Source organism: Haliotis rufescens, unplaced genomic scaffold, assembly GCF_023055435.1.
Source record: "Haliotis rufescens isolate VD_foot unplaced genomic scaffold, xgHalRufe1.0.p SCAF_3, whole genome shotgun sequence".
Classification (NCBI taxonomy): Eukaryota; Metazoa; Mollusca; class Gastropoda; order Lepetellida; family Haliotidae; genus Haliotis; species Haliotis rufescens.
Genome location: NW_025964001.1, coordinates 2,460,074 through 2,604,252, shown reverse-complemented (window position 1 = coordinate 2,604,252; position 144,179 = coordinate 2,460,074). Strand labels below are relative to the sequence as shown.

Genomic DNA, 144,179 nt, shown 5'->3' with positions numbered 1-144,179 from the left:
AGCATAACATGACATAAATTGCATTGATACATAGTGACTGTTTTCAAATGATGTAGACCCGTGAAGATACGGGGTAGAATAGGTCTTCAGCAACCCATGCTTGTCGTAAAAGGCGACTATGCTTGTTGTAAGAGGCGACTAACGGGATCGGGTGGTCAGGCTCGCTGACGTGGTTGATGCATGTCATCGTATCCTAATTACGTGGATTGATGATGATGATGTCAAATCACTGGATTGTCTGGTCCATATTCGATTATTTACAGACCGCCATCCTATAGCCGGAAAATTGCTGGTGCGGCGTTAAACAACAAACAAACAAATCAAATGATGTAGAGTATAATCTTGTATTTCCTAAGTATGAGACAAATTAAGATAGTTTTTTGTTTGTTGTTTAACGCCGCACTCAGCAATATTCCAATTATATGACGGCGGTCTGTAAATAATCGAGTCTGAACCAGACAATCCAGTGATTGACATCATGAGTATCAATCCACCCAAGATAAGTAGTGGTGGCATGTTGAGGGTAACAGTGATACATAGCAAATGAAAATAAGAAATGCGAGAACATATCTAAATGTCATCGTATCACCTGACAGTATGCAAGCTCAGCAGATGCCAAGGCCGCCGCTGTGACGACAGTTGACGGCGGCAAAAATGTTGCAATCAAATGGGACGACGGAAGCGTATCAAGGTAAGCCATCAATATCAATACCATGTTAAAATAACATTACTATTTAATAATGTCTTTGTGTTTCGTATATCAACAGAAAACGCTGATGGTTGTAACATACATTGTATTGAAGTATTATCAATGTACATGCAATAGTAAAATATCTTACTATTGTGTCTTTATACTTTATACTGGGGCGGTCGGGTAGCCTTGTGGTTAAAGCGTTCGCTCATCACGCCGAAGACCCGGGTTCGATTCCCGACATGGGTAAGAAAAGAGAGAAATGCGCTACATTACAAGAGAGAATTGTCTTAGATATATCTGACTGTAAGAAGTGTATGGAAAAACTATCACACGCAAACACAAAAATTGACAAGCGATTAACTGATCTGCGAAAGACAGTGAGTGATGCAAACATGAAACTTGAAGAGAAAAGTTTGGAAATAACGCGGTTCTCCGACGACAAAAGTCTAGGTATTGCCAACTTAAAGTCCAAAGTTACCTTGCTGACAAATGGAATGAACTCACTGGAGAACGATTTATCTGAAGTCGACAAGTCTCACCGATCAACAAAACACAGTATGGACGAGTTAAGAAGAAACTCGTGGCCCTTGAAAAGCAGTTGAAGTAAACTTCAAACTATAAGTATATGACTAAAAAGGAATGGGTTGACAAAGCCGACAATCTAACCAGGATATTGCTGCGAAGAAGACAGGTGACGTCACTCTGATTGAAACCACAGCACAGCCACCTGTGTCACCCACATCTGGAATGAATAATCAAGAATGCAACAATATACAGACACAGCCTGTGACTCAACCGTCGCTCATACCTGTGGTAGTCTCAGGACCTGCACATATCCCAACATACAGTGAGCGCCTACAATCAATACCAGGCAGAACCAAGACGCCAACTGGACCTGTTCCGTCCCTACCTGCACAAGCTGGACCTTTATTAACAGAGACAAAGGAGACATCATCGCTCATCAAAACCATCGTAGGCAGAGACCAATGTGCAGCAACACGTGATGTTCCACAGGAATTATGTGCCGCTCCTCCAAGGGTAAGGACATCACACCTCTATATAGGTGGCATTAACAAATCCAATACAGTGGACTCTTTGAAACAATATTTGGATCAAAGACAAGTTACTATAACCTTTTTGAGATTCTTCAACCGCCCAGAGAGAAGATTTGCATCAGCACAAGTAAATGTCCTGATGCGAGATAAAGAAAGACTTGAAGACTCTTCATTTTGGCCGGTGGACATTATCGTCAAGCCATGGCTCTCTAGAGAACAATTCTGGCAAAAGATCCACACCAGAGAAGGAACACATGAACATCAAACTTATGAACAGAAGCAATAGACTTAATATGATGTGCTGGAACGCAAGGGGAATCATGTCGAGCGTGCCTTACCTCAACAAGTGTTTATCTGAGCATTGTATTGACATATGTGCCATTGCAGATCACCAACTTAGACAGTACAACTTGTCTTTTATGGATGTCCTTAATGAAAACTACTTTAATATTGCTAGCCCAGCTCCAGAGCAGCAACACCACACTTACAGTGCGTGCTCAAGTGGAGGCACCGCCATACTGTGCCATAAAAGGCTTCATAAGTATATATCTGAACTGACACTGGACTGTGATAGTGGTCGGATAACAGGGATAGAGCTCATCAACCAAGATACTAGCTTTACTTACTTGTTCTCGGTATACTTACCTCCCTCAAACAGATCACTAGAAGTGTTCCGGCACTATCTCCAACAACTGCAGGACATTTATGAAGCATACGCTCTCAGGGGACAAGTTATCCTCCTTGGTGACTTCAATGCAGGACTATGTGGACCAATATATTGCAAGAAACTTGACCAGAGAGGTAAAGCCCTCACCGATTTTATCAAACAACATAGTCTAGTACCTGTCAATATGCGGAATGATTGCAGAGGTCCAATTTTTACATTCCAAGCTTATGATGGTGGACCACAGTCGGCAATTGATTATATTCTGATTCCTGAGGAGTTATCTGAACTGACGACATTTGTGCAAGTGAAGGGAGATAATCCCTATAATATCTCTGATCATCACCCAGTAATATGCTCCTTGATTAACAGCATCATTGAAGAAGAAGACAGTCAACCTCACTTCTCCAAGCCGTCCTGGGAAAAGGTCATAAGGGATGGCACCCTAAAGGATTACACCAGTAGCGTCTCCCACCTGCTGTGGTCAGTCTCTCTTCCAAAGCAGGGGTGTAGTTCAGAAACTGTTGAAACATTTCACGCCAATATAGTTCGCTGTATTATCACATCATCAGATCAATTTATTTCACAATCCAAATTCTCTAAGCACTTAAAGCCATATTGGAAAGGTGCAGTGAGAGAACATCACCATGCTATGATGATGCGCAGAGATATATGGATTAAGAATGGACGTCCAAGGGGAATGGATCATGAAGAGTTCAAACAATATAAGGAAACGAAAGACTCCTTTAGAAACGCACTCAAGACTGCTGCCCAGAAGTTTGAGGCTGAAGAGTTTAACAAGCTCGACGAGATAAGTGACGTTGACCAGAAGCTCTTCTGGGCCCTGCTACGACGAGGAAAAGGGAAACAACAGATCTCATGTTTGAATATTAAAAACAAACAGGTCCGACACCCCAAACAGATATGCAATGCCCTTGCAGATCATCTCAAAGATGTATTTATGGACAAATCTGAACCACATTATAATGATGATTTCAAAGGGGGCATTGACAAAGAAGTTGAGAAAATACGTCAAACAATCCAAGCAGAAGGTAACAAGGCTGAACTTCTATTTACTTCACAGGAGGAGGTATTTCGCTTGTGCCTCTCACTTAAAAACAACAAGGCAGCAGGTGCAGACAAAATCACCTATGAACACTTGAAGTATGGGGGAAAATATTTATCAAGATGTCTTGCTTTACTATTCAATCTCATATTACATTACAATCAGGATATATCCCAAGAGATTGGAAGAATGGGGTTATAGTACCCATATTTAAAGGCGGAGATAAATCTAAAATGTCTCCAGACTCTTATAGAGGCGTGACACTCCTTCCAGTTATATTTAAACTGTTTGAACTTGTGCTATCTAAAAGACTTCCACAGATCACAGATTCTGACACCTTCCCATGCAATCAACAGTTTGGTTTCCAAAAAGGAATGTCATCAATCCACAGATCATTTCTGGTACAAGAAACAGCTTACCATTACTCAGAGCGTTCTGATGTAGTTCATGTAGACTTCCTTGATAGCTCTAAGGCTTTCGACACTGTCTACCAGCCTGGCCTTCTCCTGAAACTCTACTATATGGAAGTGCCACATCCGCTCTGGACAATTTTTGATCATATTTACACGGATATGAGAAGTTGCGTTTTAGCAAACAACGAGAAGTCATACTGGTTTCAACTTCACAGAGGTGTTCGACAAGGGAGCATTTTATCTGCAAAACTATACCTACTGTATATAGATGAGCTCTTGCGAAACTTAGTTAGGAGTAAGAAGGGATCTGTTGTACTGGACGTCAGCATTACTGCTCCCACCCAAGCTGACGATATCACTTTGATCTCTCCAGTGCCAGCACATCTTCAAGAAATGGTGTCTATTTGTGAAACATACAGTGGGCAATGGAGGTTTACATTTTCTCCGTCAAAGAGCAAATTATTGACCTTTGGCCCATCAAGTGCCGCTAACATCAATATAACATTGTATGGTCAAGAAATCACTACTACAAGAGAAATTAAACATGTTGGAATTTTACTTGACTCGGAATACAGCTCCTGGGAACGGACATTAGATGCCTGCTCAAAGATTAGGTCTACCACAATGGCGTTGTTAAGAACAGGAGTCCACGTAAGAGGACTGAACCCTCTGGTGAGTTCCAACATCTTAAAGAGCGTCTGTGTACCAAGAGCCCTGTATGGATGTGAATTGTGGTGTGGCTTAAGCAAAGCTGAACTGTTATCTTTAGAGCGTGCCCAGAGAGCTGCATTAAAAATTGCACAAGGTCTCCCTCGAAGCACACGGACTGATATTTGTAATGCCCTAATTGGATGGACCCCCTTGGAATCTGAAATAGACAAGAGAAAACTTCTGTTTCTAGGGGACCTATGCAATAGTAGAATAACGTTCCTTCCGAGAAGAATTTTCAGTACTAGGCTTTCCCTCTCAAATTACTATTGCTCTACCACTTCCCTGGGTTATGTTCCTGACATTAAACGTATTATGTCTAAATATAATCTTGAGCAATTCTTGAGCAGCTTTAGTACCCATGGTACATTCCCCAGCTGTCATACCTGGAAGAAAATTGTGAAAGATGCCATTAAAGCGAATGATCTTGAAACCTGGAGAAAACGCATAAACTCTGATCCAGACCTAATGCATTTTAAACAAATTCATCCGGTTATCTCCCCTCACAAAGCATGGGAAATTGCTAGAAGAAACCCAGATCTGAAACAAGCTGCAACCTTCGTGATCCACATGTGCGCAGTCTGGAGACCTGGGAAAGTCCAGGGTGTGTGTGACATGTGTAAGTTTGCCCACCAGGACTTGCTCGTTCATGTTGTGTGTACATGTCCACAGACAGAGCAACTCAGAGACAATTTGTGGTGTAGCATAGTCGACACTTGTCCAGTGGAAGTCAGCGTGGCTCTCCATAACAAGCAGGAAATTGAGTTAGTTTGCTGTCTCCTAGCATGTACGCCCCCGATCCCAGCAAATCCAGATATGGTAGAGAACTTTGCAAAAGCTGCAATCAAAGGTCTCTTCCAATTGAAGAAATATATAGACCTTGTGAAGAAACATTCTGACATGTGAGCAGGGATAGACTTAACATAAGAATGCCTCTTTTCGTACACTTGTAAATACTGTATTTATATGTTTGTAACTCTCCTATGGAGGAATAAAGAATATATATATATCTGGATGTGCGGTAATCCAGGTGTTACTTTCTTACGATCTGTCATCTGTTTGTTCTCTTATCTCATCCTGGTAACTCTTACTGATTACAGGTAACCCAAGACGGTCACCAAATCATTCAATCAAATGTTTAGAAGCACATTTAAAGTTCTGGAGAAGGAATAAGCCACATACGTGGATTTATAATATGCACAAAGAAAAAAGTTAAGCACACCCTAATATATTTCATTAAGTTTGGTCCCAATATTTGTAACAGTCATGAAAGATAAAACTACGGGAAGAATTGTTTTCTCGAGATGATGTAATTAGTCATGCGTGGCGAAAGCTCACGTGCCATGCATGGTATTAAAATATGTACATAAAAAAATAAGACACTTACTGATATAACCACGAGTAAAAACATGTAGAAAATTGAACGCTACCACAGTGACAAGGAATGGCATTTTAAGGTATATGTATTTATGTCAAAGCAAGATTAACTTTGATAAAAGGGATAATGACAGGTTATCAGACTGGTAAACATTTAAAAAACTAAAACTGGCTGGTAGGAATGATTTTCGGGCTCTGTTTGTTTTCAGCATCGACATGCGCAGTCGGCGGCCAGAAGGTAGAAACGGATATTCAGAATTAAGTATATGACAGCTATCATTTAGTATCTTACGCGCCTTTTTGACAACTTGCTGCTCATAAATTTCGCCGATGTGTTGAAACTGGTTATTTTGCTTGCTGTATTAAAAAAATGTATTTTAGATTTATTTTGAACATACATGCTCCCATACCAGCAGTTAACATTAAAAACTAAAATGCTTTGAATAAATGTTATATAAAACGGAGAGTGTATTGTATTATCAAGTTTAAAGTACCCAAGACGCCGTAAGAAATACAATCGCTTTGGGTATTTTTATAAATCTGCTCCGTGTTACCATTCCAAGTGAGTTTTGAATCAATAATAGTGCCGAGATACTTATATTGTTCAACAAAATCAATATTTTCGTGAGAAATCTAAAATATTTTCCTTTGTCTTTTTAACATTTAGAGTAAGAAAATTAATCTTGCACCATCGTACAAATTTTGAAATTTGGGAGCGATAATCAATTTCAGATTGCTTTATGAATCATAAAGGCATCCTCTACTCCTCTCCCGGCCCTGTAGGCATCTTCTACTCGTCTCCCGGCTCTGTGGGCATCCTCTACTCCTCTCCCGGCCCTGTAGGCATCTTCTACTCCTCTCCCGGGCCTGTAGGCATCCTCTCCTCCTCTCCCGACCCTGTAGGCATCCTCTACACCTCTCCCGGCCCTGTAGTCATCTTCTACTCCTCTCCCGGCTCTGTAGGCATCTTCTACTCCTCTCCCGACCCTGTAGGCATCTCCTACTCCTCTCCCGACCCTGTAGGCATCTCCTACTCCTCCCCCGGCCCTGTAGGCATCCTCTACACCTCTCCCGGCCCTGTAGGCATCCTCTTCTCCTCTCCCGGTCCTGTAGGCATCCTCTTCACCTCTCCCGGTCATGTAGGCATCCTCTACTCCTCTCCCGGCTAAGTAGACATCCTCTACTCCTCTCCCGGCTCTGTAGGCATCCTCTACACCTCTACCGGCTCTGTAGGCATCTTCTACTCCTCTCCCGACCCTGTAGGCATCCTCTACTCCTCTCCCGGCTCTGTAGGCATCCTCTACTCCTCTCCCGGCCCTGTAGGCATCCTCTACTCCTCTCCCGGCTCTGTAGGCATCTTCTTCTCCTCTCCCGGCCCTGTAGGCATCTTCTACTCCTCTCCCGGCCCTGTAGGCATCCTCTAAACCTCTCCGGGCCATGTAGGCATCTTCTACTCCTCTCCCGGCTCTGTAGGCATCCTCGACTCCTCTCCCGGCCCTGTAGGCATCCTCTACTCCTCTCCCGGCATTGTAGGCATCCTATACACCTCTCTCCCGGCTCTGTAGGCATCCTCTACTCCTCTCCCGGTCCTGTAGGCATCCTCTACTCCTCTCCCGGTCCTGTAGGCATCCTCTACTCCTCTCCCGGCCCTGTAAGCATCATCTACACCTCCCCCGGCCCTGTAGGCATCCTCTACACCTCTCCCGGTCCTGTAGGCATCCTCTACTCCTCTCCCGGTCCTGTAGGCATCCTCTTCACCTCTCCCGGTCCTGTAGGCATCCTCTACACCTCTCCCTGCTCTGTAGGCATCTTCTTCTCGTCTCCCGGCTCTGTGGGTATCCTCTACTTCTCTCCCGGCTCTGTAGGCATCTTCTACACCTCTCCCGACCCTGTAGGCATCCTCTACTCCTCTCCCGGCCCTGTAGGCATCCTCTACACCTCTCCGGGCCATGTGGCCATCTTATACTCGTCTCCCGGCTCTAGGCATCTTCTACTCCTCTCCCGGCCATGTAGGCATCTTCTACTCGTATCCTGGCCCTGTAGGCATCTTCTACTCCTCTCCCGGCCCTGTAGGCATCCTCTAATCCTCTCCCGGTCCTGTAGGCATCCTCTACACCTCCCCGGCCCTGTAGGCATCCTCTACACCTCTCCCGGCCCTGTAGGCATCCTCTACTCGTCTCCCGGCTCTGTAGGCATCCTCTATTCCTCTCCCGGATCTGTAGTCATCCTCTTCTCCACTCCCGGCCCTGTAGGCATCTTCTACTCCTCTCCCGGCCCTGTAGGGATTCTCTACACCTCTCCAGGCCCTGTAGGGATTCTCTACACCTCTCCGGGCCATGTAGGCATCTTCTACTCGTCTCCCGGCTCTGTAGGCATCCTCTACACCTCCCCGGCCCTGTAGGCATCCTCTACACCTCTCCGGGCCATGTAGGCATCTTCTACTCGTCTCCCGGCTCTGTAGGCATCCTCTACACCTCTCCGGGTCATAAAGACATCCTCTTCTCCTCTCTCGGCCCTGTAGGCATCCTCTTCTCCTCTCCCGGCCCTGTAGGGATTCTCTACAACTCTCCGGGCCATGTAGGCATCTTCTACTCGTCTCCCGGCTCTATAGGCATCCTCTACACCTCTCCGGGCCATGTAGGCATCTTCTACTCGTCTCCCGGCTCTGTAGGCGTCCTCTACTCCTCTCTGGGTCATATAGACATCCTCTTCTCCTCTCCCGGGCCTGTAGGCATCCTCTACTCCTCTCCCGGCCCTGTAGGCATCCTCTACTTCTCTCCCGGCCCTGTAGGCATCCTCTACTCCTCTCCCGGTCCTGTAGGCATCCTCTTCACCTCTCCCGGTCCTGTAGGCATCCTCTACACCTCTCCCGGCCCTGTAGGCATCCTCTACTCGTCTCCCGGCCCTGTAGGCATCCTCTATTCCTCTCCCGGATCTGTAGTCATCCTCTTCTCCACTCCCGGCCCTGTAGGCATCTTCTACTCCTCTCCTGGCCCTGTAGGGATTATCTACACCTCTCCAGGCCCTGTAGGGATTCTCTACACCTCTCCGGGCCATGTAGGCATCTTCTACTCGTCTCCCGGCTCTAAAGGCATCCTCTACACCTCTCCGGGCCATGTAGGCATCTTCTACTCGTCTCCCGGCTCTGTAGGCGTCCTCTACTCCTCTCTGGGTCATATAGACATCCTCTTCTCCTCTCCCGGGCCTGTAGGCATCCTCTACACCTCTCCCGGCCCTGTAGGCATCCTCTACTTCTCTCCCGGTCCTGTAGGCATCCTCTACACCTCTCCGGGCCATGTAGGCATCTTCTACTCGTCTCCCGGCCCTGTAGGCGTCCTCTACTCCTCTCTGGGTCATATAGACATCCTCTTCTCCTCTCCCGGGCCTGTAGGCATCCTCTACACCTCTCCCGGCCCTGTAGGCATCCTCTTCACCTCTCCCGGTCCTGTAGGCATCCTCTACACCTCTCCCGGCCCTGTAGGCATCCTCTTCACCTCTCCCGGGCCATGTAGGCATCTTCTACTCCTCTCCCGGCCCTGTAGGCATCCTCTACACCTCTCCCGGCCATGTAGGCATCTTCTACTCGTCTCCCGGCCCTGTAGGGATTCTCTACACCTCTCCGGGCCATGTAGGCATCTTCTACCCGTCTCCCGGCTCTATAGACATCCTCTTCTCCTCTCCCGGCTCTGTAGGCATCCTCTACACCTCTCCGGGCCATGTAGGCATCTTCTACTCGTCTCCCGGCTCTCTAGGCATCCTCTACTCCTCTCCCGGCCCTGTAGGCATCCTCTACTCCTCTCCCGGCCCTGTAGGCACACTGAAATGGGTGAAGTAAATGTTCTGTCTGTCTTAATTGTAAAGATTTAACAATACGTTCAGTGGTATAGTTAATGGGGGTTCTATGACAATCCACATAAAATTAAAGTATGATGCGGAATGAAGCTGTTGCTACATTTTGCTGAGCAATTGCAAAATATAGCCCCATCACCATAGAACCCCCATCATCTACACTACTATACATACCGTATAGATTATCAGGACCTGTAGCTTTGCGGAAATGTATTTTAGAAAATGATTGTAGCAAATCACAGATAGTTCTTATTGTGTTTCACAATCCGGTAAAGCATTTCGGAACACGTCTCTTTTTTTACTGAAATCTGAAGGGTCAAAGCGAGTGTACAACATATTCAACTCGTGGGCAAAGTTTCGGTTATCTGCAACACTTATTTCTGCTCGTTTCTTATCTGTTCCAAATATTGTCTTAACGCCCTCCCATGACCGTCCAAGATCACAGTCAGCAAAACTGTCTTTCTATTTTTACTTGTATTGGACTTAACATTTTTTCCGTGGCACGTGATATTTAACCTTCAATTTGTCCCCAACACAAAAGCTCTTTTCTTTTTATTTAGCACTGACTTAAGTTCTTTTGTTATCCACGGCTTATTGTTCGGAAATACTTTACAGTTTTTGAAGGCACAATACAGTCAACAAAGGAGTTATGTAATGAGTGACAACATCCATCAGTTCCTCAAGGTCCGTGCTAGAATTCGCGAACACGACCCAAGCCGTAAAATCAAAGCACCCTTTCAGGTGATCAAGATAATGTAGACGTGTCCACGATTTCACCGATTATAATGTTGGTTTGTAGGGAGGGGCTAAATAGACTGAATTGTAATCGGCTGTTCTAAGTGGAGCTTTCGCGTAAGATTTGAAAGCGCCCTTGTTATATTGACGTCTCTAACAGTTCTGAATGGCGTTCCGAAACCATCAATTTCGAGGCTTGAGTTCTCTATGTCAGGGTTGAACTAAGTTTCAGTGAAACAAAGCAGTCATCTAGGGTGCCCTAGTCATCTAAGGCGCCCCAGTCATCTAAGGCGTCCCAGTTATCTAAATTGTCCCAGTCATCTAGGGTGCCCCAGTCATTTAAGGCGCCCCAGTCATCTAAGGCGCCCCAGTCATCTAGGGTGCCCCAGTCATATTAGGCGCCCCAGTTATCTAGGGTGCCCCAGTCATCTAAGGCGCCCCAGTTATCTAAATTGTCCCAGTCATCTAGGGTGCCCCAGTCATCTAAGGCGCCCCAGTTATTTAAATTGTCCCAGTTATCTAGGGTGCCCCAGTCATCTAAGGGGCCCCAGTTATCTAAATTGTCCCAGTCATCTAGGGTGCCCCAGTCATCTAAGGCGCCCCAGTTATCTAGGGCGCCCAAGCTATCTAGGGCGCCCCAGTCATCTAGGGTGCCCCAGTCATCTAAGGTGCCCCAGTCATCTAAGGCGTCCCAGTCATCTAAGGCGCCGCATTTCGCTGTGTAGCTGTGTTTGGCAAACCATAAACCTATCATCATGGATTCGAATCCGATTCGCACCAATTATGTTTCTAGAATTGTCAGCACCATACCCGTGCTCGTGGGTTTCACCAATGTGTTACACGTCTGAGACCTCGTCACTTCGGACTTTACTCCCACATCAAGCTGACGCGTAGTGATATAACGGAAATACTGTTAAAAGCGGCGTTAAACCACCTCCCTCGCTCACTCTACCCAGCACTCATTATTATTCATTACTACGCCGTCATATTATGTAGTTTATCCTTTCTTTTTGCCGTAGCAGCGATTACATTTAAAATGCTTCTTTGCAGATATCACAGTTTGTGGCTTCGTCAATCTTGTCACTGTCCCTCCTGCCGCCAATCCACCAACCAGCCCATAGTGATCTGGAAGGATGTCGACGTCACTGTGTCAGCCGCCGAGTTGGACGGTATGCACACACATGATCTTGTTGGTCAAAGCCATATAGTTAATTAATACCTAAATCTCTAATCTTTATTTGTTTGTTGTTTAACGCCACCCTCAGCAATATTCGAGCTATTTGACGGCGGTCTGTAAATAATCGAGACCAGATAACCCAGTGATTCATAACATCCACGCATTGGGGACACGATGACATGCATCAACCAAGTCAGTGATCCCTTGAGTCGCCTCTAACGAAGAGCACAGTCACCTGTTACGGCAAGCATGGGTTGCTGAAGACCTATTCTACCTCGGGTTTTCACGGGTCTAAATCTCTAATAATAAATCATTTATTTTAAGATTACTTTCTTTTTACAGTATCGTACATTCTTAATTAATGTGTTGAATATATATAGTGTTCACAAGCTTCATTACGAAAAATACTAAACGTATAAATGGCTATATCCCTCATCTCCGGGAGATGAGTGAGTGAGTGAGTTGGGTTTAACGCCGCTTTTAACAGTATTCCAGTTATATCGCGGCGTGTCAGCTTAATGTGGGAGGAAAGCCCCAAGTGATGCAGGTCTCAGACGTTTACCACTTTGGTGAAACCCACGAGCAAGGGTATGGTGATGACAAACCTAGAAACATAATCGGGGCGAACCGGGATTCGAACCCACAATCATAGGTTTCTGGCGTGCCCAAGGGACGCAACTCTGCACAGCGAATCGAGGCGCCTTAGACGACTGGGCCACCCGTGCCCCCTCCGGGAGATGAAGTGGAAAGGTCAAACATGTTGCCTAAATGTATTATCAGTTTTTGTTGTAACCCTACCTGGTGCTCTGTTTTGGACGAGGACTGGTCGGCTGAGTATACAGTGTCTGAGTGGGGTATTCATGTTAAACTGCGGCATAGTATCTCATTGAGCTAGCACTATAAATCGGCATCAGTCCTGACTAGTACAAGCAGCCACAAACACACACGTACTTGCACGTCGCTGTATGAGTGCAGTAATCTTGAACGCGACATTAAACCCCATTTCACCTAACCTATTATCAGTGATATTTCATGGATTGCCTGGGATGAAATAACTACAATTATGGCGAACAGTAGGACATCTTACAGTAGACATCCATGGATAGTTTACATTTGCTTTGTATCAACAGTTCCTTTTGTACCCGTTTATCTACTTCTGTACAATTAACAGCTGTTAACAGCTGTACATCATGCCAATACTGTTTTGTAACGGTAAAGGTACGTTGACAGCCATGGTTAACTTCACAGGGGACAAGGTCATCAAGGTCATCTGGAGCGATGACAAGAACCATACAGGGTTATTTCCCTTACCTTTCCTGAAGCACTACAGCTACTCTGACAAATCACTGGCAGAAATAAATAATCAGCGCAAGATGATCTTCGACTCTGAGGTAGGCATCAGTTTTGCCATGTCATTGATTACCGGCCCGACGTTCATCAAATGGAAGAGCATAGTTATGTTAGTCAAAGAAAACATTCTGCTGTTACTGCTATTTTCCATCGTTTTTAACATTCATTTTAGTTTTCTTGCGTGATGTACATATATGTCACATGGCGTGGATTAAGTCGTTGCTGTAGTGTTACTATAAAACAATATTTCAAAGGTCGCAGACTGTTTCTAGTGTAAACTGTACCGTGACCTTGACCTTTAATATGGATGTTACTTGTCGGGGTGACGTGGCCATCCGTTCTGTGAACACCTGGTGACATCTGCGTCAACTTTATAGTTTTTCGTGAACAGGATTTTGAATGTATCGCTGGCATGTCGTTTGTTCCTTTTCCCATTGCTAATTGCTTGATTACTCTAACAAACTATTTATTCTTCGCCGCAAGGGTCAGATTCCTGAGGTAACTTATAGTGACGTTATGGGCAGTGACACCGGTCTGTTCAAGTAAGTGTATTTTTATATTTAACTGGGAAATGTTGTGATCGGTTCTACAGAAGAGATCGGTTGATTGCAATACATCTACAGATATTTGATGAATAAGTGTTGCACTTGTGCCCAATCCCTTTGTCTTTTTGGACAATAAAATATGTTTAATAAAAATTTGATGATGAGTCATTTGTTTTACCAGATGGCTAAACAAGCTCGATAAGTATGGAATATGTCTGGTGAAAGACGTACCGACGCAGGCCATGACTGTTAAAAAGGTGAGCAGTTGTATTCTAATATGAAAAACCAAAACTTGTAATACAATCTCAAATCAATACGTAATCATACACGCCGTTCGTGATTATCCAGTGTATTTTTATTCTATTCGGATAACTACTCGAACATATTCATTACAATAGGCCCATTACTGGTGTCACCCGCCGTGATATTGCTGGAATATTGCTAAAAGCGGCGTAAAACCATACTTACTCATTACAATAGCTTCATGCAAAACCCGAACCCAATGAAATGGCAGGGAAAACAGCCGTCCAATCAAATTGCACCCATGAGCGATAGGCTTTCAGTGCTAAGTTAGTCAGTGGTACGAGAGTATGGTGACGTCACTTCCGAAACGAAGCTCGAAGGCTTCTGAGTCCCAGGCAATGTTTCATTATATAGTTGAGATGTAGTACCCAGGATAACAGAGGGTGCATACATGTATGGCTTTAAGCATCACTGTTGCATATAATGCTGTATACTTTGATTTAAGTACTAATAGGTTTGTGCCACCAGACACGTTTTACAGATAAACCATTGATTTTGTTGTTGCATTGTGTGACACCAGGTGTTGGAGAGAATTGCGCGTATCCAATCAACTGTATACGGGGAGGCAGGTGATGTATTCAATTGTTTGTGAATTGTGTCTAGTTATAACGCTAATAACAAGAACTAGAATATTATTATCCCCTTACAAAGCGCTAGATACGCCTGCTCAAATGCATGGCTTTAACCCTTTGAATGGATTGGTTTGCATTCTGATTGCATTCCAAGCTCCCAATGCTGTATATAATGTGAGTGAGTGAGTGAGAGAATGAAAGAGTGAGTGAGAGAGAGAAAGAGTGAGTGAGAGAGAGAGAATGAGAGAGCGAGGGAATGTGTATGGTTTTACGCCGCCTTTAGCAATATTCCAGCAACATCACGAACCCGAGACTTTGGCGTGACGGCCGAGCGCTGTAACCACTAAACTACCCTACCGCCCCTATATAATATGAGACTTGATGTATTGAACAACGTCCACTAGACTGAGGGGTTTCAGGGTCAGAATAGAGCCCCGGTATATGATACTGGCTGTAAGAGTTTGGTGGTTGGCTGATAGCGGGTCATCGTTCCTCCATAACGCGGATTGTTACTGACGTTTCAGTTATTGGTTTGTCTGATCCAGACTTATCATCCAGATTAATTGGTTTGTCTGATCCAGACTTATCATCCAGATTATTTACAGTCTTACATGACGTACATGTAGCTGAAATATAGCTGGCAGATATGTAACAGCATTAATTAGTTACTCAAAAAGGGTTCATAATCACAAAACGTTTTTATCCTCATAAATCATGTTTGTTATCATTTGTCCTTCTATACGATGTTTTGAATATTTTAACTTCACATGTGTCTTATTCCAAAGATATTTGAAGTGATGGACACACCACAGCCTATCAATTTCGCCTTCTCACCCGTGAGACTGGAGTTACACATGGACCAGCCTATGTACGACTCTCCCCCGGGGCTTCAGTTCCTGCACTGTCTAAGGTAACAACAACTTACCCGTTTTAGCGTTATCCCCATTCATTTAACATTGAGAAGACAGTACTGACTGACTCGTACACTGAAGGCAAGATTGTGTTTTAAATTACATGTACCTTGTTATCACTTTCCTTCAGATTTGGACCGCCTCCGTGGTCTAGTTGTAGAGCGTCCGCCCGGAGAACGGAAGGTCCGGGGTTCGATCCCCAGCCGCGTCATACCAAAAGACGTTAAAAGATGGTTCTTGTTGTTACCCTGTCTGGCGCTCGGCATTAAGGGGCTAAAAGAAGGACTGGTCGGCTCGGAGTCAGTATACTGTGTCTGAGTGGAGTAGTCATGTTAAACTGCGGCATGGTATCTCAGTGGGCTAGCACTATAAATCGGCATCAGTCCGGACTAGTACAAGCAGCCACACACACACGTACATGCACGTCGCTATACAAGTGCAATAATCTTGGACGCAACGTTAAAACCAATTTCACCTCACCTCACCTCACCTAACCTCACCTCACCTCACCTTCTTCAGATTTGACAAAGAAGTGGAGGGAGGGCGTAACTTCTTGGTGGACATGTTCCACGTGGCCCACAGGTTCAGAGAGGAGTACCCAAAAGAGTTCCAGGACCTTGTTCGGATACCAGCCAACTGGGAAAGAGTTCACTACGATAGGTAAATGTATATCCATGTAAAAGGGAGGGTCAGGGAATATGTGGGGGCACGGGTGGACCAGTCGTCTGAGTTGTTGGATTCGCTGTGCAGAGTTGCGTCCCTTGGGCACGCCAGAAACCTATGATGGTGGGTTCGAATCCCGGTTCGCCCCGATTATTTTTCTAGGTTTGTCAGCACCATACCCGTGCCCGTGGGTTTTTTACCGAATTTGTAAACGTCTGTGACCTGCATCACTTCGGGCTTTCCTCCCACATTAAGCTGACACGCCGCGATATAACTGGAATACTGTTAAAAGCGGCGCTAAACCCAACTCACTCACTCACTCGTGGAATATATGTCACTCCGACAGGTCTTCAAGGCACACCAACCTTTTACAATGTCCACTGAACGCGTTTTGTCAAACACTTTTGTTCATGTCTTCTTGTAGGCACTACTGGAACAGATCACATCCAAGCCAGGATATCAAATTGTTATTCCTCAGTTGTAAATAACATGAATGCGGACTCCTTTTTTTATATGAGGCTATATGATTGTACGTGCAGGGAACCCTCTGTCAATACAACTGACCTTGTCAATACAGTGTCAGACAGTAATTAGGGTATTGACATAGTTTAGTCTTATGTGTGTTTCACATATATACTGTAACACACACCAATACCCCCACCCCACCCCAAACACACTCACACACGCGATGATTTTTTTCATGAAAGAACGAACAGCTGACTTTGTGATCATAACAGGTTTGTTGTTTCAGAGCCCTTCCTGTTCATATGTCTTTCCAAACACCGCACATAACCCTCAACAACGACGGAGAGGTAATATGGAGATACATTCATGTGTTTGCGACAAATGTATGTGTAGTGGTTGTGTTGTTGACAGGTTAGTTCTATACCAACAGTGGCTGGTATAGTGGTTGTGTTGTTGACAGGTTAGTTATATACCAACAGTGGCTGGTATAGTGGTTGTGTTGTTGACAGGTTAGTTATATACCAACATTGGCTGGTATAGTGGTTGTGTTGTTGACAGGTTAGTTATATACCAACTGCGGCTTGTATAGTGGTTGTGTTGTTGACAGGTTAGTTATATACCGACTGTGGCTTGTATAGTGGTTGTGTTGTTGACAGGTTAGTTATATACCGACTGTGGCTTGTATAGTGGTTGTGTTGTTGACAGGTTAGTTCTATGCCAACAGTGGCTTGTATATTGATTGTGGTGTTGACAGGTTAGTTATATACCAACAGTGGCTGGTATAGTGGTTGTGGTGTTGACAGGTTAGTTATATACCAACAGTGGCTTGTATAGTGGTTGTGTTGTTGACAGGTTAGTTATATACCAACTGTGGCTTGTATAGTGGTTGTGTTGTTGACAGGTTAGTTCTATACCAACTGCGGCTTGTATATTGACTTTCTATTTCAGATTGTTGGCGTTAGATGGAGTCCATCTCTTGTTGGACCTCTGCACACAAAAGAGGTATTGAGTATAACCAAGAACACCAACCACTGGTGAGAGATAAAAGTGTTTTTCATCGTAATTGAAAAGAACTAAAAGTAACTCAACTTAATCAGGCATTTTTTACTCGCCGAGAGCTAATCCCATCAGTACGCCAAATGTATAACATATTTATGCAAGGACATCACAAGTCAATGCATTGTAGCTGACATTCAACAACGGTGCTCCCAGATGGGAATGGTACGTTGGCTCATTCAGCACCCACCTGGTGTCTTCGACGTTGCTTTTACAGTGACTCTTGAAGGTTCTTGAATTTGTGGCTTTTAGTTAGTTCCTTCGTTTGTTCATTTGTATTATTGTGAGAAAATACGAATATGAAAACTCCTAAGAAATGTACTTTCAATAATATTAGTTTCCTGAAAGAATGAAAAAAATCTGTGGGCTGTTTTGTTACTTCGTCTGTTTCTATTGTTTTAGGAGGACGTGGAACCTTACTATAGAGCTTACAAAGTCATGGAACATTTTCTTAACACTTTCCCATTACAGGTAAACACAATTTACAATCACATATCGAGTGTTCCATTACTAGTTCGATTGTTAAAAGGAATTTAAGCAGAACAGTCAAGTTTGTACTGATAAGACGTTTCTAGCAAATGCGAATATTATAGATATTTTAGAATGCAAACATGCGCAGAACGTATTTAACTGATGTAAATATAAGAAAATGTAGAATATACTTAACACAATTTAGATGCTGCTGACACAGGTAAACGGTTGAAGTTGGCATGCACATAAAGTACCAAAATGTTTAAGATAATGTAGACAATGTTCCTTAATCGTCGGAGATGAATTTCACTTCTACTTGTATGTTGTAAATATGATAATTTAAGGAATAAATATATTTAACAAAAATACCATGTACATCGAAATAAATACAAGCTAATCTCTTCAATATCACATATACGGCTATACGAAATCTATCTCTATTTGTATATCATGCCATGTTGATAAGAAATGAATCCTTGTTACATATTTAACTGCTTCCACATTGTCGTGTATTCTGTACTATGGGCCTGTGGTCTTACAGTTATATATGAGTGTGAGTGAGTTGGGTTTAACGCCGCTTTTAACAGTATTCCAGTTATATCGCGGCGTGTCAGCTTAATGTGGGAGGAAAGCCCGAAGTGACGCAGGTCTTAGACGTTTACCATTTCGGTGAAACCCACGAGCACGGGTATGGTGCTGACAAACCTAGAAACATAATCGGGGTGAACCGGGATTCGAACCCACAATCATAGGTTTCTGGCGTGCCCAAGGGACGCAACTCTGCACAGCGAATCGCGGCGCCTTAGACGACTGGGCCACCCGTGCCCCCACAGTTATATATGAATAAACTGAATTGAATTGAATACTGATTAAAAAAGACCTTTGAAGATCCGGGGTTGATTAGGTCTTCAGCAACCCATGCTTGCCCTAAAAGGCGACTATGCTTGTCGTAAGAGGCGTCTAATAGGATCGGATGGTCAGGCTCGCTGACTTGGTTAATGCATGTCATCGTATTCCAATTACGTGGATCGATGCTCATGATGTCAGTTACTGGATTATCTGGTTCAGACTCGATATTTATAAACAGTCGTATGTAGCTGGAACATTGCTGAGTACGGCGTAAAACAACAAACAAACCAATATTCTTTGAAGTTGTATTTTCGGAACATATTTATTGCATGTAGCTCTTTCCCCATTGTATTTTATTGTTTATCCGTTTCTCAGTACCGACTCCGTATGCAGGCAGGGGATATGATCTCATTCAACAACAGGCGTGTTCTCCATGGGCGGGAGAGTTTTAACCCCAATGAAGGCATCCGGCATTTCCAGGTAACTGTTGGCGCCTTAACAATATACTAAGGGTTGGAATTTATTTATTTAGTAATTCAGTTTATTCATTTTAAGAATACTTTCATTTGTCTTTTCCTATTTGTATGGATTGTTCTTTGTTTTATTGTTCATAATGACGTGTAAGTGAGTGAGTATGGTTTTACGCCGCTTTTAGCAATATTCCAGCAAAATCACGCGGGGGGCACCAGTAATGGGCTGCACACATTGTACCCATGTCGGGAATCGAACTCGGGTCTTCTGCGTGACGAGCGAACGCTTTAACCACTAGGCTATCCGACCGCCCCAATAATGACGTGTAAGCAAGTAAATATCCCGATGGTTTTGAGGTTGTAAGTACATGTATGCTCCGTTGATAAACCGTTTGTTTCATGCGTTCTGTTTGAAAGGTGTTTTAATATTTTGAAAGATGGAGTTACGTGTGACCTTATTGGAACATCAGTTGACACATTGTAGGGTAAATGCGATGGTGCTCAAATCGGCTTTTAGCTCCAAAGTCACAAAACGGATGGTATGTACCTGTGAATGCATGGTGAATCACAGCTTTGAACTATTTCTTCATTAATTCATTACGCGTGAGTACCCATGAAGATCCGGTGGAGAATAGGTCTTCAGCAACCCGGAGACACGGGTGGCCCAGTCGTCTGAGGCGCCGCGAATCGCTGTGCAGAGTTCCGTCCCTTGGGCACGCCAGAACCCTATGGGTTTCACCGAAGTGGTAAACCTTTGAAACTTCGGGCTTTCCACCTACATTAAGCTGACACGTCGTGATATAACTGGAATAATGTTAAAAGCGGCGTTAAAACCCAACTCACTCATTCACTTCAGCATCCCATCCCATGCTTGACGTAAAAAGAGGCAACCAAATTATTTTACCAAATGAAATTTCCTTGTTACAGGGATGTTATGTGCAGATTGACGAGTTCAAGAGCCAGGTACAGGTGTTCTCTAACAAGTTTGGAGATGGCAAACTGGCAACGAGAGTGGGCAACATGGACATGCAATAGCTGATGGCAAGCTAAAAAACCATGTAGAAGGTGCTTGAACGTGATGACCCACTCAAGCTTGAGTTACATTGAGTTTCATCAGTCGCGCACATCTGACATATATATTAATTCAATTCTCAGTACATTTACTGTACTTGTACCGAAACAATGAACATCATCGATTGCATCCATGCATTCATTGCATCTAACTGTTACTGTACCGGAACCAACATCAGTGTATTGTTCAACCTATTCTTCCATCGATACATCAACATAATTATGAAAACCTGATCGAATAAAGCTAAAAACCTTTTTGACTGCAATATCCTGTTGTTGCCAACCTTGAACAGTCGTATACATGTAGCAGTTTTAATTGCACGTTCTGCTACAGCACTACAACTACTCTCACAAATCACTGGCAGAAATAAGTCAGGAGGCAGCGTCGGTGCATTGAAGACACAAGATTCTTGAAAACAGGGGGATATTGTTCCAAATTATAACTACTGATTGCTCCAATTGAGCTAGCGTAATCGGCTAGTTCTGGTCCTGTCGTAGACGCCGTTCTATTTCATCCCAGACTTGTTCAAAGAGGTGGAGGTCTGGGGAAACAGCCGGCCATGGCAGTACAGTTATGTTATGCTGTCTAAACAAATCTGTTACAGCACGTTCAACGTGATGTTACGTTTTGCATTTGCACAAAGGGTAGGGACCGCCTCCGTGGTCTAGTGGCAGAGCATCCGCCCGGAGAGCGGAAGGTCCGGGGTTCGACCCCTGGCCGCGTCATACCAAAAGACGTTAAAAGATGGTACTTCTTGTTACCCTGCCTGGCGCTCGGCATTAAGGGGCTAAAACGAGGACTGGTCGGCTCGGAGTCAGTATACTGTGTCTGAGTGGGGAATTCATGTGGCATGTTATCTCAGTGTATCGAGCACTATAAATCGGCATCAGTCCGGACTAGTACAAGCAGCCACACACACACACACGCACACACGTGCATGCACGTCGCTATTTAAGTTAAATCCCATTTCACCTCACAAAGGGTAGGACAGGATCTCGAACGATGTCGTCCAAGTACCGTAGGCCATTTAAATTGCCATAAACAATGATAGGTTGTGTTCTACTATAAGTTGTGATTCCATCCCATACCATTATACTTCCAAGCTAGGCTGTGTGGCGGTGACGTGAAAGCAAAATTAGGCGTGTCTTCAGACGTCGGGATCAGATGTTGTGCTTCCGGTTGCGTACGGTTCTGCCACCAATTGGTCTCAACCCAGGAATTGCCCGAGCTGTTAATGTTTGGTGTCGATTCTGAAGATGCATCAGCCGAATATAGTTTTCTTGTTGAGGTGACGCGACACGTGGACAGAATCCGTTTTGAGCCATTTATTTGCAGCATACCAACGGCGTGTTAGTATTCTGGGGTTTGTGAATCCTAATCTATGTACAAATATAATACGCAATGTTATATCGATTTCGAAAACGAAGTAGTGTGTTTAATTTACCAATTCTCATCCACTGATTAACCCACCTGAACTAGAAAAAAGAGTCCAGAGACTGTTTCGCCTGTTTCGTATTTGGATGCATGGGAAAGATTCACAGTTATCAACATGACTGTATGACAAGAGGAATGACTTAAACTTTTCAATAGTGTTACGTGTCGATTCCCAAATTGAAACAATATGTTAACCCAGAAATCTGTACGTAAAAGAACTTAGTGTGAAACCAACAAACAACAAGTGGCATACAATCAACAAATGTATAAAAGAATTAACTAAGTTTACCAATCAGTACAAATAACTGCCCTGCTATTATAATGGCAGTGCACAATAGAGTGGTAGTACACTATTCAATGGTAATATATAAGATGGCAGTGGTCAGTATTAAATACAAAAATAATGTGGTGATAGCACAAGTCAGTGATAATAATGTATATTCACCCAGCGGCGACTGAGGTCAAGCTTCCCAGATGGGCTAGGCAGGGAATCGGGGATGATGAGCGATCCTCACATGAAAGCTGGACTTGACGTGATGAAAATGCGTGTGAGTGAGAGTTACGTGAACATGCTCTTGTTTCCTTATCAGCTACTGGAATGTTCCCTGTAGTGCCCTCACCAGTCCATCGGCACGAGAGCATTACGGATGTTTCTAACACATTCTTTCACCGTCCGTTCGCATACACAAGCAGCGTGACACCTTCGTCACACTCTCGGTAACGTCGCTGCATCCAGTGTGGGCGTGGCCATTACAGGAATCTTGAAAACTAACCCAAATGCACAGTCTTGTTAACCCCAAATGTAGTAACGTTTATACTTTGGTTCATTTCTTTGGGAATGCCATCGTAGTTGATTTTGAAAAGGTTTACAACTGACCATACTTCCCAGATGAATTTACCTTTTTGTTTGTTTGATCGGATTGGTTCGAGATTGCAGACGAACGGAAAATCAACCAACTTCCCCTTACATTCTTACTATATCAATTACATGGTAGTTGAAATGAAGCAGAAATTCAAATTGACAAACAAGGAAAAGAATTTAGCAGGGGAAAGAGTATTCGACTTGACGACAGTCATCACTGGTTTGTAAACATAACGGTCAGTCGGCTGCAAGTTCAACTCCAAGCAGGGTTGTAGCCACCTATCTGCGAATGGGCTATTGCTGTGAGGAGCTTGGACAATCCGGCCCTAGGGGAGAGAACTCCTATGGTTTAAATTATTTTCTCTCTGGCAAGCAAAACACTGAAAAAAGCCATCCAACCTGTTTTTTTGAATGGCCGAGAAAGGTATAAATACTTATCATTCACAACCACTAGGTATATAGTTTGAAACAATTTTAGTCCAAATTCAGAAACATTTTCTTGACATTTTATTAAATATAATAACATTTTCTCAAAACAATAAAGCTGAAATAACAAAATAATATTACCGGCCTTGTTAATAAATCTAATAGACCTAATAGTATTTGATCACACCTGGGGGTATCTATTGGCATTTTGAAAATTTTTCACATTGTTAATAATTTATATCGAGATATATAATATATATACTGGATTGTCTAGTCCAGACTCAATTATTTACAGACAGCCATTATATAGTTTGACAATTGCCGAGTGTGGTGTTTAACAACAAACAAACACACTGTTACTCAAGCTACTTATAACACAGTCTAGTCCCTTTTAACCCATTGACGGATTTATACATAATGCAATTTGAAAAATATATTGGAATCAAAATCCTCGGACTATCAGTCTACCTAAGCCGAATCTAATCTATTTTAAAAGGAGAGCTGGACTTTGGTAAATTGGCAGTTGTAGCAAGTTTGATTCAAGTCACTCCAAATCTGAACCGACCACTGGAGAGAATAGGTCTTCAGCAACCTATGCTTGCTGTAAAGAGGCAACTAGAGGCGACTGTAGGGATCGGGTGGTCAGGCTTGCTGACTTGGTTGATGCATGCCACCATATCACATTTGCGTAGATTGATGTTCATGTTGTCAATCACTGGATTGTCTGGTCCAGACTCGATTATTTACAGGCCAGAATTATGCTGAATGTGGAGTTAAACAACACACAAACTCTCCAAATCCTATTAACTCAAAAGGTATGTTTACCAGTCTTATCAGTTAACTAATAACCTAAGTAGAGGAACTGGTTCTGGGCTGTCTTGCACCAAACAAGCTGGGCTCATTCCAAAGACCATAACTCCCATACTTTAACATGAGCTCCAAGTTTGTGCAGGTGGGCTGGGGGCAGTGGAGAACGCTTACCACCAAGAACCTCATTCAGAATGCAACGCCAATGTAAAAACAAGCAAAGGCCGTGTTGTCCATCATTTATTTACACTGTACAGTACAAGCAGTGGCACAGGTCTGTCTATGGACATTTGGAGAGAGTCGGAGACGAGGAGAGAGAGGGGAGGGAGAACAGCACCATGGCTGCCACTCACTTAGCATACTAAGTGACCATTTACTTCAGTTCACAATGCAACCTTAAACACCACATGGCCAAGGCAAAGAGTACTTCGCAAAACGTGCCATCAAACAATTGTTCTCTACAGTTAAACAATATGTTCAAAAATATGTCTAAAATCATCATTTGTGACCCACCAGGAGAAAAGGGACCTTACGGGTGCTAGGTTGCAATTATTCTATTATGTCATAAAGACATTTTGACGTCAACTTACTCCAGTGAAAATCCAGTGTGCGTGGACTGTACAAAAAAAACCTAATTTGTCTCTCGTTTGTAATGTAACAAAAACATTAGTTCAAAACCTTTCAGCATATATTTTCAATTCATCCCACATTATGCCTAGAAATTACAATTGTTACTTAATGAGTTATAAGTGGGAAAATGAGTCCAAATGTTGATATCATTTGTAAAAATATCAATTGGAGCTTGTGAATTGTATTTTTGTGTTCTGGAGATATTGTAGGTTTTAAATAATATGAAAAGTCCAAAAATGGTTTTTCACACATAAGGCCCCTTATCTCATGGCTGGTCACGCTTGTTGAAATCACTAATATGGTGACTTCAACTGTTTCAGGCTGCACTGGCGGGGCTACCTCAGCCTGCTGTCTTCCTACCAACTTGTTGATACTGTAAGAGCACGTGAAGCCAACGATTACCCCGACATCGTGGTAATAACGGGTCAACCCAGGATTATCATGGTTGCTTCTGTGCAAGTCAGACTGGACTTTTTCTAGAAACATTAAGCACACTCCTTCCTCAATGAAAAGAATGAAACGGAAAACATCTTGTGTTCATGATTAAGTAACAAAACATAAACAGTATTACCATTGCAATACAGACCCCAAAAAAGACGGTTATTTACTATTTGGGTGGATGCAGAATCTTATATCCCTGAGCGCCCTTGTGAGTGAGTGGGTTGGGTTTAATGCCATTTAGAACATTATTCCAGTTATATCACGGCGTGTCAGCTTGCTGTGGAGGAAAGCCTGAAGTGACGCAGGTCTCTGATGCTGACCCCTTTGGTGAAACCCATGAGCACGAGTATGGTGCTGACAAACCTAGAAACATAATCAGGGTGAACTGGGATTTGAACCTACAATTTTAGGTTTCTGGTGTGACCAAGGGATGCACCTGAACAGCAAATTGCAGTCCCTTAGACAACTGGGCCACCCATGCTTCCCCTGAGTGCACTAACACAACCCTCCTACAACACTTTTTTGTCACGACCCTCCCCACAGCTTTCTCCATTTCTGACAATACATACTTTTTAAGTTCCCAATAGTTTAACTGTAAAATGACAGTCGATTCTGTTAACACATCCTTCACTCCCCATGCCTGGATTATCTAGATTAACCTCTCCTGAGCATGTCCACACTCACACCTAATAAATGACCCCAGGACAAGTCTCCTGGTACAAGTTGCCATTTCACCACGTGCCCGGGAGATTTTTTATAAGCATAAAATGACATAGGCAACAAACGTGGAAATATGATCTCTTAACATGAAATTGATTACTTAGACTGGAGTCTATAATTCATTCAAACAAGTGTAACATTGGCACAATGTTTTAGCACTACTTGTACAAAATCTGCCCAGGAAACCAAAAGAAATGGAAAAAATATGCTTTTACAAAATGTACTCAGGAATTCCCAACAAATCCTTATACGTGTGCGATAGCGTCATGCGTACATATTTGGCATGTGATTTACAACTTGATAAAAAGACTGAAGCTATTACTTTTATACAAAAAGAGATAGTCAAGAAAATTAAATGCATAAAACGCAGTAACATTTTCACACAAAAACCCAACATATTTTGACTTTAGACGAATAAATCAAAGCCCGACATGTCCAGATGTTCCACATGTGAGAACAAATAGATGTAATATTGACAGCATGCAATCAACACTCCGGCAAACCAAAACATACACACTGAATCTTGTTTCACAACCAGTGATCCAAACAGCTGGCTGTGAGAGGGTGCAAGCCATGGCTTAATGACTCCACACAGCTATCACCTACATTTAACCATCCTACATTGATGCTGGGCACTCAAGCAATACTGGTAAATCATGTGTTGGTGTAAATAGGTTTGATAGTCAACATCATGTCTGTGTATATCTTTGTGACCTAAACTTATTTCATTTTCTGCTTCATTTGCATCGCATATAATCTATATACCATATTTCCTCGAATAAATACGTATCTCTGATAGGTACTGAACCCCAACAAACGCTGGGTAAAAAGGAGTGTACAAAAATAGCGCTGGGTATCTAATAATCGCTGGGTATGTTAGAACTACTTCTCTCTGGACAAAAATAAAGGCTTAGGAACAAAGAGTCCTGTTTAAGAACGTCCATATATCAATCTATTAGTGACTGAGCTTAAAGGGCAAGTTCACACGGAAATGAACCTATTTTTCTTGTACTTTTTCCACATTAAAAGTGTTAACATAGAAGTGTCATAGACAAAAATATAAAAATATCACAATTAATTAACATATTTTTCGCATTAAAACGATTTATATTTTTCACATTTACCTAGTGTTCTATTTCCACAACAAAAACACCATGGCTTATGCCCCTTGCAATATGACGTCATTGGTGCCAATTGATAAACATTATGACGTCATCATGCTTTGTTAGAGCCGCTTCACGTGGTGTAGGTCCAGGTGTGTGATTCTAGCGTCTCAGATGCCAGCCAGCTTAGTCTTATGATGAGTCACCACTGCGCCGGAGTGTGTCGTAGGCCATGTTGTTTTACCGCAAACTGGTACTTGATATCTTTTGCGTTGAGAATAGACAGGGACCCAGTTGAATTGGCACCAATTACGTCATAATCTAAGGGGGATAACTCAGGCCTGTTTAGCTCGAAAAACGAAGGCCTCATAACGGCATATCATTTTCACACTATTGTGAGCTTCCTACGTTCACTGTGAAAAAAATGAGTGTATATTTTCAAACACAGATACTAATTAATTCTAAAATTGCTTTTTGTTTAGAAAAAGAAAGAAAGTGATTTTTGCGTGTACACTTCCCCTTTAAGCAACACCATACTTGAAATATTAAGTGTTAGGTCTTCACTTGATAACAGGCCTACTTCACCCTCTGGGTTTGGAATCTTGTTCAAAGAGTAAGCGCTGGGGGCATTTATTAGAGGAAATATGGTACTTCAGCTTTAGAATAGAAGGTAAACCTACTTTAGGGCAGCCATAGTATAAGTGATGTATCATATGTCTGCTGTGCTACTGTTGTATTTGTGAGACAGATATTATGTGTGACATCATGTAAAAAGTGCAACATTGTTACACTGTAAGCACAATGTAACATTACACTGTAAACACGATGCAACATTACACTGTAAGCGGGATGTAACATTACACTGTAAGCACGATGTAATATTGCACTGTAAATACGATGTAACGTTACACTGTAAGCGGGATGTAACGTTACACTGTAAACACGATGTAACGTTACACTGTAAGCACGATGTAGCATTACACTGTAAACACGATGTAACATTACACTGTAAACATGATGTAACATTACACTGTAAGCACGATGTAACATTACACTGTAAGCGGGATGTAACACTACACTGTAAGCACCATGTAACATTACACTGTAAGCATGATGTAACGCCATGCTGTAAACACGATGTAACCACCCAAGATTTTGCTGAACACAGTTTGCAATTCCCCTCTCTTCAGTATCAAAAAGAAATTATCAAAATCCATTCACTTTGACAATATTGAACATATTTCATACAGTTATGTTTGGTAATATGTAGAAAAAACAATTACAACACTGCAAGTTGTGTATCAGTACTGTGCTGCTCTGATGCTGCAGGGTACCAAGGCCAGATTTGTGTTCCTCAGTCATCTTACATATGTAGCATCTGTCTCCAAGACCCTAGAGAATATATCCAAAAAGGAGTCTACCCTCTAGTCTAAACTGATCTGGCAAGTCTGAAATTAAGCATTGTTCTGAGCTCCATTTTATGCTTACTTCTATTTTGTGGACATATATTTTCAAATGAGATTTGTGGGACTAAATGATAGTCTAACACAATTTTCTTCTAACTGTAACAGCAGTATGAGCAACTTTGTCAAGGTTACAACCATCGCCTGTTCAATCACTGATCAGTGCAGCTATGTTTCACTGCCTCGCCATCACACAGAAGGATCAGCCCAGCGACAGAGGGAAGCTGATAATCTTATCCAAGTCATGACTCGTCTCTCAGCAAGGTTGACAAAAAGCTAGCCTGGCTGACTACAACAAGTAAGATCAGGAAAAGACTGAGTTAAGAGGACAGAGCCTACTGTTGTTTCATTCCTTGGTCTTGGTCACATGCCTCCTGCATCTTCTCCAGAACACTACATACATATTAAGCTGTGAGGCAAATAGAGCATTTAAATGTCAGTTATGTCAGCTTATGTGGGAGAAAAACCAAAAACAACACATGTAACAGATTTTGGCAGCTCAGAGACAAAACTTAATCGGCTTTTAATTCGTGAATACAATTCTTAGATTCTGATAGCACCTCTTAGTCCAAGATGTCAGCTCTTAAACAGGGAAAACAGCTCTTGGATGCCCAGCTCTTAGAAAGGAAATACAGCTCCTAGGGAATACGTCTCCTAGTTGGGGAATACAGATGCTATTCGCGGAATACAGCTCTTAGGGAATATGTCTCCTAGTTGGGGAATACAGATGCTATTCACGGAATACAGCTCTTAGGGAATATGTCTCCTAGTTGGGGAATACAGATGCTATTCACGGAATACAGCTCTCAGTGAATACGTCTCCTAGTTGGGGAATACAGATGCCATTCACAGAATATAGCTCTCAGTGAATACGTCTCCTAGTTGGGGAATACAGATGCCATTCACAGAATATAGCTCTTAGGGAATACGTCTCCTAGTTGGGGAATACAGATGCCATTCGCGGAAAACAGCTCTTAGGGAATACGTCTCCTAGTTGGGGAATACAGATGCCATTCGCGGAAAACAGCTCTTAGGGAATACGTCTCCTAGTTGGGGAATACATATGCCATTCACAGAATATAGCTCTTAGGGAATACGTCTCCTAGTTGGGGAATACAGATGCCATTCGCGGAAAACAGCTCTTAGGGAATACGTCTCCTAGTTGGGGAATACAGATGCCATTCACAGAATATAGCTCTCAGTGAATACGTCTCCTAGTTGGGGAATACAGGTGCCATTCACAGAATATAGCTCTTAGGGAATACGTCTCCTAGTTATGGAATACAGATGCTATTCGCGGAATACAGCTCTCAGTGAATACGTCTCCTAGTTGGGGAATAGAGATGCCATTCACAGAATATAGCTCTTAGGGAATACGTCTCCTAGTTGGGGAATACAGATGCCATTCGCGGAAAACAGCTCTTAGGGAATACGTCTCCTAGTTGGGGAATACAGATGCCATTCGCGGAAAACAGCTCTTCGGGAATACGTCTCCTAGTTGGGGAATACAGATGCCATTCACAGAATATAGCTCTCAGTGAATACGTCTCCTAGTTGGGGAATACAGATGCCATTCACAGAATATAGCTCTTAGGGAATACGTCTCCTAGTTGGGGAATACAGATGCTATTCGCGGAATACAGCTCCTGGCCAGGGAACACAAATCTGATTATGGACAAAGGACTTCACTGCAGCATTCTAGTCTTCATGTACAACACTGTACAGATTTGTGCAAAAACATGCCAAGGAATTCATGCATAAGTATTGACAGTCACATCAGCACTTATCTGGTAGGTACAGTTAAACAAGAGTAGAACCATGATACTTATTGCTTTCTATTTACAAATATTCACAAGTCTAAAATCCAACTTATATATTACAGATAGATGAAATATACAGTTTGAATTCTCTATAATATAAATAACAACAACAGTCCACTCCACTTTATTGGGATAGTCAGGAAATGTTAGTGTTGTAGGTCAACACACTGAGGGAGACACCTCCACCCCTACATGGGTCCCCACCCCCACACCACCTTCACCAAATGAGATGTGTGCGTCCCCACCCTGTCCCACCCTTGTTATATAAGTGAAAAATAAATCAAACAAAATACATATTATATTTAAAAAAGGTAGAAAGGACCAATGCACAAAATATCTCAAATGCCAACATGCTCTCACTCCTTAACACTGAACATGCATAATATTCTGATGATAGTTAGATGTGAGGTTGTGCTACATCCATGCACAGCACCTTCTACGCTACATGACACAACCTTTGGATTGAATGGCTGTTGTGACCTGGGTTATAAGTGAGAGACTGAGTGAGTATTCCAGTTATATCATGGCGTGTCAGCTTGATGTGGGATTGAAGACCGAAGTGATGCAGGTCTCAGACGTTTACCACTTTAGTGAACCCAAAAGCACGAGTATGATGCTGACAAATCTGGAGACTAATTGGAGTGAACCAGGATTCAAACCCATGATCTTAAGTTTTGGCGTGCCTAAGGGATGCAACTCTACACAGCCAATCGGGGCTCGTAAGATGACTGGGCACCTGTGTCCCTGCTCTCTGGGTCACAAAGAACCAGGTTTTGTAGTTGTTCAGAAAGAGACACAAATTGGTTACAAATAAAAGAAACGAAAAACTGAAGGTCACTCCAGTCTGCCTTCTACCTTCCGACTGAAGCTATAAATGCCACTTCTTTGGTTTGACAACTCAATGCAAATACTGTTATAAAATGCAAAAACTGTGTGCGTGGTTTGATATACATGACTGTACAAGAGATATAGTGCATCAAGGCAGGGGAAAGAAATAGCTACAATCGACTGTGATATGTAAACTGTAAGTGTCTCCCTCAGTCCATGGCCTCACATCAAATATGTTCTCGGGGACCTTCCTGAGTAAGTTACTGTAACAAGGGAATCAACTCTTCGGGATATAACGTGACAATAACTTTCAATAATAACTTTAACAGAATGAGACTAAGTTGAGTAATCCTCAGAGATTCTGCCACTCTATGGCAGTGAAGTTGCTGTTAAACTCCAGGTTGTGTGCGATGGTTTCCGGGATGGCGTGAGAGAACCAGAGTTTCTGTAGGCCCCTGTACTTCTCCTCACACAGGCGTAGAGGGTTCCCGCGCCTACAACACACATGCATACATCTCATGACGACTTCTGTACATATTGATTGTGAGTAGACTTTGCACACATATTTTCCCCATCAGCACTTCCCACACCAACATGCATCACTCAAATCACTCCTTGTGTAGAAATGTCTGAAACATCTTCCAGGTATTCCTCACCTCTCAGTGATTTTACACATGAACACAACTGCCAACTTTCCCAATTACAATTGGTATTTTGTTTCCACCTTCTGGTCAGGCAACAAAGTCTGACCGCCCCTTCTGGGGAGGAAGGAGGTGGGGGTAGGTATGGGAGGGTGCACTTTACTGCTTAGTCTCTATTTTGACTACAGTATCTTCGAGTGGTGTGTCTCAATTGCAACACTATAAGCAGACTTCATACCAGTTGATGAAAAAGACGCTCTTGCATTTGTAGCATTCAGTGTAGGGCTAAATAATGACCCTCTCTTTATCATTCCTGTTTATCGGTGTCTTAGAAAATTTAGTCCAGTTATGCATTAAAAATGCTGACAATGTTGTGATGAGGATTTGACACTGATCCAAGCTACCACGATATGAGCAAACACTCAACCATCCAGTCACAGTGACACCATCTATTAATCTGATATGTGACGCACTGAAGGCCAAAACACTGTGAAATAAAGGTGAGATCCCAAAGATTATCAAGAGTCTGTAGTTTCATCATGACTTGTGTGTACATTATTAAGTGGGCATGACTAGTATACATATATGCATTATTAAGTGGGCATGACTTGTATATATATGCTTTATTAAGTGGCCATGACTTGTATATATGCATTATTAGGAGAGCATGACTTGTATATATATGCATAATTAAGAGAGCGTGACTTGTATATATGCATTATTAAGTGACCATGACTTGTATATATGCATTATTAAGAGGGCGTGACTTGTATATATGCATTATTAAGTGGGCATGACTTGTATATATATATATGCATTATTAAGTGGGCGTGACTTGTATATATGCATTTTGTAGAATTTTCCTATTCGGAATATTCTATAAGTAATACGTTACCACTGTTATACCGAGGCTGTTGTCTCCCACAACTGCTGCTATAGCGAAATCTACCACAGAGATCTCAATTACCTCATGCAGCACGTGCGTAGCCACCTAGCTGCAATGTGACACCCTTCACTCTTGTCTCTTGCGAGAGCAAGTGCTCGGGGGACGGACGGGCGGGCAGCAGCCCAGTGGTAACGTATTACTTATAGAATATTCCGAATAGGAAAATTCTACAAATACATTAAGTAATACTTTACCACTGTTATACCGAGGCTGACTACCACAGTAGGCGGTGGGGAGCACCTACAACCCGAATCCTGACTGCTAGCGTTCCTTCCGACCAGCGGAAGTAAACACCAAGGCGGAAGCACTCGATGCGCATGCACCTAGCTAGGCGTTACCCTATAGGAATACCAAAGCACTGTCAAGCGCATACCGTAAGGCTCAATCGTCATTGCCAAAACGATTGGTGACTCCAAACGGCCCCACTGGATAGGTATTTCATCGCCGCAGCGGATGAGAACACTGTATCCGCGTGAGCTTAATCTTAGATCAGGTTAAACAGTCAAAAAGAGGGAAATTAATTTCATTCAGACCGTATATCCCAGAGCAAGCCTACTTAAAGTATGCATTAGGCGCGTGACCTAATTCCAGTATTTGTAAGCATGCATCACAAGGTTGGGATACACGACAGACAATTAAATACATAATTGTCAAAATACAAATAAGGACAAAGCACACAAAAAGCCGCCCTCACCTGTGGTGTGAGTGCGCTGGTTTGCGGGACCCCAACTCCTGTACCCACGGCAGTGGGAACATTGGAGTCGACCCAGATTGACCACCGTGCAAGGTCTGACGCCTGAGGAGTTCGGAATTGCGCTGGGCACACCCCTTAGGTGCCCGCTTGCCCCGCGATCCGCGGGCCAAGACGGTGCACACTCTCCACGACGGCATCAGCGACCTGTTTGAGGTAATGATTGCCAAAAACCGAGTCAGAACGCCAGTTACAACCTCGTTATATTCTGCGAACAGAGATATTCGAGTGTAGGGCAAATGTTGCCGCTAGCGCCCTGATCTCGTGTGGGTTTGACCCCGCTACCGGTAACCCCCGAGACCGGTACGCCAGATTGATGACAGAACGAAGCCACAACGCAATCGAGTTGCGAGTTATGTCAACCGTGCGATTAGGGTTACACGATATGAACAGACGGTCACGCCCTTGTCTACGTTCATTCGAAGCCTTAAGATAATACTTAAGGGCCCTAACCGGACACAGCGCTCTGTCCTCAGTATCAGCAGGATGTAAGATTTCTTTGATTGATCTTACAGTGAATTCTCTCTCCGTTTGCCCGATGCTCTGATTCTTGGCGACGAAGCCCATGAGCAGGCCCAGGCGGACCGCTCCTTCATCACCCCTATCGAATCGTACCTTGGCGACATCGAGTGCATGAATTTCGGACACACGTGCCGCCGTGGCAAAGGAGAGGAGAAATGCTGTTTTCCAAGTCACATGCCGGAACGAAGCACTATGCAAGGGTTCATACGGAGCTTCCGTAAGTGATTGCAACACTAGGGAAAGATCCCAGGCCGGTGCCCGAAGGCGGCCCTTCTTAAGATCGTGCTGTTTGAAACCCTTGATAATACCCCGTATCACCGGCTCTTTGGAGAGACTGGCAACCATAGCAACGTCCCGTACCGTAGCAACAGACGAGACATAGTTGGCAATGGAACCCCCGGAGAGTTTCCGGGTCTCTCGCAAGTGAGACATGAAACGAGCAATATCCTGCACAGATACCTTATCTGGCGAATGAATGTGATGTTTACAACACCACTTCGTGAAAATAACCCAACGTGCATTATACACCTTCTGGGTAGAATCACGATTCATACTAACGTATGCCCGAGACGCCCGGCGAGAAAAACCTTTACTCCTCAGACACTCGGTGACAACATCCACGCATGCAGATTGAACTGCCCTGCGTTTGGATGAAGCTGACGGGTGTGAGGGTGGATCAAGAGATCCGGTCTCACAGGCAGTGGAAGTGGCGACTGCGTGACCTGGGTCAGCAAGTCGGGGTACCACGATCTGTTCGGCCACATGGGCGCGATCAGTAACATTCGACAGCGAACTCCTCGGAGCCGGCTTAGAATGTGTGGTATCAACGCTGTCGGCGGGTAAGCATAAGCGTCCAAGCCCGTCCAGTCTAACGCGAGAGCATCGTGATCGATGGCCCTCGGGTCCGGGACTGGTGATACAAACAACGGGAGTTGATTGTTGAACCGCGTTGCGAACAGGTCGACCATCGGACGACCCAAACGTTCGCACAGCCACTGAAACACTACTTGGTTCAGCATCCACTCTGTGGGGCTTGGATTCTGAGGCCTCGATAGAGCGTCAGCCAGTACGTTCCGCACACCTGGGATGTGACGGGCGCGTATCTGGCACGGGACACTGTCCACCAGAGCGTAAAACTCGAACGTGAGATCGAGTAGCGAGTGACTGTGGGTTCCCCCCAGTTTGTTCACATAGGACACTACCGTTGTGTTGTCGGTCGCCAGCATGAGCCGGGCGTCGACGAGACGATGCTTCCAGTGATTGACTGAGTTGATAACTGCCTTGAACCTCGAGACAATTGATGTGAAGACCTAGTTCGTCTACGCACCACAGCCCCGAGCTCACCTCCCCCTCTAGATGGGCGCCCCAACCCACTGGAGAGGCGTCTGTATACAGGTTCAACGTGGCCCGGTAGGGCCGCATAGAGACCGTCCACCACTCCAGATGCGGTCGGAGCCGATCCGGGAGGGCGATGGTCGCACTGTTCACCTCCGTTGCTAACAACTGGATTAAAAACCGTTGCAGCGGGCGGAGTTGGAGACGACCCCGTTCGGTGCAGTCCTGGGCTGATACAAGTAGCCCTAACAGCTGTTCCCAAAAGTGAACAGTCTGTTGCACCGCTAAGACTTTGGCAATTATCGCCTGAATCTTGTGCCACCAGTCTGGGGGGACAAAGAGGCGATGGGACACCGTGTTGAACCGGCCTCCGATGAACTGCAAGTTCTGAGAAGGGGTTAACTTGCTCTTGGGGAGATTGATAATCCACCCCAATTGCTCCAAGAGCCGACGTGCGAAAACGAGATGGCGTGACAGGGTGTCCGTCATTCGATTTGCTACTAGCGAGTCGTCCAGGTACGCGAAGTACCGGACACCCCTCCGGTGGAGGAACCCCACTATGGGGGTGGTTAACCGGGTGAACAGCCAGGGAGCAGAGTGAAAGACCGAATGGGAGTACAACCCATTCGTAGTGCCTGCCTTGAAAGACAAACCTGAGATACTTGTGATGATCCGGGTGAATCGGAACATGCAGATAAGCATCCTTCAGGTCGATCGAAGCGAGCCAGTCGGCCAGCATGATCAGTGCTTTCAGGTCCGCCAAGCTCAACATTCTGAACTTGGGCGGCTTGCGCAGGTAGAACTCGTTGAACAATTTCAAGTTGTGAATCATTCTGAGTTCGGCACTGTCCTCCTTGGGAACGGGAATTATCCTGGAGTAAAACCCCGGTGTTATTTCTGGTAGAGCTAACTCCCGTACTGCCCCTTCTCCACCAACCTGCCAATGGCATCGGCGAGGATGGGAAGATTGGTTTCCAAATCGAAACCTGCCAACGGGGCAACAGTGAGCGGCGGATTCGCTTTGAGATCTAGCCGATAGCCGTACCGAATCGTGTTGACCACCCACGGGTGGTCGAACACTTGTTCCCAATTCTCCCAGTAAGTCTGGAGTCTGGCTCCCACTGGGGAAGGAGAGGGGGCCCTGACAGGCTGCGGCAGGCGCAACTGTCCAGGGCCAAGTGACTCGGGTTCGCCTAAGGGCCAACCGAAGTTGGCGCTGTCGGCATACGAACCCCTCCAATGAGAGTCACCTGGAGGGGCCCTTGCCGTCCTTAGACGACTTGGGCTTCCCCCAGTTCCCCGTCTTCCCGCGAAAGGGCAGCTGATTGCCCATACCGGAGCCCTCAGGGCGGGGCTTCTTCCCAGAGGAAGAAGAACCCGACCCCTTAGACCTACCGACCGCAGCAGCCTGGGGCGCGCTCCGGTTAGGAGCGGCACCCAGGCGCCAATGCAGGGACCCAACAAGAGCAAGTGTGTGCCGAGAGTGCTAGGCAACGTACTCCAGGGAAGCATTTAAACAGCCCACGGGCCGCCCACAAGGGGACCCCGACCGGACGAGCCGGCCACCACAGGGGTGGAAACGGACTGCACGTACAGCCAGTAGCGCTCGCTTGCGGCACACCCCTCAGCTCCTGGTTGCGGGGGTAGAGGGGGTGGAGGACGGCGAAACATCCATGTCAGACATTTTGTTTGTACTATGAACAAAGAGCAAAACATGGTTACAACACACGCACCACAAATAGTCACAAACGAGTATTTTCACCAGAAAATAAACGAGCAATGCGAATATAGAACATACACATATAACATATAGAGGTATAAGTGATGTAAAAACCCCTAGATATACTAGAACAGGGGAACGTAAGACGCAACGTGCATACGAGACACCCCGCAAGTATATAGAAAAAAAGGGCGGGAAAAATATTCCCTTTTCGCGGGAAAATATTTCCAAGCGTAGTTACAGCAAACGCCCCGTATAAGCACAGTATATTAGAGAGAATAAACAGTAATAAATATCACCGAATGGTCGGAGAAACAGGAACGCTTGAGCAGTTTATTGTACGTCTTGCTAGAGCAAGCGAAGAGACAAGAGTGAAGGGTGTCACATGGCAGCTAGGTGGCTACGCACGTGCTGCATGAGGTAATTGAGATCTCTGTGGTAGATTTCGCTATAGCAGCAGTTGTGGGAGACAACAGCCTCGGTATAACAGTGGTAACGTATTACTTAATGTAATATTAAGTGGGCATGACTTGTATATATGCATAATTAAGTGGGCATGACTTGTATATATGTATTTATTAAGTTTACATAGCTTGTATATATGCATTATTAAGTGGGCATGACTTGTATATATGCATCATTTAGACTTACCTGAGCCCTTGATCAGTCTCGCCATAGTTGTCCAGATATGGGGGTGCTATGAAACAGCCTTTGGTTTTGCCTGCTAGCAGCAGTATCTGGCAGTCCCGCACCCTGCAACAGTGCGTCAGTTAAAATAATGATGTGTATTTTCATCCTGCGCTAAATCCACAGTCTAAAGCATGCTCACAGAGCACCATTATTACCCGATCAGTGTGCACTCCATTGTCATTCTCAGCTCCCTGGGGAGTATACTACCCAAGCTACCTGTTAGGCACTAGAAGGTTAACAGTCCCATTACCATCTCATCCTACCAGGTACCCACTCACTGCTGCTTGAACAGAGGCATATTCAATGTCACTTGCTTAAGGCGTCACCACATGTGGCAGCCTGAAGCCCTAAAAACTCTCAGGAGTCAAGCTGTCAAACATGGGTACCCATCTGACTAATCTCTGCAACCACTGTCACTTAACTTCACCTGATTTGTGACCTGTGCACTGTACACACGACCATGTGCCACCACACCAGTTAAAACAGTCACACATCTCCATACAATGGTCCACTCATATACAACACAATCGTGCCAGTCAGTCTTTATGTCACTGTCAGCAATATTTCATACACATTACATGGACCTGCTTTACACGAGTCATGGACAGGTGGTTGATAGTGTGAGCATCACCGTCTGAACACACCAGGGGACTGGCCAACCAGCCAGTACACACAAGACTCAAATTCTACACAAATTTCAGAATTATTATTAAATTGATACGAGAGTAATTTTTACAAACCTGTAGAGGTTATGAATTCTCTGATGAAATCCTCCTTGGGGCACTTATTGCATTTTCCTTGCTCAAGAAAATCTACATGACATAGTTGTAACCATTTTCCTTAATAAAAAATGTTACCACACAAAAAACTTCGTTTTTGTATGATATACGACCACCCTTACGGGGCCTCACCCCCAACGGCGCCTCACGCCAGGGGGAGCAACTCTCACCCAAATCACTTTCCATATGTCAAATGCTGACGGAATGTGGGGAGGTGGGTGGCCGTGCCCCAAGGAGGATTTCATCAGAGAATTCATAACCTCTACAGGTTTGTAAAATTCTCTTTCTGATTAAATCCTCCTTGGGGCACTTATTGCATCAAGACAGACTCCCAAAGATAATCTAGGAAGTGGCATCCGTCAGCAACAGGCGTAAATAAATACATCGTATTTGATTATTCAACAGAATAAAATATTGAGTTCAATAAATGGAACCAACCTTATCGTGAGGCACCACCGTCGAAAGGCGGGGGCTAGAGACAGGGCGTGGTCGACCATATATTATGATAAAGCCTGTTTTTGTGGCTTGTCCCACCCCCCCCCCACCCCCCCCACACTTTTTTGAACAAGTGATATAAGGGCGTAGATCACGAGAGACCATAACCAGCGCTGAGCTAGGCCAGAGGGTCCCCGAGGATCGAAGGAGTGCGTGCGCAAAATACGAGTATTATCGAGTAGTAAGGACTGATATTTATCGACCGCAGAAGATAAAATCCGGACCATTACTGAGCAGTATAACCGGAAGACTGTCTAAAATCTCAAATGCTCAATCAGCTAGAGATTAGAACTTTGCCCAGTTCGGAGAACTGACTGACCAAACCGAGTACGCTCGCTTGAGTGTTTGTCGAGTTGGTAAGGTTTGATGAATCGTGCTCGGCTGGCTCCAAATAGCCGCGGAGCAGATCTGCTCAATGGGCAGAGCCGCGGCGTACGCTTTTGACGCAGCCACTGCTCTAACCTAATGAACCTTCAACCTGGTAGGGGGGTCCCTGCCTGTAAGCGTATACGCTGTACAAATGGTTGAAACTATCCACCTCGAGATAGATTGTTTACTCGCAGGTGAGCCAACCTTCCTACCGCAGTAACAGCAAAATAGTTGGTTATCCTTACGGACACCCATATTTCTGCTGATATAGGCCTTGAGAGTCGTGCGGACATCCAAGACATGAGCATGTCTTGCAGTGGTCCCCGACGAGGAAGGCTGTGATAGAGCAGGTAGCTCAATAGGAGCCGTTCACGTGGAATCGTGTGCGACCCTAGGACGGTAATAGTCCGGTAGACGAAAACTGACTGTCCCGGTGATATTTATCGACCCCATGGAAGACAGTTATTTTGGGATCGGCTGACATAACACGAATGTCGCCTACCCGTCTGCCGGACGTTACCACCACAAGGAACGCCGTCTCCCAGCTCAACAGCTGAAGAGAGAGAGACGACAGATCCCGAAAGGAAGTACCGGACAGCCAATCGAGAATGATTGACAAGTCCCAAGGGGGACTGATCCGCCGGACTGGCGGTCGGATCCTGTCCACACCTGCTAAAAAGCGCTGCACTAATGGGTGTGCACCCAGAAGTGCCCCGTCGACAGGGACGTGAAAAGCTGCGATAGCTGTAGAGTACCCTCGGACTGTTGATGCGGCCAGGCCGTCATCTAGTCGCGACTGGAGAAACTCAAGCACGGATACGAGATCTGCAGAAAAAAGATCTGCAATCCCTCTATCGACACACCAGGGCGCATAGCAGGCCTATCTATCGTACTGAACGTTTGTCGAATCCCTCCGCGAAGCCAGTATTGTGTCTGCAACTCGTGCAGGAATACCGCTCTTCTGGAGGCGATTCCTGACAGTGGCCAAGCCACCCATTGAATCCTGAGATTCGGGTGGAGGGCCCCGTTCTGGGATAGGAGGTCCGGTCGTAAAGGTAATATAACAGGAGGCTGAGCCAGAAACCTGAGTATTACTTGAAACCCACTCTGCGCCGACTAAAGAGGTGCCAGGAGCACAATTAGTCGCGCAGGCTGAGTGCCTAGCTGAGACAGGACCTTGGTGTCTGGTTATTTAACCCAGACGCAAACAGATCCACCTGTAACGACCTGTATAACAGGGAGAAAATCCCGAATATCCCCGGGTCGAGCCTCCACTCGTGAGGAGCGAGGATCCGGCAAGACAGAGCGTCCGCACGGACGTTGTCCACCCCCGGGAGATAAACAGGTAGCACCCTGATATCGTGAGAGTCGCACTATAGTAGGAACTGCCACGTCTTTCGTCGAAGCGACGGAGACGCCGTTCCCCCCTGCTTCCGGATGTAAGTCATCGCCGTTTGGTTGTCCATCTCTAGACGAACCACTTGGCCACGAAGCAGATCCGGGAAGCGTTGGAACACCAACCTGACCGCTCTCAGTTCTAGCACATTGATATGCAGTTTGATCTCCTGCTGGGACCATAGTCCCGAGGCAGTGTGATCATTCAGAACGCCTCCCCAGCCGGAAAGTGACGCGTCTGTTTGAACTGTGAGAGACGGAACGGGAGTGATTCCCGACCTCGGTCCCTGGAGGTGTGTAATGAGCCACTACGGAGTCTCGAGCACAGTCTCGAGATCTTCCGAGTTCGCCCAAAGTCGACGGAGTGCTTGTTGAATGGGACTCATTCTCAAGCGCGCCCGCCAGACCAAATCCACTGTCGCCGCCATGTTGTCCAGTAACTGGAGCCATGTACGAGCAGTGTGACTTGCGCTTAAGGGACTTGATATCTTGTGACAGAGATACACGTCCTCTCACCGTGTTGAAATTAGCCACTAGGAAGACTAGATTCTGAGTGGGGCTCAGATCTGACTTCTTGAGATTGACCATCCACCCTAGAGTGATCAGAATATCTATCACTTGTTGTGTAGCTATCTGACTCAGGGATTGCAATAGAGCTCTTAGTAACCAGTCGTCGAGGTACGGATTTTGCAGAACCGACCTTTTGACCTGGCCACTTGGGCGGGAATCAACATCAGCTTGGTGAACACCCTCGGGGCCGTGGAGATCCCGAATGGTAGAACCCTGAACTGATAACACCTCCCGTCGAAAGAAAACCTCAGGTATTTCTTGAACTCGGGGTGTATTGGTATGTGGAGATTGGCTAACGTCAATAGACTTAAAATACGCCTATCTCCTGTCTCGACAGTTGAGATCACTGTTTGGTGACTAGGAAACAAGTCGAGTAGAAGCCCTCGCTTTCCTGTCCCTCGGGACCCGGTTCGATCGCAGCTTTCATAAGAAGTGCGTCGACCTCGGCACGGAGGAATTCCGCCTTCTCTCGGGTAGCAGGCACCGGAGTGTGCTTTATCCCGGAAAAGTGGAGGAGCGGATGAGTTTTCCACCGAGGCAAATGGCCATCCCTTAAAATGGACGGGGTCCGGGGATTGTGATGTAACTGTCTCCCATTCCTTCAGGAATAGAGCCAGTCGGCCGCCTACGGGGACATCCGGCTGGAGGCAGTGGACCCCGGCTGTCTGCAGTTCGATAACTTGCGACTGTGGGTTCACCCGGGGCTCTTCGGGTGCTAATGGGAACCCATCGTTCCCAGCCCCGCGAAAAAGCTGTTGGCCTCGACCAGCTGCCTTGCCCCGGCCCGTGCCTCTCTTGCTCCTCCCGGCGCCCTTATACCTGAAGGAAGCGCGGCTTCCAAGCAGGTGTGGACGTCTGACCCGTGCGTTAGCGTAGGAGGGGACAATTGGAGAGGCCCGCTTACGCGGTTTTAACGCTTGGTACCTCCAACAAGGCCTTATGAGTCTTTGATGGAAGTATACAATTGAGCAGCCTCTCGGACCACCTGCTGAGCCCCAGGGAAGAGGGTGGCACCCTCTTATACGGCAAAGCAAGTAGGTCTTGGCGTGTGTAAGTCGAGTATTTAGATACCGACATCCACCGCCTGCGCATGCCCATAACAGCGCACATCATCTGCGAGGCACAGCTACGAATAGCGTCCCGCGCAAGATAACTGAACTTCCGTTAGTTGCGCGGCCAACTCCGAAGAGTCGGCCGGCCCCTCTCCCGCTAACTCCCTCTGTACAGCCGACAGATACGCGGAGTGTACGGACACACGGAGCTGTTGGCATGCATTATGATATTGCTCCTCAAAGCATATGTAAGCAGCCTTCAACTCCGCACCGCACACGGGAAAGGGGGGGCAACCGCCGGCCCTGCTTGACCTTAGTCAAGTTGGGTGTCTCCGACTCTGGCATGGGCGCAGCCACCTGAGGCAGTACCTGGACAATCCTGTCCCGCACGTGTCTCTGCACCCGGCCCGAGGCCGAGTCCCGGTGCCGAGGTGCCGGAGGTTCAAGGGAACCCACCTGGCACTGGGCTAGGTATCCACTAGTGAAAGCCTTGGCCTCGGAAGAGGCGTCTGGCTCCGCTAGGGAAAATTGTGCGTCGGTAGTGCACGGGCCGGTGCCCGCCACCACTACGCTGGGGAGCGACCTCGAGCCGGAGCCGAAGCTCGGTCTCGGATCGTCCCCGAAACAAAGGGAACCAACCTGGCTCCGGGCTAGGTATCCAGTAGTGGAAGCCTCGGCCTCGGAAGAGGCGTCTGGCTCCGCTAGGGAAAATTGTGCGTCGGTAGTGCACGGGCCGGTGCCCGCCACCACTACGCTGGGGAGCAACCTCGAGCCGGAGCCGAAGCTCGGTCTCGGATCGTCCCCGAGACCAAGCGAACCCCCCTGGCTCCGGGTTACGAATCGGAAGAGGCGTCTGGCTCCGCTAGGGAAAAATTGTGCGTCGGTAGTGCACGGGCCGGCGCCCGCCACCCCTCCGCTGGGGAGCGACCTCGAGCCGGCGCCGAAGCCCGGTCTGAGATCGTCCCCGAGACCAAGTGGCCTGCCTCGGCCGACGCCGGGCATATCACAAGGTCTCGAAGCCGCGTCCGGCGCCGACAACGGGGAAGGCTCGGTCCGCATCTCCTCTCGGAGCTGAGACTTTACCTCCTCCATCATCGACGCCATCTGCGACTTAAGTAACGCAGAAAAGTCTGCCAAAGACAGTGCAGGAGAGGGTGCAGTGCTTACTATGGGGACCCTCGAGCCTTCTCCCCCGGCCCCCGGAGAGAGAGCGGGGGAGACAATCTCGGCAGCTTTTTTTTACCCTTTTTAGATGGGGAGGGGGGGGATGTCTTAGTAGATATGATATCTACCCCCGCCTTTAATAGACCTCTTTAAAGTGGAACAAGTCAACTTGTCTCTTTTTGGGGGCCCCGGGGGGTAAAGGCAATGTCCTCCGCCAGACATATTAGGCAGCGTTCGTGCCTGTCTTAGAACAACCCGTACACAGTTTGAAGGTCTTGTAAACAAGACCGTAATTTCTGAGGTGGGCGGGAAGGGTATCAACGTGTATCAGTGCGATATAAAGATCGGAAAGATACGTGCATAAATTGTGAAACTAGAAGCAAAGGCGTAATGTAGAATGCGATTTGTAACGCGATACTAATAGCCAATGTGTAGTATAATTATAACACCAAAGGGGCGTGTTACGCGCTAAGGTGTAAAACCCGTAAAAAAAAAGGTAAGTGTAGTTTATGAATTAACACACCACCTTGGGTTTTGTAAAGGAAAAAATTGTAGACCAATGCTGTATGATATAACAAAACCCCAAGCCGTTTCTTAATGGCCTTGGTGTTACATGGAACTTTATTACATGGAACTACAATATGGACGCCATTACGGCCATTTGAATTCAAAGGTACCGTGCACGTGGCGTATTATTACAACTCTATAACTTCACAATGCGAGGTATTACGCCTTTGCAATGAAAGAAATGTACCATACATACAGTTTGGTCAGCCATGGTTCTTGTCGAACGATAGATTTCTCTTATTTTTGTCTTGTGTGAAAAATCAACACGTCTGTCTCTTACAGATGACATAAGGAAAGTGATTTGGGTGAGAGTTGCTCCCCCTGGCGTGAGGCGCCGTTGGGGGTGAGGCCCCGTAAGGGTGGTCGTATATCATCCAAAAACGAAGTTTTTTGTGTGGTAACATTTTTTATTAAGGAAAATAGTTACAACTATGTCATGTAGATTTTCTTGAGCAAGGAAAATGCAATAAGTGCCCCAAGGAGGATTTAATCAGAAAGAGAATGTTAAGTTCTCGACAAAAATGTCTTACCTACACATACAACAAATATGGATGTAGCAAACAGTGCCTGTATCAAACCTAGACTTACCCCATCCACCTACCACCTCAACATGCTCAAGGAGTAGTAACCTAATACTTATGCAGCGGTAGAAACTAACATGTTTGATCCACTAGTCCTTATAATGATAACATATAGCAAAACCCTTAAAAAGGGCAAATTTCTACTAGTCCTTATGATACCTTAACTATTGGGCAGTTTGGCAAGGACTACAGGACTAGTGCCAATTTCGACGCTGTTATGAATACTATTGTTCATGTAATAACAAACTACATACATATTACAAATTGATTTGCAACTTTATAAATGAAGTACCACAAGACTGACCGACTTGATGCTTGATTATGCCTCATCAGCATCCATCCAGTTACTCTCTGTCCAACACATATCGCCATGGCCACATCTCCACTAACACAATTGGTTGACGTGTGTATGTTTGTGCATGTGGGTATTGTTTTAAAGCCACACTCTAAACCAGACAATCAAATGACTGATATTGTATACAATGTTCCACGCAGTTGGGTACACTGACAAGCTGTAAACTAAGTGACCAGTCGACCACCCGATCCATTAACTTGCCTCTTGAGACAAGCACAGGTTGCTAAGGACTACTGCTAACCCTGAATCCCCAGGGTGTGGGTAAACTTACCGCAGGAAGATGCCAATTCCAGCGCCGCACCTAGCTGCATGTTCTGTGGCGGCGCCGACTGACAGCCCATCTAGATCAGTCTGACAACAGTAGCTCTGTGAGCACAACATCCGTCCACAGGCCAGGCACATTGTCGGGGCACGGCTGTCATCTCCGTCCGACTTGGGGCACCTGGGTACCAACAAGAGAGACACGTTAACCTCTCACTGGTTTGACATTACAGCACCATCAGCTATATTTGCTCATTATCCAGCTGGTATATTGTCTGAGAAACACTCAATCAATAGTGTGGGGTGGAACATTATGTGAAAATTGTTACTATGGCTACAAAGGAGTTTAAATAGCTTTCTGTAATTTTGAACTAAACAACAGTTTTAGTGACATACACACCTCATTAATGTAAAATATAGTGCTATGGCACTGTAGCTCACCTGGATAAGTGTTCAACAATCTATTTGTTACAAAGTTTGTTGGTTTGTTTGTTGTTAAACACCTCACAAAGCAATTTTCCAGCTATAAGATGGTTACTTAACAAAAGTTGCCAAAACTATTAACAAATATGAAACAAGAAACTAAATTTCCATAAACAGATTTTTCAGTATAGCTGCCATGTCGGCCATATTGAAAATCAGATTCACACTTTTTGAAGAAATTCAAGCATCACCACTGGTGGGAACTAGCACGTGAAATTTCAGCATCATTGGTCCAGTGATTTCTAAGGAGGTGTTTACAGATGCCACCGGACAAACAGGCCAAGAAACAAGGTCACTGGACTCAATGACAGGATTTGGCAGGGTAGTGACATGAATTGGTGAGGGTACTCACGTGAAGGTGGACACCTGGTTGATGAGTTCGCTGAAGTCCTGGGGGAGCACCACCAGCGTGTTGACCTGCAGGGGGTAGTGGACCAGCTGGACGCTGCTGGCCGACAGGCGCTCCTTCAGCTTCCGACTGCAGCACCAACTGAGGTAAACAAGACCAACTAACATCAATCAAACATTCACAGGGAATGAAAAAATAAAAGAATTGGTTCTCAGGCAATGCCTTTTGAAATCATGTGTGGGTGGGCGGGCTGTGTCGTTTTTTGTTGTTTTTTGGGGGGGAGGGGGGGCTTGTTCAAACTAGTATGCAACCCAATAAACTGTGTGTACAATCAATCTGGGATAGGCTTCAATGCATAAACAAGAATGTAAAGTCCTATTGCCACCATGACCATAATACAAGATGCACAGTAAAGCAGTGTGCATGAAAAGGGAAGTAACTGTGTTATATTGGATTGCAATGTTTTTAAACATTAGAATTTATTTTGTTGTTTTTTTTATATGGAAATAAAAACGAAAAGTGCGGCAGACTTTATGATGATGCACGAGGTGCCTGAGAACCAAGACTATTATTTTTTTTGTGCACCTGTGCACCCTGATCTGTTGGTGACACACTTCACACATACTGCAAGTAGGTCTCCGAGTGACCAGTTGAGCAAACACATAATGCCAGATCAATATCAAAAGAATCTTGCCTCTGGATTAGAGTGCTTGTGATGTCGCCTTGCTTCTCAAACAGCTCCGACATGCAGACAGGCAGAGCCAGGTACCGACACAGAATCTCAAACTCATGGGTCTTTTTCCCTGAAAGGTACAAATTCTGGGTTAGTTCTGTTCATGCTAGGGAGGAATCCCTTCCCCTGCAAAGACTGACCGGTTGTGCGTTCTTTCTTTAATGTGTATGGTGCACCATATCATATACAGCAATTGTGTTGCAGTCATTTGACATTTAGATACGATCAAACAATCAAATAACATTTGACTAAAAGGGCGACAGCAGAGAATTAAACCACAGATGAAAACAAAGCTCTGAGAGACAGCAGTACAAAGCTTTTCTCAGTCCTACAGTGCTGAGGGTTGAAACATGAGGTATGTCCAATTTGTAACATAAATAGGAATAAGAAAGAATAAATATGAGTGGCAGTTTGTTTGTTGTTGAACACCGCACAAAGCATTATTGCAGCTATATGATGGCGGTCTGTAAATAATCGAGTCTGGACCAGACAATCCAGTGATTGACATCATGAGCATCGATCCACGCAATTGGAATACAATGACATGCATCAACCAAGTCAGCGAGCTTTTTACAGCAACGCAAGAATGGGTTGCTGAAGACCTATTCTACCCCGGATCTTCACGGGTCGTGAGTTGAAGTACGACTGTGCTCACCCTCAATATGGAGATCCTCTGGTGCGATGACGCCGGTGACGTAGTGGTAGAGGATGGCGGCACAGCGGAGGAAGGGGAGAGCAGAATGGTGGATGTACTGCAGCAGCTGGTGGGGAGATGGAGACTGGTCCGTCTTCGTGCTGCGAGATGACAAACATGCACATCACAATCACTGACAACAGATACAGTTGGCCATACAACGTGCAAGAAATATACTGCTCAAAAGAAGGTAAGGACCACCCGATTCATTCATTTTACTCTAGCTATTCTGTCATGCCAAGACAGGATAACTTTAGCAATATTAGGGAACTGCATCTTTTCACTTGAATAGTTCAGCTAATGTTTTAATAAACATTTTAAAAAATAGTATCAAGAAAAAAAAATTATGAGGATATAATCTACAATTCTTTCAGCCTGAAAGTGAGTGAAAGAGTTGGTTTTAATGCCACTTTGAACAGTATTTCAGTTTTATCACAGTATGTCAGCGAAGTGTGGGAGAAAAGCCTGAAGTGATGCAGGTCTCAGACGTTTACCACCACAAACCTAGAAACATAATCGGAGCAAATGGGTCTTTGCACTATAATATTTCTAGGAGGTGTGAAAGCAGTGACAGCTTACCCTGCACACTCTCGGAGCTTGTTGTACACTCGGACCAGCGACTGTCCCTCGGTCTCCCCTTCAACTTCCATTGGCTCTGGAATGTCAAGGTGACATGAGTAAACACACATACAAAGAACATGATCAGGAATTCATCTAGACCAACCTAGAGGCTGATATTCAGCCCCAAGTCTTCAGCAAAAAGCAGCAAAAAATCCCAAATTGGAACTAGACATTTCACATTCGCACTGATCTAGTTATCACTAATATTATGTCTGGATAGGTGACTTGTATGTCACTGGTAATGACTTATATAGAGAAAAAGGCTTTCATACTTAGTTTAGCATTGAATGTAAAGTTACAAATGAATGCTAATTTTGGAAAATAAGAACTTAATAAAATCCCAACTTTGAACAAAATAACGATTTTTCCCAAATTGCCTGCCAAGGACACTTAGTTTGGAATCCTAGCTAAATCCCTGCATAATATAGGCGATTATTGTTAAATTAAACTTTAATCCTGATATGCTGCAACATAGGACCTCATCATTCGATCAACTTGTTTGAGTAAAGTTTTCGTCTACAATTCGTCTTCCTCCAACCCATCACTACATACCTTGTGGCGGCTCATCGAAGGCGAGCATCAGCTGAGTGATGTGAGCTGTCAGCACCAGCTGCAGAGCATGCTTGTTGTTGAGGCCCCCTGTTGGCAGGGTGGAGATAGACTTCAGCTGCTCTGCATACAGGGTCGGCAGGGTCATGGTCAAGGTCACCAGATAGTGGAAGAGGTCAAGGTCAAGTAGACATGGCGATTCCTTGTTCCTCTTCTCCAGTTCATTCGGTATCAAGGCTGAACACAAAGCAATTAATCACTTGATCAGCACAATCTGAATCATAACATCATCTTGAGTAGTGTTTGTTGCAAATGTGATCCTGCATCCAGACAAATGGACACTTGCATGCATAAAACAGAGTTCTCGCTGTCATACAACACAGAATATTAATCTACATTGAAAAGAAAATGAGCTATGGCACATCCAAAAACCTCTTATAAGAACTGATTTTATACCTGCTTCAACATGGGACCGGCATTCAACATGTTGTTTAACAAACACAGCAGTTTCAAATGGGATTTAGAACCATCAAATCTTGTTAACATAATTGCAAACTGGAAACTACATACAAAATTTGTGAACAAATCATTTGTCAAGATGCTTTGTGTATGAGCAGAGTATTGTATTGATCTCTGAGTAGCATTTAAAAGTTGGCAACCAAGCAACTTGATTTATGCCAAAATGTCACACTTCCACCTAAAGTGGTCGCTACACACATACAATTTGGATGGTGCGCTCATCAATTACAGCTAAGTGATGGGTTATCCACACATACAAATCTGATGGTATGCTCACTAAGATTACAGCTACCTACCCGAGAGCAGCCTGACGCAGTGTTGCCGCACCTGGTCTGGGGACATCACCTGACTCACAACTGCCCCGAACCGCACCAGCGACCCGAGCAAGTCAGCCTGCCGAGTCGGCAGTGACCCAAACAGACTCTTTTCATCAGACTGTAGTACTTGCTCTGAAGATACAATCGTGAAGAATATTTCAGCTGTTCCATACTATATTTCATAAACAAACACACACATAGTGGAACAAAGCATAAGTACCCGTAATGTTTTGTCATGCAATACTATATTTATAAAAAAATACAACAACAAACATATACAAGTTGCGTCCCTTAGATATGCCAGGAACCTCTTTCTAAATTTCTGTTCCTGTTGGTTTCACAAAAGTGGGAAACATTTAAGACCTGTATCAATTCAGGCTTTCCTCTGCTTGACTACTGACTGCCACCTACCTTTAGCTTGTATAGTGAAGGCAACTTGAGGCTTTCCTCTGCTTGACTACTGACTGCCACCTACCTATAGCTTGTATAGTGAAGGCAACTTGAGGCTTTCCTCGGCGTGACTACTGACTGCCACCTACCTTTAGCTTGTATAGTGAAGGCAACTTGAGGCTTTCCTCTGTGTGACTACTGACTGCCACCTACCTATAGCTTGTATAGTGAAGGCAACTTGAGGCTTTCCTCTGCTTGACTACTGACTGCCACCTACCTAAAGCTTGTATAGTGAAGGCAACTTGAGGCTTCCTGTGTATGACTACTGACTGCCACCTACCTATAGCTTGTATAGTGAAGGCAACTTGAGGCTTTCCTCTGCATGACTACTGACTGCCACCTACCTATAGCTTGTATAGTGAAGGCAACTTGAGGCTTTCCTCTGCTTGACAACTGACTGCCACCTACCTATAGCTTGTATAGTGAAGGCAACTTGAGGCTTTCCTCTGCGTGACTACTAAATGCCACCTACCTGTAGCTTGTATAGTGAAGGCAACTTGAGGCTTTCCTCGGCGTGACTACTGACTGCCACCTACCTATAGCTTGTATAGTGAAGGCAACTTGAGGCTTTCCTTGGCGTGACTACTGACTGCCACCTACCTATAGCTTGTATAGTGAAGGCAACTTGAGGCTTTCCTCTGCGTGACTACTGACTGCCACCTACCTATAGCTTGTATAGTGAAGGCAAATTGAGGCTTTCCTCTGCATGACTACTGACTGCCACCTACCTATAGCTTGTATAGTGAAGGCAACTTGAGGCTTTCCTCGGCGTGACTACTGACTGCCACCTACCTATAGCTTGTATAGTGAAGGCAACTTGAGGCTTTCCTCTGCGTGACTACTGACTACCACCTACCTATAGCTTGTATAGTGAAGGCAACTTGAGGCTTTCCTCTGCATGACTACTGACTGCCACCTACCTATAGCTTGTATAGTGAAGGCAACTTGAGGCTTTCCTCGGCGTGACTACTGACTGCCACCTACCTTTAGCTTGTATAGTGAAGGCAGCTTGAGGCTTTCCTCGGCTTGACTACTGACTACCACCTACCTATAGCTTGTATAGTGAAGGCAACTTGAGGCTTTCCTCTGCGTGACTACTGACTGCCACCTACCTATAGCTTGTATAGTGAAGGCAACTTGAGGCTTTCCTCTGCGTGACTACTGACTGCCACCTACCTTTAGCTTGTATAGTGAAGGCAACTTGAGGCTTTCCTCTGCGTGACTACTGACTACCACCTACCTATAGCTTGTATAGTGAAGGCAACTTGAGGCTTTCCTCTGCATGACTACTGACTGCCACCTACCTATAGCTTGTATAGTGAAGGCAACTTGAGGCTTTCCTCGGCGTGACTACTGACTGCCACCTACCTTTAGCTTGTATAGTGAAGGCAGCTTGAGGCTTTCCTCGGCTTGACTACTGACTACCACCTACCTATAGCTTGTATAGTGAAGGCAACTTGAGGCTTTCCTCTGCGTGACTACTGACTGCCACCTACCTATAGCTTGTATAGTGAAGGCAACTTGAGGCTTTCCTCTGTGTGACTACTGACTGCCACCTACCTATAGCTTGTATAGTGAAGGCAACTTGAGGCTTCCTGTGTATGACTACTGACTGCCACCTACCTATAGCTTGTATAGTGAAGGCAACTTGAGGCTTTCCTTGGCGTGACTACTGACTGCCACCTACCTATAGCTTGTATAGTGAAGGCAACTTGAGGCTTTCCTCTGCTTGACTACTGACTGCCACCTACCTATAGCTTGTATAGTGAAGGCAACTTGAGGCTTTCCTCTGCATGACTACTGACTGCCACCTACCTATAGCTTGTATAGTGAAGGCAACTTGAGGCTTTCCTCTGCGTGACTACTGACTGCCACCTACCTATAGCTTGTATAGTGAAGGCAACTTGAGGCTTTCCTCGGCGTGACTACTGACTGCCACCTACCTATAGCTTGTATAGTGAAGGCAACTTGAGGCTTTCCTCTGCGTGACTACTGACTGCCACCTACCTATAGCTTGTATAGTGAAGGCAACTTGAGGCTTCCTGTGTATGACTACTGACTGCCACCTACCTATAGCTTGTATAGTGAAGGCAACTTGAGGCTTTCCTCTGCTTGACTACTGACTGCCACCTACCTATAGCTTGTATAGTGAAGGCAACTTGAGGCTTTCCTCTGTGTGACTACTGACTGCCACCTACCTATAGCTTGTATAGTGAAGGCAACTTGAGGCTTTCCTCGGCGTGACTACTGACTACCACCTACCTATAGCTTGTATAGTGAAAGCAACTTGAGGCTTTCCTCGGCGTGACTACTGACTACCACCTACCTATAGCTTGTATAGTGAAGGCAACTTGAGGCTTTCCTCGGCGTGACTACTGACTGCCACCTACCTATAGCTTGTACAGTGAAGGCAACTTGAGGCTTTCCTCTGCATGACTACTGACTGCCACCTACCTATAGCTTGTATAGTGAAGGCAACTTGAGGCTTTCCTCTGCGTGACTACTGACTGCCACCTACCTATAGCTTGTATAGTGAAGGCAACTTGAGGCTTTCCTCGGCTTGAGTACTGACTGCCACCTACCTATAGCTTGTATAGTGAAGGCAACTTGAGGCTTTCCTCTGCATGACTACTGACTGCCACCTACCTATAGCTTGTACAGTGAAGGCAACTTGAGGCTTTCCTCTGCGTGACTACTGACTGCCACCTACCTATAGCTTGTATAGTGAAGGCAACTTGAGGCTTTCCTCTGCGTGACTACTGACTGCCACCTACCTATAGCCTGTATAGTGAAGGCACATGTGCTCCAGGCCATCACAGACACCCTCGGGTTCTCGTCATCAGGGTCCACATTCAGGCCAAACTGTCAACAGAGGTCACATTTAGGAACACGGCACACCACAAGACACTGACAGTTGAACAGAAATTGTCTGTCTATGACTTTTCAGCAAACTAAACAATACTCTCTGTCGTCATCACTGCTATTTGCAGTTCTTTATCAGGCTGCTTTTATCAAAGATATTAAAACATTTTTAATCCTAAGAGCCATCTACTAAAACAAGGATTTCAGATCAGAATGACGTCATGATTTTGAGTTTACAGACAGGAGATGCTATGTGTTACTGTGGAAGGTGAGCAATACATCTAGTTTTGCCAGTGAAGACCTGTTTGTCGTGTTCCTACAAGATCCACTTACTGAGTACACATCACGAGCAAACTTCTTCAGCATCTCACGCATCCCCTCAGAGAAGTGGCCGCTGAAACATGAAGAAGATTCATTTAGTTCATCATACATTGTCTTTCTGTTCCCCAGGCCTACCAAATTGGAAGAAGATAGTGAAGGCGAGTTGTTCTACATTGCAGTCAATGCTACAGATACACTCCCAAACATCATGAGAACCTTGGGTTCAACGGTAATATATCTAATCATGGAGCCTACATACCTTGCTTTGTCATACATACTCCTACAGTAGTATATCTAATCATGGAGCCTACATACCTTGCTTTGTCATACATACTCCTACAGTAGTATATCTAATCATGGAGCCTACATACCTGGCGTCATCATACATACTCCTACAGTATTATATCTAATCATGGAGCCTACATACCTGGTGTCATCATACATACTCCTACAGTAGTATATCTAATCATGGAGCCTACATTTCTGGCATCATCATACCAACTCCTACAGTAGTATATCTAATCATGGAGCCTACATACCTGGTGTCATCATACATACTCCTACAGTAGTATATCTAATCATGGAGCCTACATACCTGGTGTCATCATACATACTTCTACAGTAGTATATCTAATCATGGAGCCTACACACCTGGTGTCATCATACATACTTCTACAGTAGTATATCTAATCATGGAGCCTACACACCTGGTGTCATCATACATACTTCTACAGTAGTATATCTAATCATGGAGCCTACACACCTCGTGTCATCATACATACTTCTACAGTAGTATATCTAATCATGGAGCCTACACACATGGTGTCATCATACATACTCCTACAGTAGTATATCTAATCATGGAGCCTACACACATGGTGTCATCATACATACTCCTACAGTAGTATATCTAATCATGGAGCCTACACACATGGTGTCATCATACATACTCCTACAGTAGTATATCTAATCATGGAGCCTACACACCTGGTGTCATCATACATACTTCTACAGTAGTATATCTAATCATGGAGCCTACACACATGGTGTCATCATACATACTCCTACAGTAGTATATCTAATCATGGAGCCTACACACCTGGTGTCATCATACACATACTCCAACTGTTGTATATCTAATCATGGAGCCTACACACCTGGTGTCATCATACATACTTCTACAGTAGTACATCTAATCATGGAGCCTACATACCTGGCATCATCATACACATACTCCCAGAGCAGCTGGAAGTTCTTGGCGACACTCTCGGCCATCATGCGTGTGATGGTGGAGATCGGGCATGGCTGGAACAGGGGGAAGTCTTCTGCAACAGAAACACATCATCCTACATTCACATCACACTGACACAAGCACGTTTAGCCCACATACTTTGATGTGCAGATATAAGAACATGCTCACTGCATGTGTTGAAGAGATAAGTATAGAAGTTGCAGAGCATGTTGTCTTATGATGATGTCAGCAATATTCAAGCATGGGGGATTGGGGAGGTCACAGGGAATTGGGGACCACATGAGGAATTAGGGAAAACATGGGGAATTGGGACCACATGAGGAATTGGGAACCACATGAGGAATTGGGGACCACATTGGGAACTAGGTGCATGTGGAATTGGGGACCACATGGGGAATTGGGGAAATGAGGAAATAGGTACCACATGGAGAATTTGGGAACTACATGAGTAATTGGGGACCACATGAGTAATTGGGGACCACATGGGGAATTTAGGAACTACATGAGTAATTGGGGACCACATGAGTAATTGGGGAACACATGGGGAATTTGGGACCACATGGGATGAACAAGTAAGGTGACACATGTCCTACCTTCGGACTCCTGGTCCTTGGTTTCCTGGATGCTGTTCTGTACAGTCTTCTGGATGCCATCCAGCCAGTCATCATACTTCAGGTCCACCTCTTTCTCCCTACACACAACACACAGCAGGTCACCCTCAAACAGGTCAGACATTGGAAGGACTGACAGACACGAAATGAAGCTGATAACAACATTAATCTGATAAACTGTTCTTTCTGTGAGTCCTAGAATACCAAATGCTAGTGGATTCCGTAACATCACAGCAATAGCATGGCAGTGGGTGCCGAGAATGTAGGGCGGGGACGACTCAAACTTTACTACCCGGGTACCTGATCCTGTTTTACATGACACGCTAAAGGCCTCAAGAGTTTGGTACTACATGTCTGATAGGGAAATGTGTTATCGGAACCCTAGGGAAAAACTATTTAGATACACGTCAAAAAAGATCTGATCATGCATGTATACACTGATGCTTTATCTTTACTAAGAGGGAAGGAATGCGAGCATTGTCAGAAAGAACTGCCCTGATTAGCGATTTGTAATGTGGCCATGGAATTTTATTGTTATTGTCATTAAACAATCTATCATGTGACTAACCACGGGTGTGGGTAGTGCAGTGGGTACAGACAGATCCTACACAGGAGCCACCTGCCCCGAGTGCCTGAGTTACCCCTCCCAGCCCCACTAGAATGGTCTTTAAAACAGCCAAAGTGGTGTGAAGAACCAGGCTGCATGACAACAAGTAGTTCAAAGCAAACAGTTACATCAAGTGTCCGAAATCGCATGGCTCATAAACTTTCTGTCACGTTAGAAGAAATTTATTTCTAACTGCTTGACTGTCTAGTGGAAAATTTAGGCACTTATTATTGTATCTATTTTGACCGTCAGTAATGATTTGCAAGGAAATGCAAATTTTGTAATAATGCCCGATGCAGCAATATTCCAGCTATATGACAGCATTCTGTAAATAATTGAGTCTGGACCAGACAATCCAGTGATTGATATTGTGAATAAAAGATTTGTTTGTTTGTTGTTTAGCGCTGCACTCAGCAAGTTTCAGCTATATGGTGAAAGTTTGAAAAATATATATATCAAATTTGGACCAGTCAATCAGTGACTGACATCATGAGCAGATCCATGCAATTGGGATACGACCAAACGACATCAATCAAGTCACTTTGCCTGACCATTCCATCACCTCTTTCAATCAAATCTGGATGAGACAATCCAGTGACTGACATCATGAGCATCGTTCCATTCAATTGGGATACGATGAAATGACGTCAATCAAGTCACTTTGCCTGACCATTTCATCACCTCTTTCAATGAAATCTAAACCAGACAATCCAGTGACTGACATCATGAGCATTGATTCATGCAATTGGAATACGATGACATGCATCAACCAAGTCACTTCGCCTGACCACTTCGTCACATCTTACAACAAGCATTGGCTGATGGGGTCTGCTATCATCACAGATAGAATGTTACAAGCAATGTGAGAGGTGTGTACTCACGTATCTGCCAGCATGGAGACGAGAGGAGGGACAATGGGTATCACAGTGTTGCTGAGGCCCTCACAGAGGGGACATAAATATTCCATCTTGTCTATGTCGTAGCTGTAGCTGTGGCGGAAGCGTAGAGGTCGCCGCCGTTCCTTGTTCATCACATTGTCAAAGTACCTGGGGATAAATCACACAATGTTAAGCACACCCCCACTTTTCATCATTTCAAGTCAGCTTTACTCTCTGCCTGTAAAGCTTTTCCTTCACTGAATCATGGTTTTATTGCAGAGTAGAGAGTAAAGTTGCTAAGTGCCTATCACAAAAATGTCTTGATGACTACAACACATTAAAAAACAACACAAGTTTTTACCCTTTTTGATTAGGATCTTTAATTTAAACCAGACTAGTGCCCTGTAAAAGCCATGATTCCTTCCCTAGGTAATAAAGTGACAATATTCAAAAGAGTTTTCACATTGTTTTTTTTCAAGTTGAAATTGGTTAAGTTCTGTTGGTTCATACAATTAGGATATAAACATACTGTGATATTCAATTTACATGCAGGTCACCTATAGATTTATCTATGTTACTTGTCATGCACCTCTCCTTTTGTGGAACTCTTTTACTCTACGATACAGCTGGTTGTTGTATAGCTGTCAGTGCAAACATGAAGTCACAAGTACTAAATGAAAAGGTGTATAGATCTTGGTCTGCATCCAAACATTGTATGAACGTCGTCGCAAGCTCCAATGTCTATACAGTCTGGCCTTCACTACAAAGCATGTAGCACTGCAAACTGGTAAACTATCATGACGTGGGCACCCCTAAAGAAACCTAAGCAAGCCTTGCAAAGTTTCGTCCTACACTGCACTTCACTAATATGACGTCATATTGCTCATTGTGATGCAAAAGACTAGTCTATAAATAAAAGCTTCCATGGTGATGCGGAATTTAAATCAGCAGTTTCAATCAGAGAGGGTTTGTTGTGATTTGATACTTTTGATTGTCAAATTAGAATCGAGTATCTTCAATTTCCGGGTGGAATATTGCTATGGACCAAGGAAATAGAATCAGGAGTAAGGTGGCTTCCAAGGACAAATTCAAACTTTGAGGCTAGGTGGACACCTGTGATAACCAATTGATGAGGAGTGAGTGAGTGAATCTTGTTTGCCACATGTAGCAATATTCCAGCTACATCAGAACCAGGTAAACCTCAGACAGAAATCATGGGCAACAATCCATGCCATCAGCGCAGGATGACAGGCATGGGCAACAATCCATGCCATCAGCGCAGGATGACAGGCATCAACCAGGAGATGACCACCTGATCTGAACTAATCACTTCTTGTGACAATAAATAAATGAGGCTGGGGACCGAATCTAACCTGGCTTCCCACTAATGATTCCCAACACTACTGAAGGGAGAGCTTTGTCCTACCTCTGCCAGCAGTCGTGGTGCATCACGTGGCCACAGGAGCTGGTGTAGGTGCCGACGAGGAGGTCTGGGGGCATGAACATGGGGTCGAACTCTTCCTTGTTCTCTGCACATTTGCCCCGACACTGTGACAACACAGTGGATCTAAAACAATCGGGTTCACATGTCACTTGCTACGTTAACACACGACAAGGTTCATATGTAGACACAAAACAACTTGTAATGATAGTTACAAGGTACAATTCACCTTTCAAGTGGCTCTAAGACATCATAAGTACCCCAAACATATCTGACATAACACTTTCAGATTACTGCAAATATTAACAACAGTCAAACAGAATCACAGCAGAGACATCATGAAGGGGCTTCACATGTTTTATATAATCCAGGCCTTTGGAATTTTAAGAATCTGTACTTTACCAAGAAAGTGTTATCCCAAATATAACATTTGTTACAATTGACAGCTTTCAAAATGGTTTTGTGTATTCATAGCTTTTAGTCATGAGAGCTGTGCCAATTTACACTTATCAGAGGGGTACACAAAGAATATGATCTAGACAGCCAGTTGTCAGACTTTCATTTCTGTGGAAGCCTCACTAGATGAGTGGGTTAGATCGCTGACTTTGTGTGCTAGCGATTAGATGCCTCACTCTGGCAATGTGGATTTGAATCCTGGAAGGGACTCAACCCCCCAAAAGTACTAGAATCTGTTCTTTATCAAGAGAGTGTTATCCCAAACATAACACTGCCAAATGAAGTACAAATTGTTGAACCTACCGCTGTACAAAAGCTGCTAGGACCATAGCTTTCCCGCTACATGTGACTTCCTGCTCCTCCTGACACAGGATGCATGTGGCGTGGATGGGCGCCGTGACGACCGCGCTGCTGCGACAGCTGCCCAAGGCGACAGGGAACCCGACAGGAAGAGAATCACTGGAACAGAGGCAGCCTACGTGTCAACACTGAGTGAGGTTTATTCCAGTGGTCTGTAAATAATCTAATCCGGACCAGACAATCCAGTGATTGACATTGTATGCAACGATCCATGTCGCCAGGTTACGATGACACGCCATCAACCAAGTCAACTGAACCTGACCATTAACTGACCAGCAGAGATTCTAGCCTGGAATCCACATGAGGGCTTTACTTCCGTAGTATAAATCACCAGTAGAGTGATTCAGCGGGTGATTCAACAACATCCCTGTTGCCATGGTGGCCATGAATAAAGACTTACAGGAATAATATTTTCATGTCATCATTGAAGGTATTATCCAGCAAAGGTGAAGACGTCATCCTTACAGCATAGAGCATATTACACATTAATATTTGCAGAACTGTTGCATAATCAGCAAAATGATAGATTCAGCATGGTTTCCCTGGAGGAATCTAAGGCATGGGACTTAAAAGTGACGATGGGTAATACAGTATGCGATTTTCGTCACTAGTCCGAACCCTGAGCAAAGTAAAATTCTGTTTGGTCAAGTAAGATCTTCTAATAAAAGACAATATAAGACAAAAATGAACTAAAAATGATACTAAGAGCCAAATTTGGGATGGTAGACTCGAAAGCTTTTTTGCAGACTGGTAATAACATCGAAGAGCAGAACTCACAAGGGACACTCAAGCTGTTTTAATCATTATTACCCTTACAATCAATACAACTCACCTCAGATCCATGTCAGAGGTGGCAGCCTTCAAGTCTGTGCTGGTGTTTTCAAAGAGGTCAGAATTCTCTGCAATGAAGTTCCTCTGCATCTTGGACATCTGGGCCATGACCCTTGCCCTGCGTTTAGCTGCCCGCTCGGCCTTCCTCTTCTTCTCCGCCTCTGTCTTGTGGTCCCGGCCACTTGTGATATTCCCCAGCGTCCCCACATCCACAGAACTGTCCTTCATGGCACAGATCTCCGCAAATTGCTGCACAAAACATTCTTGAATAAGTGTTGGACCAGGGCCATGTTCCACAAAGTCATCTTAGTGCTATGACAATTGTATCTCCCATAAACAAACAATGTCATTTAGAAAGTGGTCAAATGAAACAATGATATATTTGGGATAACACTTTCTTAGTAAAGTACAAATTCCAGTACTTTTTTGGGTTGAATCCCATCCGGGATTCGAACCCACACTGCCAGAGTGAAACACCTAATCGCCAGCACACAAAGTCAGAGATCTAAACCACTCAACCACCGAGGCTTCCACATTTATCTGACTTTCATTTTTGTGGAAACCTCGGTGGCTGAGTGGGTTATTTCATTTTGGTGAATGGACACTTCGATCACCATGAATCTGTGGCAGTCTTCTGGAACATGACTTATTTAAAAAGAAAGCACTAGTAATTTCAAACTGTATCCTCAGCACTTTGTAAGCAAATGTTACATGACAACCTCTCTCAGTCATGGCAAGCATCCTTTCACTTAAAATCATAAGTGTTTTACTGTAACAAGTTTAAATCCCTTCTAAATATTGAAAGTATTTAAGCATAGGTGATCTCCCTCAACATTTGAGGACATACTATTCTTGATTCAGATGTTGCAATTTCGAGCTTGCTGTTGAGACTGGCAGAAAGCTCAAAGGTTATCTTACTGTTGAAGATGAATTGCACATCTTCCATGTATGTGACTCCTACTCTGAATTAAGAAAGAATTGAATTGCTAAATGTTTTAGTAAATATCATTCAATTAATTTTTTTTCTATGATGCAGAGTGAAAGAGTACTGATATAATCATAAAATGTTTGTTTATTTCTATATCCTCAAAATAAATAATGAAACACCCAATTGTAAATCTGATATAGACTGTGCATGCATGATCATGGTTTCGTATGTATTTTGGGCCAGCGGCCATTACTGACAGAAGCTGTCTGTCTGCATTGTAAATATTTTAATAGGCTAAAAATAAAAAATAACAGTAGGAATGAGGAACAAAGTGGAAAGGCCACAAGACATAACATGATTTGATTGAGCAAGTTAATGAACATGGTATTATTCTGCTCTTAACACTCAAGCCCATCACAGCATCACTCGTTGTACCCATGTGAAGAATCAAACCAAGCTGCCAAAGGAACCAAGGAATGTTTAACCACAAGGCCACCCAGCTGCCCCGTTCTACAGCATCCTACAGATCCCGTCCTCCAGTGTGACCCACCTTCAGCATCCAGGTGAGTAGATCTTTGACTGGGTCCTGGCTGACGTTCTGGTTGCCCACCAGCGTCTGCAGCAGTGACAACAAGCCATTCTCTGCAAACACAACACAGTCACAATAAACTTGTGTCACACCACCGGCCTGGTTGAAACACTTCACAACAAGCCATTCTCTGCAAACACAGCACAGTCACCATAAACTTGTGTCACAACACCGGCCTGGTTGAAACACTTCACAACAAGCCATTCTCTGCAAACACAACACAGTCACCATAAACTTGTGTCACAACACCGGCCTGGTTGAAACACTTCACAACAAGCCATTCTCTGCAAACACAGCACAGTCACCATAAACTTGTGTCACAACACCGGCCTGGTTGAAACACTTCACAACAAGCCATTCTCTGCAAACACAACACAGTCACCATAAACTTGTGTCACAACACCGGCCTGGTTGAAACACTTCACAACAAGCCATTCTCTGCAAACACAGCACAGTCACCATAAACTTGTGTCACAACACCGGCCTGGTTGAAACACTTCACAACAAGCCATTCTCTGCAAACACAACACAGTCACCATAAACTTGTGTCACAACACCGGCCTGGTTGAAACACTTCACAACAAGCCATTCTCTGCAAACACAGCACAGTCACCATAAACTTGTGTCACAACACCGGCCTGGTTGAAACACTTCACAACAAGCCATTCTCTGCAAACACAACACAGTCACCATAAACTTGTGTCACAACACCGGCCTGGTTGAAACACTTCACAACAAGCCATTCTCTGCAAACACAGCACAGTCACCATAAACTTGTGTCACAACACCGGCCTGGTTGAAACACTTCACAACAAGCCATTCTCTGCAAACACAACACAGTCACCATAAACTTGTGTCACAACACCGGCCTGGTTGAAACACTTCACAACAAGCCATTCTCTGCAAACACAGCACAGTCACCATAAACTTGTGTCACAACACCGGCCTGGTTGAAACACTTCACAACAAGCCATTCTCTGCAAACACAACACAGTCACCATAAACTTGTGTCACAACACCGGCCTGGTTGAAACACTTCACAACAAGCCATTCTCTGCAAACACAACACAGTCACCATAAACTTGTGTCACAACACCGGCCTGGTTGAAATACTTCACAACAAGCCATTCTCTGCAAACACAGCACAGTCACCATAAACTTAAGTCGCACCACTGGCCTGGTTGAAACACTTCATGACATTTTATGCCATTCTTTGCAACTTATTTAGTGTTTTCATTTTTAGGACATAATTTTTGCACAAATTTAATCTGGACACAAGAAGAGAGTGACTTGAAATTACCTTTTACAGCCTTATTGAGGAAATCAAAACTTGTGTTGTTCATATCAATCGCTCTGCGCTGTTCATGGAGGGCTATTCCAATAATATATAGAATCTGAAAACAAAGATGTACATGTTTGGATGGCAATCTGGAGCAACAAGCATAAATTACACACATCAACAATAAGTTGTCTTGTAAGGAGACAAAATGTATAGGAATACAAGACCAGTGTTCCCCCTTACCCTCTCAAACTGGGCTTCTGACCATGATCTTGACCTTTGGGCAGCCGTGCGCGTGAGAACAACTCGCATGATATGCAGCATGACGTCACACTGTAGGATGTCGACCAGAGGCTGGAACTGGGAGGTTAAGGACGGAGGCACTGGAGGGGGGAGAGCTGCAATACAAGAGTGAGTGAGTGAGTGAGTGAGTGAGTGAGTGAGTGAGTGAGTGAGTGAGTGAGTGAGTGATCATCATCTTCATTTACTACTGATTTCTTCTTGATTTCCATAAATAAGAGTAAAAACAGACTAAAATGATGCTTAAAACAAGCATATTTTATGCAAAATTCAGTATTTATTTTTCCCTCTTGTGTAGATCTGTGTGTAAAACAGACAAAGTGATTTGCTTCGGAGACACAAACAGTGTAACTGACAAGTGGACATCTAGCACCCTCATCTCCACTATTATCAAACACTAGTTGTGATAAGTGCAACTTGTGACTGATAACAGTAATTCATGTTATCAGTAAGTGGATGCTCAACAATCTTGTGTCAAGTGTCAAGTGTAAAGTTTCAAACCTTGGTCTTCATCCTGTTGCTTCTTCCTCTTTCTCTGGGTTTCTTCAGACTGAGGAAAAGAGACACAAGGTCAAGTATTGTACAACCCCTGGATTGGTCTTGACACAGGTCAAACAATACAATCAAACATAAGCATGTCCCCCACCAGTAGCATGTTTGACTGAATGTAAGACTCAAGCCTGACTACAAGAGCTTTGTGGGGCTTGTTACAAAGTCAGTGACACTTGAACTTATTTATACACTCCAAGCTGACTTTAGTCATCTCAGTAGGGTTGTGTTGCTTGGGAATATCACTCATAGCTGGGGTTATCCATTGGATAAACTGTCATTTTTCATTCGTTTCATTAAAAAAATATAAATGATAAAAAAAACAAAAAAAACATTAGTTGAGTACTTTATTGATTAGTGAGGAAAAACAAATGGTTCATTGCTTGAAAACCTGAACAAATTGAAATCTTTGAGTTAGGCCCTGGAAACAAACCCTTCCCTCGTTTGAAGCTACATATAATTTGTTGTCATGGAAACCAAAAGAAATGAAAAGGCCAACATTCCTAAATAGCAAAAGGAACCAGTCATGGCAAGATTGATATCTCTGCAAAATTTGATAAAGAAATATTGAACAGTCTTTGAGTTATGCCCCAGAAACAAAACAAGACGGAAGGAAGTATGGACAGACAGTGCCTATTCCTATACCCCCCTCCCACTTATTGGCAGGTATAACAATATAAGATTGTTTGAGTAAAACAGAAAAGGATGTAAGGTGGGACTAATTCTAAAAAAACTTTATTATTTAACCATATTTATTTCAAGACTTTGAGAGTGCCTTCACAATGAAAGGCCATACCTTGGACTGGTCTGTTTTGGTGTAGTGGTAAAAGTATGGGCAATACTGGCTGTAGAACTCATCCTTCAGCTCGTACTTCCCCTTGTCAGTCGATGATGGCTTCCTGTGCAGCAACACACACACAGTTTGAGAATGAATATAGATTTACACAACTTTTGGCAGTATGGCATCATGAATTGTGATCATGTAAAGAAGTGATCCTACATCCTTGGCATCATGGTCCGCTCGGCTCTCCTTCATCCTCTATCCACACAGGTCACACTAGGACACAGACAGCACCGAGCAAATCTTGAAGACCGATGTTACAGATTTAAAGGTACAATTTCATACTTAATCTTTCGACATGTTCATGGTACTGTGTAGACTACCTTCCTCAACAGACCATGCAAACATTGTAACCATTTGCCATGTAATCCTGATTAACATCTTACAATAACAAGCCACACAACCGCCTTGAAGAGGCAGGCCACTCATGTAACAGTTTTCAGATGAGGTCATTCTGAATATTTTAACTTTCCCCTTCCTAACAGTTTTCAGACAAGGTTATTCTAAACTGGGATTCCAGAGTTATATTTTGGTGGGACTAACGAGTCTATGCATAGTCCAATCAAAATCACGTAAAGAACTAGACATCCGGTTCGTAAACAACATGGATTTTAACGTGCAGATTTCAGTCGACTGCAGGATTTGCAAAGCATTCGTAAAGTCAACTGGGCATCGACAGATATATTGCAAATCATTTCCTGTTTTTAATCAAGTTGCTCAAGTGATTTGATGTACTTCGCAGGGTAAGACCTTTTTATTACAAAAGAGATCTTGATTATCGATCAGATCGTTTTGACTGGGTGCCACCATTTTGTTTGAAGCAAATGCAAGTGATATGAGAGATGGAGTCTGATTGGTCAGTAGAAGGGACATAACTCGTAATAGCCACTGTTGGCACTACGATCGAGCCCAGAAATACCAGCCTAGTTCGGCAAGTGTGGAAACTGGACTTTAATAGTCAGTTAACGCCCTTGCCTTGAGAAGATGTATCTCACCTCCCATCTACTTCATGTGTTTGACTGGCTAGATATTTCAAATTGTGACTCATGATTTCTTAGCAAATTGCACTGAATCGAGGAACAGGGTGATACATCACCCTGAACAACCAAGGGAGCTGACTTTTTCCATGGCTGTACATCGCCTTTCCTATCGAATGAAACAGTTCTTGTCACTTACCTGAAGTTGGCCACCTCGCTGACAACATCTTCAACCCCTGTCTCATTGTTGTGCTGGAAATACATATCACACATGCATCTAGGATGGCAGAACACTGCACCAATAAAAACCATACTGATCACACAATGTAACAATCAAACGAATTAGTACACAAATAATTATTCTTGACGAGATCAATATGCAACAAGAAGGACCGAAATTCGCTTTCAAGTTTAAAAAGTCTTTAAAATGTCCTCTGCTTCATTACAGTAACCTGCAAACCCTGAAATGTTACTCCTAGATGCAATCTTGTTTTCAAGCAGATGAGAGTCAATATTCATCACGTGACGAGCCAATGTTCGAGGTCAGTCTCTGTCATGTGATTTGGGGGGTCTACATTGAAATGTGCACTCAAAATAAATGCATTGTTTCTTTGCCTGGTATGAATTAACCAATGGATATGCAAATTCTATCTTTATGACTTGCTGTCCCTCCTTGTTGCTGTCACTTAATGTCAACTCACGCACTCATCATGTTCATTTCATGCTTTGGGTGTAATGGGATATAATTAATGTGTCTTTCATTCAGAAACAGGTTAATGATCACAAACCAAAGAGTGCAAGACATATATACTCACATCTTCTGGTAATGCCTTGACAAGTTCACTATGGGCCATCGGCGCTATACACAACTGATGGATTATCTCCCTTTTCACTACATCCTGCTGAGTGATCTCCCCTATGCCAGGCACATAGCGCTCCTCTGCGGACAGAAACCCAAATCTCTTGTACTGTACACGCCTACTACTGATTAACAAGACCTAAACATCATTTACAGTGAAACCCGAAATCGGCCATCATAGTCACATGATGGGATTCGAATAAAGGACCATCTGAACAGAGGTCTGATGCCTTGTCCACATGACCAAAGGGTAAACCCCATTAGCAAGCTGACAAGGTACGGATGTCAACTGTGGGATGACTCAATACCCTGCTACAATGTGAATGCAAAGCCATACTTTGTTCCATGCCAAGTTTTGTGGATTCATAAAGTTTCAGACTCCGCTTAGCTGTTACTCGATCATTGCTGACTCAACGAGTACGGTTAACTGATCATTGCAACCCAACAAACTGAGACCAACCAATTGTATTGGACTGGGTTCTCATTGTACGAATGCCTAGGGAACCATCATGGTAAGTGAGTGAGTGAGTGAGTGAGTGAGTGAGTGAGTGAGTGAGTGAGGGCGAGTGAGTGAGTGAAAATATCGCAATATGACAAGGCAGAAAAAATAAAAAAACATTTTGCTCTCCTTTTGTTAACTTGAAGCAGTCATGTGACCCTTGTTACAATTATTTATATGTTTTCTTCTTAAAGTAGGAATAAAGTCTTTCAGAGTGATGTCCTCCTGATGTTGTATAAGAGCAAGAGCATGCTTGACTCCGACTGAGTGAGTGAGTGAGTTGGGTTTAACGATGCTTTGAAAAGTATTCCAGTTATATCACATCATGTCAGCTTAATGTGGGAGGAAAGCCCGAAGTGATGCAGGTCTCAGACATTTACCACTTTGGTGAAACCCACAAGCATGAGTATGGTGCTGACAAACCTAGAAACATAATTGGGGCAAACCAGGATTCGAACCCATAATTATAGATTTTTGGGGTGCCCAAGGGGCACAACTCTGCACAGAGAATTGCAGCACCTCAGACCACTGGGTCAGCCGTGCCCCCTCATGATAAGTGAGGGAGGGTGATGAATGCCACATTCAGCATGAGTCAAGTCATATCAAAGAGAGGGCAGTCACACACAGGGTGTTCACTGATGGACTAGAACTGCTTTCATGACTTTCATGACTTTCATACATACATCACATATTGTCCCCTAGTGAGTGTTAAAAATGATCCCCAGCAACCTATGCTGGTTGAAGAGGTAACTTAATGGACCAGGTGGTCAGGCTTGGTGCCTTGGTTGATGACATGTCAATATGCACTGATGGCGTGGCTCATAATATCAATCACAGAAATGTCTGGCTGAGACTCGATTATTTACAGCTAGAATATTGCTGAGTGTGACATTAAACAACAAATACAAATACAAAGAAATGCAAAGACAATATATTGAAAATATCGCAATGTGACAAGGCAGAAAAAATAAAAAACATTTTCCTCTCCTTTTGTTAACTTGAAGCAGTCGTGTGACCCTTGTTACAATTATTTATATGTTTTCTTCTTAAAGTAGGAATAAAGTCTTTCAGAGTGATGTCCTCCTGATGTTGTGTAAGAGCAAGAGCATGCTTGACGCCGACTGATGAGATGTTCTAGTAACATGGACAACAACCATCACCACACTGTACCCACATGTGGAACTGAACCCATGATGCTGACAGCAAGTAATGCTGTAACCACTATGCCATCCAGCACCCAGTACCAAGCACCCAGCGACTCACCCAGGACGATGATGAGAAGGTTGAGGAACTCCTCCGCTAGCATGACGGTCTGCCGGACCGAGTCCTCCTGTCCGCCCGGGACATCATATTCAGGTCTACAAGAGAGAGGCACCATCATGTCAACACAGAACATACATTTCCAACACACACATGGCAGTGAATACTTCACAACTCATTATTAGATAAGCAAGGTTTTAGGTTCAGTTTATTGTCCATTACCTGGCCCAGTGTAGTAGGTTGAACTTATGCAGGAGAGACACAATGAAGTCATCTGGGTTCATCAGCGATGCACCAATCTACAACATAAACACATGGCAAAATGTATGCTTTAGCATGTAGGATGTAACGGATGATGGAAACAGAAAAATGTTTCTTTGGTTCTAATGTACACTTTCCTATCAAGATCCTGAGGAGATTCCTGACTAAGGGTATCTAGTTTCCTGACTTATAGGGTCCAGTTTCCTGTCTAAAGGGGGCCAGTTTCCTGACTAACGGGGTCAGTTTCCAAACAGGGTCTGGTTTCCTGACTAATAGGGTCCAGTTTCCTGACTAACAGGGTCCAGTTTCCTAACTAACGGGGTCCTGTTTCCTGACTGATGGTGCCAAGTTTCTTGACTTACGGGGTCCAGTTACAAGACTATAGGGTTCAGATTCCTAACAGGTTTGGTTTCCTGACTAACATTGTCCAGTTTCCTAACTGACAGGGTCCAGTTTCCTGACTTTCCGGCTTTAGGACTGACAAGTTTTCAGTGTATAGGACTCAGCTATGGGGGGAATTGATTTGTTTCACTTTCCAAACTTAGTATCAACAAGTTAAAGTAGGCTACCTATTTCTTGGGGACTGTGACTGTGTGTCATTCTCACCTGCAACATTGCTATATCCCTGTCGTACATCTCGCCACGACATCGCACATTATGATAAAAGAAAATCTGAAAGAAAACACAAGGAAATATCAAACATCCAGCTGCTTGCAATGCTGCTACATGAAGACATATCGACCGACTACTGGCTACAAGGCCACAACTGACAACTGTGTGTATATCCTACATTGACTGAGTGTATTCAGCTGAATCAATTTCCTGCAGCTGTGCACACCCAGTCTCACACTCCAGTGCTGGGATGACTTAGCATTGTTCCATGCCAATTTGCATATCACGTGACAGACTTTTCTCTTCATTGAAAACAAACACACTAATACTGAAATCAGAATTCTAAATAATGATGGATGTCTTACAGTGTTATTTACAGATTGTGTTGCACAATAATTAAAATATTCCACTACAAAAACGACGAGGAGTGGGACAACGTGTCGTTGCACATCAAAGAAACAACATCGCTAGCTGTCCAGATGTGTTGGATGTCTACACGTGGAACTGTACAACCAGTGTAAACAAAGGGTAAATACAAACATCGTCACATCTTGCTGGCCTGTGGTCTGTGGCAAAGGTGCTCGGTCTGGGTAGGAGAGCAGCGATAGAAATTGGCACTTGTCCTGTAGTCCTTACCAAACTGACCAAAAGTAAAGGTATCCTAAGGACCAGTAGGAATTTGACCTGTTTAAGTATTTTGCTGTACGTTATCATGATAAGGACTAGTGGACTAAAACTGTCAAGTTCTATCGCTGGAGAGAGGTCCAGTCTGTCATTACCTGGTTCAGTAGAGCAAACCCATTCCTCCTCCACATCCCGGCCTGTGTCTGGGCTATCATGACCTGAGTCCGCAACGGAGCCTCCATTAACTCCATGGGCTCCAGACGTTTCTACAATAGTAAACCCATAATTGTACAACCAGCATGCTACATTGAAGAGTACAGGCTTACATATCAGTGTTTGAAATAATTCTAAAACCCAACAGGACCGAAGGGCATGTGACCCGAACTCAGACATTATAAATACGGAAAAGTCATGAAACATAAGAGTCTTGATTCAGTAGAAACAATGCAAACAAACACATGAGAATCTACGGGGAGTCATGATAAAACTGAATATGTAAGTAGTCTTAAAATTATCATCCAGACAGTCGGGCAGGTGGAAGAAATTGCAGCCTGACAGAAAAGTTACCAGCTACGGGCTGGCGGGCAGGCAGTTATTTCTGACACTGTTCCATATACAGGCTATTTGGAACACGAACTGAACAAATGACAGTCAGTTGCGAACCACACACACAGTGTGGACAGAACCACAAACACACACAGTGTGGACAGAACCACACACACACAGTGTGGACAGAACCACACACACACACAGTGCGGACAGAACCACACACACACACAGTGCGGACAGAACCACACACACACACAGTGCGGACAACCACACACACACACAGTGCGGACAGAACCACACACACACACAGTGCGGACAACCACACACACACACAGTGCGGACAGAACCACACACACACACACACAGTGTGGACAGAACCACACACACACAGTGCGGACAGAACCACACACACACACCATGCGGACAGAACCACACACACACAGTGCGGACAGAACCACACACACACAGTGTGGACAGAACCACACACACACAGTGTGGACAGGACCACACACAGACATCTAGGCAAGTTTCCCTGTTGTAATATATGTGGTCCATACACAAAGGGGTGCCAGATCTGAAAACTATTCAGTTAAAAAGCCAAGAACTGAGCGTCTTGAACAATTTTAAAACATTCCCCCAAATAATCAAGGTCATTCAAGCTGAACATTCAAATCTGTGGATTATTGTCTTGCAACCATACTATGCCCTCACCTTTGTACTCAGCTCTGGGGAGTTGAAGGAAAGTCCAAACTTGCCAAGGTGTAAATGTAAAGCTGAAAGAAAATGAGAATTTTTTATGAGTGAGTTAGGAGTAAGTGAGTATGGTTGTACGCCGCATTTAGAAATATTCCAGTAATATCACAGCTGGGGCATCAGAAGTGTGCTCCACACATTGCACCCACGTGGGGAAGCGAAGCCGGGTCCTCGGTGTGAAGAGTGGACACTTTAACCACTAGGCTACTTCACCGCCCCTAAATTTCACTTGAAAATATTGAAGTAAACATGAGAACATACATTATTTATATATCCCACCATGTTTCTGGAAATGCAAAAAGTGAACTATAGTAAACATGGTAAAATGTACTAAATGTCAAACAACAGCCTGCCCCCAAAGGAGGCTGATTCCATGTCATATAACCCATGTTCATTCGTCATTCTGACCTACGTCTTCAGCTATGACTTTTCTAGTGTGACATCATTCCAACCTTACGTCACAATAAGATTCGAATGAAGTCAACAATCTTCAGCAATGACATTGTTCCTAGTGTGATGTCATTCCGACCTACGTCATAATAAGCCGTCCCAAACACACTGGTGATATTTGCACTGGTGGACATACGATTTCTAGGAACTTTGTTATTTCTAACCCAATCTTAAAGACAATGACACGTGCAATCAAATGACTGTGTAGACTATCAGTTTGTCCACCTGCTTGTGATAGAGGTTGAATACATGAGCTACTGTAAAACATCTCCATAAAACATTGTACAAATATCTGCTTTAAGAGCATGGTCACAGTTTAAAGTTCAAATCAAGGTCAGGTGAGCTAACAATTAGGTAGGAACTATTTGTTTGTTTGTTTGTTTGTTTGTTTGTTTGTTGTTTTATGCCACTATCAACAATATTCCAGCCATATGACGGCGGTCAGTAAATAATCGAGTCTGGACCAGATAATCCAGTGATTGATATCATAAGCATTGATCCACGCAATTGGGACACGATGACATGCTTCAACCAAGTCAGTGAGTCTGACCACCTGATCCCGTTAGTCACCTTTTACAACAAGCATAGTCGCCTTTTACGGCAAGCATGGGTTGCTGAAGACCTGTTCTATCCCAGATCTTCACAGGTCAGGTAGGAACTAAACTCATCAGAGCATTAACATGAACAGCCTAAAGACAGATAACAAAAGCTGGCTGACTGTCCTGGTAAACTCGATGGTACATGACCAGATGAGCCAAAGCTGAGACAAATAATTTCAGCGCTATTGCATCCTTGCTGCCAGATTGTTCTCACCTGACAGGAACCTTGTGAGGGGGAGATGGATTGACGTGGGCTGACCCGACACATCGTACTTGACAGACTTGGTATTGTAGCCAGCAGCTGGAAGGACACTATACATGTACTCACCACCAATAGAAACACAAACCATAGAAACACAGAGAATTTTTACGTTAAGAAGTGATTTTTCCAATGTGTACCGCTTAATGACAAAACTAACAATCTGTGAAGTGTAACCACAGTGTGTCCTTATGCTTATCACGATATGCTTCACGTGATTTCCGAACTTTCCACGCTAACCCTGCATGAGACAAAGGGTGCATCTCGAGTCATGGATCTATGACGTCACATGTGATGCGTTCATGAGCCTCAGATCACTCAGCATACCATTGTGCTGTTTGTGCATTGAACCAATCTAACATCTCTTGAATACGTGTAGTTCTTCATATATTACCGAACATGTATGGTATGAGCGTTTCGTTTGCTGGAGAGTACGGACACACTTCACAAAGCTATCAGGAGCCTGGCCACTGCTGCTCTGCCCCACTGTAAGTAAGTGATGACATAAAGAGTTTGTGACCAAATAATTGCCTTACACTGGCAGTATTGAAGCTATATGATGGATCAAGCGTGGGCCATGTTAACAACTGGTTCCAACACATGCAATGATCTATCCATCATGTTATGATGAAACACACTGATTGTGCCAACATTACACAGCTTTGGTTCATAAAGACATTCCCTGGAATACCCAGGTGGGAGAAGTGGCATGTGATAAAGATTAAATGACATTGATGTTGGTATTGTCACAGCAATCCCTGTTATGACTGGTTGGAAAAACATAGATCGTCAAGTTTTACAATTGCATGTTCCTAGGTACAGCTGAGGTGAGGTTGGTGAAATCTGGTTTAAAGTCCCGTCCAAGATTATTGCACTTATATAGCGACGTGCATGCACGTGTGTGGCTGCTTGCACTAGTCCGGACTGATGCCAATTTATAGTGCTAGCTCACCGAGATACCATGCTGCAGTTTAACACGAATACCCCACTCAGACACAGTATACTGATCCCCAGCCGACCAGTCCTTGTTTAAGCCCTGAGGCCAGGGATCGAACCCCGGATCTTCCGCTTTCCCGGTGGAGGCTCTACCACTAGACCACGGGGGTGGACCCTAGGTACAGGTAGGACCTCACCACTGGTTTCCTGTGTGTGAATCAGAGGACTGGTCTTACCCTCACACTTCTCCCGTTTAGCCGAGTCCCTGCACTGGTACAAAGCCTCTAGTGTTTCCTTGTAGGCAACTGTCAGAATGTGTTTCTGAAATCAAAGTTATTTCAATTTGTACCAAGAGCAGTAAACATTATTATGTTTTCTCCAAATGACAAATTACAGGCATGACAGTAACTGATTAATTTCCTCTATCTTTGCATCAATGTTCAAATTCTAGAGATGAGTAAAAATGAAAGAAAGAGAATTTAAAAAAATCTACCTTAAAATTCCATATACAAGTGATATAATGGATTATGCAAAGTCATTATCAAGATGATTTATTATCACATTACCATTATCATAAATGGTCAGTCACTTTTTGATACTCTTGAGCCTGAAAGTATGGTGTCCATGTCTGACTTAAACAATTGTTTGTTTATCAAGTGCAACAATAATGCTGGAACAAAAACTATTTCAGGTTGTTCATACAATGGTCTATTAATTAAAGTTAATTTCTTTACAATAGAGGGAGATGGGCAGCTTTGTGGTCTAAGTCAGCAATAATTGATGTGCAGAGTTGTGTCCCTTAGCTTTGCCAGGATCCACTAGTGTTGAATTTGAATCCTACATCTGCCCTGATAACGATCATTGGTCTGTCAACGCCAAACCTAAGTGGTAAACAACAACAACTGGGCAGTAACTCTCCTCACTCACTTACCATTATTATGGACATGATCCGTGAAGATCCGGGGTAGAATAGGTCTTCAGCAACCCATACTTGCCGTAAAAGGTGACTTTGCTTGTCGTAAGAGGAGACTAATGGGATTGGGCGGTCAGACTCGCTGACTTGGTTGATGCATGTCATCGATCCCAATTGCGTGGATCGATGCTCATGATATTAATCACTGGATTGTCTGGTCTAGACTCGATTATTTACAGACCGACGTAACATAGCTGGAATATTGCTGAGTGAGGCATAAAACAACAAACCAACCAACCAATCCTATGGACACCTTCATCGTACCTTGGTTGGAGCACTTGGGGCTTTCCTCCCACAATATACTGACACTCCATGGCTGGACAGTTTAAAGTGACATTAAACTCCAGGCTGGTAACTGACACGGACAATCCTAATTCCAACTAGTGCAGCATGATGACAACAAGGTGTTGCAGTTCCATCACTGTATACTTACATCCTCGGCACACCAGCTGGCAAACAGCTTGAGGTCATCCTCCAGCTTCAGCTGCAGGTTAAAGGCCCCCTCCCACTCCGGCTCGAACTCCAGGTGCTGCCCAGTCTGCCTCGTCACTGCGTCCATCCCCTGTCAGACAAACACCACACTCAAGTCTCCACATACAGGACATCCGGTGATTCTCACGATCTCATTATACAATTACAACTAGCATCATGTGATGTTGTTCATTTCAGGTGTTGATTTTCAACGCAAATAAGGTCTGGATCAAATGCATGTGACACAGTCAATGGAATGTCATGATATGATACGTATCATCATATTTTGTGAGCAATATGTTACAAAGGCTTGGAATTTCCTGAATATTTGCTCTCATATTTGAAAACATAAATGTCTCGTTTCACTCAATACAGTATTTCATATAAAACTGAAGTGTCAAAACCCAGGTAGAAAAAGACTAGAACAGAGGCTTTTGATCACTGTGAAGTTAAGAATACCAAATAACGCTTCCATTATCATGGTACCAGTTCTCCCAACGAATGTGTGAAAAGATATGGGAATAAAATATGAATCGATACAGGATTATAATATGACATGACAAAGGTAAGTGCATATCGAGTATCGTATTGTCTGAGAATATTATCGATGCACTGATGTAATGGTGAATAGAATCCCTAGAATACATAGCTGACAGTGACGAGTCTGCCACACGTTGATGATCAATTGCCCTGATTAAACCTTCTACTGTAGGAACAAAAGGAGAGTTTCTATCTTAATTGTCTGGTCCACTTTCTTTGTACAAACTTATCCAAAAGGCCGATACATCATCCTATATCTTACTTGCATAATCTTTAACAAGTCTAATAAGGCCACCACTCCATTAAGAAAGTTTGTGCGTAGTCCATCAGACCATTCTTCCGAACAGGTTGGTTTCGCAAGGAGTGCATATCTGAAGAGAAGAATGGGAATGTAATGGCAAGGTGTCATCCACAAGACCAAACATAGCACAGTGTGTCAAACCCCCCAATCTGTCAAGGAGTGCTCCGATTCTGAAGGGGGCGCGGGTGGCCCTGTCATCTCAGGCGCTGTAATTCACGTTTCTACTCCCAGTTCGCCCGATTATGTTTCTAGGTATGTCAGCACCATATCTCTGCTCGTGGGTTTCACCAAACTGGTAAACATCAGAGACCTGCATAACTGATCTGTCCTCCCACATCAAGCTGGCACGCCATGATGTAACTGGAATACTGTTCAAAGTGGCGAAAAATCCAAATCACTCTCACTCCAACTCTGAAATGCCAGTTGAAGTCTACACATAACAAGTCAGTCCGCTACCAAATACCCAAATAAGTCCCCCATCAAGACGTTATCCTTTACCAGTGGTAATTAATGGGGTCCCAGGATGCTTATTTTTTGCTCCTATAGAATTTGAATGTAGGTCCCCTGCATCTTTAACTTGTCACATGGGTTCATGACCCCTTGACTTTCATGCCGATACCATGCTTTGCTCGGTCATAATGTCCTGCATAATCAATCTGACCCTGACTGGCCAGTGTGCAACTTACTTGAGATCATAGAGCATGTACCATGCCCGCTTATAAACTGGGTTGCGATCATTCCGGTCAAAACAGAGTTTACCATCCTCTGAAAAGGAGATGCAAAATGACTTTGAGAACATCTAAAGACGAAAATATCATGACTTTAATAACACTAAACATCTTTTGGAGGTATTAACTTCATAGAATGCTTTCACTGTTGTGAAACTAGTTGAAAGACTCACTGTTTTTCTTGTTTTCACAAGGCCTGAGAAATGACTTCAGTATGACACTGAGCAGATCATACTCCACGATGAGGGACCGAGCCTGTAACACAGAAGTTGAAGGTCAAGGTCTCACATACAGCTAGTCAGCAGGGAACATGTGGGATGTCCACCTCCTGGTCAGCAGGTATACACTGGACACTGTACTCATCAGTGGTTTCAAAGGCCATTCAGTACAAACGATAGGGAAATAGAGTCAAATATATAAACTGTACCAATATCAAAAGCAATATTACAAATTTTGACAAAAAGCTATCGACAGTTTTCAGGTTTTATTACATGGATATATTTAGTCAGTCAATTTTCGATTAAAAAGTATAATTGATTGAACATGCTGAAAACAGCTGCCAATTGTTGATGTGGTACAACACGGTTCCCTCAAAATGCAGGATCTTTCAAACCCTGAAGACTGGGCTTGTGTATCTTAAACACTGGTTCTATAAAAACAAGTAAAATACAAAAATGTCGAAATATGAGTGAGTGAGTGAGTGAGTGAGTTTGATTTTACGCCGCTTTTAGCAATATTCCAGCAATATCACGGCGGGGGACACCAGAAATGGGCTTCACACATTGTACCCATGTCGGGAATCGAACCTGGGACTTCAGCGTGACGAGCGAACGCTTTAACCACCAGGCTACCCGACCGCCCTGTCGAAATATGAAATGTGATCAGTCTGAACTTTGAAGTGACTCAAAGGCTTGTTAACATTAATCCTCTGTAATCATTATCATAATCATCAAATATGACAGATATAATTTCATGCCATTTGTTGACTCTCATTAAGATACACATACCAATTTCTTAGATCTGAAAGAGAGGTGTATTGTAACTGATTGTTCTTTTGTAAAAATATTAATAAAGATTATTTTGATAAAAATTGAAATGAAGGACAATTCAGAACCAAATGTACGGTATATACAAAGTATTAGTATAAACAGGATCAAAACAAGCCTGCAATTCTAGATTATAGAAAGCAGGTGAAAAGGTAACAACCAAGTGGCATACATACAGTGAAGTCTTGTTCTCTCAATACTATTCGGACCAACAGTATATACAAATTTATGCGGAGTTTGAGGCAAACTGGTGACAAAAGTGACAAATTAATGTACACTTAAAGCACAAAATAAACAATGTAACAAAGAGATGTCATTGCAAAGTAAAAAAATAATAACAACTTACGAGGGGCGATTGATAAGTTCTAAGCCTAACAAAGAAAACAAAGTCAGTTTGATACCAAAGCTTTTTATTTTTGGACATAGTCCCCTTTAAGGTCAACACACTTCTGCCAGCGATGTTGCAATGCCATTACGCCACTTTTGTAGAAGTCAACTTCTTGGTCACTCAAAAAGTTGTTGACCGCTGTAATGACGTCATCATCTGACTGGAAATGAGTTTCAGCTAAATGGCTTTTCAACTGTGGGAACAGATGATAGTCCGACGGAGCCAAATCAGGTAAATAAGGTGGATGTTGGAAAAGTTCAAAGCCACACTCATGGATTTTGGCCATTGCTATCAGTGATGTGTGTGCTGAAGCATTGTCGTAATGATAAAGCACACCTTTCGTCAACTTTCCACGTCGCGTAACTTTGATTTTCTCTCTTAACTGTCTCAGAAGTTCCACATAGTAAGCCCCTGTAACAGTACGGCCTTTAGGAAGCCAGTCCACCATGATCACACCTTCAGAATCCCAAAACACAGATGCCATGACTTTCCCAGCTGAAAGCACAGACTTTGCTTTCCTTGGAGTAGGAGATGTGACATGTTTCCACTGTTCAGACTGTTGTTTTGATTCAGGTTTAAAGTGGTGGACCCATGTTTCGTCCATTGTAACAAATCATTTGAGAAAGTTATCTGGATCACCTTCAAAAAGCTTGAGGTTCTCCCTTGAGAGATTCTGTCTTTTGATGTTTCTGATCAGCTGTCAACAGTTTGAGGACCCATCGAGCAGAAACCTTGTGCAATATCTGTCAGAATGAAATGCACTCGCTCCTGAGAGATGTCCACTAAGTTGACTATCTGTCGCTGTGTCACTCGTCAGTCGTCCATGACTATGTCCAGGATTCGCTGTACCATTTCAGGTGTTGAAGACACAACAGGTGGACCAGGACGGGGTTCATCATCAGTGCTTGATCGCCCACGTTTAAACTCTGCCACCCATCTTTTCACTGTTGCATATGACGGGGCATCTTCCCCTAGTATGGATAACATATCCTAATATATATGGCATTGGGTGTTAAGCCTTTCTTGTAAAGGTATCTGATAACAGCTCGCTTTTCCTGTTTCTCCATTTTAAGTCATCTCATAACCCCCCTTGCAGTCAATATTATACTAAACTAAATAATGTGTCCAATACAACAATCCTCCTGTGTATATCACTGTACTTGATCAGTCTATCACCACCACATAGGAATTCATCTGTACCACACTCCTTCAGAGGTAGGCTCACAACTTATCAATCGCCCCTCGTAATAACAACAAACCAGAAGCAGCCCCGTCCCTGATATTTTCTCAAAGCTGTAATATTGTACCACCATGTACTTCCAGTTAAAAAACATCATTTCCAAACCCTAAAATTAATCAATACAACTTCTAAAGATCCAACAATTTCATGGAACTGCTAATAAACTACTTACATCATCTATACATGTTCAAACATAATTAATATGTGTTTATCAAACTGTTTATATGCTAACAGTTTGTTATCTTCCCAAAAATAGTTCAGAATTGTTAAGCTACAAAGAAACTATTAAAGCTTGGTTGATTGTTCCTGAATAGTGTTCAGAGATTTATCAATGAATAATAGCCAACCTCACAGCCAAATACATAATTCAAGTCAATGACGTTCGAGTTAACAAGGCTTCACTGTACTACGAAGTATTTTCTTGAATACTGTTTGGAATAATTTTGGTTTCAAATCAAGTTTTCAGCAGTTTATGTTTCGGAATAGAGGGAATAAAATTGTTAACTCTACGAAAAGTGCTCCAGGAACATTACTCTACATCTAAAGGCGGCAGCTGCATATAGTTAGCACATTGGTGGCGTTGGCATACGATAGTCATATAACCATATGCTGCATAACCTACCAAAGTGGGAACTGTGAAAATTTGGACTGAGATACATGTTATGGACACGGATCGGTAATGGTCATCCCGTATAAAGTCCTTCATTACTGTTGCATAGTGCTACAAATATAAAACAGCAGTTTAGAAGTCAGAACATGTGAGACCATTAATTGCTAGATTTTCATCTTCACCTTCAGATATTTGAATTTCCCATTTCCCCCCTCGCCCACTTTTTGCTTCAATGATGGTGACATAAAAAACGAGCAATCAAAATATTATGGCCTTATTGGGAATTAAGTTAGAATGATCACAGTCAAAAAGATCTTGAGGAAAAGCTTTCTTGCTTTTTCTTGCCACTTTTGACCAATAACATTATCAAATTTCATCCTCATCTTTAAACAAGACAAATGTGTCATTTATTGGTGCACGGGAATGCAATTTGCTTTCATTTTTCCCTCAAGAATTTCCCCTCTTGTCCTGTGATCACTCTAGACGTGAAGCATATAGAGTTTTGAGATTTTCCATAGTCAGATCAAAATATTATGAAAAAATAATCAATTTGATGACATTTCCTGAAGTCGATAAAAAGAAGACTCCAATTTGAATGTTTACAAGAATCTCAGAACCCTCTGTGCTATTTCTTCCCTCTGGAAGGCAAAGATGTGGTGTGATGGGAGATATCACAATCATCCCTCACACTGAACCTACCAGACTGGGCACTGTAAACATTTGTACTGTTAACGACGTAACAGACACGTCGTGATCATGGTCGTCTTTGCAAAAGTCCTGAAGGAGTTGATCATACCGCTGTGGAGAGGCACAAAAGCATGTGACATCATCACAACCACTCTCAAAACTACCGACCCTCCACCAACTACCAGCAGCATAGCAACATGTTGGCAGCAAGCACTTAGGAACTACAGTGTAACACGAGGACACCTGTGTCAGTCATATACAGCAGTGTACAGCATGTACTAGCAGGGGTTGATCTAGGATTCCAAACTGAGTCCTCCTGGTAGGCAAATTGGGAAAACGAACTGTTTGATTGGTATTTTTTAAAAGTGGGTAGGTAACAGGAAAGACAAGATATTTTAATGTTGACAACGTCTTTATTCTAAGAGGTGCCACGTTTCGGTATAGATCCCTATACCGTCATCAAGCAAGAGTGACTCTTGCTTGACAACGGTATAAGGATCTATACCGAAACGTGGCAAGATGTTATTTTCCTTACTTCAGAGGTATGTTAACATTGCATGCAATATTGTAGGACCAAGCATTACATCATCTTCCTCTTTATTGGTCCTGTTATCATTGAAACAACCTGACCAAGCCATCACATTAGTTATCACCATGATAACTATAACAGCAGGAAGTGAGAAATATGTAATTTCAATTTGGGAAATTCAGCTGACATTTGCTGCAGACTTCGGGCCGAATTTCAGCCTCTGAACAGGTCTAGATAACCCCTGCTAGTCATGGTGAACATCACCTACTTAACTTTCATGTTACAAGGCAATGGAGTCTTTGGAATTTTCTGTTCATGTTTGCTACAAATTCTTTTGCAGTAAATGGTTTCAAATCACTATACTCTGTTAAATCTTCTATAACTGCTGTTAAAACAAGATGGAAATTATTGAGTTAAATCTTGTGTCAGATTGAACTACTCAGTCAGGATCAGCCTTCTACAACCTTCAAGCCATTTCAAAACAGTTGAACAGTGAAAGGCGTGAGCAATAATTCCAATCAATATTACAGCTGCAACCATGACCTGCAGATCATCATCAGACATCAGCAAACAGTAATCTACTGATGTACCTGGCCAGGCAGCTGTCTGTCCCAGTCGTCAGTGTATATATACTCACCGCCAAAAGAAACAAGAAACCATAGAAACAAATAGAGAAGTATGTACATTAAGAAGAGATATTTCCAATGTGTACCGTTTAATGACAAAACTTACAATCAGTCAAGTGTTACCACAGTGTCTTTATTCTTATCACGATATGCTGCACATGATTTCCAAACTTTACAAGCTAATCCTGTATGAGACAAATGGTGCATCTCGAGACATGGATCTATGATGTCACATGTGAGGCATTCACGAGCATCAGTTAAGGCAACATAACAGTATATTTGTTTGTGCATCGAACCAATCTAATATCTCTTGAATATGAGTAAGTCTTCACATATTAATCATCATGTATGGTATTCATGTTTCCTTTGGCGGTGACTATATATATCTCCTCCTAGTCTAGTCATGGCTCTTTATGTATGCCAGCCTCTCACTGAGTCAGTACACAGTGAGTGAGTGAGTGAGTGAGTTTGGTTTTACGCCGCTTTTAGCAATATTCCAGCAATATCACGGCGGGGGACACCAGAAATGGGCTTCACACATTGTACCCATGTCGGGATTCGAACCCGGGTCTTTGGCGTGACGAGCGAACGCTTTAACCACTAGGCTACCCGACCGCCCCGAGTCAGTACACAGAGGCAGGACACTCGGTGATTGGTCCAGTAGAAGTTGTGTATGGCAATAAGAAGCAATGTGTGGGAGTAACAACTTCTTCATTTAAGGACTGGATTTATAGGAAAACTGTGCAAAGTCTCAAGGGCCCCGATCCATAAAGGCATCTTAGCACTAAGGTGATCGTAACTCCCATGAACACTGGCTTACGATAGTCGTAGCACTAAGATCGGATTTGTGGAAGGATGTCCTGATCGAGGGAGCGTGTCCTGCTACAAGTCTGTAGTGATGCAGACAAGGCTCATCCTCCATCTCCAGGAAAACCTTACTTTTGTCTCGTTGAGACCGACTTGGCCTTTAGTTTGGCTCTCAAGGTCACTTGAAATAGAAATTGTGTTTGAGATGGCCATACTTGATAGTACTGTCTTGCAAAGAAGTCTGTGTGTTAAGTTGTAATGTGCCCCTTGTATACTGGAGGATTGAGGAATTATGAGGGTCCTGATGGGGGGCTCCCATAAGCAGTAAGTAGTAAAATTTAGGGTACTTTTTCATTAAGCAGTAATTTTTCTTCTTTTTCAATAAAATCGTCGCTGTATTATTTTTTGGTGGGTCCCCATATTTGTTTCACAAAAATGCCAAATGAATTTTTCAACAAATATTATAATATTATCACCAGGTTATTTTACCTTTCGTTTCATCCTGACAATTCATATTTTTAATACCGGGTAAAATCTCAAATCGCTAAACATTCTAGACTGGTCCCCTGCGTCAGTTGCGCAGCCTGCTTTCTGTGGCAAAGCATTTGGGTCTTGAAGACAGACTGTTTTTGACCATTTTAATCATTTTACGATAAGCAGTAAATTATTTATTTACTTTAAGCAGTTATTTTTTTGGTATTTTCCGTTAAGCATTTACGATAAAAAAAGATGAATTTTACGTTTACGATAGTGTTTGAAGGGTGTTTTACGTTAAGCATTAAAACCCATCAGGACCCTCAATTTTCTGAGCAACCTATTCTTAATGTTTGGTCTCTCAAGTTTGGACTTTTCAAGAGCTTGGAACATAGTGAATGAAGTGGTTGTTACCATGATTATGGTGTCAGAAATATCCCTGAGAGCTGAATGTACATAAGCATAGATACCAGAAACATGACATGACAACAAATAGCATTGTCATACATATTTCATCTCTTACATGAGACATGTTGAAGATGAAGAAAATAAACAGTTCAACATAAAATTCACAATGCCTTTCAGAAAGTAGTCAAATGTAACACATTGTATTTGGAATTACACTTTCTTTGTAAAGTACAAATTCTGGTACTTTTAGGTGGGAGAAGTAGCATCCAGGATTCGAACCCACACTCTCAGGGTGAGGCACCTAATCGCCAGCACACAAAGTCAGGAATCTAACCCACTCAGCCACCAAGGCTTCCACACAAGTGCATGCCCCAACAACTGGCAGTCTAGATCACATACCTTGTGTACCACTCTGGTAAGTGTAAATTGGCAATGGCTCCCAGGGCTGGAAGCTATGAATAGTGCAAGCCCCAACAACTGGCAGTCTAGATCACATACCTTGTGTACCACTCTGGTAAGTGTAAATTGGCAATGGCTCCCAGGGCTGGAAGCTATGAATAGTGCAAGCCCCAACAACTGGCAGTCTAGATCACATACCTTGTGTACCACTCTGGTAAGTGTAAATTGGCAATGGCTCCCAGGGCTGGAAGCTATGAATAGTGCAAGCCCCAACAACTGGCAGTCTAAATCACATACCTTGTGTACCACTCTGGTAAGTGTAAATTGGCAATGGCTCCCAGGGCTGGAAGCTATGAATAGTGCAAGCCCCAACAACTGGCAGTCTAGATCACATACCTTGTGTACCACTCTGGTAAGTGTAAATTGGCAATGGTTCCCAGGGCTGGAAGCTACGACTAGCGGAAGCCCCAACAACTGGCAGTCTAGATCACATACCTTGTGTACCACTCTGGTAAGTGTAAATTGGCAATGGCTCCCAGGGCTGGAAGCTACGACAAGTGCAAGCCCCAATAACTGGCAGTCTAGATCACATACCTTGTGTACCACTCTGGTAAGTGTAAATTGGCAATGGCTCCCAGGGCTGGAAGCTATGACTAGTGCAAGCCCCAACAACTGGCAGTCTAGATCACAAACCTTGTGTACCACTCTGGTAAGTGTAAATTGGCAATGGCTCCCAGGGCTGGAAGCTACGACTAGTGCAAGCCTTGAATGCGTAAGGTCGCCGACATTGTGTGCCGGCGATTAGGTACCCCACTCTTAGAGTGTGGCTTCCAATCCTGGATAAGACTCCAACCAAAAGGTTCTTGAATAGATGAGCTGTTTTAACTTCATAGCAGTGACAAAATACTAACTATTATAACAGCGACCTTGATAAAGAATAATTGCCTCCAATATGAGTGTTAGAACTTACCTTAGTAAAAATGCCTGCAAACAGTTTCTTGCACTCTTGGTCCATGAGAGCTCTGAAATAAAGGGACAGAACTCTGATGTTAACACTTTGGGATGTAAAGCAATTTACTTCAGCTGCATTGAACAGAATGTATGTACTTGTCTTTTAAGCACTGAATACTGACACATCACTGACATAAAAGACAATATCATCTGATGCAGACTACCATTTGACTAAGTCTATCTACATTCATGCAAATATTTAGCAATGTCTATGATCTGAAGCCAGATATGAAGAGCTGAAGCCAAGGCTAATGACTTTATTCTGCAGCATTAAAATAAACCATAGTTTCTGTATTAATTCTGTGTTGGCGTTCACATAATGTCCAATACATATTTTCTTGACCTTGTGATTTTCAGATGCACTGTGCATATAAAACAATAAAATTATGTTCTTCTCATAACACTTGAAATTCCAAAATAAGTGTTTGTATAAAATGCCATTATTTGGTTCATCTAAACATGCTAATTCCATCATGTCTATCACAAGAAATTTCAAATTAAATACCTGTTCTAAATATATACTACTCAAAAGAAGTTTTATTCAGAAGTCATATTACTATAGTTAATCTGTCATGGCAATAGCTACATGAACGAATCAGGTGGTCCTTAACTTCTTTTGAGTAGCATATAACAAAGCTTTAATTTTGGTACTGTCAACAGAACTGTTCTAGTTTTCATGGAACCTTCAACTGACATTACAAGCTAAGTGACAGGCCGTGCCGTCCTACAGTCAAGCATTGGTTAGTACATACCCAGCCATAAGCAACTGATGGCTCTGTACTCGAGCAACTGAAAATACAAACACACATATGTTGAGTCACCGTCCATGATCCAGGTCACATACATTAGTAGCTAGGGATATTGTGGACTACACGGATGCTTAACACTTGAGTGAATTCACATCACACAGCATTCACTGGAATGCTGGCTGGAGAACTTCGCACACATCTCCACAGAGTCATTTATCTAGGATGCTCAACTAACTGCCGCTGCCAGTGACAGGCAAATTAGCAAATGGAGAATTTTAAAGTTCTAATTTTCTTAAATACTAACATTGTACTTTGAGACTGCATTCAATGCAATAATATTAAACTAAGCATTAAAACCTCTGCCTCTAAATTGGTGCTGTTATCAGTTAAATACGGCTTACATCTTAATAAGTCGCAAAGAACAACGACGAATAAGGTAAGGTTTATGTCACAATAAAACTTCTATCATGACATAATTTCTGGGGATTCGGACGTACACTTCCCACTTGATGACGTCGTAAATTGGACAACATTATTCTTGAGGGGGTAGTGACTTGTTCCCCTTAGATATAGCCAGGCAACGAAATGGCTGAATGATCGCACCCAAAAGTGGGTGAGATGTGGCAATCGTTTTTGGGAGAAAAGGTTCCAAAAATTGACATGAGGATTGAGAAAATGCAGGAAATACCAAAGTTACCCCCATGTGCATAAAATAGACTTGTCTAACATGGCTGTGATCGGATGGTATTCAGGGAGTCAATATTTTAACATGGGAAACTTTGTTTAAAGCCTGTAGATTCTAAATAATGTTGATATCTCATATAAAAAATAAACGACTCGTGGACATTGTTTATAATACAATAAACACTGCAAAGTGAATAAACCACTCGGGGCTGCACTCATTTGTTTCTTAAATATATTGACAAAAATATGGAAATCTTAAATTCCAATTTGGGAATTTTTAATGACATTTGCTGCAGACTTGGGGCTGAATATCAGCCTATAAGCAGGTCGAGATAAACCCCTGAAACATGCTGGTAACTCAACTCTGGAGTGATATATTTCACTGAGAACTGAGGTTCACTGTGATGAGAATGGGGTTTAACATCCCATTAAAGATGATTGCTCTTAAAAATAGCAATGCACATGCACCTGTGTGTTGATGGTGTGTGGCTGCATGTACTAGTCCAGACTCTGGCCAGTTTTATAGTGCTAGTCCACCGAGACACCATACCAAAGTTTAACATGAAGACCCCACTCAGACACCCCTGCCCAGCCAGGTAACAACATATACCATTTTTAACGTCTATTGGTGTCACGTGGCCGGGGATTGAACCCCTGACCTTCTGCTCCCTGGCAGACGCTCTACAAGACCATGGATCATTAAAAACTTTCTAAAAACTGAGCTTTTGTGTAAAAGCGACTATGCTTGTCCTAAGAGGTGACGCACGGGATCGGGTGGTCAGGCTCGCTGACTTGGTTGATGCATGTCATTGTATCCCAATTGCGTAGATCAATGCTCATGATGTCAATCACTGGATTGTCTGATTCAGCCGTCATATTGCTGAGTGCGGCGTTACAACAAACAAACCAAAAGGTTGCATCAAGGCATGTCAGCTTGATGTGGTTTGAAAGCCCGAAGTAACTTAGATCGTAGGCACTGTTCACCTTAGCATGTCTGGGAGAACCAATGAGTAAACAGGTGGTGTTAAAAGATCAAGGTCCTTCATTTGAGTGAATCGGGGATTCAAACCCAGGACCAGCAGATCGTGGGACATTAGGAACAGAATACCGCACCTTAGACCACAAGACCAAGTATAGTTATACTTAGCAATAAGTAAAATATTTTGGTGACCTCTCATCGTGGTCGTGGTCGTGGTCGTGGTCGTGGTCACTCCAGCCCAGAGTAGAACCAGTGACCAATAGTGCTTGCTGATAAAACCAATTAAGATAAGGATCAGATGGTAACAATTTGGCAGTTTGTTACAGAACAGATTGTGTGTCATCATACCTCAGTCACATTAGTCACTAGTCCGAAGCCCAAAATTCTGATTGGTCAAGTAAATTACAGTTATTACCACCTCACGGAGATACAGCTGATATATTAGAGGCTGGGGCACAATACATCACTGACTGGCTGCCTGAGTAATCTGCAGGGGACACTGACCTTTCCACAGCTGTGTGTCTGCCAGGAGAACCCGCTCCATGAGTGACAGGGGAGCATCCTCGTCTTCTACCTCCATCGAGCTGGCACTGGACCGTTTCGGCACCTGCATCGACAGCATGCAGAACAACCGCCGCAAACCGTCTGGAAGTATAGGTAATCCTGTCACATTTGGTCATTTCATAATTAACACAAACCCTGCCACTGTACATACTGTAGATCTATCTCTCAAAATCTCTGCTTTACGTTATGATATAATCAGTCTCTTTGATTTTGAAATGACACAGTTACTCTAAAGAGCTCATTACAATATTTCTTTATGGTCAAAATCCTCAAACATGAATTCACTCACACTGAAGCAAAATGAGTCAAAAACTGTGTTTACGTCAAGTCACCATGGTCAGCATCAAAGAAAATTAATCAATCAACATTTTCTTAGAAAGATCTTGTTTTGACATTTTTTACAACAAAGAATCCTTACATTTTTTTAAAACATCTTACATAATTCCAGGTAAAACGAGTAAATCTGTAAAATGATTAAAACCATAATCAATCATTAACGAGTTGCCACATAATGATGACTGACTGAGATATTGTAGTTACTAGTAGACACCAGTCACTTCATGAGAAGAGTCTCACCTGACTTGGAGATGATGTTCTGCAGCCACTGAATCATCTTCATGGCAAAGTTCTGGTGGGCTACAACTGAGTTGTGCATCACCAGCACCTTGAGGGGCTTGCTCCCGTGACGTGAGGTGTTCCGCTGTCAACAGACGCGAGTTTTAGATGGCAGGGATAGACACGGACACAGTTCCTTGACCATATAGAGGGGCTAGTTGTTCCCCTTACAATCTAGTCATATGCCATAAGCTGCTGGTCCAAAATGACCTGTGGACTAGTCAGATATGACCAATAGTGTCTACCCCTGACTGCGGCATACCCAGCAATGGCATTAGGGCTGTAACGATTCACCAATACCTGCGATATCATCGATACTTAGTTACATATGATACTTTAATCATCAGTTTGAGAGAACGTGATACGTTATATATAGAACAGGAACTGATAGCGTTACCTCCTATAATGGCAGAAGTGGCATAGCACCACCTGTTAGCATGGCAGAACACAAGGACGTGGTATCTGACGAACTGTTACATTTAATAACCATCCCTTCATTTTAAACTGTTTTGTTCTTGTGGTTTTCTTGATAGTTTTTGAGATAGTAATAAATAAATGTATGAAGAAAGAGGTTTTAGAGCTGTATTTCAGTGATTTTATCATTTCTGACTATTTGATGTGGTGTATCATGATACCAGTAGTATCATAAGTCAGTATCAGATACGAATCGTTTTGCACGATACCAGGCGATACTCAGCTCCAAATGACATACTGGTGGAATGTTACACAGTCAAGATGCAGCTTCTATATGAAAGCAAAACATCAATACTTAACTTTTATGTCTTGAGATTAGTTTTATTCTAATAGATGTGAGGTGACATGGGGTTTGTGTGTGGCTGCTTATGAGTCCGGACTAACACCAGTTTTATAGTGCTGAGATACCATGTCGCAGTTTAACATGAATGCCCCACCCATAGACAGTATACTGACTCCGACCCAACCAGTCCTTGTTTTAGCCCATTGACATGAATAATGCCGAGCGGCAGGTAAGGAAACAACATATTCTAATAGACATGACAGAGGTTAACTGAACAATCCACTTAAATTCTGTAATCTCACCTGAATGATTTCCTTGGCTCTATCACATTCTGCCTTAGTTCCAGTCCGGACATTGCTTCTTCCCTACGATGATAAATTATTTACATAAATATCCTAAAATGACTTCCAAATATTATGCTATTGATTTAAATGCTTCAAACAAAATAACCAGTTATTTGGATATTTCAAACAATGTTCCGATTTACACAGAAATACAGGTACATTCACTGACGTTAACTTCCTAGTAAGTATTAAAGCCACTGATGAAGCTTACCTCTCGGTCTACAATGGTGGCAAAGTCTATAGCTTGTCTCGGGGTACAGTCAATGGCTCTCTGGAGGGTTGTGATAACCTGAATAAGCAAAATGAATTATTAGGGTAAAAATATAGTTCATACATATGAACTACTCATTGCTTATCTCTTCTCATTCCTGAAACTTTCTGTGCTGTGTTCTGACATCTCCCCCCAAACGCATCCCTCTCACACGCAGGTGCACCGGAACCACGTGACTGCACCGCCTGACTCACTCTGGGTCGGTGGTTGTTGGGCAGTAACCAAGTCACATGATTGTGGGTGAATGTACCTCTAATCTACTGGTGGGTATCTTTAGTGCTTCTACGAGTGGACCAAGTTGGTGAATGCCAGCAACATCTGCTGTGGCGATATTTCTGAGGAAAAGATTTGCAAAGACGGAAACCGATCTCCAAAAACATCCCTCCATAATGGCTGGGATAGAGCAGTTCCCGTGTAGGGCTGGAGTCGATGCTATAGCTCTGACTTTGAGCGGGTTAGACACTGAAGGTGGGTCCAATCTGCTGCCCTGTAAGTATAACTGCTCTCATCCAGGAGATTGTTGTCCTGGAGACTTTTGAAGAACCTCCCGGGATGTGTCTTGCTTTGATCTGACTATTTGTTAATTCGTACATCTGAAAAGTTAACCTCAGAAGGGTTGCTGACTGTGTTGTGCCTTGGAGGTTTATGGAGGAGGCCACAGTTGAGTTGTCTGTTCTGATCATCAGATATTTGTCTCTCAACTGTAATGCCCAATGAGATATTGCCCAGGTTACAGCCTGGAACACTAGGTGGTTGATGTGGAAGAGATTTTCTTCTGTGGACCACACCCCTGATGCTACTTCTGAGTCAAGGTGGGCACCCAAGCCTTGTCGTGAGGCGTCTACAAGTAGGTGTTGATTATATTCCGGCTCGTTCAAATAGGTTTCTCCACAGACATTCGACTTGATTGTCCACCATTGGAGATGTTTCTTCAGGCTTGGAAGTGGAGGTCTGAGTTCTTGATCGTCCAAGAACGGTTTGAGAAACCTTTGGATGGGATGCTGATCAAGTCTGCCCCGTACTGTCAAAGCTTGGGAGGAAGTGAGCCGACCTAAGATCACTTGCCATTAGTTGACAGAAATCTGTTTGTGAATAGCTTCTGGAAGATAGTCTTGGATTTTGATCCAACAATCCTCTGGAACTGGAATAAGACTTTGCCCCATAAGGAACCTGATCCCAAAGACCTTGAGATTGATTAACCATCCTAGATGGATTACATCCTAGATAGGTTAACAATTTCAGAGTGAAGTTCAGTTGGAGTGTGAGTTGCTGTTTGTTGATGAGCTTGAATCCCATCGTCCAGGTAGAAGGCGGAACAGATCCCCTTGTCGTTCAGAAAGGCCACAATTTGGTCACCCCTGTAAATAACCACAAAGCAGTAGAAATTCAAAAGTGCAGGACTGTCCATTGGTAATGTTGACCTTTGTAAAGGACAAGTAGATATTTCCTGAAGGCTGGATGAATGGGGAAGTGAAGATCAGCATCTTGAAGATAGATGCTTATAAGATATTCATTTTGTCTGATCATTTGCTTTAGTTGTGGTAGGTGGATCATTCTGAACTTGTCTAGCTTAGTCATTCATCAGCTCCCCTTCATCATTCGGCATGGAATCCTCTGGATCCTCGGCCTCGACTGAACAGAGCACTATGTAGGCTGAAGTCTTGCCTTCTCGGTAGCCGTGGTTCGCTTGTCTTTAGCTTTCTGTATACCAGAGAAGCGGCTTTTGAACATCTTCTGCATAGTTTGCCTGTACATTGAGTTCATAGTTTGAACAGATTTGATGATCATTTGGACCTTTGAGTCCTGAACCACTACTTTGTTAAAGATGTGAATGCCGCCATCAATGATGGAAGAAGAGTACCATCATTGTCGCAGAAGAGTCTTTGTATAAAGATCAGACAAATGAGAATTGGCTATAAAGTCCGGCTGTGATGGAACTAGCGTGATCAGAATCAAACTCTTGATTCTTCTTTTGTGTGATCTTCACTGATAGAAACATCTTTTCCCAGGCAGCCTGGGGATTCTTTAGGGCTGCAAACATGGCTTCATTAATGGAGCATGACATGCTATGGCCAAATAAGGAACGTCTGGTAGTGGTATCCGGCTGAGCTAGCTTCTTGTCAACAAGATAACTCTTAATAACCTTGGCAAAGGAAGCATCCCAATTTTATGTTAGCTGAGAAATTGTCTTAATCGGAGGGATGGTCAAGGTATCAAGGTCTTTTCCTTTGATACAATCAGTATTGCTGGAAGGTGAAGAAATGGGAAGTCCCACGTCAACCCAAGCCAACAATCCATGGTCTACATACATGGAAGGGAATTCTTCTGATTGTGGTGACTCCTGTTCATAGTCCGGCTAAAAACACTCCTCTTGGAGGTGAGAAGCATTGGCGTTAGGTACCTGCCAGGGATGGATAATGCAACTGGAGATTTCTTCTTAGATTTTGTAATGCCCTGCAGTAGTGAGTCGACATTCTTGCTGCCCAGAGAAGAAATCTGCACTAGGATGAGAGGAGTAGTCTATGTAGAACGGAGTTCAAGCAGCACTTCCTCTGACGTGTCAAACCCCATCCCTTCATCTGAAGGAAGCGATGGTGTTATCTGATGCTCTTCTGTCTCCTTCTTTGAAGTTGTCTGTGATGATGATAAAGTTGATCGTGAAGAGTCCCTTCTCTTTCCGTCAATCTTCTTCCTCTGCACTGCTTAAAGATACTGTGCAAATTCCTCCTTCTCAAGAGAAGAGCAAAACTAACCTACAGTGGTGAGTACCGTGGTGAGGAGAACATGTGGAGCAGACAGGGTGAGGATCACGATCTGAGATACCATGATGACTAGTGAATGTGATGAGTCAGACTGTGTGGTCACATGGTTCCGGTTCTCTTGTGCATGAAAGGGGTGTGTTTGGGTGAGGTGTTTTTCTGTTCTCTGGGAACACAGGAGAGGAAGTTTCCACTACCTTTTGGAGATAAGCAATCAGTAGAGTCAGGTTAAGGTGGAATCTGTAGTGTTTGAAGCTAATTCGCTAATATTACCGTGATAACATAAAGCCAGACTTTTTGTTTTGTCTGTTGGTAGGGGGAAAAAGAATTCAAGTTAAAACAGTTTTTATTATTTTTATATCTGACTTCTACCGATATGTGCAATGTTATAATCTCTGTCACAAGCCACAACATCGGCTTGCTATCGCCTTTTCACAAATGCAATTACTAATACACTCCAGTGGTGTCGACTGGTCAAAAATCTAAATCTCACCTGATCGTACGTATGAACCTCGTCATTGAACAGCATGCAGTGATACAGGTTACTGTCCACGGAGTCCTCTGCCTCCAACCCCTCGGGCAGGCTGACCGTCTCTTCCCAGGTGAGCATGTCCACACAGTAGGTCAGTGTGGCCAGAAACAGGGCACTACCGCGGTCAGTCAGCTCGGACGGGAGCAGGTCAATAGGGTTCTACATGGACACAAAATTATTCACAGATTAATGAAATATTAAATGAATTGGCAAGTTTTTGGGTGTATCACAGTGGAAATATGATTTAAAGTTCTGTGTTCTGTGTTGTAGCGCGAAGGTGATCGTAAATCCAATACTTTAACAAAGACTTATGACTGTCGTTGCGCTACGATCGCTATGTGGAACTGGGTCCTGGTCAGACATAACATGAAAACAAGACTAATTTTTTTACTTTTCTATTTCAATCGATCACATTTTGTCCACATGTTGATAATAGCTTTAACGCTGTCATTTGGAATATGACATTAAATAGATACTTCTACTTAACATATCGCCTATGTGTTTAAGAGTCTGAACAAATCAGCACCATAATAGGTTTCAAACTGGTTCATTCTCTTAGATATTGACTGATTATTCTCCAAAGTGTTTTTTTCAAATTTGGTAATGATATAGTAGAATATCCTATTAAATGTTGATGAAATCATATGTATGTCCTAAAGCCATTTGCCTTCAGCTGAATCACTGTAGTATATAACATGTATGAGACATCCTGTTGTTGCTCTCGTGGAAAGATTGAGATATTGAGAGGAGTTGCAATCACCTGCTGATGGCTCTGGTCTAGAGAGGACCTGTGTATACTACAGTAGGGCTCCATCTTCCACGCCTCCACGTCCCCACAGTCACAGTACCCGTTGCCCCCCGACGTGTGCATCTGCAATACCAAGCATCACACGTTGTGGAAGAATGCATGCTAATGTGAGTATACTCACGTCTCAGACACGAACCTCATCTTACCTGACCTGCATTTTCTAAATCTTGCTCTTTTCATAAATATATATGGAACAATGACTTCTTTACATGAAGTAGTTATTGGTAGGGATGGATAGCTGCGGTTTACAGTGTTTCACAATATTTTGTGATGTACAAGGCAGCATTACGATACGTATCACGATATATTGTATGATTCTAAATATAAATTCAGAAGGGCACTCACGACAGACTGCAATATTTGGTTTATCAAAGGTGTCATCTGTTTGTTTGAGACCAAAGTGCTTCCACATTTCGGCTTTACCTTTCACATTTGAAACAACTGACCACACCACAACGGGGACCCCTGATGATGATGATGGAGGTGGGCGAATGGGCATGCTCATAAGGGGGGTAACTGGGAACAAGCATGAAATACACGTATCCCCTGCCAATATGACATGCCTGGTTGTGTGCAAGGCATTAGCCTTCTGGAAATGAGCACTACCGCCATTTTCAGTTTAAATCAAAGTCGTTGCTAAGGAAACTCAAAAAGTATTTTTTTTAAATATCCCAACCTATCAAAAGGCACCAGCTTACCACTAGACCTATCTTTGTGCCAAGTTTGGTGAAATATTATACAGTTTTCAAGATCTGCTCTGGATAGGAGCACAATCACCATTTTCAATCTAAGTCAAAGTTGTTGCCATGGAAGCTCGAAAAATAATTTTTTTAAAAATCTGTAACTATCAAAAGGCACCAGTTCACCACTAGACCTATCTGGGTCATTCTCAAAAAATGTCAGAATTTCAACTAAGCAAAAACATCAAAATTGTCTTTTGTAAAATTCCTTTTTTAATGACTCAGTACACAAAGTAACTTCTGAATAATAATGTTAAGCAAAATGACACCTTAATAATCAATGATGTCCTAATTATGATAATGAAAAATTTGTCTGTCCTGTTACCATGTTAACAATTATATTTTCTGTAACAATATTTTTCAAAGTTCAACACAAATCATGTCAGTTCTTGTTTTTAAATGTATTGTTTAATATTTCAATGAGTACAATTAAAAAGAGATTGGATACATTATTTTATGGACAGATTTGTCCAGCATTTAAGTCAAATGAAAACATTTGAATTCATTCAAATCCAATATGACAAACATACCCTGATTATTGCATCATATATTTGACACATATGCTTCATTAGATGATATATGTTTGAATTCAAATATGTTCTTCTGAAAAATAAAAATAAATAATCAGTATATTTCTATTTTAAGTGCTGGTAACAGGACAGACAACGTAGTAACAGGACGGACAATTGAAAGTAACAGGATGGACTATCGGCTTTGATTGCAGATAACTATAACGTTCAGGAGTTTCAAGATTTTGAAATATCTGACAAATACGAAAAAAGTATGTGCAATTGATTACACCTGAACATATAAGGTGTAATTAACTGAATATTCTTGTATGTAATCTGAACTATAGAAACCGGTCGGTAACAGGACGGACAATTGAAAGTAACAGGACGGACAAACTTATGTTTGCAGTCAACTATCCTGTTCAGAAGTTCAAAGTTTTGAACTCTGACAAATAAGAAAATGTTTTGCTTAATTAACAGTATCTGATCATATGGATGTTATTAACTGAATGTTCTTCTATGTAATCTGAATGTAGGATACTGGTAGGTAACAGCACAGACGGAAGTAACGCCAAAGACAATAACTTTTGCATTTTGGGTTAATCCCTAGAATTACAAAGAATTTAAATTGATTTAAACTTACACTAAATAGTCATGTGACAGTTTTTGTCATGAAGCAACTACACAATAACCAACTTTATCCATGTCAAACATCAACATAATCTGGAGAAAAAAAACTTGTCAGAAGATTTCCTGTTGAAGCTGTATTCTTTTGCAATTGTATTCGCAAATACTCAAATAAACGGTCTGAAAAGGTGAATTATAGTTTCCTTAAAAGTACAATTCACTTGTATCTATGATTATTTGATTAGTGCCAGAATTAAATGGTGCCTTTCATTCACCCAGAAACCACAGGTTGTTTATTGTTTCTGTTTTATCATATCTGTAATAGCTTCCCAGTAAATGTTTTCAACACTGAAGTGGGAAGCAGTGCCTTCAATCTTCTTTCGTTCAGGAATGATGGTAATAATGTCCTCGTGCTTGTACCAGCATTTGTCAAGCAGGAGTCTTGGCCAAAAGAATCATTTTTTATCCCATTTTTTGCCGGCTTGTGCATGCATTCCACATATATATCATAGGTAGAAACATCTATGTATCCAGGATATGGAAAACCATCATATAACAAAACCACACATTTTCCAAGACACTCTTCTGTATCATCTGGAACGGATAGTAAAATGTCACTCTCACTTTTCTCAACCTCACCCTTCTCCACCACACCATCTGTCCTCTCTCCACCTTTCACAACCTCACCCTTTTCCACCACACCACCTGTCTTCTCCACCCTTCTGTTGTTTTTTCATCAGATAACTATCTTCAACAAAGTAGTCTATTTTTTTTATGTATATATGTTTTCTTCTAAACTGTGATAAATTTGAAAACATATCTCTTAATGTTTCATAAAATTAGAATATTTAGTGATTGGATGAGAAACGTTAGATAAAGATGACCAAATGTCTGTGCTGTTACTTTTAAGTCTTAACCATTTTTTTTTATTTAGCTTGGAAGATTTGTTCAGCCATAGCCTCTTGAATGCCTGTGTTATTACAAAAGAATTATTTGTGTTAATATGGTAATTATATTATTGATTGGTTATACTAGGAAAGACAGTTTAAGGTGATGATAAGTCTGTGCTGTTACCACGGAATGTCTGTGCTGTTACTTTTTCATCAGATAACTATCTTCAACAAAGTAGTCTATTTTTTACGTATATGTTTTCTTCTAAACTGTGATAAATTTGAAAACATATGTCTTAATGTTTCATAAAATTTGAATATTGAGTGATTGGACAAGAATAGTTAGATAAAGCTGACCAAATGTCTGTGCTGTTACCAATATTTGTCTCTGCTGTTACTTTTAAGTCTTGAGCAACTTGTTTTTATTCAGCTTGGAAGATTTGTACAACTATAGCCTCTTGAATGTCTGTGTTATTTCAAAAGGAATTATTTGAGTTATTATGGTAATTATATTATTGATTGGTTAAACAAGGAAAGACAGTTTAAGATGATGATAAGTCTGTGCTGTTACCACAGAATGTCTGTCCTGTTACATGTTTGAAGGTAACAGCACAGACAGTAACAGCATAGACAAATTGACATTAATTACACTTTTTTTGAATGAGACCTCCCTTGAAATGTTGAGACCACATGGCATTGTGAACAGTTCATTTTTTCTAATATTCTGAAAAAATGGTTTCAGAAAAAAATATTTGTTTTGGCAAAAATGAGCAGTAACAGCACAGACATAAGAAAAGAGTATTCATGATAGGAATAAATTTCCCTGTCAAGCAGAATTATCCAAAGTCTTCTCTCACTTGAAGGACACTGCTGCCATGATAGTACAGGAAGTAAGCTGTAATTCTGTTATTTTGAATTATGGGAATCTTGAAGGATTATTTATTTTTCAGTTTTGATCCATCCTGGTAACAGGACAGACACTTTTTTATGTACAAGTGTTTCTTACCAAAAACCAATATAAATAAAAGAGTGTATCTTCAAAAGATAAGTTTATATCATGAGTTAGAAAGGTAATGTACAATATATAAACATTATTTACATAATATTTTTTATTTTTAGCAACATTAAACAATGTTGATGTGCAAACATAGGGTTACGGACACACCCTTCAGCTCAATTTAACCGCAATTAAGCAGTTTTAATTAAAATAAAATACCTAATAAGAAATACTGAAACTTAACTTTCAGACACCATGGTATGTTCTACGAAAAACACTTGTGTTTAAACATATCTAAAATAAATATTTTAATTGTTATTCAACTCGGACTAAAAAACTCACTTTTTTTGAGAATGACCCATCTATGTGCCAAGTTTAGTTAAGATATCTCACAAGGTTTTTGACTTCTGCTCTGGAAACGAAATGTGACGGACGAACACGCGGATTGAAGGCCAGAAAGACGGAAAGCCGGAAGGCTGGACAGACAGCACCCATTCCTATATCCTCCTTCCACTTTGTGGCAGGGAATAATTAATTCTATCTTTGGAACTTGCATTTTGGAATTATGGACATATTTCGAAGGTATTGGGCAAGTGTATAACATTAAAAATTGCTATTTGAAATCACCCGATATAACGCGCATAAACGATGATATAGTGATACGTATCGTGGAAAGAATGAACTTTAATTTACCGGTAATACTTTGCACTCTTAGTTATTAGGCTAATTCCACATGTTGAAAGGGGTATGGCAGTACAACAGACATGGTTATTGTGAACATGGATATAGTAATAGGACATTGATAACAATTACTTCCCGATTCAAAATTCGCAAACTATTTCTGCATGTTTACAAGCACTGACTATTTTAAAAGTAATTAACAGTTTCAATTTAATGCTTGAATATTGTACTGCACAAAGATAATCAGTGCTTCAAGTACTGGAACTGAGACCACTTAGTTCAAATGGACTTACTCTGTATCTATGCTGCCTATGAACGCTGTTCTGGAAACAGTCAATACACAGTACACATGTCGGATCATTGGCACAGTCCCTGAAAGAAGACATGTAACGGGTCAGACATCAGTTGACAACTTGGAAATGTTCGTTTATTTGTTAATGCCACAATCAGCAACAGGGTTTTATGCGACACACATCAAATGTAGAGAACTGATGTAGAGAAACAAAGATACTGCGTCCCCAGGGACGCACAATAATATTCATTGTACCAAAAGCGCATCAAGAGCAGTGTTTGGTGTCTGGTATTTCATACATCAAACATGAATTGTCCATATGATTATTGATTCATTGCAGAAAGTAATTAAACGTACAGTATACTACCAGGGCTGGGACGGGTAACTCGGGTACCCGGGTTGGGTGGGTACTGAGTAGGACCCGGGTACCCACAGGACTACCCGGACCCGTGGTTAGTCATGTGATATATTGTTTAATGACAAAAATTATCTAGAACTCTATGGTTACACTACAAGTCACTAATGTTCGGATTTCTTTCTGACTATGCACCCATTCCTTCTAACTCTTCATATGGTTGAATAAAGATATAACTTAATTCAGCTTCAGTGTATGTATGACCAGATTGTTTAATACATATATCCAAATACGTTTTGCCAGGGCTGTGCTAAAAAATGTTCCCAATCGGACAATTTGGGACATCGCCTGAGACCTACTGTGAGTACCCGGGTAGGGTCGGGTAATAGGGGGGAGGGTACCCAGGTACCGGTAGTAAATTTGGACTCGTCCCAGTCCTAGTCGATATTCAGACAAGATAAATCTGTTTAACTAGCATGCTTTGCTTTGAAGATTCTCTAGAAAGATATAAGACGAATTGTTTGGAATGATTATGTTTGTTATTGCAAGAAAGCAATCAGACATGCAACTGGACAGGCACATCAGTCGGCCGTATGATCTGCGAGTGAGTATGGTTTTAGGCCACTTTTAGCAATATTCCAGCAATATCACAGCGGGGGACACCAGAAATGAGCTTCAAACATTGCACCCATGTCGGGACTCAAACCTAGGTCTTTGGCGTGACTAGCAAACTCTTTAACCACTAGGCTACCCCACCGCCCCCGTATGATCTGTAGGTCGGGCACTTCAATGTGGTCGATATTAGGGCTGGGTACCCGGGTTGGGTGGGTATTGAGTAGGGCCCGGATACCCACAGGACTACCCGGACCCATGGTTAGTCATGTGATATATTGTTAATGACAAAAATTATCAAGTACTCTATGGTTACACTACAAGTCATTAATGTTCACATTTCTTTCTGACTATGCACCCATTCCTTCTGATTCTTCATATGGTTGAATAAAGATATAACCTAAGTCAATTTCAGTGTATGTATGACCAGATTGTTTAATACATGTACCTAAATACGTTTTGCAAGTGCTGTGTTAAAAAAATATATTCCCAATTGGACATTTTGTATTTCTTGAGACATACAGTGGGTACCCGGGTAGGGTCAGGTAATAGGGTGGTGGGTAACCGGGGAGTAAATTTGGAGTCCTATATACTACACCATTCCATTACTCTACAGGGCCCTGATATTGCCCGCAAGGACCCTTAAAATTTAATTTGCAAGGAAACCCCCCCCCCCTTATTAAGGGTTAGAACTAAACTCAAAAGTTTTACTAGCCCAGGTAAAGGCAAACTGCCTTTGCAATGTCAAAACAATGGGGAAATTGGGAAGTACAAGCCCCAGGTTTGTGGGTGTCAAGTTCTAACCCTGTTAATCACCTAGTGTCATGTTCTAACCCTGTTAATCACCTAGTGTCAAGTTCTAACCCTGTTAATCACCTTCCTGAATGATATAATCACCTACCATGATTCAGTACTTAGTATTGAGAATTAAGCATTATGATCAGATCTGATTATGGATAGGATACAGCAGTAAGTCCAGATTAATTGCCATTAATAAATTTACTAGGACTTGGCATATTGGAAATCTAGACTATGGAAGCCTGCAAGGAATTTGTTGAGTGCAGTGTGAAAACAACTCATCCTGACTTCAACAACATTAGATTTTGGTTCAGGTACAAAGGTACCTGTGCTGAAAATGAACCCAACAGCACAGACTGCCAGCCACAAGGATGACTTGACAACACACCTGCAAGAGTAGGTTGGTTCTCCTGATTTGAAGACATGGCCACATATCTGAGAAGGTTGGTTTTTGGCCTTGAGTTGTTGTAGGACACTTTCCGAGTCGGCTGTTCCACAGAGGAACTCCTCCATAGGCCGGAACAGGTACTTGCTGCCCATCTGCTCCTCCTTGCTGGAGTCATGGCTGGTGGAGTACACAAGCGGCACGTACACACGGAAGTGCTTCTTCAGCCCCTCCAGGAGCTCGCCCTTCTCACAACATGCCCACCACACCTGAATATGGAGAAAACAGATTTCAGCATACACACAACACCGTCACGCCCACCACACCTGAATATGGAGAAAACAGATTTCAGCATACACACAACACCATCACGCCCACCACACCTGAATATGGAGAAAACAGATTTCAGCATACACACAACACTGTCACGCCCACCACACCTGAATATGGAGAAAACAGATTTCAGCATACACACAACACTGTCACGCCCACCACACCTGAATATGGAGAAAACAGATTTCAGCATACACACAACACTGTCACGCCCACCACACCTGAATATGGAGAAAACAGATTTCAGCATACACACAACACCGTCACGCCCACCACACCTGAATAAGGAGAAAACAGATTTCAGCATACACACAACACTGTCACGCCCACCACACCTGAATATGGAGAAAACAGATTTCAGCATACACACAACACTGTCACGCCCACCACACCTGAATATGGAGAAAACAGATTTCAGCATACACACAACACCGTCACGCCCACCACACCTGAATATGGAGAAAACAGATTTCAGCATACACACAACACTGTCACGCATACCACACCTGAATATGGAGAAAACAGATTTCAGCATACACACAACACTGTCACGCCCACCACACCTGAATATGGAGAAAACAGATTTCAGCATACACACAACACAGTTTCAGCCTAGATACAACAAGCCCACCCCACCTGAATATATAGACTAATAATATTGCAGCATACATACAACATTTGAGTGAGTGAGTGAGTGAGTGAGTGAGGAAATGAGTGAGGGAATGAGTGAGGGAATGAATGAGTGAGAGAGGGAATGAGTGAGTGAGGAAATGAGAGGGAATGAGTGAGTTAGGAAATGAGTGAGGGAGTGAGTGAGTGAGTGAGTGAGTGGATGAGGTTTAACACCACTTTGATATATTTGGGACGTGTGAGGTTAATTTATGAAGAAAGCCTGAAGTGATGCAGGTCTCAGATGTTTACCACTTTGATGATACCCAGAAGCCTGGGTATGGTGCTGACAAATTACGAAACTGGCATGCCCAAGGGACGCAAGGGACTGAGAATTGCGGTGCCTTAGACGACTGGACAACCCCTGGCCCCCTCATCACATATGAACAGTAAAGTTACATAAAAACATCTGAAAACTAATTGTTCTTGTATGAAGTTAGTACCGATCAAAATTTAAACTAGTAGTTGTGCTGGACAATATCATGAATATGATTTAGAAATTGACCAATCCTCTGTCAGTGTATACAACAAATCAATTATCACGATAGACCAATGTCCTTGAAGAGGTTATCTCCCTTGGACTCTGTTGTCAAGAGTCTGTTGAAGGCATTCAGAAGTCTTGAGAGGATACCCCGACACTGTTTAATATGTACTGGGGTAATCAGAAAGTCACACCTCAAATTTCATTTCCAATTGAACATGTTGAAACTGCTGTAGATCATTAAGAAATTTAACTATTACTTGCAGGGATTTACTGGATGTGAAAAGCCAGCATCCCAAACACATGAAAAAGTCATCTTCTCGAGGCAAGGGCGGTAACTAACTATAAAAGTCCAGTTTCCACCCTTGCCAAAGTAGGATGGAATTTCCAGGCTCAATCGTAGCGCCACCAGTGGCTTTTACGAGTTATGTCCCTTCCATGCCCCTCCTATTGACCAATCAGATTCCACCACTTGCATTTGCTTCAAACGAAATGGCGGCACCCAGTCAAGACGATCTGATCAATAATCAAGATCTATATTGTAATAAAATGGCTTTTACCATGTGCATCAAATGACTTGGGCACCTTCATTAAAAAAATGAAAAGATTTGCAAAATATCTGTTGATGCCAAGTTGGTGGTACCCATGCTTTGCAAAGCCTGCAGTTGATTAAAATCTGCTCGTTGAAATACATGATGTTTACGAACCCTATGTCTAGTTCATTATGCGATTTTGATTGGACTATGCAGAAACCCCCCTGGACCCCCAAAATACACAACATGGGAAAACCCCTTTACTTGTCCACAGAATGCCAAAATTTATATACATGAATATGAAATTCAAATTTGTTTAATGTAAACCATGTCAAGTGTTTTTCCCTCATGATGACAAAACGTTTCACATATTTAAGTGTCGTCCTGTCACTGTAGCGTAATAAGCACGATATCTTGATGTCCTGGAGCCATGCTGGGGTATTTGAATCTAAGAACTCTTTCAATCTTTAACATTCAACATTTGAATAATGACAAGGTACCCGACTTTCAGACCTAACTTTGACCACTTGATATGGACACAGATAAGGGAGATTTCACTGAACGCAAATGTACCACCCTATTTCTGATAAAAATAAACCCCATTCCAACAAACATACATAAATCTTTACTGACCATGCTCATGAAACTGGTAAGTATATTCAACAAAGTTTTGTCATATCCTCATCTCTGCATTTTTATGACACCTCAGTAATGAGGGCTTTATTGCCTGAACATTGGATAATAACCATGGACTAAGTGGTAGCTCTGCTCATTCATCCCAATAATGTTGACACACATCTCCAGTACCACAAAAGAATTGGAAAACACACCAAAGCAGGTGCAAGAGGGATACAGTAACAGATATTTTAACTCAAAATCTTACTCTCCTTGAACCAACATGACCAATTAGCATGACTAGTTCCACAAAAATGATAAATTCTGTTCTTGCTCTGAGGTACTCATTCTGTTTCTTTTTACTGGTTAAACACAGTTTGTATGCTCACAACATGTTTGTCAAAATAAGTGGGTACAGAATCACTGCCAGGTGTTTTCATTAGGGTTGAGACCCGTGAAGATCCAGGGTAGAAGAGGTCTTCAGCAACCTATGCTTGCTGTAAAAGGCGACTATGCTTGCCGTAAAAGGCGACTATGCTTGTCGTAAGAGGTGACTAACAGGATCTGGTGGTCAAACTCGCTGACTTGGTAGATGCATGTCATTGTATCCCATTTGAGTGGATTTGATGCTCATGATGTCAATCACTGAATTGTCTGGTCCAGATTTGATTATTTACAGACCACCGTCATATAGCTGGAATATTGCTGAGTGCGGCGTTAAACAACAAACAAACAATAATTTGGGGTAAAACGATACAGCAAAATCCTGATTTGATACAAACATGTATCACAATACATGGGTCACAATGCAATACGTATCGTGATATTCATATTTACATGTAATCACTTGACAACTCCTCGTCTAGAAATATTTCAGAGCAGGGTCCAAAGATAAAGCTAGCTGTAGATTCATGTTCGTAGCGTCTTTTTTAGTAAAGAACTTGAAAAGTTTTTGCAATATAAACTTACAAAAACACTGGGGTGAGGATGGGGGTCATTAAACTAGTAGTAAGTAATTTATTTTAACAAGTGTAACAGCTTGTATCGATACAGATATAAATGTATCATATATCGTATCATTGCATGAAAACTTACAATGCACCGGTGCACCGTTGTATCGTTTCACCACTAGATTTCACACTAACAACAACAGTGTGTTTACCAATGCCTACCTTTAACGAGTCTAACGGAGAACTGTGTGTTGCCATCATCAACAGTCACATACAAAGGGGTAAATGGCCTCCAACAGTACAGGACAGATAGGCAAGCTGGTGTTGAAAAGAACTAGCCCTCCAAAAGCCTCACCAGCCACAAGTGTATTTTGAACTAATAATACATCCTGCCACTGTCCTCTGTCCATCTAAGGCCTGATATGATTATTAAACAGCATGTCAATAAATCATATTGCACTGTGAATAGAATAACTACGACATACAGGCATGTGTGGTTAGAATATGTGTGCTTTTGTCTGGTCCACTGAGTCACGGATGTTAAATACAAGTAGGATGTAAACCCACAAGTAGGATGTAAACCCACAATCATACATGTTTGGCATGCCCAAAGGATGCAATTCTGCAACAGCGAATTGTGGCACTTAGATGACAGGGCCACCCAGTTCTTTTTAACACTGCACTACGCAATGTCTGTAAACAATCGGGTCTAGACCAGACAATCTAGTGATAAACATCTAGGCATCGATCTATGCAGTGGGGATACAATGACATGCATCAAACAAGTCAGCGAGCCTGACTACCCATTCCCATCAGTCGACAACCATGGGTTACCTTTTACGGCAAGCATGGGTTGCTGAAGACCTATTCTACCCCGGATCTTCACGGATCCCAGCCCACCTCCCCCCCCCCCCCCCCCCCCTTGGCCTATGCAGAACATGGGCACCAGAACATCAAGCAGAGTTATAAGATGAGCCATTTATCAAACTATCTTTACAAACCTGAAGTCCATGTCTTTTCAGTTTTACGACTGGCTATAAAGATTTATAATTGGAATTATCGTCAATGGGAGAAATATTAACAATTATCGATTTAAAACTGTTGACATCGATAATAACTCACATAAACTATTGTGATGAAATAAAGTTTAGATCTACCAAAACAGACTTGTCATTATGAATAATGGCAATTGTCGAAGACGGAAAGCAAGTGTTTTTGTTATATCTCACATGTCCACAACATGCACAAAGTAATCCATGCATAAATGTGTCACTGCTCACCAGTGGCGTGGAATATGTTGATTTCCTTCAGGACTTTCTTGCATATTTGTTTAAAGTTCCTTCTCCGATATATATCGACAATTGATCGATATTTAATTAGCTACTATCCATCTCTATCATCTATATCGATAGCCATCCATGGTAATTTCCCACTGAGACTATATGTAGCATATCTGACAATTACATGATTCAGTACCGACATGATGCTCATATGGAACAGTGAGCATGGTGAGTGTAAAATCTACTTTAAACGGTTGCTGAAAGATTATTTCTACCAGCTGGCACAGCTTGCAGGACCAATAATAAATGTTTGTTGATAAAATGGATTGGATGGGCACACAATCAATACTGTAACTGGCTATTGATTACCACTGTATGTCACTACTGAGCATTGTTGAGACTCTTAAACATAGGGTCAAGGAGCACCTGAATCAGGTCAACTTGCAGTGCTGATCAAAGTCACTGTCTAAGATAATTACACTTTTCTCGTTTGTTTATTCAAGTTTTATGATCTAAATTAGCGATAAGTGAATTTATTATTACAATTAATTACACAAAAAAAAGGTTTCTATGTCACAATGAAAATAAAAGTCAAGCCCTTAATGCCTACAACAGAAAGTAAACTCTGGCTGGTTCAACTAAGGCATAAGGTTAAGGTGTCCTTGTCATAACCCAGATGTATAATGGGAGATAAACATACTGTGTTGTCAATGTGGCACTAACCTGTAGATTTAACTGCATTAAATTGAACTTGGAACACTGATAATACTCCTTGAACTAAGTATGGTGTTTTATATCATGTATATGATTGAAGACCCAGGTTAGAATTCGTAAGACTAGGGGACACTCGGATGATGCATGTCATCGTATCCCAATTTTGGAGAAGGATGCCCAAAAGGACTGGGAACATAGAAACATGTGCGATCCGATACATATCACGATACCTTGCACACAATCCGATACATATCATGATACCTTGCACACAATCTGATATGTATCATGATGACTTGCACACGATCCGATACATATCACGATGCCTTGCACACAATTCGATACATATTACAATACCTTGCACACAATCCGATACATAACACAATACATTGCACACGATCAGATACATATTAGAATAACTTGCACACAATCCAATACATATGATACCTTGCACACAATCCGATACATAACACAATACATTGCACACAATTCAATACATATTAGAATAACTTGCACACAATCCAATACATATCACGATACCTTGCACACAATCCGATACATAACACAATACATTGCACACAATTCAATACATATTAGAATAACTTGCACACGATCCGATATGTATCATGATGCCAAGCACATGATCCGATACATATCACGATACCTTCCACAGTTCGATACGTATCACGATGACTTGCATGCGATCCGATACACATCACGATACCTTGCACACGATCCGATACATACATTTCATCATGCATGTGATCATGGTGATACAGTCCTTGTAAATCAAAATACCACAAAAGCATGATCACAATCATGACAACTGGTGATTGTATTGCAGGTGTATAATTAGTCAACTTACACCACAAAAAACATTATGTGTGACATACATGCTGCAGTGTGCATATGGCATGCGGAGTGATCCATAGTTTAGATCAATGTGCACATCTGTCATATGTATTGGTTGTCTCTGTGATTTGATATGCCCAAATAGACTCTCATAATTGTTTTGCTCAAGATTACTGATGAGAATATGTACAAGAATCAATATAGTGTATTCAGGAATATACTATGTATAGATAAAGGTGATGACATCACTGTGATAGGGGCTATGACTGTCACGACATATTTCGAACACTACAACATTGTATGTACATATATATACATATATACATACTCACGAAAATGTGAATACCATACATTTTGGATTATATATGAAGAATTACTCACATTAAAGAGATATTAGATTGATTCGATGCACAACTAACATACTGGTATATTGTGTGAATCGACACTCATGAACGTATCACATGTGACATAATAGAGCCATGCACCATTTGTCTCGTGCAGGATTTGTGTGTAAATTTAGGAAATCACATGCAGCATATCATGATAAGAACAAAGACCCTCTGTGGTGATACTTGACTGACTGTTATTAAGTGGTACACATTGGAAAACTCTTCTTAACGTGCATACTTCTCTATATGTTTCTATGGTTTGCATTTCTTTTGGTGGGGAGTATATATATAGGCCTACTTTGATATATAGGTTTGTTTGAACGAGGTAAGATAGGCTATTTTAGGGTGGGAGTTGACATCTATTGAGTGTGACAATTGAGGGTCAAGTTCAATTCTGCCCAGTAATCTGTCTCAAACTCACTGGGTGCCATTGTACAAAACAGCTTTAGCACTATAACTGTTGTAAGCCTATGTTAGGTATGGGAGTAACGATCACCTTAGTGCTAATATTGCTATGTACAACAGCACCCTGGTTTGCAGGTCTGATTGTATGACATTAGATTACGGACGAACCATTCTTACTATAAATAATAAATAGAAGTGAGACAACACATGAAATTCATGTCTTTTCTCTTTCTACAACAATCTAACAATACGTTGATGCGTTTTCTTCATTGGGATCAGACGTATATAGCGGTGATTAGTAATCTCTGAGTAATGTCACTAACTGGGTCACTACCGACTGTCAACTGGTGCACTCAATCCAACCACAATAGTTATTGAAAACGCTCCACATTCAAATAAAAATAGAATACACTTGTTACCTCTTGAACTGTTCTTGCGTTAAATTCGTGTACAACTGAATGTCCACCTGTGATCTGCGCCATCCCTGTTTTATTTTGATCAGAGAGTTTTCATTTGTCCTCCATCTGTTTCCCATTCGGTCAGACAACAGTCGCTTGTTTGGCAATCGTTAATTGCGGGCACTTTAAATCGATCGTCTACTGCAATAACGATGCTCTTTGAACTAATAGTACCATCAATATATGTATTATATACAACAAATTGCCCATTAATTACATTAGTCAGTTACTTCGTCACAAAGCACCATTTTCTGCAATATTTCAGTTGTGTACGAAACTGCGGCTAAGTTGGGTGCATTAAAAATAGGTACTCCGAAATAAGAGCGACAAGTGAGTATCAGTAACAGGTTTCTCGTATCCGTTAACAAGCAGCCATATAGTTTTCAACGCTATAATGTACTACACTACAAACTTGTGGAAAATAAGGAATAATAACGATGCAGTGTAACGTTTCTAATACTCTTGTTTTTAACATTTTAATTGATAACGCTGAAATAATATATTTATACAGAAAAAATTCCCGACGAAAGTAAAAAATCATAAAATAAAATATATAACACGACAACGCATATGATTCAACCAATACATATGCTCATCTAAAAAACGTCCCGTGTTCAGCTTGTTACACACTGACAACAAATATATTCACCAAACTATATTGTGTACAAATGTGCGGGAAATTAAGTCGATTGAAATATTATGCGTAATTACTCGTGTGCTGACCACGTTAGATACTGTGTTTTCTTTATATGAATGGTACAATGTTACTGGACCGGTAACTGAAGTTTTAGATGGATCTTTCATTGTCTATAGTCGGGTATTAGCCATCTCTTGCCTCATTTAGGATTCATTCCATTTAATTCTTGTACTGTATAGTATTAATAATTGAAAATAACATATTAAACCTTCATATTAACGAAATATGTAGCGAGTTTACGTACATTTCAATGTGTACTACGTTCATCTTTAATAATTAATGGCAAATGTCATGACTACACTCGTTAAATCCTAGATTTAAAGTATCATTTGTAAACCTAGTTTCCAGTAAATTATATTACAAGCAGTCTTTGTCCAGTCTATATCAATCTGTCAGACAATAATCGAATGCCTGGATATCGCATTGATGTCAGCCAGCTCAGTTTGAGAACTATACAGTTTGCTCTAATTTCATTAGTTTTCCAAGTCTTCTTTCCTATATTACCAAGGGCAGATAATGCTTTCATAATAACAATATCATGTTTGCGCGATTGTGTTACGTTCCTGGACACCGTTCCACGAAGAACACATGTTCCGGTTGGGACAAACCAGTAAGACAACGACAGAGTTACAGAGGAAGAAAGATGTTCTTTAAGGTTTTCTTGTTGTCAGAGAAATACGTTGTTTTCTCTGTCTGAAAGTATATTTTCTCCACTGGGATCAGGTTGAAACGGCACCAAAATGATTGGCGAAAACGGCACCGGATCTGGTGGAAAACGATCGGCATCATATATAATTCATTAGCTACAGAAAGAGATGAATTAATTTCTCATTCACCGTGTATTAAATTTACACAAACACACAGCGTACATACCTAAACCAAAATATAATGTTTAATGTCGTTTTGACCCATTTCTCTCACAAGTACGCACTTAATCTCAACACACATCTTTGTCCTCACACAACACTAAATATAATAATTATACACATTTCCACTAGGCATACATATTCTAACTTCATTCTGTGCATTCGTTACAAGATTTATACAAACATGTTTATATATGTAGAACTTAGATAAACACATCACCTATATATCAGCCTGGAGTTAGTTGAAAACAATCTACTTTAACAGTTATAAACTATATATAAACATGACACGCGTGATATAGGGAAGGTATGCATACATTTCAACCTGTTTGATAAAAGCTTTGGAATATTGATTCACAAATTGTGCATGTTGTTTTAATCGAAACACTTGTTTTAATCATAGTTTGACTTGCATCGAGACATGTACGTGTATTTCTCTTCTTGTAAAGTTTATAGCTATTTAAGATTAATCCGGACCAATTGCAAGTTTCGATTGTAGCTGATATCGATCTCAGCCTGCAATCGGTTTGTACAAGTGGATGGCGATTGTACCCCCAGCCTAAGATCGCGATCGTAAGGATTTACAATAATTGTAGCTCTAAGATTGTTTTGCGCAAGTGGGCCCAGTCGTGATAGTGCTGAATCATTGCTTAAAGCGGCATAAAAAAAACATACTCACTCACACCTCCTCTCCAAGATTTCTTCCCCCTATTGTCCATAAAAACATTACCCATACAGTCCTGCCTTGTGTACAGGATGCGCTGTCTTCCTAGTTTTGGTGAGTAATTATTTCCTTTAAAGAACGTTGCATGTGTTTTGAAGGTCGGATGGCTTCAGCGTGGTTCCCTGGGTATGCTGCGCTGGCGCTTAACAGGGAAGCAGGCTTGGGGCGGCTTCAAGCGCCACGTCAATGCATATATTCGCCTTGAGATTCCGTGTCCTCGCAAATATTATTAATCTTCATATGTATTAATTAATGTAAACTGTCCATAATAATGAACTCGACAAAACATAAGCACCTAAATAAAACAACAATATTTCCAGTCACACTAACTCAAGACAGAATATCTATATTTATATAAGTAATGGCGGTGCGCAGGGAATTGTTTTTTATTATCCTTCACTTTGATGTGTAAACTGATAATGTCTTCAGTCTCCCTGGTTTGACATAGCTGTTTCTGTAGGCAGACCATGTGCGTGGGTGTTGTCTAACACAACGATCAACACTACTGATCCACCGCAGACCTGGTCATGCTATATAATATAACGTAAACACCGGGGCAAGGAATGTATACATTTGAAAATTGGATTTGACCAAACAACTACAAACGTTACCAAAACGTTACTAGGTTGAAAACAGTCGTCGAAACACTGCCAGTTTAAAGTCCAAACCACAACTGTTACCCGTATCAAATACATGACGATGGAATAATCATTTGTTGTTCGTTTGATTTTAAGCCACCATAAAACTTAGGTGTATTTTATGTTTTTAAGTTATTCTACACATATGTGTGTGATTTGTATTTTATGTTTTGCATAACGAAACATTTAATGTAATATTATGTCCTATGGGTGTATGGCCTCTGACGCAATAGATCATTATTAAAAACATGTCGTACACCCAAAGGGGCGGTTGGGTAGCCTAGTGGTTAAAGCATTCGCTCGAAACGCCGAAAACCCACGGGTTCGATTCCCCACATGGGTACAATGTGTGAAGCCCATTTCTGGTGTCCCCCGCCGTGATATTGCTGGAATATTACTAAATCGGCGATAAAGCATACTCACTCACTCACTCGTACCCCAAATGTAACCCCATGCAGTAGGCGATGAATTACGCTATATAAATTATAAACTTAGATTTGGATCTAAACAAGACATAAATGATATAATGTAAATGCATAGCGGCGAATAAAAAGAACATATGGGTGTATCAGTTGATCGAAGCTTATAAGAAAACACTGTTTCAGTTTACAATTACTTATGGTCTCTTTAACTTGAGGGGACACGGGTGGCCCAGTCGTCTAAGGCGCCGCGATTCGCTGTGCAGAGTTGCGTCCCTTGGGCACGCCAGAAACCTATGATTGTGGGTTCGAATCCCGGTTCGCCCCGATTATGTTTCTAGGTTTGTCAGCACCATACCCGTGCTCGTGGGTTTCACCGAAGAGGTAAACGTCTGAGACCTGCATCACTTCGGGCTTTCCTCCCACATTAAGCTGACACGCCGCGATATAACTGTAATATTGTTAAATGCGGCGTTAAACCCAACTCACTCACTCACTCACTTTAACTTGATCCCAGTAGCAGTTGAGATGTAGATTGGAGAGGCTTATTTAATTATAAATTAATTTTATGCATCTAATGAGCCGAATGATTAGAGAGAAAGTTTTTCACGTGATTCAGTTTAATTCTATTCCCCATCTGTTTGTTATGCTATTCTCTTCATAATTTACAGATGTTTTTGTCAATCTTTTTTTACGTTTGCTACGCAAATCAATTATTGAAACATTATGTTTATTATTCATAGGCCATTAAAACACAAAATATAAAAAGTACGTTGGTGTAAAAACATCGTAACAGCTTAAGTGTAGGAAAGCGGTCCATTCAAACAAAAGAGTCTCGACTTCGCAACACGTTTTCTAACCGATGAACACTGTAGATGGAATTTGAACATTCGTCAAAATTCACCTAGCCTATAAAACTTTGGCAGAGTTGTCGCGTTGACTGCTACAAGATGGATGAGATTGAGGATGTACATGTCTCCCCTTGTACAGAATCTCTTTACATAAAACCAATGAAGATCAACTATAAACAGGTGGACAATCTGTTGAACTGAAAAGTTTTTAACCTTACCTTGGCAAAGTGTTGGTAAAGCACCAACATGGTGCTTCACGTATTTTTTTGCCTAGTTCTCTATAATATACACAATCATATGTATCATATATCGTGATCCCCGGTAGTCACTACAAGCTGTTTGGGGTATTTTAGTAACTGAAAATTTATTATCATGTCAAGTATAACCTTATTTCACAAACCTACTAAAAAAAAGACTATTGTCGAAGTTCATTGCAAATTAGTCCACACTTTTTAAAATATAATTTGATTAAGCCTTAAAATGTCTTCCTTGTACACTTCAGAACCATGAGATTCATTCTCGGGACATTATTAAAGAACACGATGAGTAAGTTGTAAAGATGTGAAAAATGAAACTTTTGATTAAAACTAGGTGCAAATTACTTGCAATATGCCTTCCATTATTGTCCCATTATTGCAAACGGAAAGATGAAACTCAGGACAGATTTTAATCTCTGGACTATGTGACTTGGCTTTCAGGATGGTAGATCAAAGTATTGAGTTATCAAATGAGTTTGGTGAGATAATGATGGGAGAACAGGATAGGAAAGACTACCTGTAATGGTTTCATATAGTCTCATGTGTTGTATTTGTAGAATGGAATACAAAAAGCGTGGGACGCCATGAAGGTTCATGATAGGTATGTGTTCACTTGTCACTGTCAGTCCCTTTATGGCCCCTGTGGGATTTTTGGGGCAGAAGGGGGCACGGTTGGCCCAGTTGTCTAAGGCGTCGCAATGGGCTGTTTAGAGTTGCGTCCTTTGGGCATGCTAGAAACCTAGGATTGTGGGTTGGAATCCCGGTTCAACACGATTATGTTTCTAGGTTTGTCAGCACCATACCCCTGCTCTTGGGTTTCACCAAAGTGGTAAATATCTGTGACCTGCATCGCTTCGGGCTTTCCTCCCACATTAAGCTGACAGTCCATGATATAATTGGAATATTGTTCAAAGTGGTGATCAAAACCTAACTCACTCACTCTCTCCAGGGCAGAATAGAGCCTCAGTTGGTAGTAGTATCCCTTTTGTTGTAAGAGCTGACTATTTGGGGACCAGGGCCCCGTTCCACAAAGAGATCTTAGCGCTAAGTGGATCGTAACTCCCATACTTTAACATATAGACTTACGGCAGTCTAGCGCTAAGATCGCTTTGTGGAACGGGGACCCAGATGGTTCCAGTGTGTGACTTGCTGTCATTGTACCCATATTCCTTTCTGTATCGGCTGGCCACGTCTTTGCCTGTCCTGAAACTTGATTATTTACAGGATGTCTTGATGTGGCTGAAATTTTGCTGACAGTATCGTACATCCTCAGACATAGTATGGATAAGATCTTCTCATTTATACACTACACATACACGTTTCCTCACCTGCAACTATTTCTTGGCCAATGTGTTCATCAACAACTACCATGCATACATATGCTTAAGGTGTGAAGGATATTTTGACTTGATTAATGTATATTTTGCACATTTTTGCTCTGATTTGAAATGGGTTTGATAGCCTACTGTCAGTATACCAGCACAGGTAGGAGTGCGCAATGTGCAACCCCCTTTTTCCAGACACCTTACATGTTCACTGCACACTTGGTCAAGTCACGTTGTGATTTGGGTATTACCGTATTCGACGTAATAAGCGCCCAGGGCGCTCTCAAAATTAGAAACGGGGCGCTTATTAGAATATTATTTTGATGGAAAAAACAGAGTTGAAAGATGAATTTCGACATATATAAATACGACAGATATATTTTTCCAGAATTTTATTGACCATAATTAAGGGTGCATATAACACACGCATGCGTATTATACACAAATATAAAAGTCTTGTGTACATTGATCAATCGGAAGGGGTGCTAATTGGGATTGTTCACTTATATATATTATAATATATATTATCAAATATCACCGTGGGCGCTTATTAGAGCGGGGCGCTTATTACGTCAAATACGGTATGTGCACTCCCCTTTTTCAGCCTCTGACGACTATATACAACTTACCAGTATGATGGTCCAATTTATCAATGACCATTTACTGAAACATGACCGGCTTACCTGTCGTGCCAGAATGAATTCATTGCCAATTTTGAGATGCTCCTGTATGTGTCCCAAGTAACATTTGTATTTGACTTAACCATCTCTGACAGTCAGTATTTAGGCCAATTGTTCATTTTCAAAACTCCAAACTCTCTTTCTGTAATGCAAGAAAACATACAACACCCTACCTGCTCATCAAGATTCATATAACTAGGAGTGCAAGGTGACCCAGTTGTCTGAACTACCACAATTTTGCAGAGCAGAGTTGTGTCCCTTATGCCTTATTCATACCAGAAATCTTTTAAGGTGGGTTTGAATCCAAGATTCACCCTGATCATGTTTATAGGTTTGTCTGCACCATACCCATGCTCATTGGTTTCAATTAAGTGGTCAAATTCTTGTGACCTGCATCACATCAGGTATTGCTTTCACATCAAGCTGATATGCCATGATATAACTGAAATACTGTTCAAATTGGCGTAAGACCAAAATTACTAATATGAATGGGTCGCACTGCACGGAGCAATATTTTTATTGATAGAATGATGTGTTGTGTTGTGTTGGTGAATAATGAATGAATGAGTGATTATTACCGCATCCTTCAGCTATTTGTGGCCAGGGAATCGATATTTGTATCCGGTAATTGGAAGCATTGTATAATCAAATGAAATAATATTGTGAACCATTTATTACTATTCTGATAAGGCAACTCATAATACATTTTAGCAAGTTGTATACTGTGTAAATATTTATGTGGTGAAGAGAGACCCCTATGTCCGTCAAAATGGGGCTGGGGGGCTGCAATGATTAGCATGAAATCATTTCTTTCTGAAAATCAGAAATTGTGGAAAGAAATTTGGCTTAAGGATTATCCATAATGTTCTCTGATTTACCAAGAAGAGTTCATGATGCTTCAAGCAAAGGTTCTGTGATGCATGCATGTTTTTGTTTCAGTGTGGTGATTCTGGTTTACAACAAAACAAGAAAGGTCTTTGTTTTAGTGAAGCAGTTTCGTCCAGGTAAGTGAATGTTGTTTCATGCACAGTCAGCAATATTCCAGTTAATGAATAATATCACAGCAGTCTGAGTATGATCAGGGGTAGGGGTGGCTCAGTCAGCAATATTCCAGTTAATGAATAATATCACAGCAGTCTGAGTATGATCAGGGGTAGGGGTGGCTCAGTCAGCAATATTCCAGTTAATGAATAATATCACAGCAGTCTGAGTATGATCAGGGGTAGGGGTGGCTCAGTCAGCAATATTCCAGTTAATGAATAATATCACAGCAGTCTGAGTATGATCAGGGGTAGGGGTGGCCCAGTCAGCAATATTCCAGTTAATGAATAATATCACAGCAGTCTGAGTATGATCAGGGGTAGGGGTGGCCCAGTCAGCAATATTCCAGTTAATGAATAATATCACAGCAGTCTGAGTATGATCAGGGGTAGGGGTGGCTCAGTCAGCAATATTCCAGTTAATGAATAATATCACAGCAGTCTGAGTATGATCAGGGGTAGGGGTGGCTCAGTCAGCAATATTCCAGTTAATGAATAATATCACAGCAGTCTGAGTATGATCAGGGGTAGGGGTGGCTCAGTCAGCAATATTCCAGTTAATGAATAATATCACAGCAGTCTGAGTATGATCAGGGGTAGGGGTGGCCCAGTCAGCAATATTCCAGTTAATGAATAATATCACAGCAGTCTGAGTATGATCAGGGGTAGGGGTGGCTCAGTCACCTTAGGCGCAGCCATTTGCTTTGCAGAGTTACGTCCCTTGGTCATGCCAGAAATCTATGATTGTGGATTCGAATCCCGGTTCAACACGATTATGTTTCTAGGTTTGCGGGCACAATACCCGTTCTTGTGGGTTTCACCAAAGTGGTAAATAACTGTGAACTGCATCACATCGGGCTTTCCTCCCACATTAAGCAGACACTCCGTGATATATCTGGAATGCTGTTCAAAACGTTGTTAAAACCTAACTCACTCACTCCGGTGCAGAATAGAGTCTGAGTTGGTAGCAGTATCCCTTTTGCTGTTGGAGATGACTATTTGGGGACCAGATGGTTACAATGTCCTGGTTAGCCCCGATTATGTTTCTAGGTTTGTCACCACCATACACATGGGTTTTGCTAAAGTGGTAAACGTCTGAGACCTGCACCACTTTGGGCTTTGCTCCCACATTAAGCTGACATTGATCCCAACTCACCAGTGACCACTCACTGATCAAATCAAGTCTTGGTTTCAAATAGACAGCAAACATTTGTAAGACAAGAATTGCAATAATGCAGTTAAAGTTAAAGTACAATTTCATTTCATTTATAGTTATTGGTGATGTTCATTTCATTTTAATGAAAATGTATAATTCATTGCCACCTGTGAATGGTGGTTATATTCAGAAGCTTATCATTTTCAGCCATATACCTCACCTGTGCTGAGATGGAGGAAAAAGATGGTCAAACAGTCATTGACACTTCCAAATATCCAGGATCTCTTGGTGTCACTTATGAACTTTGTGCCGGCATAATTGACAAGAACCACAGCACACAAGAGATAGCCCAGATGGAACTCCTTGAGGAATGTGGCTACAAGGTGGCCCTTGACAGCATAGAGAAGGTGGCTTCCTACAGGTGAGTGAAAGTGTGAATGTGGCTACAAGGTGGCCCTTGACAGCATAGAGAAGGTGGCTTCCTACAGGTGAGTGAAAGTGTGAATGTGGCTACAAGGTGGCCCTTGACAGCATAGAGAAGGTGGCTACCTACAGGTGAGTGAATGTGGCTACAAGGTGGCCCTTGACAGCATAGAGAAGGTGGCTTCCTACAGGTGAGTGAAAGTGTGAATGTGGCTACAAGGTGGCCCTTGACAGCATAGAGAAGGTGGCTTCCTACAGGTGAGTGAAAGTTTGAATGTGGCTACAAGGTGGCCCTTGACAGCATAGAGAAGGAGGCTTCCTACAGGTGAGTGAAAGTGTGAATGTGGCTACAAGGTGGCCCTTGACAGCATAGAGAAGGTGGCTTCCTACAGGTGAGTGAAAGTGTGAATGTGGCTACAAGGTGGCCCTTGACAGCATAGAGAAGGTGGCTTCCTACAGGTGAGTGAAAGTGTGAATGTGGCTACAAGGTGGCCCTTGACAGCATAGAGAAGGTGGCTTCCTACAGGTGAGTGAAAGCGTGAATGTGGCTACAAGGTGGCCCTTGACAGCATAGAGAAGGTGGCTTCCTACAGGTGAGTGAAAGTGTGAATGTGGCTACAAGGTGGCCCTTGACAGCATAGAGAAGGTGGCTTCCTACAGGTGAGTGAAAGTGTGAATGTGGCTACAAGGTGGCCCTTGACAGCATAGAGAAGGTGGCTACCTACAGGTGAGTGAATGTGGCTACAAGGTGGCCCTTGACAGCATAGAGAAGGTGGCTTCCTACAGGTGAGTGAAAGTTTGAATGTGGCTACAAGGTGGCCCTTGACAGCATAGAGAAGGAGGCTTCCTACAGGTGAGTGAAAGTGTGAATGTGGCTACAAGGTGGCCCTTGACAGCATAGAGAAGGAGGCTTCCTACAGGTGAGTGAAAGTGTGAATGTGGCTACAAGGTTGCCCTTGACAGCATAGAGAAGGAGGCTTCCTACAGGTGAGTGAAAGTGTGAATGTGGCTACAAGGTGGCCCTTGACAGCATAGAGAAGGTGGCTTCCTACAGGTGAGTGAATGTGGCTACAAGGTGGCCCTTGACAGCATAGAGAAGGTGGCTTCCTACAGGTGCGTGAAAGTGTGAATGTGGCTACAAGGTGGCCCTTGACAGCATAGAGAAGGTGGCTTCCAACAGGTGAGTGAAAGTGTGAATGTGGCTACAAGGTGGCCCTTGACAGCATAGAGAAGGTGGCTTCCTACAGGTGAGTGAAAGTGTGAATGTGGCTACAAGGTGGCCCTTGACAGCATAGAGAAGGTGGCTTCCTACAGGTGAGTGAAAGCGTGAATGTGGCCCTTGACAGCATAGAGAAGGTGGCTTCCTACAGGTGAGTGAAAGGGTGAATGTGGCTACCAGGTGGCCCTTGACAGCATAGAGAAGGTGGCTTCCTACAGGTGAGTGAAAGTTTGAATGTGGCTACAAGGTGGCCCTTGACAGCATAGAGAAGGTGGCTTCCTACAGGTGAGTGAAAGTGTGAATGTGGCTACAAGGTGGCCCTTGACAGCATAGAGAAGGAGGCTTCCTACAGGTGAGTGAAAGTGTGAATGTGGCTACAAGGTGGCCCTTGACAGCATAGAGAAGGAGGCTTCCTACAGGTGCGTGAAAGCGTGAATGTGGCTACAAGGTGGCCCTTGACAGCATAGAGAAGGTGGCTTCCTACAGGTGCGTGAAAGTGTGAATGTGGCTACAAGGTTACCTCTCATTCTGCCTACATCTCATTCTGCCTACCGTTTGTAGGTCGCGTCATACCAAAAGACGTTGAAAGATTGGACTTGTCGGCTCAGAGTCAGTATACTGTGTCTGAGTGGGATATTCATGTTGAACTGCGACATGGTATCTCAGTCAGCTAGCACTATAAATCGACATCAGTCCAGATCAGTACAAGCTGCCACACAAACACACACACGTAGATGCACATCGCTATATAAGTGCAATAATCTTGGTCACGACGTTAAACCCCATTTCCCCTCACCTCACCTCACTAATGATGTGATACGATGTATGATAATGATATGAATACAATGCAAATGGTGAGATTAAATAAATATTAATTACAAAATTATCAAAAGTTTCTGCAAAAAGTATATCCCTCCCATTATCTTGAATCTTTAACATGTCACTTGAATACTGTAAATCTTGAAATTAAGGCGATCGTGAATTAAATGCAAATGCGAGGGGTCTTTGCTCGCATTATTAAACATCGCATTTATCAACAATAAGACATTTTGGTTAGCAGAAATACCAACTTAGACATACGCTGAAAACAAACAACTGTGTATTCCATATCACTGTTTATTGAGCAGCACTTGTAACAAGTCTATGAACAATGTCATTCAAACACTAATTACATCCTGTGAATTGTCACTGCTGGGGTTAAGACAAGAGTTCTACTCACTTATGTCATCACTGATCACACCTGCAAGTCCAGACAGACACCACTCACGCAACACGGTGTCTTTGTTTTTTGCGACTGTCAAAGGCCGACACGAGCCAGCCCACATGTATTGTTTTAGAGGAAGTACCCTAGAGGACCCTAGCTTGACTATTTACAGACTACAGTGATAATTCTGAAATGACTAGACGAAAAACGTAAATCAGCCTTCAATAAAGCAAAACGCGACTACAAACATCTAGACATAGCCCACAAACTAAACCACCAGGTTCAAAAACTAGTCCAAATAGCCAAAAGTAGAGACTGGAAAAAATTCTGCGAAGGTATAAATAACCGTACAGATGCCAGAACGGTCTGGCGCATTAGAGGCCATTAGAGGCTTAAAACGACATAATAAAAACCCGAACATTAACAACTCAACCTACCCCGCCCTAAAAGCAAATAATCTCGCCAACCACTTTTTGGCCGTTAGCAGTAACACCAATTTCAGCCAAAAATTCCAAGATAAACTTAAAACAGAAAAACAAACCCACAAAAGAACCAAACAATAACAATCTAGAAATAAACCAACCCTACACAATAGAGGAGCTCCTCTACGTAATCTAAAACAGGAAAAAGGGCACAGCCCCAGAATTAGACCTAACTTCTTACCAAATAATTTAAAAAACTCCCCCCAAAACTACTCTGGGCACTACTCAAACTACACAATCTCATCTACCTAAACGGACAGGTTCCTACTCCCTGGAAACAGGCCCTAGTCATACCAATCCCTAAACCTAATAAACCAGCTAATCAAGCTAACTCATATAGACCAATATCCCTAACTTCAAACTTATGCAAAGTAATGGAATCAATGGCTAAAAATAGATTACAACATTACCTAACCCAAAATAACATCATAAACCAAGATCAAAGCGGGTTCACTCCTGGCGGCTCAACCCTAGATAACCTCGCCTGACAAGAGCAAGATATTAAGACAGGACAACTAAATAAACAATAAACCACAGGCATCTTCTTAGATTTCTCTAAAGCTTTCGACATGGTATGGCACGACGGGCTAATACAAAAACTTAAAAAAATAGGACTCAAAGGTCAGATAATAAACTACATCCAGGACTTCCTAAACAATCGTAAAATAACCGTGGGTATAGACCAAACACTATCGGACCAATGTCCCCTAGAAAATGGCACTCCCCAGGGCAGTATCCTCAGCCCCACCCTCTTCAGTATAATGATAAACGATCTATTCGAGGGCCTATCCCCTAAACTAAGCACATCAAAATTCGCGGATGATGGAGCCCTCTGGATCCTCACTAAAAGCATTAAAATGGCCCAAAATTTACTCCAAAAATCTCTAAATAAAATACAACAATGGGCTGACAAAGGGGGCTTCTCCCTTAACTCAGAAAAAACAACAGGAATAGTATTAAAACATAAAAACATGAAACCCGCCTCCCCAATCCTCCAGCTAAACAACCAAACAATCAAATTTCATCTCTCCTGGGATGCTCACATCCAAAACCCAACAACTAAATGCAGTAAAGACCTAAACACGCTAAGATGCCTAACTGGCTCTAACTGGGTAGCCTCCAAAGATACCCTCCTCTCTCTCTACATATCACTAATTAGATCCGCCATAAACAACACCCTAAACAACTCTCTATCTAAAAAACTTGACTCAATACAATATCAGGCTCTCAAACTAATTACACGCACCCAACATGGCACCTCCTACACTTCACTTCAGGCCTTAACAGGAGAAATGCCACTAAGTCTACGCAGGGAACAGCTAAGCTTAAATTTCTGGGCCGCGTCCCAATCAAACCCTCTCATCCAAAACTTAATAAACCAAAACATCAGCCCCAAAAACCAAGCTCTAGCTCGTAAACACCCCTTACATACCCCAATATCCAAAAGAATAACAAACTACCTAAATGAACACCAAATTATTAATCTTAAACAAAACTGCAAACAATCAAATATCTTCACCCCTAAACTTAAAATACCCAAAATAGACACAACACTAGCTAGCCAAATAAATAAACAAACCGACCCAAACATAGCTAAAACCACCACACTAGCATACAAACACGAAAATTGGCCAAATTGGTGTCACATTTACACGGACGGATCTTCAGATCCGACCTCCAAACACACAGGTTTCGGAGTCCATACCACACAACCAACTAAAACCACACAATCCTTCCGACTCCCAAACAACCAATCAATATTCACGGCAGAACTAATGGGCATGGCCTCAGCCCTCCATAATCAAGAATCCAAAAACCACCAAAAAAAATCCTTATACTTACCGACTCCCTAAGTGGACTGCAAGCCCTCCAAAACAAAAATACCAAAAAACGACCTAAATTAATAAATCAAATACTTAAAAGCTCCAACGACCTAACTAAGGCAGGCAAACAAATAACATTCTTATGGATCCCCGCCCACATAGGAATATATGGTAATGAAAACGCCGATAAAGCAGCTAAACTTTCCCTCAAAATCCCAGAAATAAGCTTAAACTTACCCATCTCAAAATCAGAAATTAAAAGTGTAAACAAGCAAAGAATCACCAAAAAATGGCATAACCTATATCTAAACTCAAATAGCCAAATCAAAAAAGTACTCAGGAAACCAATAACCACCCCAAAAAATTCTCCATCCATCAAAAACAATCGACAGAGTAATCACTAAACTCCAAACAGGACACACCAACCTAAATAACCACCTAAAATTTAAAAAACAAACACACAACAGGTAACTGCCCACACTGCAAACAACTAGAAACCCCAGAACATGCACATCCACTGCACACACTACCTAACACATCGAACCGCATTACAAACCACCCTCAATCTAAACAAGGCTCTCACTCTAGAAGCAATACTAAACCCACAATATAAACTAGAAAACTCCAAGGCCTTAGGCGTATTCTTAATCAAAACGGAACTATTAAAACGCATCTAAAAACACTATAATCTACCAAATCAAAATCACATAAACAAAAAAACATCCACCATACCCAGCTCCCTTAGTTCTCCTCTCCAACCCCATCGGCATCTATTCCAAATCTCAAAATTCCCAAATTCTATATAAGCAACCCCTAAAGCCCCCTCTTGGGTTGCACACACCACTTTCGCCCCTTTCGGAAACACATTTAATGGCCTGGCCGGGTGTGCAAAATACGCATCAGTCGGAAAGCGCACGTTAAATCTCCAAAGTAAGTAAGTAAGTGATTCTGAAATAGACCTCTCACTCAATCACTCACTCGTTTGTGTGTCCATCGCTCTAGCTTTAGTTTGGAAATCCTGTTGGCTATTTGTTTACACGAAGTATGGTTGCCTGGACTACAAATATTTATGTATGGAATTACTTTGCAAGTAGACTAATAATTCGAGACATGTTATTTTCTGTTTGTCCATGTCTGTAATTGTTCTGTTCAGGAATGGAGTTGGGACAACAGGATCAATGCAGACGATGTACTTTGTGGAGGTAACAGACGCAATGAAGGTTGGGGAAGGAGGGGGCGTGGCACAGGAGGGGGAGATGATTGAAGTTGTAGACATCCCCGTTAAGGAAGGAAGAGATTTCCTAAAAAATGAGAAGTATAATATTCCATTACCAGTGTTATTTGGCATCAATTGGTATTATGAGAATAAAGCAAGTCAAGACTGATGGATGTTATTTGAATCCATGTTCATTAATTTTAATACATCTGAGCCAAGAATCATATCAGTTTATGTCATTGTGAATTATCTGTGGTAAACTGTTTGGTGTAATGAATGATTGTGTGATTGAGGTTGAAACATTTGTCATCCATAGAAATTGTATTTTGTTGTTGTTTAATGCCATATTCCAGTTATGTGACAGCAGTCTGTAAATAATCGAGTCTGGACCAAATTATCCAGTGATTAACACCATGAACATCGACCCACGCATTAGGGATACGATGACATACTGTGAACCAAGTCACCCGGGTCTGACTACCTGATCCATTGGTTGCTGGGGTCATATATTCGTACCTGGGATCAAAAGCAGTTGAAAGGGTATGCTTACTAAGTTCTGAAGTGAAGATCAACTTCTTGGATACTTTATGAATATTTTAATGTATGATTATCAGTATTCCAGTATATTGGTAGTACAACATCGTCTTGACACCCATTTAGACATAGCTGAAAATGCTTTTTTTTAAGGTTATGACATGTTTGATGTCATTATGTATCCTATACCCAAAACATTACAGAGCTACAGAGTTTATTGCTCCATATTTGTACGTATTTTGATACACTAGAACTGAATAAAGACAATCATAATGTTCCGAGAGTTGTTCATCTGTCAAGTTCCCCAGAACTCCAAATGATGTTAAAAGATGGTACTTCTTGTTAACCTGGCACTCGCGATAAAACATGGACTGTATGGCTTGAAGGGTCAGCATACTGTGCCTGAGTGGGATATCCATGTTAAGTCCTGACTGGTACAAACACACCCACCCGCCCACATTTGTATGCACGACCTATTAGTACAATAACTTTGCTTCATTTCACCTCACCTGGATTCCCTAACAGTGTGTGAATCCTTTTCTTCAATGCCAAGGGTGTGTTGCGAAATGCCAATCCCTTGCAAGCGATTCCCTAACAACTGGGCAACTTTAAGCAGCTTGAAATCGCACCAACTGCTGGCTGAGGTCGCTTCGTTCTCAAACCAAAATGGCGACTGAGTTTGACAGCGCACAAGAAATTCTTGACTGGCTCAACTGGGAAATGAGCAGAGGCAGCTAACATCCCAGCATCCTCAGTCTGCTCCACATCTTCAAAGTAGTCATAAATTCTTCGGCACGTCATTGAGGCTCTTCTATTAAGTTATTAATTAAGGCAAGGTAGTTGCGTATTTTGGAAGAGTGCCCAAGCACTTTGAGCTGTTGCTGACCCTGGAATGAGTGATTTATTTGGTTACCCTAAGCGATGCTGGCTTGCAACACAACCTATTTTTGGTGTCGCACCACTGGGATCAGCTTATAACACTGATACACGCTGTGATATAACTGGAATACTGTTAAAAGCGGCGTTAAACCGAACTCACTCACTATAACACTGATGTGCAGAGTTTGCGTTATGGATTATTATACTGGACCTGTCCGCACTGAAATACTGTTCAAAGTGGCCTTAAACTAGTTTGTCCACAAGGCTCATCTCATTCCCACTGATCATTTTGGCCAGCATTAGGACATCTTCCGGAGGCAAGAGAGTTAACTTACTATAAAAGTCCAGTTACCACCCTTGCCAAACTAGGCTGGAATTTCTGGGCTCAATCGTAATGCCACGAGTTATGTCCCATCTATGTACCTCTTATTGACCAATACGAATCCACCTCTCTTTCACTTGCATTTGCTTCAAACAGTATGGCGGCAGCAGTCACGATCGGATCAATAATCAAGATCTAAAAAAGGATCTAAAAAAACCCGGGTCTTACTTCGCGAAGTGCACCTTGATTCATCTTCCCAAGGCAAGGGAGTTAACTGACCATAAAAGTCCAGTTCCTCCCTTGCCGAAATAGGCTTGAATTTCCAGGCTCGATCGTAGCGCAACCAGTGGCTATTACGAGTTATGTCCCTTCTATGCCCCTCCTACTGACTAATCAGATTCCACCTATCATGTCACTTGCATTTGCTTCAAATAAAATGGCGTCGCCCAGTCTGGACGATCTTATCGATAATCAAGATCTATTTTTTAATAAAACGGGTCTTACATTTGCTTTAAACAAAATGACGGCGCCCAGTCTAGACGATATGATCGATGATCAAGATCTATATTGTAATGGAACGGGTCTTACCTCCCGAAATGCATCAAATCACACGAGAACCTTGATTGAAAACGTGAAAAGATTTGGAAACTATCACATCCTCTGCAAATCCTGCAGTCGACTGCACGTTGTTATCGATATTATTTACGAACCGGATTTCGATTTCGTTACGCGATTTTTATTGGACTATGCATAGACTCATCAGTCCAGCCAAACAATAACTCCATAATACCAGCCTAGTTCGGCAAGGGTGGAAACTGGACTTTTATAGTCATTTAACTCCCTTGCCTCGGGAAGATGACCTTGATTAGAAACATGAAAGAATTTGGAAAATATCTGTTGACGCAGAGTTGACGGTACACATGCTTTTCAAATCCTGCAATCGACCGAAATCTGCACGGCAGTAAACGAACCGATATCAATTTCGTTACGCGATTTTGATTGGACAATATATAGACTCGTTAGTCCAGCCAAAATATAACTCGATAATGCCAGCCTCATAACCATTATATGTAATTACTACATTAAATATTTGATCAAAGAACTTGGTGTAAGTGGCATATCAAATAATGTCACATATGAGGCCAGTATGTCAACTGAGCAAGAAATCAGCCATTGTGTCAGTGCTATACTACTCACAGTTTGCTGAGGAATACGTTTTGATTATATACTGAACCGCAAACTTCATCCTCATGGATGATAACGCTCGACCTACCCCATCGTACCAGGGTCGTTCATGCCTACTTAGAGCAGGAGACCAATGACCGCATGGAGTGGCCAGCCCGGTCACCAGACCTCAACCCAATCGAACATTGTGGAACGAGTTGCAGATCCCCCTCTCATGAGGCAATGTCCTTCCGGCGACTCTACAGGAACTCGGCAAAACCTTCACTGAAGAGTGGAACCAACTAAGGCAATGACTGGCGCAAACTCGGAAAGGTCGCATGCGCTGTGAAAGACAAAGACTGTGGTGTTATTACAACACAGTGAAACACCTGAAACATGTCTGAAACATCGCCCGTGGCTGGTTGTAAGAGTCAGTATAATGTTTATTCCTCATTAAAGTAATGCTTGTTGTTAAGTCACACACACCGCCATAGCTACACGAATATGAAGCGTTGACGAGGTTTTGTTTGTTTCGTAAACGCAAAACATTTACCTTGCATCGCTTCAATTATGTGTTCGTGTGCGCGTGTGTGTTTGCAGTATTTAGCCACAAATTGAATTGCATTTAATACCTTATCGACATACCAAAAGCCATAGAATTACTTTCCTATTAGACTCCCAGTAGAAAGATATGTGAAACAAGATATCCATAGACTTTTTGATATTTTTATATGAAATGTATAAATTTAAAGAGTTGTCTACTGTGTGCATGAAAACAGCCGGAACCTAGCCCTGGAGTACTACATATTTGTTCTCCGTTGAAAGTGTCGTTCATTGTCTGCTGGGAACTGAAAAATACACACGGAATTTTGTGTGTCTACACAACATTCATCTTCCCGAGCCAAGGGTGTTAACTGACTGTAAAAGTCCAGTTTCCACCCTGGAAGAACTAAGCTGGTATTTCTGGGCTCGATCGTAGCGCCACGAGTGTCCCTCATATTGACCAATCAGATTCCACCTCCCATATCACTTGCATTTGCTTCAAATAAAATGGCGTCGCCCAGTGTAGACGATCTTATCGATAATCAAGATCTATTTTTTAATAAAACGGGTCTTACTTCGTGAAGTGTTTCAGATCACGTGAGCACCTTGATTAAAAACATGTAGAGATTTGGAAAACATCTGTTGACGCTAAGTTGTAGGTACACATGCTTTGCAAATCCTGCAATCGTCAGAAATCTGCACGGCAGTTTACGAACCGGATGTTGATTTCGTTACGCGAATTTGATTGGACTATGCATAGACTCGTTAGTCAAGCCAAAATATAATTGCAGCCAAGTTCGGCAAGGGTCGAAACTTGACTTTCCTAGTCAGTTAACACCTTACCTCGGGAAGATGCACAACATTAGAATTACAAGGCAGACAATAAAATGAAATAATTATATTCTACAAATCACAAAGTTATAAAACTCAAAACTTAAAACTCCAGTGTCTGCCTCAATAATAATATTTCAGGGAAGATTTGCGTTTTTCCAGAAAATAACTATTATTTTGAGAAATAAAAACTACCCACATTTACTTTTTTTGCGGGTGATTTTTTTACTTGGTGATTTGTGTATTTCAAGTTCTACAATGTAGCTGAGGTGATTAATATTTTTTTTCTAAACTGTAACTTGAGTAGGGTTGTTAACTATCTCTACCTAGATCACTGACGCACCAACCCAATCAGCTGGTTTCAGTTTCTTTGACACTGGTGTCATTTTCGTGTGCATTGAACACATCTTTATAATGTCAGTACTGTTTAACGGCATGCCTGCGACGGAGAGCTGTACTAAAGGGTAGAAACGTGATATACCTTTTTGCAATCACAACATGGTAAGCCAAAAAAACTACCTAGAGTATCATTTTAAGGTGTGTAAAATTGATTTTTAGAACAATGCTTTCATTTAATTTATAAAACTGAAATTGTTTGACAGGATCACATTATATGGATAAATTCAGCTATTTGTAGCTCAAAAGTATATATATCGTTATATTCAGCTTTTTGGTCTTTTATTCAAGATTGTGAATAAGTCTTTACTGGAATTGGTAGATTTTTACATCTGTTGTACGGGTCTTTGCTGAATAAATATTTCTTAACAAAGAAGGTTATAAATGTATGTGCTGTGTGTCGCCCCGTTTTACACACTTTCATTAGGATTTGATAAGAAAAAAATCATTTGGAGTCATTTTTGTATTTTGAGTGCATACATATTACTGCAAAAAATGTACATTGAGTCCAGCAATTATTACTTATTGGATTTCGAATTTTCTAAATTATCCTGGGCGCTATAGGTGGAATATAAATACAACGGTCATATAGAATTTGTTTTGGTTCGTCGGAAATTGTTCTGTATATGTTACCATATTATGTACCGTGTTAGGGAAACTGTCCATGTATAACCCTTTTTGGAACATGAAAAAAGAAAATACTTTCAGATTTGTTTCCGCACTGTTCATTTTTAGGGTAGGCAGAATCCGCATTCCATTTGAAAAAGATGTCTTGCCAAGGCCAACATAATGTTTGGTATCTATAGTATCCTTCTATTCCCCGGGACTTGATCTACAAAGCGATGGAGGAGATAGTAACTCCCATACACTGAGGCTGCAAACCCCCTTTTGGTACGCGGGATTCAGGGTTTGTTTTTTCACCCTCACCCTCATCCTTTTCATTCATTTTTGTTTTGTACTTTGGATGAGAGATTGTTAATGGAAGTTTGTGCATTATTTAAATCTATTATGCACAAGAGATCTGGGATTCTCAGTTAGCGACACATGTAGGTTTGTATAACTGTTGACGCCCTGCGGTCTATGAAGTGTATATGACCATACGAGAGCCTCAAAAGTAATTTCAGGGAATATGTCTAAAAAACTTAATGTTAAATCAGGGAATATGTATAATAAAAAAATAAAAAAATTAGGGATCATGTATATTCCCTGAGTGAATCAGACATTAAATATATTCCCTGAAAATTTCAGGGAATACACATATTCCCTGATTATACATATTTCCGGTAACATATACAAGATTTTGGACAAGATTAATCGAACTAAAGCGGACATTAATGACTTTTAAGTCTTTACATTGTGCTTTGTCCTCACTGTAACGCTGTAGCCCTAAATGAAGCATGTTTAAATTTTCCACAGTTTCATCTGATAGTAGCAGAATGTGGTTTCTAATTGATAATGACCCCCGCATGTGTAGCCCCATTCAGATGTTATCAGCCTCCGAATCCCCCGTCTCACTGGGGGTGATCCTTTACAGTTAAATGCAGTTTGCTTCTATCAGAATGATATGTTTCCAGAGACATAGCTGCAGTCGTCTTTATGTTTTACAAATGACGATGAAGTGATTTCTGAAGACAATTTTATGTGGTAAAAAATACATGCTTGTTTAAAATCCACTTAACTGTAACATCCGGGTAACTAGACGACACCTACTAGGAATACCCGGGTAACTAAACCTCACTTAACTGTAACATCCGGGTAACTAGATCACGCACGCACGCACGCACGCACGCACGCACGCACGCACGCACGCACGCACGCACGCACGCACACACAAACACACACACACCACACACACACACACACACACACACGCACGCACACACACTCAAACACACAAAGACACGCACGCACGCACGCACGCACACACAAAGACACGCACGCACGCACGCACGCACGCACGCATACATACATACTGGCCGTGCATGACAATACATTTTGTATATTGGAGAACGCTCCTCGATAAAGTGTAGTATTTAATTAAATTAAATGAAATTACAGTTCAATCCGGTTAACAATAAGAAACTGTCCGATCAATGTCTTGCTGCACTGAACCAATCAAAATCTACTTGTATGCAATCGGAAACAGTTTTTATTGATTCAGCTCTGAGCGGGTATTTGTGTCTTTGTAGACGAAAATGAAATTCAAATATTAACCATATACGAGAGAATTGATCTTTTAAAAAAATGTAAACGAAGTACAAGACATTTTTAGGATCATTGTCTTTTATGGATGGGTTAAATGGCTGAGTCGGTATATTGGCAAGGTAGATTATCTAAAGGTTTACGATGAAATGATGAGGATGGCATCCAATATTTTATTATCGACATATAAGGGATGCATACTTGTGTAGGCTGTGTCCACACAAACAACATCACTATCCCTTCCGCAGAAATAGGAAAGTTATTACAAGGATATTTGATAACAAATTATATACAATTACAAGAGATATAAATTTGAGTGTTTAAAAGACTTAATTTAAAGTTCCGGGCAAAAGAGAGTATACGCTCAAGTTTGATGGTGACTGAAAATTAAACAGACAAACAATGGTTTTCCGGGGGCGGTGTATTTGATACGGGTGTCATAGCTGACCTAAAGTTCCAAGTGTTTCGGGGAATGTTTTCAGCTTAGTAACGTTTTGATTACATTTGTAATGTTTTTGTCAAATCCAATTTTTAAGTGTATATTTTCTTTTGCCCGGCAGGTGATTCTGTGTACACGTAATGACAAAAAGCAAAAGTACTCTGTTTGAACGAAAAAGCCCAATGGTTTTGAAATAAAAAAGTTTTTCCAGGCAATCATTTCTGCCAAGTAAATCACTACTAAACCATTTGGTCTTCTCGTCTGATTATAGAAATGGTGCAGAGAATGAAATGAGTTGTAATAAACTGGTTGCTTTATCCCACCTCTCATAATTTTATGCTTTTTGATGAACATGGAAACGTTTCGTCGCGTTGAGGGATTCGTTTTGGCAAATATGTGTTTTATTTAAACCACTAGCATTTTAAGTTCTCGGGCTATAGAGGGTACATCAACTCATGCCATTTGAGGGACCAGTGGGCAACACAATTATCTTACAGCACACCTAACTATATTGCAGGTTATGCATGCATGGTTTAGTCCGAATCGATAAGAATGCCTTAGTTAGACATTTATCCACTTATTTAATCAGCCGACGACAGGGTTATTCCCCTCTAGAACTATTTCATTCGGAAAATATCGTAAATATCCGGAGAATGGTGTCTTACATAATTATAACGAGATACAAACTTACCGTTCGGTATGTTGCAAATGTAAAGCCAACAGTTCGGCAATTCGCGCGGGGGAACGTAAGAAACGTGCCTTACTTGTTAGGGGTACATTGAAAATAATAGAATGGGTCTCAGCCAATCAAAATCCAACATTCATGTGCGATAATATTATTGTTATCGATATATCCGTAACTCAAGTAATGCAAGACTAAGGAAGAAAGGACTAAGACACATCCACACCTGGCACAGGTTATTCGCGATAAACAACTTGCATATTCCCAACAATATCAAACAATTCAGAGAATTGCTCATGTTGTTTATACCATTTTTTCAACCGCCTCGTTTACTTTCCAACCTTGTACTCCCCTATCCCACATGACAAACTTGAGGAAACACCTCATTCCTTAATCCAAGGTGAACACACATACATTTAGGCCCGTGAAGATTCGGGGTAGAATAGGTCTTCAGAAACCCATGCTTGTCATAAGAGGCTCTCTGACTTGATTGATGCATGTCATCGATCCCAATTGCGTGGATTGATGCTCATGTTGTCAATCACTTGATTGACTGGCACAGACTCGTTTAACTTACAGACCGCCGTCATATAGCTGGAATATTGCTGAGTGCGGCGTTAAACGACAAACAAACAAACAAAGATACAGTTACGTAAAAGTCTCTAGTGTTTCAGGACAATTTGTCAGAAATGAAAGCAAATACCATCTGAAGTTTACTGAGTAAATAATGCGTGAAATGCTGGTCTTCCTCATTGATAACATCCATGTAACATACTAGGGTAAGACATTTAGGCAAGAAGTTGGCATTCCCACGGGCACTAATTGCCCTCCCATTCTTGCTGATGTGATTCTTTAGGCACATGAATCGGAATTTCTGCTGGAAACAAGGTATAATTGTCCAAGAAGTTTTACTGAAGCTTCATGTATATCGATAATCTGATATCGTTCAATAACTTTCAAACAGCCAGTTCTCTTCCAACAGTGAGACAGACCGCCTCGTGTATTTAATATTTAGATCTATGCATAAAGATTCAGAATGACAAAACACTCTCCACAAGACTGTATGACAAGAGGGATGGCTTCAACTTTCCAATAATCAACTTTCCCTTCACGTCGAGCAATATACCTGCATCTCCAGCCTTCAGTGTTTACATTTCACAACTCTTGATATACAACCGAGATTTCAAAGCTTCAAAATGTTTTATGGCAGATATGTGGAGGCGATATCCAAATTTGATGCATCAGTGACAATACCGTCCCTTGCAATTCCCTATTTTCACTCGTACTTTATGATCCCGTGTTTTCTTAAGGTGAACAATTGACTTGCCTTTGCATGTGCTTGTGACGGATGCCAAAGGTTGGACAGAATAAGCAGACCTTTTCATGAACACCTGGTATCACGACTACAATGAGTGGGAGTATTGCCGCTTTTATTATTTCAACACGGCGGGTGTCACAAGAAATTGGTTCACACATTGTACCCATGTGGGGAAACGAACCCGGGTCTTCGGCGTGACGAGCGAACGCTTTAACCATTAGGCTACTCCACCGCCTCACGACTGCAATGTATTTGACAGCGATTCATAAACACATGCTTATGATATATTCGGAGACGTACAATGGACTGTTAGTGGAGATTTCCCGTGAGTGAGTGAGTACAATTGAAATTATTTTTTTACGGTATTTAATAATTTAAAATATATATATATACTGAACCGCCGCAACAGAAACGTCACCATGGATAGATATATGAGAAACCTTTTTTGTCCAAACACTGTAAACATACTTTGAGACATATTAAAAAGATGAAACTAGGAAAAACTGATCATCAAGGTTGAAATTAAAGTGTCAAATGTTCTTAAAGTGAAACACAACACTAGTCTCTGAGAAAATGGCATCACAAGTCAGTATCTCGTGTTTCCGACATGTGCATTGATGACTGCCGCGCAACGTCGAAACATGGAATGGATGAGGCGGTTGATGAAGGCCATAGGCACTTGAGCCCACACTCTGAGTAACGCCTGACGCAGTTCAGCTGCAGTTGTCTGCCTTGGTCGAACGTCATTCAGCCGTCTTTGAATCTCGTCCCACAGGTGCTCAATGGGATTTAAATCGGGATTGAGGGCAGGCCACTGCATGGTTCTGATACCATTCTGCTGGAGGAAGTCTCTTGTTGCTCTCGCAGTGAGGGCACGGGCGGCATCATGCTGAAACTCCTGGTTGCGGCGACCTGCTAAATGAGGTATGGCGTGTGGTCTCAAGACTTGATCAATGTACCGAGCTGCTGGGTCACCATTGCGTCTCCCTGGACCGATGTTCTGGAAGACCACAGGGCCGACCCTCTGTGCAAGACCAATTCCACCCCACTCCATGATGCTCGGGCCACCCCGCGAGTCTCTTTCAACAACACAAGCATCCGACACGGCGTCTCCAGACTCTCTCTGCCATCTGCTGTTGAGATACAGTAACGGCTCTCGTCTAAGAAGAGGACTCTTCTCCAATGCTGGTGCTGTGAAGACGGTCCCGGCGATGACGTGGTGTCAGATTAGGTCCTCGGTGTGGCCTGTGACAGTTGAGGTGTCTGCTCGTCAATCGTCGACGCAGGGTGTCTGCACTAATGTGTCGTTGGTGTATCCCCATGGTCTGTCGAGCAGTTTCCGCAGCAGTAACAGAGCGATCTTGAAGATGCTGTCGCACAATCTGACGATCCTGACGTCAGGTGGTGACCATTGGTCTGTAGTGTTGGTGGTCTTGTACCGTTGCTGGAGCCTGTATATGGTCCTTACGTGGACTTGAAATGCATTGGCTACTTGCCGGTCGGTTCGTCCAGCTTGCAATCGTCTAAGGGCTTGGTGTTGCTGATTTCTTGTCAATTGTGGTAGCAATTCAATAACGAATGAATGTTATCCGATCTGGGTGGATTTATTTAAGGGTTTTGTTGTCATCTGCTTTGATTTTTTACCATCAAACTTCATTTTTGCGGACAAGCTAATGTTAAATTTTCGTATTTTGACAAAAAGTACCTAGATATTTAAATGACAACTTTTCCTGCAATGTTAGTTGGGGTGACTTTTCTTTTGCGGTTCAGTATATAATCATAAACGGTCTCTGATATGAGATCGGTTTGTGACAATGTGTAATCCAGATTGCTGTTGTGATAGATATGATTAAAAGTTGACTCTTCAATTGAACATTTCATAATTGCTTTCCTGTTATATGAGAACATTAGATTAGCTTGCGTGTTGTCTATGTTGTTCACGACTTAATTTGATTTGTTTAATATATGAAAACGTTGGGTATGACAATGACAAATGACTATCAGAGCAGTGCGCATCATATTTGATGAACACCGGGTGTTGCACTGTCGCTGATACATCATGCTAATTTTGATTAACTTCTTATTGTATAATACCAGCTGACCTATACTCGAGATTAAGTTTGTATCCAACTGGTGCGTAGGTTGATTGTCCTAACGTTCATTCACATGTTAATGTTACCGTATTAATGCAACAATGTGTAAACGTCTATAGGTTGAATAACACGTGTCTGATTTATCAATATACATAAATATAAAACGCCAGCACCCAGAATAACCAATGTTCCACGGAAACAAATTCCATTTTGCATAATAGAGGAAATAGTGGTAAAAATTATATGAACATATCACTGAGAATCAATGATGGCACTTGATGTGTGTACTAATGGCACAGAACCTTATTGTATTGCAACGAAACCCTCTATGTGAGCTATTACAATCGTTATTGTTGTTATTGTTACAAATGTTATATTTGGGATAAAACTTTTCTAATAAAGTACAGTTTCTAGTACTTTTTGTGGGTTGAGTCCGATCCGGGACTCGAACCCACATTGCCAGAGTGAGGCACCTAATCGTCAGCACACAAAGTCAGCGATCTAACCCACTCAGCCACTGAGGTTTCCTTGTTAAAAAGTCCGACAACTGGTAGTCTAGATCACGTACTTTGTGTACCCCTCTGACATGTATAAATTGGTACGGCTCCCACGGCCAACAGGTATGAACACTTAATGCCATTTAGAAAGTGGTTAAATCTAACAAATGCTATATTTGGGATGACACTTTCTTAGTAAAGAACGGATTCTAATACTTTTTGGGTTGAATCTTATCTGGGATTCAAACCCAAATTGCCAGATTGAGGCACCTTATCGCCAGCAAACAAAGTCAGCGATCTAACCCACTTAGCCACCGAGGCTTCCATGTTGAAAGTCCGACAACTGGTAGTCTAGATCATGTTCTTTGTGTACCCCTCGTTGTCAATGTTGTTTCGTGCCACACTCAGTGAGTGAGTGAGTGTTGTTTTACGCCGCTTTTAGCAATATTCCAGCAATATCACGGCGGGGGACACCAGAAATGGGCTTCACACATTGTACCCATGTCGGGAATCGAACCCGGGTTTTCGGCGTGACGAGCGAACGCTTTAACCACTAGGCTACCCGACCGCCCATGCCACACTCAGCAATATTCCAGCTATCACCTGAAACTCATTATAAGATAGAAGACGTTTGGTATTTTGTTGATACTGTTTCTTGATTTTTGTAATTCTTAAACTAAGAATTAAAAAAAATACTTAAGGGTAGGTGGTCCAATTTGAAATTAAAGGCGTGCGGATCGATGTATACTTTGATGCTCAACACCTTAAGGTTAAGGTACGATTCTTTCATATTACTATTGTCTATCTGTCATGGCATGAAAGATTAACTTGAGTAATATGAAAGAATCGGGAGAACCTTAACTTCTTTTGTGTAGTAAAGGAAGAGATAAGATAAGGTATTTTGGTAACCTCGAAATATCGAATGTAAAGCTATTCAAACATTTGAAATATTGTTATAAAAAAGCAAAACTCTTTCCTCAATCATAAGAATTCTAAATAAATGTTAAATATTTATCAACAAAAAATAGTTCGTTTTGATATGGTAGAATAAATTAGCACATTGCGTCAGTTTAACTTAATGAACGTGCCCTGATATCGTCAAATTAAAAAGAAGACCAGTAGATCCTAAGAGAATAGCAAACTCTACTTCAATATCGATTCATATCAAAATCGCTTCAATATCGATATTTCAACATCGATATTTCGTTTTCATAAAAAATCTCTACTTAAAGCAGAGTCCATTGTACGATTCCGACTATATCATGATCATGTGTTTATGAATTACTATCAAATAGTGTTGGTACCAGGTGTCCGCAATATTTTGAACCCTTTTGAGGTCCAGAAGTTAACTCTTGTTTGGATAATTACCTACCAAGGGCGAGGTGACGTTTGTCGCGTAAAGTAACTCGGAATCCAGTGTCTAAATAACCACGAGGTCCCAAATTCTGGGATTGAGTGAGTTGGGTTTAACGCAACTTTGAACCGTATTCCAGTTATGTCCCGGCGTTCGCTTGATGTGGGGGGAAAGCACCGAGTGATGCAGGTCTCAGACGTTTACCACTTTGGTGCTGACCAAGAAACATAACCCGTGCGAACCGGGATTCGAACCCACGAACATTGGTGTCGGGAGTGCTCAAGGGACGCAACTCTGCGAGGCGAATTTGGCAAGCTCCTCACAGCGATAGCCCGTTCGTGGAGCTCTCTATACTCGCTGCCACTACTCACAGCTCCCCACATGGTTGCCACAACGATGCTTGAAGTTGAACTCGCAACCGACTGACCGTTATGTTTACAAACCAGTGATGACTGCCGTGACGCCGAATACTCTTACCCCAGCTAAATTATTTTCTTTGGGAGTCAATTTGAATTTCTATCCATTTCAACTATCATGTAATTGGTAAAGTAAAATGTAAGGAGGAAGTTGGCTGATTTTCCGTTCAAACATCTGATCAAACAAACACAAAGGTGGGAAATCTGGTCAGTCGTAAACCTTTTTTCAGAATTATCTATGATGGCATTCCCAAAGAAATAAACAAAAGTATAAACGTTACTTCATTTGGGGGCAAATGTCAAGATTCTTGTTATGGCCGCGCCCACACTGACACTGACAGAATAAAACAGTTGTTCAGTTATCTTAATAAAAATATGATAACAGGGAGCCCAGTGACTCTCTTCATTTTAGACTTGCCAAACATTATAGACTTGCATGGGCTGTATTTGATACATATTTGTATCAGGATCTGTAAGACAGACTAGGTGTACATCTGTTTCGGCAGATAACCTAAGATAATTCTCTGGCGTTGACGTGCATTTGTAATGCGCCAGATTTTTTCACCAAGGGGATGCTCACAGCGCTACACTATTATTACCCCGTTCAATGGATCAGTCAGCACTCGATTTTCATTCTCATCTCCCTGGGGAGTATACAACCCAAGCTGCCTGTGAGGCGCTAGAAGGTTATCAGCCATTATCATATCATCCTACCGGGTTCCCACTCACTGCTTGGTGTACAGAGGCACATTTCGACCAAAGTCACTTGCCTAAGGAGACACCACATGTGGTAGATATGTTCAGTGTGGACCAAAGCCCTAGAAACTCTCAGGAGTCAAGCTGCTGAACGTGGTCACCCATCCAACTACTCTCCGAGACCGACGTTGCTTAACTTCCCCTGATTTGTGATCTGCGCGCTGTGCACACGACAACGTGCCACCACAAATGAATACAAATACGTGTCTTTTAGAATGATGTCAGACTCGGCAGTGTGTATACAGACACGTGTATTTCAGCGTAAAATACGTAAAAGGGCGCCACCGCTGGGACAGGATACGCTCACTAAATGCGAGCACCTGGTATCGTCACTATTTGATGGTGATTCATTAACACATGAAGATCCGGGGTAGAGTAGGTCTTCAGCAACCCATTCTTGCCGTAAAATGCGACTATGCTTGTCGTAAGAGGCGAATAACGGGATCGGGTGATCAGGCTCTCTGACTTGGTTGATGCATGTCATCGTATCCCAATTGCGTGGATCGATACTCATGATGTCAATCGCTGGATTGTCTGGTTCAGACTCGATTATTTACAGACCGTCGTCATATAGCTGGAATATTCCCGAGTGCGGCGTTAAACAACAAACAAACAAAGATACAGTTACATCATGTACGTGTACGTATAAGTCTTTACTGTTTCAGGACAATTTAAAAACCAAATAAACAAACAAAACATGTCGGTTGAGAGGGCACCACACCGGTGAGTTATTGCTGTTTCCGTTGATGGTCGTGTAAAAAACTGACAGGACTTTGTCGTAACCTAAGAATAATTGCCAGGAAGGTCAATAAATAAGATAAACTGAATCTTTGTCGTTTTATAACATGTGCTTGAAGACATTTAATCTTCTACTTCTCTCAACGAGAACGGGACGAAATCGAGAAGAAATGGATAATGTCGCCCATGGCTCTGAAACGTTTGCTCTCATAGCCTCAAGATATTGGCATGAGTCGACTGAAGCTATTGTAGAGGCTTCGGGAGAGAGGCAAGTTTGAGTTGCCATATCCAATCTTTGGAAATGCTGAGAATATACTGTTACAATTTTGTGCAAAGCTATATGTCCATCGCCTTAATTACACTCTACAAACCAGACGTGATGCTTATAAATCACATAATAACAGTCTAGCACTTTTACTGATATTCTTGAAAAGTTGATTCTATACAAATACGTATTATTACATAAGAGATAAAGTAGGTCATATATCTTAAAAAGTAAAATGCAAAATAATATGGCATCCAAAGCTTTCAGAAAAGTAAGGAATTGCCCTAACAGTATGATTGATGTTGGAACATGATTTCCTTCGTGTAAAGGCCTGAATAATATGCAACACTAGCAATTAAAGGAATTGGCTTGGCATTGCTATGGAACCTTGTTCCTTGTCCAATATTAGTTGAGGTGGTGAAATTGACTCAGACGCTGTTATTTACTGGTGCTGTAGATCGTATCAGACATGGTACGTAACCCACGGATCAACATTTATGAAAAAGAAAAGAATTCCTTAGAACGGACGCTGGCAGCGAATAACCAGCCATGTTATTTCTAGGACGGATGAAGTCAAGGATGACGAAGTAACGTCGACGTTGTGATGACTGCAAATGAGTGTGAAGATCCAAGTGTGAGGTTTGGGCACAAACGTAACATCAATGATAAACAATGGCAGCTGATGAATTTTGAAATATGAACTGATCACAATTTAAAATCAATTATGCACAATATACGTCGGTATGCCACACTAACATGTCAACAATACACGTAGGACACATGTCCACAATAGACTGATTAAGACACATGTCTACAATAGACCCGATTAGGACACATGTCCACAAAACACATGGGTAGGACACATGTCCACAATAGACTTGATTAGGACACATATCCAAAATAGACCTGATTAGGACACATGTCCACACTAGACCTCGATTAGGACACATGTCCACAATAAACCTGATTAGGACACATGTCCACAATAGACCTGATTAGGACACATGTCAACAATAGACCTGATTAGAACACATGTCCACACTAGACCTGATTAGGACACATGTCCACGATACACATTGATTGGACACATATAATTATGGCAGCATACTCCCGTAGGACATACTGACATGTCGAAACCCAACTTTGATAAATAATTAAGATATTCATGGTTTTTTTTAAATTATGAAAGAGGTGGTGATTTAAAAAAAGACTGATTTTATATCAAATGACGTAAGAGAGGAATAATTCCTATGTCTTGATCTAACAAACGATCACTCACTATCCCGATCTCCACATGCTCACTGTCCAATTATCCAATTTTTCGATATTATTGTTTAAATTATAATTTAAATTCTCAAATTGTGACCATTGTTAATGTGTTTCGTGCGTGCGCCTCCACTGAAAGGGCCCCCATAAGACTGTGGTCTTTTGGTTGTAATTATGCTTCGTGTTAAACACCCGGGAACAGCTCCCCATATCTTGGTCTTTCATCACAGGAAGGCTGATAATTTACCACAGCTTTTGTTCCAATATATCCGTTGGGCAGGAGGAAGGCGTTACATATTGAGAGGGTGTTTTGTTTTGTAGAGAACCATCAGCAGGGGGTGAGGCAAGGCGGGCAAAATCGCAGCTGAGCCGCTGACAATTAGCAGCAAATATGGCTCATTACTCGTTCTCAGTGGCTGACTTCAAGAGAATAACATGTTCCGAGTACAGGCTGGCCAGAATACATGTATTTATATGCATCCATGCTAGTTAGGTGGGAGGAAGCCAGAATGCTGCATTACATTTGTGGTATTGTTGAGATAATTCGATTACGTCCAGCTAGGAAGCATTCAGGTTGAAAAATGAAATTAAGCAGGCGAGTCATATGTAGTTGATATAAAATGTTACCCGAATGCAGATCTTACGTTATCTCCCCTCGGGGATTCTGGGTTATTAACAGATTCCTAATATGCCTGTCGACCGCTGAGTGGTCAGACTCGGTGACAATCAAACTCACAAATCAACAAACTATCTGACACAAATTACTTATTTATAAGGACATTAGGAACGATTAGGAGTGGTAGTGAGATTGAAACGCCGTTTTCTCACTGGTATATCGGAAAATGTTCAGAATCATAAGTTTTACAAGTGACATTTACAATGATTCACATTCACATATAATTGCGCCATTACAAAAATGACATTTGGCAAGTTGGTTGATGCCCACCGACAGTACGTCATTTTAGTGAGAGTTGTTGCAACAATATAGTCTACAACAGATAAAGTCCAGATTACTGTCTCTCAAGAAACCAGGCATTCCAAAGTGGCGAGTCTGATACAGCAGTAATTATTCACACTTACAGGGAAGTACACACATTTACAGGGAAATACACACATTTACAGGGAATTACACACATTTACAGGGAAGTACACACATTTACAGGGAAGTACACACATTTACAGGGAAATACACACATTTACAGGGAAGTACACACATTTACAAGGAATGACATACATTTACAGGGAAGTACACACATTTACAGGGAAGTACACACATTTACAAGGAATGACATACATTTACAGGGAAGTACACACATTTACAGGGAAGTACACACATTTACAGGGAAGTACACACATTTACAGGGAAAAGACTACATACATTCAAACGATATTTTTTTTATCTCCAGAAGAGGTGGTCATGTAGCTTCAAGAGAGAAGTGGTATTACAAAGGTAGACAGCTTGAGGTGGTAAACGAATATTATTTATTTACTTCCGCTTCAGTGAGATATTGGATATTGAGTGAGTGAGTGAGTGAGTGAGTGAGTGAGTATGGTTTTATGCCGCTTTTAGCAATATTCCAGCAGTATCACGGCAGGGGACACCAGAAATTGACTTCACACATTGTACCCATGTCGGGGACCGGGTCTTCGTTAACCACTAGGCTACCCGACCGCCCCATATTGGATAAGAAGAAATTTCGCCCTTGATACTAAACTCACGACCAAAAGAATATATACCATAGTCTAAATCACTCTAGTTTCAAAACCACAAAAGATAGAAGCACGAAATAAACTGTATCGAAAAGATTTCCCAACGAAATCAACATTTAAAATGACAGTCTAACAGCCACCGATATTGGCATAACAGTTGCCCGAAGTGGGGTAGCAAAACCAAGCTTTCAACGTAATGGACTAAAGGCGCTCACATCTAAAATCGCTCAAGTTCAAGTGCTTAAGACACCCCCAGCTTTAAGATGGCGCACAGAAATGGTCATTCGTCTGATGACGTCACGCGGGATCCGGCGCCAGTCTACTTGGGGCCCAGGAACAGTTCTTGTCGGTTGGCTGGGGGATGTGGTCGCTGTCGAACACGACGATCCATGACACTAAAGATGTGTTCTATAGGGGACATGTCTTGGGTGCGTGCAGGCCACGGCAACACGTTGACGTTGTTGTTTGCAAGGAAGTTCTGTACGATTCGGGATGTATGGGGCCTGGCGTTGTCGTGCAGAAAAACGACACCACGTAGTAGCTGTTAATGGACAATCGGACGAACAATGTAACGCTGAGCTGTCAAATTTCCGTTACCATTAATTCCTCGCCACACCATAACCCCCCCCCCCCCCCCCCACACACACACACACACTATACGGCACGACCCCCTGAACGCAACGTTCCCATTCGGCGGTAAACGCGCTTTCTTCCATAAGCTCTGAACAGACAGAACCGGCTTTTATCACTGAAGACGAACCTCAGCCAGTCTCGTCGCTACCAAGAACGTACAGTCCGGGCCCATCTCAGTCTTTGACGACGATGTTGTGCTGTCAATAACTGCCCTCTGTAAGGTCTGTAAGCTCTAATTCCTTGAACCCCGAGTCGCCTGTACATTGTCTGTCGACTAACCATATGCCCTGAGGCATTCATTGCTGATGACGCCACTGTTATAAATCGATTCCGAAGATGCAAAGTACACATTTACCGGTCTTCATTGGGCGTAGTTACCCTGGAGTCTGCCTGTTATAGGTGTCTGCTCGAACTGTCTGTAACGATTGTTACAGCAACACGGGAGCAACCAAAAGTTATATCAATGTCATCCTCCATATCTCCAGGGCTAAACCTGAACTAACCCCTGGATCCATTCCCGTGGCTCTCGCGATCTCAGATTACCAGCCCATGATTGCCATTTGCCAATTTGATTGGCTACGCTACTAGGTTTAACAATCCAGTGATTAATATCATGAGCATCGATCCAAGCAATTCGGATCGATGACATGCATCAACCAAGTCAGCGAGCCTGACCACCCGATCCCGTTGGTCGCCTTTTACGACAAGCATAGTCACCTTTTACGGCAAGCATGGGTTGCTGAAGTCCTATTCTACCCCGAATCTTCACGGGTCTTGGAAAATTGAAGTCACCCCTCTTGTCATACGGTCTTGTGGAGTGGCTTTGTTACTTTGAATCTGTATATATAGATCTAAATATGAAACAGATGAGACGCACTCACTGACCTCATTAACTTCTAGTTCAGGTGGAGAAAACAGTGGAGGAAATTGGCCATTTGACCGTTATTGATCAGTATACCTGAAGCATAAGTTACACTTGTCTTGTTTTGATTTTACCAATCCGAGTACAATTTTTGATTAAGAGATTCGATAGAGATGAGATCAGCAAGAAGGGGAGCGTAATTGGTAAAAATTGATGTACAGTCCTGATACGGAGGACCATCACATATGCTATTCAAGATGCTTGTCTTAAACATTCAATGGTATGATCAAATAACGTCTAAACATATTTTGCATTTACTTGAACAATATTATATGATTTTATGCTGATGATATTATGATCATGATGATATAAGATTATGGATTGTTTGTTCTTTTTATTGCTGCACTCAGCGATATTCCAGCAATATGATGGCAAGGTGAGGTGAGGTGAAATTGGGTTTAACGTCGCGTCCAAGATTATTGCACTTATATAGCCACGTGCATGTACTGTGTGTGTTTGTGTGGCTGCTTGTACTAGTCCGGAATGATGCCGATTTATAGTGCTAACTGACTGAGATACCATGCTGCAGTTTAACATGAATACCCCACTCAGACACAGTATACTGACTCCGAGCCGACCAGTCCTTGTTTTAGCCCCTTAATGCCGAGCGCCAGACAGGGTAACAACAAGTACCATCTTTTAACGTCTTTTGGTATGACGCGGCCGGGGATCGAGCCCCGGTCCTTCCGCTCTCCGGGCGGACGCTCTACCACTAGACCACGGAGGCGGTCTATGATGGCAAGAGTCGTATGACGCTCTTTGATATCTTGGTAGAAAGGGCATGCGCGAATGTACGTCAAACGTTGCGAAAGGTAAACACTGAGCTGCAGCAATCATGCTTGGCGTGCAAAGGGAAGGTTGACTATATGAAAGTTGAAGTCATACAATCTTTGTCATTCTGAATCTTTATGCAAAGGCCTAAATATGAAGTAGATGAGGCATTCTCACTGCTCCCCTTTATTTCAAGCCCAGGTGGGTAAATCAGTGGAAGGGAATTGGCTACCTGACGGAGAAATATAGACACCGAGTCAGGGGGTTCTTGGGCAAATTTATGACACACATCCTTTTCATAAATCATTCAGTTTACCAATGAAATTGTGAAAATCTTCGTGCGAGGTCTCAATAATAATGCGAGAAAGAACACTGATGGAAGAGCTAACGCTGGCGCCTCACAAGTATAAGTGGCCAGGCAGTTCAACGTTGCCCAAAGCACAATTTCCCGAATTTGGGCAGATATCGACATCATGGCACCGGTGGAGGTCGTCCAAGATCAGGCACCGCATCACCACAGCAACACAGGAATCGTACACCGGGTCCTTCACTCACTGCCTCCACGCTCCGGCGCAGTGATGTCCTAGCTTTACGCCACTGCCACTGCCACAAGCTAATTTGTATGTCACGTGACCGGACCTTTCCCTTGTAAACAAACACGCTAATACTGAAATTAGAGTAGTCGGTGATAATGGATGTCTTTCAGTGTTATTTACAGATTGTGTTGCAGAATAATTAAAATATCCCAATACAAAAACGACGAGGAGTGGGGCAACATGTCGTTGCACATAAAAGTGACCACATCGCTAGCTGTCCAGATGTGTTGGATGTCTACACGTGGAACTGTACAACCAGTGTAAACAAAGGGTAAATACGCAAATACTGAGTCACGTTTCACGTTTTATGATATTTTCCC

General features: G+C 42.3%; 3 protein-coding genes across 5 annotated transcripts in view; 2 read left to right on the top strand and 1 right to left on the bottom strand.

Annotated features, from left to right (window-relative positions):
• Positions 1-20,730, top strand: part of LOC124148499 (gamma-butyrobetaine dioxygenase-like) — a 24,574-nt gene extending 3,844 nt beyond the window's left edge. The window contains exons 3-15 of the mRNA XM_046519609.2: positions 597-691; positions 11,612-11,730; positions 12,987-13,129; positions 13,572-13,630; positions 13,815-13,890; positions 14,457-14,501; positions 15,294-15,418; positions 15,939-16,079; positions 16,834-16,894; positions 17,496-17,549; positions 18,006-18,074; positions 19,299-19,403; positions 20,321-20,730. Of these exons, the coding sequence (XP_046375565.2) occupies positions 597-691; positions 11,612-11,730; positions 12,987-13,129; positions 13,572-13,630; positions 13,815-13,890; positions 14,457-14,501; positions 15,294-15,418; positions 15,939-16,079; positions 16,834-16,894; positions 17,496-17,549; positions 18,006-18,074; positions 19,299-19,403; positions 20,321-20,428 (1,200 nt within the window). The 3' untranslated portion in view covers positions 20,429-20,730. The remainder of the gene's footprint in view (positions 1-596; positions 692-11,611; positions 11,731-12,986; positions 13,130-13,571; positions 13,631-13,814; positions 13,891-14,456; positions 14,502-15,293; positions 15,419-15,938; positions 16,080-16,833; positions 16,895-17,495; positions 17,550-18,005; positions 18,075-19,298; positions 19,404-20,320) is intronic.
• Positions 20,731-31,290: 10,560 nt separating this feature from the next.
• On the bottom strand, positions 31,291-107,794 carry LOC124148498 (E3 ubiquitin-protein ligase UBR2-like). 2 transcript variants are annotated; one of them, XM_048403546.1, is made up of 47 exons: positions 107,474-107,794; positions 99,840-100,105; positions 97,688-97,766; positions 92,903-93,013; positions 92,104-92,301; positions 88,792-88,869; positions 88,539-88,601; positions 87,441-87,564; positions 86,805-86,945; positions 84,641-84,677; positions 83,848-83,899; positions 79,647-79,745; positions 75,837-75,918; positions 75,622-75,700; positions 74,897-75,005; positions 74,057-74,185; positions 72,887-72,971; positions 71,670-71,756; positions 70,365-70,426; positions 69,260-69,370; positions 68,475-68,540; positions 67,830-67,906; positions 67,611-67,705; positions 65,805-65,929; positions 65,189-65,241; positions 63,968-64,070; positions 63,124-63,172; positions 62,566-62,720; positions 62,344-62,437; positions 61,005-61,096; positions 59,528-59,775; positions 58,639-58,794; positions 57,865-58,005; positions 56,442-56,606; positions 54,936-55,033; positions 54,304-54,415; positions 53,103-53,163; positions 52,682-52,769; positions 49,437-49,589; positions 48,625-48,858; positions 48,031-48,106; positions 47,413-47,552; positions 46,719-46,827; positions 46,028-46,165; positions 45,203-45,373; positions 37,566-37,667; positions 31,291-31,493 (listed from the first exon to the last, which is right to left on the bottom strand). In XM_048403546.1, the coding sequence occupies exons 1-47, from the start codon at positions 107,534-107,536 to the stop codon at positions 31,352-31,354; spliced, it is 5,298 nt and encodes a 1,765-aa protein (XP_048259503.1). In that variant the 5' UTR covers positions 107,537-107,794; the 3' UTR covers positions 31,291-31,351. The 2 variants fall into 2 exon arrangements, with proteins under 2 accessions (XP_048259503.1, XP_048259504.1); XM_048403547.1 differs by lacking the exon at positions 79,647-79,745 and adding an exon at positions 78,960-79,058.
• A 3,959-nt stretch (positions 107,795-111,753) lies between these two features.
• On the top strand, positions 111,754-123,342 carry LOC124148495 (uridine diphosphate glucose pyrophosphatase NUDT14-like). Of its 2 annotated transcripts, none has more exons than XM_046519605.2 (5): positions 111,754-111,887; positions 112,522-112,565; positions 114,909-114,973; positions 116,373-116,586; positions 122,470-123,342. In XM_046519605.2, the coding sequence occupies exons 1-5, from the start codon at positions 111,807-111,809 to the stop codon at positions 122,699-122,701; spliced, it is 636 nt and encodes a 211-aa protein (XP_046375561.1). In that variant the 5' UTR covers positions 111,754-111,806; the 3' UTR covers positions 122,702-123,342. The 2 variants fall into 2 exon arrangements, with proteins under 2 accessions (XP_046375561.1, XP_046375562.1); XM_046519606.2 differs by lacking the exon at positions 112,522-112,565 and adding an exon at positions 112,210-112,253 and having other exon boundaries at positions 111,761-111,887.
• Positions 123,343-144,179: the final 20,837 nt, after the last annotated feature.

Excerpts from the sequence above, each read along its gene's own strand:
- LOC124148498 (XM_048403546.1), bottom strand. The coding sequence starts at position 107,536 with ATGGCGCAGATCACAGGTGGACATTCAGTTGTACACGAATTTAACGCA. Across the intron at positions 65,242-65,804 it reads TCAAGGCATTACCAGAAGAT|CACAACAATGAGACAGGGGT; the intron begins GTGAGTATATAT and ends ATGTATTTCCAG. Across the intron at positions 52,770-53,102 it reads TTGCTCGTGATGTGTACTCA|TTTGGCCTGAATGTGGACCC; the intron begins GTAAGTGGATCT and ends CTCTGTTGACAG.
- LOC124148495 (XM_046519605.2), top strand. The coding sequence starts at position 111,807 with ATGGATGAGATTGAGGATGTACATGTCTCCCCTTGTACAGAATCTCTT. Across the intron at positions 114,974-116,372 it reads AGTGAAGCAGTTTCGTCCAG|CCATATACCTCACCTGTGCT; the intron begins GTAAGTGAATGT and ends TATCATTTTCAG. Across the intron at positions 116,587-122,469 it reads GAGAAGGTGGCTTCCTACAG|GAATGGAGTTGGGACAACAG; the intron begins GTGAGTGAAAGT and ends TGTTCTGTTCAG.